The sequence below is a fragment of the Bos indicus x Bos taurus genome, chromosome 28 (genome assembly GCF_003369695.1).
Source record: "Bos indicus x Bos taurus breed Angus x Brahman F1 hybrid chromosome 28, Bos_hybrid_MaternalHap_v2.0, whole genome shotgun sequence".
In the NCBI taxonomy this organism is placed as follows: Eukaryota; Metazoa; Chordata; class Mammalia; order Artiodactyla; family Bovidae; genus Bos; species Bos indicus x Bos taurus.
The window spans coordinates 9186292-9330470 of record NC_040103.1 but is presented as its reverse complement, the minus strand read 5'-3'; the positions used below and the strand labels follow the sequence as shown (position 1 = coordinate 9330470).

Sequence of the window (144179 nt, the reverse complement as noted above, 5' to 3'; positions counted from 1 at the left end):
CTCTCATCTAGAAAAGGTTAGAGTTTTTCTAATGGAAGCCTGGGATTGAAAGAAGTTCAATACAATAAATAAATTAAAAGACTTGATGTAATATCTTAAAACATCTTTGTGAATACATTAATGAGCTGACATTAAAGTAAGACATATCTAGAAAGCAGAACTAAGTGAAAAGTAGGAGCTGTGAGAAGTAATACAAACATCTAAACCTAGATTTTGTCCTGAGGGCGTTTGATCAAAAAACAAAACAAAACAAAACAAGACTTTCTGGGCATGCAGGGTACAAAGCACAGAAGACTAAGGCTAGGGAATACAGGAAATACTCCACAGAGAAAGTCTAATAGAAGATTCTTCCCCTTAAAAAGCTGAAACTCCAAAGGGTCAGTCAGTGACTGGTGTGCTAGAATGACTGGCAGAGGATAATAGGAATGGCCTGCTGGGAGGGTCCTGAGTGCAGGAGCCTGTGTCCCCATGGAGTTGGTAGGGGCGGGGGGCAAGGGGGAGGTATCATCTCCCAGTGTGGAGATGTTTGCAACCTGAAAGCTCTCCAAACCCCATGCTATTGGGTTGTATGGAGTCATCCTTGCTCAGTTCAGTTCAGTTGCTCAGTCTTGTCTGACTCTTGGTGACCCCATGAATCGCAGTACGCCAGGCCTCCCTGTCCATCACCAACTCCGAGAGTTCACTCAGACTCACGTCCATCAAGTCAGTGATGCCATCCAGCCATCTCATCCTCGGCGTCCCCTTCTCCTCCCCCCAATCCCTCCCAGCTTCATGGTCTTTTCCAATGAGTCAACCCTTCGCATGAGGTGGCCAAAGTATTGGAGTTTCAGCTTCAGCATCAGTCCTTCCAATGAGCACCCAGGACTGATCTCCTTTAGGATGGACTGGTTGGATCTCCTTGCAGTCCAAGGGACTCTCCAAGAGTCTTCTCCAACACCACAGTTCAAAAGCATCAATTCTTCGGTGCTCAGCTTTCTTCACAGTCCAACACTCACATACATGACCACTGGAAAAACCATAGCCTTGACTAGATGGACCTTTGTTGGGAAAGTAATATCTCTGCTTTTTAATGTGCTATCTAGGTTGGTCATAACTTTCCTTCCAAGGAGTAAGTGTCTTTTAATTTCATGGCTGCAATCACCACCTGTAGTGATTTTGGAGCCCAAAAAAATAAAGTCTGACACTGTTTCCACTGTTTCCCCATCTATTTCCCATGAAGTGATGGGACCAGATGCCATGATCTTCGTTTTCTGAATGTTGAGCTTTAAGCCAACTTTTTCACTCTCCTCTTTCACTTTCATCAACAGGCTTTTTAGTTCTTATTCACTTTCTGCCATAAGGGTGGTGTCATCTGCATATCTGAGGTTATTGATATTTCTCCGGGCAATCTTGATTCCAGCTTGTGCTTCTTCCAGCCCAGTGTTTCTCATGATGTACTCTACATATAAGTTAAATAAGCAGGGTAACAATATACAGCCTTGATGTACTCCTTTTCCTATTTGGAACCAGTCTGTTGTTCCATGTCCAGTTCTAACTGTTGCTTCCTGACCTGCATATAGGTTTCTCAAGAGATCCTTGCTTGGGCAGGATCAAAAATCAACTCCATTTCCAGCTGCTCTCCCATCTTTGGAAGACGGAGGATAAGGCTGAAAATTTCTAGCTTTTAATCATGACTTGGTCTTTCTAGTGACCAGCCCCTCTCCAGGAGCCATCCAGAGTCATTCATTATATCAAAAAATGTTCTTATTGCTCTTATTACTTAGGAATTTACAAGCATTTTAGGAGCTCTGTGCCAGAAACTGTGGGCAGAGACCAATATATATTTTTTCTATTGTTTCACAATAATAAAGAAATATTATGAACAACTGTATTGCCAACCTCCTCCCACACAGACACAACTTGGATAAAATGGATGGATTCCTTGAAAGACATAACTTACTAAATTTCACTCAACAAAAAATAGATGTTCTAGGATTTCCTGGCCGTCCAGTGCTTAAGACTCCAATCTTCCACTGCAGGGGGCAAGGGTTTGATCCCTGGTCAGAGAACTAAGATTCTACATGTCGAGTGGTGCAGCCAAAAAAAGATGCCCTAAATAGTCTCGTTGAAGATACTGAAACTTTAAAGACCTTTCCACAAAGAAACCTCCAGACCCTGATGGCTTAACTGATTAATTCTACCAGTGAGTTTTATAAGGTTGCAGGAATACAAGACTGATGTATAAAAATCTATTATATATCTATATACTATCAATGAAGAACCAGAAAATGTAATTTTAAAATAATGGCACTTATTAACAGCATCAAAAATATAAACTACTTAGGAATAAATCTAACAAGAGACATAAAACCTTTACACTGAAAACTACAAAAGTTTATTAAAGAAAGATCTAAATAAAAGCAGTGATATACTGTGTTCATGGTCTAGAAAAGTCAACATTGTCAAGATGTATTTTCTACTCACATTGATCTATGGGGTAAATGCAATCATGATCAAAATCATAGAAGGCTTTTTGTAAAAATTGAAAAATGGAATCCCAAAAGGCATATAGAAATGCAAAGGATCTATAGTAGCCAACACCAACTTGAAAAAGAAGAACAAATTGAAGAGCTAACACTACCTAATTTCAAGAATTTTTATAAACCTATGGTAAACAAACAAAAAACAATTAGTATTGACATCACGATAGACAAACAGATCAATGGGACAGAGTAGAAAACCCCAAAATAGACTCACACATATATGAGCAATTGGTTTTAAAAGCTGCCAGTTTTTTTTTTCAGTTTTCTCATGACTTGATTTTATTTTATTTATTTTTATTTTCTATTTTTTATTAGAGTATAATTGCTTTACAATGTTGTATTACTTACTCTGTACAACATCATGAATCAGCAATATGTATACATATATGCTCTCCCTCTTGAGCCTCCCAAGCTGTTAGTTTTTTTTTTTAAGAATTTTACTGAAATATAGTTGATTTATAATGCTGTGTTAATTTCTGCCATACAGCAAAATGATTGAGGAACCGATTTTTGACAAAGTTGCAGAGGTATTAATCAGAGAATGAATAATCTTTTCAACACAGGTGCTAGAACAATTGAATAACCATACGAAAAACTAAACTTCAATTTATATACTGCACAATACACAAAAAATAATTCAAAGTGGATCATAGATGTAAATGTAAAACCTAGAACTATAAAACTTCTGAAAGAAAACCTTGTGGAAAGTCTATTTACCCTTTGGTTAGACAAATATCATTATTTTAGACATGATATGACACCCAAAGCATTATCCCTGAGGGAAAAAAATTGATAAATTGGGGTTCCTCAAAATTAAGAGATTCTGTTTTTCAAAAGACACTGGTAAGAAAATGAAAAGACAAATTGCATATGGGAGAAAATATATACAAGCCCTATTTTGTAAATAGGTAAATACCTAAATGTAGGTAAAATATCGAGAATATGTAAAGATGTTTCAAAACTCAATCACAAGAAAACCAGGAATCCAATTTAAAAATGGGCAAAATATTTAAACAGGCTCTTCACTAATAAAAATATAGGGGTGGCAAATAAACACTGTAAAAGATGCCAACATCAGTTGTTAACCATGGAAATGAATATCAAAAGTATAATGAGATAACATCACATGCATGTTAGAATGGCTAGAATTAAAAAGATTTACTGTACCAAGTGTTAGGCTTCCCTGGTGGCTCAGATGGCAAAGAATCTGCCCACAATGCAGAAGACCTGGGTTTGATCCCTGGGTTGGGAAGATTCCTTGAAGAAGGGAATAGCTACCCATTCCAGTGTATTCCTGCCATCTCTTCTTAATATCTTCTGCTTCTGTTAGGTCCATACCATTTCTGGTAAGAATACACAGAAGAACTATACAAGAAAGATTTTCACAACCCAGATAATCACGAAGGTGTGATCACTCACCTAGAGCCTGACATCCTGGAATTCAAAGTCAAATGGGCCTTGGGAAGCATCACTACAAACAAAGCTAGTGGAAGTGATGGAATTCCAGTTGAGCGATTTCAAATCCTAAAAGATGATGCTGTGAAAGTGCTGCACTCAATATGCCACCAAATTTGGAAGACTCAGCAGTGGCCACAGGACTGGAAAAGGTCAGTTTTCATTCCAATCCCAAAGAAGGCAATGCCAAAGAATGCTCAGACTACCACACAATTGCACTCATCTCACGCTAGTAAAGTAATGCTCAAAATTCTCCAAGCCAGGCTTCAGCAGTATGTGAACTGTGAACTTCCAGATGTTCAAACTGGATTTAGAAAAGGCAGAGGAACCAGAGATCAAATTGCCAGGATCCACTGGATCATTGAAAAAGCAAGGAAGTTCCAGAAAAACATCTACTTCTGCTTTATTGACTATGCCAAAGCCTTTGACTTTGTGGATCACAACAAACTGTGGAAAATTCTGAAAGAGATGGGAATACCAGACCACCTGACCTGCCTCCTGAGAAATCTGTATGCAGGTCAAGAAGCAACAGTTAGAACTGGACATGGAACAACAGACTGGTTCCAAATTGGGAAAGAGTATGTTAAGGCTGTATATTGTCACCCTACTTATATAACTTATATGCAGAGTACATCCTGAGAAATCCTGGACTGGATGAAGCACAAGCTGGAATCAAGATTGCCGGGAGAAATATCAATCACCTCAGATATGCATATGACACCACCCTTATGGTAGACAGCAAAGAAGAACTAAAGAGCCTTTTGATGAAAGTGAAAGAGGAGAGTGAAAAACCTGGCTTAAAACTCAACATTCAGAACACTAAGATCATGGCATCTGGTCCCATCACTTCATGGGAAATAGATGGGGAAACAGTGGAAACAGTGTCAGACTTTATTTTTTGGGCTCCAAAATCACTGCAGATGGTGACTACAGCCATGAAATTAAAAGACGCTTACTCCTTGGAAGGAAAGTTATGACCAACCTAGACAGCATATTCAAAAGCAGAGACATTACTTTGCCAACAAAGTTCCATCTAGTCAAAGCTATAGTTTTTCCAGTGGTCAGGTATGGATGTGAGAGTTGAGCTATAAGGAAAGCTGAGCACTGAAGAACTAATGCTTTTGAACTATGGTGTTGGAGAAGACTCTTGAGAGTCCCTTGGACTGCAAGGAGATCCAACCAGTCCATCCTAAAGGAGATCCACCATGAATATTCATTGGAAGGGCTGATGTTGAAGCTGAAACTCCAATACTTTGTCCACCTGATGCAAAGAACTTATTCATTTGAAAAGATGAATTGGGAAAGATTTAAGGCGGGAGGAGAAGTGGACAACAGAGGATGAGATGGTTGGATGACGTCACTGACTCAATGGACATGAGTTTGAGTAAACTCTGGGAGTTAGCGATGGACAGGGAGGCCTGGCATGGTGCAATTCATGGGGTCGCAAAGAGTCAGACATGGCTGAGTGACTGAACTGAACTGAACTGAACCCACTCCAGTATTTTTGCCTGTAGAATCCCATGGACAGAGGAGCTTGGTAGGCTACAGTCCACAGGATCTCAAAAAGTCAGACATGACTGAACAACTCATGTTTTCATACCAAGTGTTAACCAGGATGTGGAAGAAACAGAACTCTCAGACATTGCTGATGAAAAATGATTTGCCAGTTTCTTTAAAAGTTAGGTATATGCCTACCATATCATCCAACCAATCCACTCCTAGATATATACCTAGAGATATGAAAACATGTGTACATACTCAGACTTATTCATGAGTGTTCATATTTGTAGTAGCCAAAAACTGAAAATAATTGCCAGCAACAGGTGAGTAGATTAAAGAATTGTGGTGTATCCATTCTGTGGTAGGCTGAAAAACTGCCCCCCAAAGACATCCAGATATAATGCCCAAAACCTCTGAATGTTACTTTATTTGGAAAAAGGGTCCTTTTTTTTTTTGTACGAATTTTCTAATGAAAAGATAATCCTGGATTTTCCAGATGAACCTTAAATACCGTTATAGTGACCTGATTAGAGACCTGAAGAGAAGAGGAGGAGGCCCTCTGACCACAAAGGCAGGGATTATGATGCAGCAATAAGTAAAGGGTTCCACACTTTTGCCAGGAACTGGAAAAGGTGAGTAACAGTTTCTCCCCTACAGCCCCTGGAAAAAGAGTGGTCTTCTGAAGTTTCGGACTTTCAGCCGCCAGAACTGTGGAGAGAATACATTTCTGTTGCTTCAAGCCATTTGGTTTGTGGAAACTTGTTGCAGAAGCCCCAGGGAATGAGTATACATTCAAGAGAAAAGTTTTCAGTAATAAAAAGAAATGAACACTTCATCCGCATAATAATATGGCTAAATTGGAAAATAATTATGCCGAGGGAAAGAAGCGAGACCAAAAACAAGACTGCATGTGGCAGGATTCCACTTGCTGCAAACTATGGAGACAGAAAGCAGAAGAGTGCTTGCCTAGGGTGGTAAGGGGCAGAAATGAGACATGACAAAGGGCACGAGAAAACTCTGGGGAGTGACAGATATCTTCACTATCTTGACTGTGGTGATGGTTTCACAGGTATATACACATGACAGCTTTACTAAATTAGACATTTTAAATGTATGCACATTATTATATGTTCATGATGCTTTATTGTATTTTAAACAAAGCAAAGTAAATCAAAATATAGATGGCCATCGATCACCAGTGCCCATAGTGTCCTGGTAGAAGTAAATCCAGATGCTGTCTGGAGGACCAGACACCTTCAACAGTGGGGTTAATAAATTCTTATCAACCAGCTTCAAAAGAATGTGAAGTCTGGGGGCTTCCCTGGTGGTCCAGTGGTTAAGATTATGCCTTCCAAAGCAGGGGGACCAAGTTTCATCTCTGGTCAGGAAGCTAAGGTCCCACATGCCTCAAGATGTAGCCAAAATTTAAAAAAAAACAAAAGAAAATGTGAAGTCATGGTATAAACTCCCAAAACACAGAAGGATGGAAGGCAGAAAAAAGGCCTTGCAGGAAAAAAATTAAGTATCAAAATCAGACTAACATTTCAGATATTGGAATGACCAGAATCAGAACATAAAATAAAATATGCCTACTATGTTAAAAGAAATAAAAGAGAATTAAAAATGTGAAAAATATAAAGGACTATAAAGTAATAATACAATAAAAGTTTAAAAAATAAACCCATAATGTTTAAAAATAAGCCTATAATAGTGGAAAATTAAAACCAAAAGAGCTTTCCTGGTGGCTCAGTGGTAAAGAATCCGCCTGCACTAAGGAGGAGTTGGGGGTTGAACCCCTGGGTCAGGAAGATCCCCTGGAGAAGGAAATGGCAACCCACTCTAGTATTCTTGCCTGGGAAATCCCATGGACAGAGGAGCCTGGTGGGCTATAGTCCAGTCCCTGGGGTTGCAAAACAGTTGGGCACAACTTGGTGACTAAATAACAACAGCAACTGAAACACAATTTTCTTTTCCTTTTATGACCCAGAACTCACTTGATCTTACAAAACTCCAACATCATAAGGGAGATCAGTGTCAGAGCACTCAGGACCACCTGCATAAACAGAGAAAAGTATTCTGGAAAAATCCCACACAGAAGTGAGGATTTCGTCATCTACCATGTTTTCCATCAATAAAGTCTTACAAAATTTGAATGTGGAAGCATCATGTTACCTAAAAGGAAAGCAAACCTGCCCCCGCACACACAGAAGATGAAGTGCTGGTGAGGAAGTGTAGAAACTGGAACACTGGTGCACTGTTGGTGGGAATGCAAAGTGGTGCAGTCACGATGGAAAACCATATGGAGGCTCCTCAGAAAAGTTAGATATAGAATTGCTGTATGATCCAGCAACACAGAATTCTCTTTGATCTAGTAGATACCCCCAAAATTGAAAGTAGGGGTTCAAAGAGATCCTTGTACACTCGTGTTGACAGCAGCATTGTTCACACTAGCCAAGAGGTGGAAGCAACTCATATGTCTATGGACAGATGGATGGATAAGCAAAATGTGAAAAAAAAGTCACTTGCTTTTTCATTATAAGGCATCTTTTTTAATTTTTAACCCCCTAAACCTGTACCTTCTCCCATACACTTAAAATATGAGAGAGAATCTGTAAATCTCTTTAGATACTATATGTGTATCTGTCTTTTACACATAAAAAAAGTAAGATTCAGTTCAGTTCAGTTAAGTCACTCAGTCATGTCCGACTCTTTGCAACTCCATGAATTGCAGCACGCCAGGCCTCCCTGTCCATCACCAACTCCTGGAGTTCACTCAAAGATGTCACTTAAACAAGAAAAATGTATAGCCCCCCTCATAACAAGAAATCCAGAGGTTGATGATTCAGGCTTGGTTAATCCTTTATTCCACTGTAAGCTTATATGATCTTTTAACTAATCGACTTCTTTTTAGGTTTTTGTTTTGTTTTTTAAATTTACAGAAAAATTAAACCGAAAGTACAGAGGGTTCCCATTTACTTCCTCACCTATTTCCCCTATTACTTCTAGTCGCCCCTATTACTAACATCTTGCAATTGGTGTACATCTGTTACAATTGATGCACCAACATTAATTCATTACTAGTAACTAAAGTGGGGCTTCCCTCATAGCTCAGTTGGTAAAGTATCTGCCTGCAATGAAGGAGACCTGGGTTCAATTCCTGGGTCGGGAAGGTCCCCGGGAGAAGGAAATGGTAACTAAAGTGGGCTTCCCTGGTAGCTCAGATGGTAAAGAATCTGACAGCAATGCAGGAGACCTGGGTTCAGTCCCTGGGTTGGGAAGATCCCCTGGAGAAGGAAATGGCAACCCCTCCTGTATTCTTGCCTAGAGAATCCCACAACAGAGGAGCCTGCCAGGCTACATACAGTCCATGGGATTGCAAAGAGTCAGATACAACTGAGTGACTTACAAGCACACACACACAGAGTAACTAAAGTACATCATTTACATTAGGGTTCCTACTCGGTATTGTAGAGTCTTTGGATCTTGAAATATGTGTATAATGACTTGTGTCCTATATTAGAGAATCATATCAAATACTTTCACTGACCTAAAAATGGCCTGTGCTTGACACCTTTATTACTTCCTCCCCCCAAATCCCAGGCAACCATCTTTTTACTGTCTCAATATTTTTGCCTTTTCCAGAATGTCATACATAGTCATATAGTATGTAGCTTTCTCAGATTGGCTTCTTCTTAATAGCAAACATTTATACTTAATCTGTGTCTTTTTTTATACAGCTTTTTAAAAAATGTATTTGTTTACTTTTTATTTAAATGGCTGCACCAGATCTTATGGCATGAGGGACCATTAGTGCATGTGGGATCTTAAGCTGCAGCAAGCAGGATTGTTTTTAGTGGTGCCACGTGAACTCTTAGTCGCAGCATGTGGGATCTCGTTCCTCAACCAGAGATCAAACCAGGGGCCCCCTGCTTTGGGAGCTTGGACTCTTAGCCACTGGACCATCAGAGAAGTCCCTCTCTGTGTCTTTTTATGCCTAATAGCTCATTTCTTTTTATCATTGAATAATATTCCACAGTCTGAATGTACTATAATTTGTTTATTCATTCATGTACTTGGTTGCTTCCAAGTTTTGGCAGTTACGAACAAAACTGCTATAAACACTCATATGCAGGTTCTCATATGGACTTAAGGTTTTAAATTACTTGGGTAAACTCTATTTCTGGATCATATGTTTACTTTTGTAAGAAACTCCAACTGTCTTCCAAAGTGGCTGTGTGGTGTTGCATTCCCACCAGCAATGAGTGAGAATTCTCAGTGCTCCATATCCTCACCAGTGTTTGGGTTGTCAGCGTTTTGGATATTAGCCTTTCTAACAGGTATGTGATAGGATCTCATTATTGTTTTAATTTGCAGTTCCCAGTGGGGTCGCAAAGAGTCAGACACGACTGAGCGACTGAACTGAACTGAACTGAACTGAAGGACATATGATGTAGAACATATTTTTATATGCTTATTTACCATCTGTACATTCTCTCTTAAGGTATCAGTTCAGATCTTCCTGTTGAGTTTTGAGTTCTTTGTATATTTTGGATAACTATCCTTTATCAGGACTTCCCTGGTGACTCAGACAGTAAAGTGTCTGCCTACAATGCAGGAGACCAGGGTTCAGTTCCTGGGTCGAGACAATCTCCTAAAGAAGGAAATGGCAACCCACTCCAGTACTCTTGCCTGGAAAATCCCATGGACGGAGGAGCCTGGTAGGCTCCATGGTGTCGCAAAAAGTCGGACACGACTGAGTGACTTCACTTTCCTTTTCCATCCTTTATCAGAGATGTCTTTTGCAAGTATTTTCTCCTAGTATGTAGCCTGTCATTTCATTCTCTTAATAGTAACTTTCACAGAACAGGAGTTTTTTTTTTGATGTTCAACTTATTACTTAAAAAAACTATTTTTACTGAACTGTAGTTGGTTTGAAATATGTTGGTTTCAGATGTTGTTGTTGTTTAGTCATTAAGTCATGTCCAACTCTTTTGTGACCTCATGGACTGTACTATACACATATTTTCCAGATTCTTTTCCCTTATAAGCTATTAGAAAATATTGAGCATAGTTCCCTGTGCTCAATATAGTAAGTCCTTGTTGGTTGTCTATTTTATATATAATGGCGTGTATATGTTAATCCCAAACTCCTAATTTATCCCTCCCCCACTTCACCTTTGGTAACCGTAAGTCTGTTTTCTATATCAACTTATCATTTCTTTCTATCAAGGATAATACTTTTGGTGTTGTATTTAAAAGCTCATCACCAAATCCCAGCTCACCTGGATTTTCTCTGTGTTATTTTCTAGGATTTTTACGTTTAGGTCTATGATACATTCCATTTTCTTTTTTGATTAATAATATTCACAGTTTCCCATTTCAATTATGGCTTTGGTGACTATTTCCCATTTGCACTATAAATTGCACTCTGAAAATTTCTTTCCTCTTACTTTCTATTCCATTATGTTTTCCTGCTTCCTTTCCATGGCATTTCTTCTATAATAATCCTGTATGGTTTGGACTCGTGCAATAACTTCTGTAATCAGGAGCATATTATGCAATTAGTAAGTTGTCAAAGATCTCTCATTTACAAATGGGAAATAATTCAAACCTTAAAGGAAACTAACTTCATACATATCTAACTCAATATGTATCACCCAACCCAAGTGAAAGGGCACAGCTGAAAAGCTGTGAAGATTCATAAAGGATCCCTTGAATGGAACGTTCAAAGAAAGCGTGGTGTTCTAAAGGAGCTTGAGTTGGGATCATGCAATTCATGAAGTTGCACTCGCCCTTTGCAGCCTAACATACATGGTGACAGGTGGAGAAACTACAAATAGCCTTGGCCTAAGAATGGAAAAAATGATAAGCCAAGGCCAAGACTTTCAAAGTAACTGAATGATAGGAATGCAAGAAGCAGACATGAGGATACAGAAGAGGGTATTTACAGGCCTCCTAAAGAACCTTAGACTAGGAGAGAAAACTCCTAACTCAATTCTGTGCCGGTGGCGAGATCCATGAGTCCACACGGCATGAACGACAAACCCCAGCTTCTTCAGAACAACCCAGGCTTCCATCAGTCCTTGTCAGGACACCAGACTGAGCCACCCTGAGCTGCACATTTCCTGGGGACTTTGGGCTCCATTGGTTGGTGTTGGGTTTGGATGCTGGTGGAGAGTAGCTAGCCGGTTAGCTCACCTGTATCGCATTACCTGTAGGCTGAGCAGAGGGCCCTGGGCAGGGCATTTAGGAATTCTGGGTTTTGATTCCAGCTCTGCTTGTGGACTCACTGAACAATTTTGGCATTTTGATTTCCTCATCTTTAAAACTGGGATATGAGCTGGCTTGGCTGGGAAGATGACCATGAGTGATGAACCACAGACCATTCGGTGCTCTAAAAATTGTTCAGCAGATGAGTAGAGAGTTAACCATGAACTCTAGGCCTCACTCTGCTTCACCCCACCCTTAATTTTCTTGTACATGAGATAGGTCTCATGACCCCTGAGATGACTTCCATTCCAAAATTTATCATTTTGGGACTTCTCTGGAGGTCCAGTGATTAAGACTCTGTGCTTCCAATGCAGAGGGCATGAATTTGATCCCTGGTCAGGGAACTAATATCCCACATAATACAAGCCAAAAAATAAAATTTAAAATGAATTTTAAAAAAAGGAAGATAACAATTAAAAAAGGAAGTTAAAACCCTCCAAATCCATTATTTTTTTTTACATGGTATTTCATTTTATTATTATTTTTATTTTTTATCAAAGTATAGTTGATACACAATATTATGTAAGTTGCAGTGTATAACAGTGATTTATAATTTTTAATAGTTATGTTCCATTTATAATTATTATAAAATATTGGCTATATTCCCTGTGTTATACAATATACCCTCATACTTATTTATTTTATGTATAATAGTTTGTGCCTCTCTATCCCTCACCCCTCTGTTTGACCTGCCCCACTTTCTTCTCCTGACGAATAACCACTAGTCTGTTCTCTACATCTGTGAGTCTGTTTCTTTTTTTGTATATTCACTAGTTTGTTGCATTTTTTGGAGTCCACATATAAGTGATAGCATACATTTGTCCTTCTCCATCATTTTAAGCACCAAAATCCATCATGTGGCAGTGGTTCTCAAACATGAGTGTGAGACAGAATCACCTGGAAGGCTGGTTAAAACACAGGCAGGAGCCCAAGATGGGAATGTCCCACAAGTTGCCCTAGGTCTCTGTTGCTGGTTTCTAGGGATCTCGCCCCCAAGAACACTAGTTTGTGGCTGTTGAGAAAACTAGTCAAAGGAAAGTTGCTGAGTCAAGCTCTTCATGGGCACACCACCCAGTACAGTACCCACACAACCCGTGCAGTACCCCAGGCTCTCCCCCTCCCCTCAGAAGATTCTTGTGCTTGGCTTCATGCTCTGCTGTCACCACTGGGAAGTCCAATTTTCAACAAGAGGCCTTGCATTTTGCACTGGGCTCCATAAATTACGTAGCCGGTCCTGTTCAAAGTTTTGGTTCTACAAATAAATTTTGGGTAGTGAACAAGTGTCATTTGGAAAAGGCATCTTAAAAACCACTCAGAACCTTTCAGCTGTTTCTACACCCCAAGAAACAGGCTTACTGAGAAATTGTTCTTTTAGTTACAAGTGTTTTGCCAGTCTGCTCATCCACTCAGCAGAGGCTGGTATGCAGAACTGGGCAAGTCTTTGTTAAAATAGGGCAGGGTGAGGCCCAGTCTCATCCTCCCACTTCCTTTGCTCCTTCCTGTCCTCTGTACACCAGGTCATCTGGGTTTTCCTCACTGCCCTAGGCAGAAAAGCCTTTAATAGGTTGTAGCAGGAATGTCAGGGCTTCCCTGGTGGCCTCAGATGGTAAAGAATCTGCCTGCAATATAGGAGACCGGGTTCGATCCCTGAGTCGGGAAGATCCTCTGGAGAAGGGAATGCCTACCCACCTAGTATTCTTGCCTGGAGAATTCCATAGACAGAGGAGCCTGGCGGGCTACAGTCCATGGGGTCGCAAGGAGTCAGACATGACTGAGCGACTAAGCGCATACACACAGCAGGAGTGTCTGTGTTTCAGAAGACGAATACTTCTGATTTTTTTTGAATAACACAGATTTGAACTGCCTGGGTCACTCATAAGGAAAACAGGAAACCTATCAAAGCATGAGTTTTAATTTATTTGCTATCTGTTTAATCATTTTGTCTTTGATCAACCCAAATTCTTAAAGAAAAGTGTGGAAAAAAATAATTTGAAGTTGAGAAAATCCTATCCATCAAATCATCATTTTCTGAAAGCTGAGAAACAGTTACCATTCTTTGAATTTAGCAGCAGAATGCTTGAGTTCAGCATTGGAGCAAGAGGGTTTTTGCAGCAGCATAGACTGCGATCCACCTCAAAATGTAGGCCCAACAGGATATTTGTGGGGCACATAAGACATTTTCCAGAAGAGTTGGCAGAGTTAGTCCCTCAGTAGTGTTCAACTCTTTGTGACCCCATGGACTGTAGCCCCCTACCACCCCCTCCGGCTCCTCTGTCCATAGAATTCTCCAGATAAGAATGCTGGAGTGGATAGCCATTCCATTCTCCAGGGCATCTTCCCAACCCAGGGATCAAACCTGGGTCTCCTGCATTGCCGGCAGATTCTTTACCATCTGAGCCATCAGGGAAGCCCATTTTCCAGAAGGAGACCAAAAATAGAAGCCAGAATAAAAATTCAATCGAACTTATTCATAAGAGGATTAGCATTTGTATCAGTATGCCAGTGCCTAGGATAAGATTATCATCCAAACCAACAAGATACTACTTAGGTTCCAGCAAAGAGTTGGCTTTTATTCTACCAAGGTTAATTGAACATACCCCTCACGTCTGAAACTTTGCGCTGTTCACAAGGTATCTAAGCACACTGAACACTAATGTAACATTGCTTGTACCAAAAATATACATATTTCAGGAGGGGAAATCTGGCTACAAGAGTCAATTCTGAATCCTGCCATCCTGTAACAGTTTTGTGAGTCTGAACTGAGTGCATTTCTCACACTAAGGGTTCCAGGGCTCAACCAGGTGCCCAATTTGAAGGCAGCCATCTACATATGGAGGGTAAAATGGCCTTTACCACTGCCAATGCTGGAGACACAGAGAGGTGGATTCAATCCCTGGGTCAGGAAGGACCCCTGGAGGAGGAAGTGGCAACTCACTCCAGTATTCTTGCCTGGAAAATCCCATGGACAGAGGAACCTGACAGGCTGCAGTCCATAGGGTTGCAAAGAGCTGGACACAACTGAGCCCCTGAGCACACACGCATGACCCACTGCCGAACAGATAATTCTCACAAACTGTGCCTATTGCCAAAAGGGCCATACTAAATTCAGATCAAGGCAATATCTACTATTTTCAGAGGAATTAAAACAAGAATCTAAGTTTTCAAATCACATTGCTTGGGTGGATCACATCTTAATTGACTGCTTAGGGACTAAATAAAATTTTAATTCCTTAATCCCTTTGATACCAATGATAATTGACATCCAAAAACACATCTTCCTTGTACCACTCATTATAATAATGTTTTAAAATATCAGAGATCTACTTTGCTGTCTCATTGTGTCACCTACTGATTTTATACCGTGCTTACATTCAGACCCATAGGGTTAGGTCAGACTACTTGAAGAAGAGCGAGTTTGTTCTGGATCACCTCTGTGCCAACCAGCTTCTGCGCTTGTCTTCATCGGCTAAGCCAAGAGAAGAACAACAGTGTTTTGCATACAGCTTTTCAAGAAATGATTCACTGCTGGACTTACAATGAAGATTACAATTCTTTATTTTCATGTGAAAGAGCTGCTAATGAATGTTCTTGTTTTGTTTTCAGAAAAAAAACATCCAAAAAATCTGGCGGTGACATGGAGAAAGGAAAGGAAAGGGAAAAAGAAGCTAGATAAAATGCAGCATGAAGGATGCTTCTGAGTCATGATCACCATCCACAGTCACTTACTCATAGGGTGACCAGAAAGCTTGCCTTCCAAACTGGAATACATCTGAAAGTAGGGGTAAGTAGTCTTGTAGATTAGGAATTGGCCTTTTTTTCCCTCCAAGTCTGAAATGTACAATAGTAGTTACATTTCATGCACTGATTGGTTGCATGTTGATTGATTGGTTGATCCCAAGGAAATGCATGTTGATTGGTCGATCCCAAGATTGGAACCTAAGCAATTAAAACTTATGAAGCATGTACTATGGGCCAACACAATGAGGAATGCTCTCCTTATGTCACCTCATTTCATCCAGGGATGAAAAGCAGATTAGAAAGAGAAAACGTTCAGTTTGCTTAGTCACACATTCATATATATTTCAGTAGTACACTTTTATATCATTGTATAATTCCATTTTTACTAATTCCAAAAATACAGGAATGCTATTATTGTTTTATACATGTAATTATACATATTATAATTAAATATTTTCTAATTAAATGTAGAAGCCAAATGATCTAGGAGATTATATTTATAATTACATACTGATTGTGAATGCAGCTATTACCATATATTACTAGTTATACTTAAAATATTATTTTACTGTGCTAGATGCAATCATTTCTGCTTCTGCTTGTTGTTTCCTCTTTCCCTTTCCTTCTTCTTCTTATTCTTTTTCTTCTCTTCCTCCTCCTTGCCTTCCTCCTTCTCCTTCATTGCTGTCTTTAACCACAACAAAATAAATATTCAAGTTCCATTTTTCCTGTTCCTTATGATAATCATTATGAATAAAAGAATATTCCCTTAGGTGTGGGAATTAACTTTTATTCTTTTTTATTGTTAACCTAAAAGAACCCCCTCAAACTCCTTTCTTTGTTCAGTTATTTTTTTTCTTTCTATAATATTTCCTTTTTCCAACACCAAGTTACATGGAAACATCAATTCTATCTAGTGCCTAGGTAAATCTCAGCTTTGAATTTGAGGAGGCACTGAAGAACCCTGAAAGCTGGTACTTGTGTGATCTGAGATTCAGGAAACCTTTGCCATCTCTTTCTGTATCACCAATTTCTTTTTATTAAAGGATAATTGCTTTACAATGTTGTGTTAGTTCCTGCTGTATGTACAGTATTTTGAATCAGTCATAAGTATATATATATCCCCTCCCTCTTGACCTTCCCTCCCAACCCACTCCAGCCCATCCCTCTAGGTCATCACAGAGCATACAGCTGAACTCCCTGTGCTGTATAGCAGCTTCCCACTAGCTATCTATTGTATTTATGTCAATGCTACCCTCTCAATTCATTTTACCCTCTCCATTCATTCTATCCTCTCCATCCCCCACTGTGTCTACAAGTCTATTCTCTATGTCCGCATCTTGTATCACCAAATTTTTATGTGGTTGGGCTGTGGAGGTCATAAGGCCAGCATCCTGTGTTAGATTCCCAGGTAAGCCAGACAGAGTCATTAGCTTCTGTGCTTTTTTTTTTTTTTAACTTTACATAATTGTATTAGTTTTGCCAAATATCAAAATGAATCCGCCACAGGTATACATGTGTTCCCCATTCTGAACCCTCCTCCCTCCTCCCTCCCCATACCATCCCTCTGGGTCGTCCCAGTGTACTAGCCCCAAGCATCCAGTATCATGCATCGAACCTGGACTGGCAGCTCGTTTCTTACATGATATTTTACATGTTTCAATGTCATTCTCCCAAATCTTCCCACCCTCTCCCTCTCCCACAGAGTCCATAAGACTGTTCTATACATCAGTGTCTCTTTTGCTGTCTCGTACACCGGGTTATTGTTACCATCTTTCTAAATTCCATATATATGCGTTAGTATACTGTATTGGTGTTTTTCCTTCTGGCTTACTTCACTCTTTATAATAGGCTCCAGCTCCTGTGCTTTTAATCCCAACCCACCTTCTCTCCAGCACACATAGATGGGAGAGGAAGCAAGGTTGAAAGCGGAATGGATCAGCCAACTGATGAAGGGAGGTAAAAGCACTCCAGAGGCTCTCTTCTCTGAAGCCTCACTGGAGTTGCTCAGGTTTGGCCTCTGAGGAAGTCCACATAAGTGGGCTACGTCTACCCTTTTCCCCTCCTTGATTGTGATGCTGGGGGAGGTGAGTCTTCACACTTTGGGTCTCTGGGTAGCACTAAATGGGAAGGGCATCATTCCAGGGTGCTGGGGCTTGGCAGGTGTGGGAAAGGGGAAGCTGGCCCTTGAGCCCTTTCCGGGGCTCTCCCCACATGATATCTCTGGAGCCTCAGCAGCTCTGCTCTTGCCAGAGATGGAAGATAGCGCCCTCATCTTCTGCCCAGCCACTGAGCTGTCAGCAGCTTTCAAAACACACACACACGTACTCCTGCCAGAGTCCACACTTTCTTTTTGTGTGTTTTTGTTTGTTTGTTTTAGGCACAAAGTAATCTGTAAGTACATGTAAGAGGGGTAAAAATGAATAAACATTCAGCAGCCAGGATCTGCAGCACTGCCTGCCACAGAGCATCTTAGGTAACTGTATCCTTTGCCATGCTTTGGATGCTAAGAGCAGAAAGTTTAACCGACAGCTTAAATTAGTCTGAGGTGATGAAAAGAATAATAAGGCTGCATATCCAGAAGGCCATGTGTGTGGTGCCTCACAATTGCAACACAGACGCCTCAGCCCAGGCATTCCAGTCAAGAGGGAGGGCACAGGTCATGCCAGCATGTCCTTGTCTCCCACCTGGACTTTTTGGGGGAAAGAAGATTTCTAAGAAGCAGCTCTCACCTATTTCCTGGTCTCATTGGTGAGAACTCAGACACATGGCCATGCTGGCTGCAAGGTAGACCAGGAAAACAAATGTTTGTTTCCTGTTTGTTTTCCTCAGTTTCTCCGGTGGAACCATAAAGAGCTTTTTATTTATGTGGCTTATATCTCTCAGTATTTACCATGTGCTGTGTGCTTAATCACTTCAATCATGTCTAATTCTTTGTGACCCCACAGACTGTAGCCTGCCAGGCTCCTCTGTCCACTGGATTCTCCAGGCAAGAATACTAGAGTGGGTTGCCATTTCCTACTCCAGGGCATCTTCCCGACCCAGGGATTGAACCTGTATCTCTTGAATCTCCTGTATTGGCAAACAGGTTCTTTACCACTAGCACCACCCAGGAAGCCCAGTGTAAGCCCAAGAATACTGGGTAGCCTATCCCTTCTCCAGCGAATCTTCCTGACCTAGGAATCGAACCGGGGTCTCCTGCATTGCAGGTGGATTCTCTACCAGCTGAGCTACCAGGGAAGCCCAATATTTACCATAGCAGATACTAAAACTGAGGATTATTTTTAGTTAAAAAATTTTTACTTGGGAACAATTTTGTATTTTCAGAAAAGTTGTAAAGAGTAAGTAAGGAATTCCAATATGCCCAGTTTCCCCTGTTGTTAACATCGTAATACAGTTTCATGGAACATTTGTCAAAGCTAAGAAAATGACATTGGCATATTACTATCAAGTAAATATCTATATTTAATTTTATTTAAAAAAACTACCAAACCATTTTCCAAAGTAACTGTACCGTTACACATTCCAATCAGCAATAATGAAAGTTCCTGCATTATTTGAGTAGAACATGATGAAAACCAGTTATGTTGAAACATCAGTATTTTAACTACTTAGAAATTACAAAAAAATAAGTAAAAGGAAGTGTCTTAAAATTGCTAAGCCATTGATTACAAATGACAAAGCAGAGATTCTGTGGTATGTACTTACACTGGAATATTATACAGCCTTAAAAAGGAATGAAATTCTGATGCAACATAGATGAATCTTGGAAATATTAAGTGATGGGAGCCAGCCACAAGAGGAAAAATACTGTATGATTCCACTTGTATGAGGTACCTGGTGTAGTCAAATTCATAGAAACAAAGAATAGTGATTACCAGGGTCTGGGAGAAAGGGCTAATGAGGCATTAATGTTTAATGGGTACAGTTTAGTTTGGGATGATGAAAAAGTTCTGAATATGGACAGTGGTGATGGTTGTACAATAACATGAATGCACTTAATGCCACTAAACTGCACATTTAAAACAGTTAAAATGTTAAATTGTGATGTATATTTGATCACAATAATAATTTTAAGAAGAAAAAACCAGAAATTTTAAGAATATTTATTACTTCATTTTAAAATAACAATAACAAACCCATAATATTGGTTTCACACAAAGAATATATTTTTATGAAACATAACTATATTTTCAAAAAATATAGTGAATGCAGTAGCATTTTTTGCACATCTTTATTATGTCTCTTTTTGTTTAGGTTGTAAAATTGACTTTTGTCATTTTAAAGATTTTTTTGATGTGGATGATTATCAGAGTCTTTATTGAATTTGTTATAATAATGCTCCTGCCTTGTGTTTTGATCTTCTGGCCATGAGGCATGTGGGGATCAAACCTGTACCATTTGCATTGGAAGACAAAGTCTCAACCACTGGACTGCCAGGGAGGTCCCTATACAGTATGTTCATAAAAGATAGCTAGATTCTCCTATCAGGTCCAGCAATCTGTTTCATTATCACATGTCATATAACACTGGGAGAATTTGACTATACACTTGTGAGAGGGTGGGAGTAGCAAAACCAAGTCTGTCATTGTGTTGGAAAAATAGTTCCAATCTCACAGATACCCTGAAAGGGTCTCAGGACCGCTTTGAGAACCAGAGTGGCGTAGACGTGGTCATTAGTTTGGAATCCATCAAGGGGTGTCTGCCAAGGTCTCATGTTCCAATTTGGGGCTTTATCTTTTATTTGCATAAGTAAATGGCCAATATAAGTGTTAGCCTCAGAAGGAAAAGTCGTCCCCACAATTATGTAAAATTCTTTGTGCCTTACCAAACAGAAAACGACCAGCAGCTTTGAAAATGCAGGCTCATTTTTGTTTCCCTAGTATGCATTTGGATTTCAAAAGTCATAAGATCTTTCCCATCACAGCTCAGATAAATAATGCCTGTGTTTTACCCTCTTTCCAGGCATCTCTGCAAGAAGGACGCTTCCCTCGAAAGCTTGGGAATGGGGTATGGAGCAGGAAAACGCATCTGAGTCAGGGCAGTGGAAGGATGTATCTGCCTCCACCATCAGACTTTTGCTTCAGGGCTTATGGAAGACGTGATTGATGACATCCAAATTTACACTTGAGATCTTCTGCTGAAGATCTTCTGCTCCAAGGATCAAACCTAACTAGTCAGCCAACTGTTGTCAATGTTTGATTATATGCACTTGGTTCTCTCTATGCTCTGTGTGAAAAGTTCACGTGGCAGTATTGGCAGAGGGAGGCTTGTGTCATCTTCCCTAAGTGCTTCAGAGGTTAACTCTGAAATGTCAGGAGCACTGTGGGCAAATTGCAGAAGCCAGAGAGGGCCTCCGTCAGCATCCAAGATCTGTGCCAGCGGTTTTCTGAAGAGGCACTGGGGTTTGCAGGTGGAACACGGAATCACCTGGGAGCTTCCTCAGACTACACTTGCCAGTTCCTTCCCCCAAACCCTGAGAGATGGATCTCGCCTCGCCGCCAGCCCGTTTAAAATCACTGATCTGGGTTGTTAGGAAAGAGCTTCATTAAACTTAAATTTAGCATGTGAGGCTGTGGATAGCCCCATCTCTGTTTCGGAGAAACAACTGTTTACTATTCTAACACTCTGGAAACCTGGCAAGCCGCTATGGGAGGGCTGGCAACCCTGAGCTCCCGAGGCTTCTGTGCAGCTGCTCTGTAAGGGACCCCTGCCCCAAGGGCTCCCACCTGCCCAGCTTGGTGTTCAAATTAGGAGGGGGTACACGACGAAGAACTTTGCAGGACCCAGAAGGGCAGCCGGAACCTATTTTTGATGATCCTGAGGATTATTAAGAAAGGAAATTCCACAAAGTCCTTGTAACTCTCAGAAAGGATTTTGTTCCACTGCTTGCTTTCTTTGTCTTCCAATTCTATTTCTGGATTTCCCTCTTTACGTTTCTAGGTCTGGAACTGAATAGCAATGAAGTAAAAGTGATCATCCTAAAGAGATATTCCTGGGTGAGAAAATGGGTTACTGAGAATCCCTGCCCCCACCTATGTGATAGTGGTCTTGGTGGACTTGTGGGAGGATCTGAAGGACAATTGGAGCCCTGGGAATTTGGAGGGGGATTTTTATTCTATTGTCGCTTACTCTAGGGGAAAGGCGATGTGGGTTACAGCTACCTAGGTTGTGGGGCTGAATTAATTGCTGCAAACTGAAAAATTGCCTGGCTCACACTTTCTTTCTGTATTTATTTATTTTATTGAAGTATAGTTGATTTACAATGCTGTATCACTTAGCAAAATGATTCAGATATACATATTACATATATATATGAAACTTATAACCATATACTTCGATTGTATTTTATTATAAGGTATTGAATATAGTTCCCTGTGTTATACAGTAGGACCTTGTTGTTTATCTGTTTTATATATAGTAGTGTGTATCTACTAATCCCAAACTCCTAATTGTCCCTACCCTCCTTCCCCTTTGCTAACCGTAAGTTTGTGCCCTGTGTCTCACACTTTCCTCTAGAAACATCTGTTGCAGGAAAAGCCTTCTGGTTAGATCCTCATCTTCTACATCACAATCACGGTACGTGACCCTGGGTGTTGGGAGTAGGGACACTGGACTGTAGAGGCGAAACAGCCCCAGGATCCACAAGTGACGTGATAGACAAGCCGCGTGATCCCGGCAGCTAAAATGAGACTCCAGACGCCGGAGGGAATGGAAAGTGATGACGCCGGACACCCGAACAGCACCGTAACCTCAGGGGATGTTCACAGCCAGGACTCTGTAAGCTGAATGGACTGCAACTAAATGCGTAAGACAGCCTTGTGGACAGAGAATGTAATGACGTTGCCTTTTATTTCCTGTTTGAAGTGTCCTGTCGAGCGAGCCTACTCATTACAGAGAAGATAAAGTAAAGCTTTAATTCATCACTATTTGATGTTGGAAATGCACCCTGGAAGAGGATAGAGTTTACACACTTGAAGGCTATATTTAGCCAAACTTGTCCAAAGCCATCTTTTCTGCAGTTATCTTTATTTTTGCCCAGCAGACCATACAGCAGGCAGTGAATACATAATTAGTCCTTACGATGGACTATTCTCCCCAGAATTCTGGAAGCCAGGGCAAGATTTCAGAACCTTCTTTTTAAAAGATGTTAGTTACTGTTATAACAAAAATAACAGCAGTGAACTAACAGTGAAATATGATATATACGTGTGTGTGTATGTATATATATATATATATATATATATATATATACTCCTTGTATAATTTAGTGAATGATACCTTTTATTTTTGAGATTTTTGCTCTTTTCTCATCTTTTTAAAACCATTTTAAAGATGGAAATGTGGTTAATTTACAGTGTTATGTTAGTTTTAGGTACACAGCAAAGTGATTCAGTTTATATATATATATACATATATATATATATATATGTATATTTATATCATGCCTGCTCAGTCGCTTCCATCATGTCCAACTCTTTGCAATCCCATGGACTGTAGCCCACCAAACTCCTCTGTCTATGGGATTCTCCAGGTAAGAATACTGCAATGGGTTGCCATGCCCTCCTCCAGGGGATCTTCCCGACCCAAGGATCAAACCTGTGTCTCCCGACTCTCTTGTATTGGCAGGAGGATTCTTTACCACTGGGCCACCTGGGAAGCCCTGACAGTTCTTATACTTTGATTTTGAAATATACATATGTGTTATAGTTACCTAAATACTGTTCTTTTATAGGCTTTCAATAATTAAACTGACTCCATTTAAATTTAAACAGTTACTTCTAATAGCAATAGAATGAAGTCTTAGTGGAGAAGGCAAGTTTTGCAACCTGAAATCTTTATATATATATATATATATATAGCTATAGAAAAACAGTGCATAGAATTGGAACTATTCTAGGAGTTTGGAGAAAGGTTTAAAAGCAAATTTGAAATATGTCCTTTAACCTTCTTAATTAAAAACCAAAACAAAACAAGCAATCTGACCATCAGATGACTAGCATGTTTTTCTTTAATTTACACCCTCTTGGTCTTGCCCTAGGGGAGCCATTCTTTCCACTGAAGGTCAATGCCAATCCTGTAGGAGTCCATCAAGGAGTTCTTGGCACGAACCTCAGAAGCCACCGCAGTAGAACCACTGAGACAAGCCCTGTGGCTTCCCTTCTGCTAGGAGGCTCTGGGCCTGGGCAGCCCCTCCCTGACTTCAGGACATTGATCTACACAGGCCGCTTGCACCTGCCCCTCCCCAACACCCCCACTGGGCAATTCCAGAGATTCCCTGTGCCTCCGCTTCATAACAGTTGAGGTATCCGCATGCTCCTGGGAACACACACACTTTGCCTGTCTCTGCTGGGTTCCTTTACCACTGCAGAATCATCGCTGCATCACACCATGTCTGAGTTTAGCCGATACTGTCTTCCACATGACAACCCCTCCTCGCCCCCTCCTCTCATTTCTACAGTGAGTATCTGTTGAAAATAAGAGCTTTGCTGGAGAAAAGATAGAGAGGGGGCAGCATAGAGATAGAGAGTTCCTTTCCACCTTAGCCTCCTCGCCAGGCACCCTCCCCAACACCAGTCCCTGGTATTGACAATGCAAAGATGCTCATCTTGTCACCTATGTCCTGCTTCTGCACCTCTTCCCCTCCCCACCACCTTGCTTCCTCCACATGTCTGTGATGAGAAGAGTGAGAGGAAGATGGGAAAAGATAGACTCAAAGAGGCTGGGGCCCAATGCTGTCCCTCGCTGCCCCTGACCCACTCGCTGTGTCACACCATTACTCACCACCCAGAGGGACCTCCACCCACCAGCCCTGCCCAGTCCACGCCCAGCCCCTCTCTGTTCCCACATCTCCTGCCCAAGTCCCTTCTTCTTTAGGATCTCCAATCCTTGCTCCCCACTCCTTCCCAGCCTCCAAGGCTCAGTAACCTCTGACCTCGGCCATGGGATCCTTGCCAGTAGTGTAGACCCGGGGGGTTCTTAATCATTTCTAGGACTACAGTGGTGGAAAGGTAAGTTCTTGACATCCAGAGTTAGGTCTCTGTCAAGAGTAGGATTTGCTCTCATCTCCCCAATACCTACAGAACAAAGTCCAGATTATGATCCACAGGCTTTTTATAACCTAGTCCTGCCCTTCTCTCCAGCCCTGCCACCCACCCTCTTTCCTATACCCTCCCCATATCAAGCCAACATAACACTTACCTTTTCCTTCATGTGTGCTTAGTCACTCAGTTGTGTTTGACTCTTTGCGATCCCATGGACTGTAGCCCGCCAGGCTCCTCTGTCAATGGGGATTCTCAAGGCATGAATGCTGGAGTGGGTTGCCATGCCCTCCTCCAGGGGATCTTCCCAACCTAGGTATCGAACCCACATCTACCACGTTGCAGGTGGATTCTTTACCATCTGAGCCACCAGGGAAGCCCAAGAATATTGGAGTGGGTAGCCTATCCCTTCTCCTGGGGAATCTTCCCAACCCAGGAATCGAACTGGGATCTCACATTGCAGGCGGATTCTTTACCAGCTGAGCTACCCGGGAAGCCTATTATCCTTCATACTCTTTTCTTTTATTTTTCCTTTTGGCTGGGCTGGGTCTTCATTGCCATGCACAGGCTCTTTGTTTCTGAGCGTGGGCTCAGTAGCTGAGTGTGGGGCCTTAGCTGCTTCACAGCATGTGGGATCTTAGTTACCCAACCAGGGGTCAAATCCACGTTCCCTGCATTGGAAGATGGATTCTTAACCACTGGACCTCCAGGGAAGTCCCCACACTCTTTCTTTTGTATGAAATGTTGCCTTTCACCTCCTAACCATTTGCTATTCATTCTTCAAGGAGCCACTAAAATGTCCTATCTGTTGTTCTCTATGACCTGCTTCTCCAGGCAGAATTCATTGTTCCCTAACCTGGATTTCCATCCCTCTTCTCATGCACACTTCTATTAGAGTGTTTATCACATTGTGTTCAAGGTTTTGTCTATGTTCTGCCCTCCTCCAGCCACCGTATGCAGCCACGGGCAATGTTTGGGAGGTCAAGGAACATATCTGATCTATCTTCAAGTCCCAGGGAACTAGTGTGTGATAAACTAATGTGTATCCCCTCCCCCCACATGGAGTCAAATATATGATACACCTTTGACTTATCATGTAAGATGATAATGTTATATGCAAGATGATAACCTTGACCTTGGGCTTCCAGCCTCTGGAACTGTAAGAAAAGAAATTTCTGTTGTTTAAGCCCCCAATCTGTGGTATTTTGTGATGAAAGACCAAGCTGACTAGCACAGAGCATAATACCAGAGGAAGTCAGAACAGCAGGCGGAGGAAGAGATCTTTTAGGACCTGGTACACTGGGCTAAGGAATATGAAACTGTCACACTGTTTCTGTTCTGCCTAGTGCCAGGTATTTCAGTTGTCTCTTTATGCATGAAAACCACCTGAACCCTTAGTGTCTTGAAGCAAACACCACCGTTTATCTGCTCCTGATTTTGCAATCTGGGCAGGGCTCCATGGGGATGACTTGACTCTGTTCCATGAGGTATTGGCTGAGGTCCCACATGCAGCTGTGCTCAGCTTGGGGCTCCCCTGAGGATAGACCACAAACATGGCTTCCTTAACTGCATGTTAGGGGCTGCACGCTGAGAACAATGAAGCCGAATGGCTGGTGGCTGGCTGGGCCTTCTGCTCTCCCTCTGGTTCCTCATCATTTAGTGGTATATCTTGAACTCCTTTCTAGGCAACTGGATCCCGTGATGGGGAAAGGAGAAGCCACAGTGCCTTTTAAGTGCTGGGACCGGAAGTCCCAGAATGTCACTTCTGCAGCATCTGCCAATATTTGAAGAGGCTGGAGATGCTGAAAATACAAAATAGTTGTATTTTCCAACCCAACAAGCTGGGAAATATCTCCTCTAACTTTTGCTTGAAAAGAAGACAGGTTTTTTTGTTTGCTTGTTTGTTCTCCTTTTTTGGCCATACTATCTGGCATATAGGATCTTAGTTCCTCGACTAATCCAACCTGCATCCCCTGCAGTGGAATCATGGAGTCTTAACCACTGGACAACGTGGGAAGTGTCTTCTTTTTTTAATGGGTAAGATAGTCAATTTTATGTTATATGTTTTTTACCACAATAAAAAAGTGGCACAGCTTCTGCTTTGTTCTCTTGGAATCCTTAGCTGTGTTGTGAGGAAGCCCAGACCAGCCCTAACAGAGACATCACATGGAGAGGTATCCGCTCCCCCAGCATGGAGAGATATCCCCTTCCCCCACATGGAGAGGTATCCCCTCCTCCCACATGGAGAGGTATCCCCTCCCCCCACATGGAGAGGTATCCCCTTCCCACCACATGGAGAGGTATCCCCTCTCTAATGAGGTATCCCCTCAGTGGGCCCCACTGAGGTCCCAGCCACCAGCCAGCATCGACCACTGGGGTGTGAGTTAAGGGAACAGCAAGTCACCCCTGCCTTCCAGGCTTCCCAGCCCCAACATGCTGGAGCAGAGATGAGTCAACCCCCTCATTAACTATAGTCACCGTGCTGTACATTACATCCCCAGGACTTACTTATTTTATAACTGGAAATTTTGCCTCTTGACCCCCTTCACCCATTTCTTCCATCCTCCCACCTTCCTACCCCATCTCTGGCAACCCTCAGTCTAGCTTTGAGTTCAACTGTTTGTTTGTTTTAGATTCCACACCTAAGCAAGATCATATAGTATTTGTCTTTGTCTGACTTATTTCACTAAGCACATGCCAACGGCAAGTTTTCCTTATCTTTTTATGGCTGAATAATTTTCCATAATATTATTATGAGTAATAAAGTATAAAATATACTTTATACCATAAAATACACCATGTTTTTCTTTATCCACTCATCCATTAATGGACTCCTAGGTTATTTCTTTATTTTGGCTATTGTAAATAATACTTTGTTCTTGGGGATTCTCCAGGCAAGGATACTGAGCGGGTTGCCATGCCTTCCTCCAAGGTATCTTCTCAACCCAGGGATCAAACCCAGGTCTCCTGCGTTGCAGGCGGATTCTTTACCATCTGAGCTACCAGGGAAGCCCAAATAATGCTGCAATGAACATTGGAGTGCCTATACCTTTCTGAGTTAAGGTTTTTATTTTCTTTGGATTAATATCCAAAATAGGATTTTCTGGGTCATTCAGTAGTTCTATTTAAATTTTTGAGGCTCCTATACTGTTTTCCAGTAGCTGCACCAATTTACATTCCAATCAATGGTACACAAGTGTTCCATTCTCTCCACAACCTCACCAACACTTATTTCTGGTCTTGCTAAATAATAGCCATTCTAACAGGTGTTAGGTAATATCTCATTGTGGTTTTGATTTTCATTTTCTTTTTTTTAAATTTTTTTATTATTATTATTATTTTTTACTTTACAATTTTGTATTGGTTTTGCCATACACCAACATGAATCCACCACGGGTGTACACGTGTTCCCCATCCTGAACCCCCCTCCCACCTCCCTCCCCATACCATCCTTCTGGGTCATCCCAGTGCACCAGCCCCAAGCTTCCTGTATCCTGCATCAAACCTGGACTGGCGATTCATTTCTTATATGATATTATACATGTTTTAATGCCATTCTCCCAAATCATCCCCCCTCCCTCTCCCACAGATTCCAAAAGACTGTTCTATACATCTGTGTTTCTTTTGCGGTCGCGCATACAGGGTTATTGTTACCATCTCTCTAAATTCCATATATATGCATTAGTATACTGTATTGGTGTTTTTCTTTCTGGCTTACTTCACTCTGTATAATAGGCTCCAGTTTCATCCACCTCATTAGAACTGATTCAAATGTGATGCTGAGCATCTTTTCATATATCTGTTGGCCATCTGTATGTCTCCTTTGGGAAAATGTTTATCCTGCTCATTTTTAATTGAACTGCTTAGTTTTTTGCTACTAAGCTGTATGAATTCTTTATGTATCTTGGATCTTCACTTTTATCAGATATCTGACTTGCAAGTACTTTTCCCATTTGGTAGGTTGCTTTTTCATTTTGTTGATAGTTTCCTTTGCTGTGCAGAAGCTTTTTAGTTTGATGACATCTCACTTATTTTTCTCTTTGCATTTGATGTCAAATCCAAAAAATCATTGCCAACGCTGATGACAAGGAGCTTACTGATTATGTTTTCTTCTAGGAATTTTATAGTCTATGGTCTTATGTCCAGGTCTTTAAACCAGGTTTAAAGAGTTACTTTCTTGTGTATGGTATGAGCGTGGTCCAGTTTCATTCTTTGGTATGTGGCTGTCCAGTTTTCCCAATACCATTTCTTGGAGAGACTTCCCTTTCCCTATTGTATATTCTTGTCTCTCTTATGTTTTATTAATTAATTTATTTTAATTGCAGGCTAATGGCTTTACAATATTGTGGTGGTTTTTGCCATATATTGACATGAGTCAGCCGTGATTGTACACGTGTTGCACCTTCTTGTCTCTTTTGTAATAAATGAATTGATAATGTATGTGTAGATTCATTTCTGGGCTGTCATTTCTGTCCCACTGATTTTTGTGTCTGTTCTTATGGCAATACCATTCGATTTCCAGTCTTCCCAGTGTTAGCCATTCTGGTGGATGTGTAGTAAAGTCTCACTGTGGCTTTAGTGTGACTGTTACAGTTGATGCTAAGAACATATCCATATGTTTATTAGACATTTAGAGATTGTCTTTTTTGAAATGACTGCTAAAGACTTTTGCCCATGTTTCTGTTGGGTCATCTATCTTTCCTTTTTTATTTGAAGTTGTTCCTTAAATAATCTGGATATGGTCCATTTGTCAGATATGCAGTAAATATTTTCTCTCTATTCTTTGGCTTGCCTTTGAGCTTCATGGTTTTTTCGATCAACTTGTCTTTAAAGTATCATTACTCCTAGACGGCCATTTCAGAGAAGGCAATGGCGCCCCACTCCAGTACTCTTGCCTGGAAAATCCCATGGACAGAGGAGCCTGGTGGGCTGCAGTCCATGGGGTCACTAGGTGTCAGACACAACTGAGTGACTTTACTTTCACTTTTCAGTTTCATGCATTGGAGAAGGAAATGGCAACCCACTCCAGTAGGCTTCCCTGGAGGATCCCAGGGACAGAGGAGCCTGGTGGGCTGCCATCTATGGGGTCGCACAGAGTTGGACACGACTGAAGCGACTTAGCAGCAGCAGACGGTCATTTGCTAAACTCTACTTCCCAATGGGGTCACCCTGTTTCTTTGGATTCTCTCTAATGTAACTGTCGCCTGTGCCCTGGCCTTCAGGACAGTGTCTCCTGCTGGCTGCATGGAACATCCTCAGAGTTCAGTGCACCTGTTGCTGTCCTTTTGGGGTCTGCCCCATCCCAGTGGGCATATCTGGTTCCCAGTTCTGGCATTATCCAGGCTTCTCAGACTCCCTGCAGTTAACTAACTGTGCCCATAGTGTTCTGAAAATAAGTTCAGGATGTGCAAACAATTGACTTATAAATGAACTTTGGAACCCATGACTCTATCCATTGGGAAGTCCTAGATATTCTATTTACTTCACCTGAGTCACTTAAGAACGAGTACTTCTAGTCAAAAGGAACTGAAGTATTAAAACCATAGTCGTGGATCACCAAGACATCTCTGCAACTTAGTACTAGCCTAAAAGTCTATGGGAGAAATGGTACTATGAGAGAAAGAATCTTTTAAACCAAGTTGAGAAATTCAACAAGTAGTGATTGACATGTCAGTCACTGTTTTAAATACTACAGAAGTAACAAAAGGAAAAAACAAAACAAAACATGCACCAATCCATGCCTCCACAGCCAGCACTTATATTTTAGCTGGAGAGACAGATAGCAAACAGGATAAAGAAACAAAACATCTAGCATATTAAATAAAAAGTGCTAAGGGAAAAGAGATAGGTGCGTCATGAGAGAGGTCGTGGGGTAGATGGAATTTGCAGGTAAGAGCTCACCAAAAGAGTGATAGTTGAAGGACTTCCCTGGTGATCCAGTGGTTAAAGCTTTGCCTTCCAATCAGGGGGTGCAGGTTTGATTCCTGGTTGGAGAGCTAAGATCCCGCATACCTCAGGTCCAAAAAACCAAGGTACCAAAAGAGCAATATTGTAACAAATTCAATGTGCACGTGTGTTAGCTGCTGAGTTGTGTCCGAATCTTTGCAACCCCATGGACTGTAGCTCACCAGGCTCCTCTGTCCATGGAATTCTCCAAGCAAGAATACTGGAGTGGGTTGCCATTCCCTTCTCTAGAGGATCTTCTCAACCCAGGGATTGAACCCGAGTCTCCTGCATTGCAGGTAGATTCTTGACCAATTTCCAACTAACAAATTCAGTAAAATTTTAAAAAGATCCACATAAAAAAATCTTTATATTAAAAAAAAGTGATATTTAAGCAAAGACCTGAGAAAGAGAGAGCCATGGAGATATTTGGGGAAAGAAACTTTAAGGCAGAGGAAACAGCAAGGTCAAAGGCCCTGAGGTGGAAATGTGTCTCCTGTGTTAGAGGAACAGCAAGCATCAACAATGCAAATGTGGCTGGATTTGAGAGAGAAAAACAGAAATAGGTGAAGAGGCCAAGGAGATATTAGGGGACTAGGGCATGACAGGGCAGTGATCTACAATATGACATAGTTGTCAGTCACTTAGTTGTATCCAAGTCTTTATGACCCTGTGGATGGTAGCCTGTCAGGCTCCTCGGTCCGTGGGATTCTCCAGGCAAAAGTACTGGAGTGGGTAACCATTCCCTTCTCCAGGGGATCTTCCTGATCCAGAGATCGAACCTGGGTTTCCCACATTGCAGGCAGATTTTTTACCATCTGATCCACCAGGGAAGCCCTGCAATATGACCTAGGACTATACTGACTTGGGATGGTGATGCTCAGAGGCCAAATTCACCTTGTGTTGTCGATAAGGTAGTAATTTCTGCAGCCCCGAGAAGAAAAGGAAAACGAGACATGGGGAAGGATGGGGCTAGAGACCTCACTGTTGAGTCAGAGGTTTGGCCGGCAATAAGTGAGGAACACTGCAATTCTGAGTCCACAGAGGCAAGAAGATTCAAGGAGAGGCCAGGACATAGGAGGGGATCAACAAACCCCAGACTCAAAGGTTCAGCAGTGCCTGGCTGGCGTCTTGCAGAGAATTAATAAATGAGAAAAAGAGCTGAGGTCACTTTAAGAGATCTTACTGGTTCACAGTTTGTTATTCAAGGATTATCTCTGCAGTGTCTGCCTGCTATGGGTCATTCTCTACTACCTCAAATTATAAGATTTTTAAACAATTTGTGAAGACTTAATGATTTTTATCAGCAAGAAAATTAGTCCATCTGAGCTACTATATCAGTTCTAGAAGTGACTTCTTTTCTTATTTTTTAAAATCCAAGATGTTGGTAATCATTTTCAGCAACATGTGTTGTGTTAGTTCTGACTTATATTCCTCTGTTTGGCTATTTCCACATCTTTGGAAATAAGGTACATTTTTCTTTGTTTTTTCTTTTTTCCAAGGAAGAAGTTCCTTCTTTTCCCATGGCTCATTTTTCCTTTCCTTCTCAGAGTTGCAGCATGCTTTTCTTAACCATTCCCAAATTACAGCCATTCTCCTGGTCTGATATTGGATTGCCCAAGTTGATGGCTCCCTTCATGTAATAAAAGCTGAAGCTGTTGCTCCTCCTATGATTTGACAGTACAGAACCAGGCGGGTGAAGAGTCTCATCGAGGATCACAGACAAAATCTTCCTGTTCCCAGTTTCTTCTTACTTTCCTAGCCTAGAGACCAGTGATGACTCAGGGCATTATCAAACTTTGCATTAGTCATCATTGCTAGGTACCAACGTTACTGCAAAACCACACGTTCATTATCTCACACTTGCTGTGGGTCAGGGGTCCAGGCACAGTTCAGCATCTCACAGACCTGAAATTAAAGCATCAGCAGAGGCTGTGGGTGCATCTGAGGCTCAAGTAGGGAAGGATCCGCATCTCAGTTCATGTGGTTGTTGGCAGCCTTTAGTTCTTTATGGGCTGTTGGACTGAGGGCCTCCATTTCCCTCTGGCTGTCAGCTGAAAGCTGCCTTAAATTCCTTGCTAGGTAGATATTCCCAACAGTCCCTTGTTTCCTCAGAGCCAACAAGGAAGAGAGTCTCCTGGTGAAATTAATGCTACAATTGTATACATGTGCCGAAGAATTGATGCTTTTGAACTGTGGTGTTGGAGAAGCCTCTTGAGAGTCCCTTGGACTGCAAGGAGATCCAACCAGTCCATCCTACAGGAGATCAGGCCTTAGTGTTCTTTGGAAGGAATGACGCTAAAGCTGAAACTCCAGTACTTTGGCCACCTTATGCGAAGAGTTGACTCATTGGAAAAGACTCTGATGCTGGGAGGGATTGGGGGCAGGAGAAAAAGGGGACGACAGAGGATGAGATGGCTGGATGGCATCACCGACTCCATGGACGTGAGTCTGGGTGAACTCCGGGAGTTGGTGATGGACAGGGAGGCCTGGCGTGCTGCAGTTCATGGGGGTCGCAAAGAGTCGGACACGACTGAGCGACTGAACTGAACTGAACTGAATCACATATCTTGTCACCTTTGCCATATTCCATTGGTTGGAAGCAAGTCACCAATCACCAGCCCCATTTTCACTCAAAAGGGAAGGTAAAGGCATGAAGACCAGTAGAGGGGATATGGGAGACCACTTCAGGATCTGTCTGCCAGCAGTTTCTTTCTTTTTTTTTGTCACACGGGGCAGCATCTTAAGCTCCCCAACCAGAGACGGAATCTGTGCTCCCTGTGGAGTCTTAACCATCGGACCACCAGAGACGTTCCACCCACAAGTTTCTTCTCGCCCTCTTGGGGCCGAGAAGACCAGACACACTCACACATTCAAAGCCAACCTACCAGAGGAGGGAGCATGGATTTTAGCAGGACATGCTCTACCCAGGAGTCTCTCCTTTATGGTCTTCATGCAAGAGTTTCTTAATGTTATTAGACTCCATGCTCTTCCCTGGTACCTAGAAAGCATCTCAACCACACACGCAACAAAGGGTCTACTTCTGACTGCTGCTGCTGCAGCTACCTGGTCCAGGTGAGGCACAGACAGTAAAATTACAATTTAGCCTCAGTCAGGTGGCATAGAATCCTCTCTGGAGTATATTGTGTGTGTGTGTGTGTGTGTGTGTGTTCAGTCGCTTCACAGTTGTGTCTGACTCTTTTGCAGCCCCATGGACTGTAGCCCGCCAGGCTCCTCTGTCTATGGGATTTCCCAGGCACCATACTAGAGTGGGTCGCCATTCCCTTCTCCAGGGGATTTTCTTCATCCAGGGATCAACCCCTATCTCCTGCATCTCCTCCATTGCAGGTGGATTCTTTACCACTGAGCCATCAGGGAAGCCCATATTTTTTAATAATGTGGAATATTTTCCAGAGCTTAAATGTTTGGGAAATATTTAAATAAATTATGACCCCCATAAAGTATAGTACCCTCAAATTTTGTAGCTATTAACAGAGATTTTAGCATGGAAAAATATTCCTGGAGTAGGGAAGCAGTTTGGAAAAATAGTAGTAATTTCAAACATGATTTCTTTAAAATATATGCATTTATGTGTATATATTAAAAGTGGTTATTTTTAAGTGATAAGGAAAATGGGTGATTTTCTATCTCCTCTTTTAACTTAGCTATATCAAAAAATACAGTGAAATATATTCTTTTGTATTAAAAGTCCTAGTTTTAGAACTTTTTGCTTATTTTTATTTGAGAGTGTGATCTATTTGAGATTGAGGACTGTGTTATTTATCTTTGTATGTCTAACCCCTTAGTATAACTCCCTTTGATATATTAAGCTCTTAATAAGTGGGTTTTTTTGACAGATTGGTTTCAGAAGATTTAAAACTGATATCAAGATATTCTGTGGCGATATGCAAGCAATATGAATTTCTATGCATTATTACAAAAAAAAAGAAACCTCCCCAATCTCCAAAACTTGCACTCTACTTCTTCTAAGAAACCAATTCCACTGCACCTTCCCCCATGCCATCAACTATTAGAGGAGGTAAAAGTGGCAAATGGCATGGTCCCTGGTTAAGGATGCTTTAGGCAGGTGAAATTCTCAGATAATCTAGTATTCCTTGTTTTAAGCTATAGTTTCAACTGTCTTTCTTGATATGACTTCTGAAACTAACAAGAAGAAACATGGAAGGAATTGGCATTACATTTCCTATTTTGGACCACAACTTTAGCAGTTGGTAATGAATATCCAATTGACTTTGAACTTTAGAATGAATGAGGAAGAAAAATAAGGAACCAAGTAAATAATCCCATTACTATTGAGAACTTACTATAAATAATTCCTTGCTATATTTTACTTCACCCAAAACAACTGTTACTCACCAGGAGTGAGTGGGCTAGAGAATTTTCCCCCAAAAATACTAAACGCTAACATATCATGATATGTTTATAAGTTGTTATTTCAGCAGTGCATTTTAATGCTTACACCATTTTTAAGGAATATTCAGTTCAGTTGCTCAGCCGTGTCCAACTCTTTGATACCCCATGGACTGCAGCACGCCAGGCCTCCCTGTCCATCACCAACTCCCAGAGTTTACTCAAACTCATGTCCTTCGAGTCAATGATGCCATCCAACCATCTCATGTTCTGTCGTCCCCTTCTCCCACCTTCAATCTTTCCCAGCATCAGGGTCTTTTCAAATGAATCAGTTCTTCACATCAGGTGGCCAAAGTATTGGGAGTTTCAGCTTCAGCATCAGTCCCTCCAATCAATATTCATGGTTGATTTCCTTTAGGAGGGACTGGTTGGATCTCCTTGCAATCCAAGGGACTCTCAAGAGTCTTCTCAAAAGCATCAATTCTTCGGCACTCAGCTTTCTTTATAGTCCAACTCTCACATCCATACATGACTACTGGAAAAACCATAGCCTTGACTAGACGGACCTTTGTTGGCAAAGTAATGTCTCTGCTTTAAGGAATATGGACGAGTATAATGTGGATCCTATTTTACAGAGGTGAATATTGAAGCATGGAAAGAGGCTAAATTTTTTTTACAAGATGAAAAAGTCAGCAGCCTATCAAATAACAGCTGTTATTTTTATTTTGAAAGTCAGTGGTCCATCAAATAATAGATATTAATATCACTTATCAATCTATCTTTAGTATGACTAAGACCTTTTTATCTCCTACTCAATGTTTTCTTTTTTTAATGTATGAAAATTTTTTTTTAGTTTTATTGAAGTGTGGTTGATTCACAGTGTTAATTTCTGCTCTTCAGCAAAGTGATGGTTATACACATATATATATTCATATAGAACCATGTTCTATTATGGTTTATCCCAGCATATTGAATATAGTTCCTTGTGTTCTACAGTAGGACCTTGCTGTTTATCCATCCTATACATAATAGTTTGCATTTGCTAATCCCAAACTCCCAATCCTTCCATCCCCCTTGATAACCACAAGTCTGTTCTCTTTATGTCTTTGAGTCTGTTTCTGTAGTTTATTTGTGTTGTATTTTAGATTCCACATATAACTGATATCATATAGCATTTGTCTTTCTCTTTCTGATGAACTTCACTTAGTGTGATAATCTCTAGATCCATCCATCCATGCCACTCAACATTTCTTGATTCCTAGGAAAATAAAACAACAAATAACTAATTAGATCATTGGTCTTTTCTTTTTCCTTCTACAACTCTTGATACATGATAATGTATCCTTCTACAACTCTTCTACAACATGATAATTAGCTCAGTTTCCCCGTTTTAGTCTACTCTTTGCCTAACTGTCATGTCAGGACCCACGAGGGGCGTTCAGGTACCAACTCTTCTGGCCTCAGCTGAGTAAGAGCTGTCCACCAACATCATGATCACAGCAAGAGTGAGCTGCATCTTGGATTTCCCCCTATAATTGTAGTCACTACTTCAGTCCTATCTAGGTTCCAACAGCTGTACTTTCTTCATTTATCATCCTAAAAAAAGAGAAAAAAGCCTGCCACGTACTTGAGATTGTGTTAAGGCATGGCTGAAGGATGGGGTGAGGAAAGGAAAACCCCGTTACAGCTGCTGCTTTCCTGTGCCCAGAAGAAAGTTTCCTTTCCCGGTCACTCTATAACACACCTTCCCTTCTACCATCAAGTTCCTGCTTGGAAGTCCCTGGCTTTGTACATCCTAGTTTGAAATCTGTGCTCCACCCAGGCAAATCAAGTCAGTCTGCTTACTTCTTTTCCCTCTCTTGTCATTTAGTTTCCTTTTTCCCACTGAAGGCTAATTTTTCTTTAAAAAAGTCAAATTTCAATTAGACCTTACCACCAGCAAGAATGTTTAATCGCCATGTTATGTTGGACTCTTTTGCTGCCCCATGGATGGTAGCCCTCCAGGCTCCTCTGTCCATGGGATTCCCCAGGCAAGAATTCTGGAGTGGGTTGCCATTTCCTTCTCTAGGGGATCTTCCCGCCTCGGGGATTGAACTGGTGTCTCCTGCTTAGCAAACCAGCAAGAACATACACACAAATTAAAATGAGATTATGTCACTCTCTTCCAGAAGTGCCTAAAGCTGACTATTGTTCTCAGAAAATGACATTTAGAAAGTATTGTTTCAAGTTAAATTGGGTTCTAGGTCTTTTTTTCTGGTGTTGAAAATAAACATTCTTTCAACAAAATGAGAAACTGCAAGGAATTCAGAGAAGAAAACAGAAATCAGAGTTTCATCATCCAGAGTTAATATTAATATTGGCATATGTTTCTTTCAAGCTCTTATTTTATGCATATATGATTAGATATAAAATATACACGATTACTGAGTAGGGATAATTTGAGATACACATTTTGGTATCTCTTTTTATTTAGCATAGTGACATTTCCAACATAATTAAGTATTCAATTAAACATGTAATTACCCTCGAATTACTTTTAGATGCTTCCTTTCATTTATCAATTGAGAAAAAGATCAACCCAATAATTACGGGCTTCCCTAGTGGTTTAGACGGTAAAGAAATCTGCCTGCAATATGGGAGACCTGAGTTTGATCCCTCGGTCAGGAAGATCCCCTGGCGAAGGGAATGGCTACCCACTTCAGTATTCTTTGGGCTTCCCTGGTGGCTCAGATGGTAAAGAATTTGCCTGCAATGCGGAAGACCTGATTGAATTACTTTCAGATGTCTCATTTATCAATTGAGTAAAAGATCAACCGTATATTATGGCCACTCCTCAAGTTTGAAAATTCTAACTCCACACTGGAAATTTTTTAATCTCTAAAAGTAAACTTAAAAAACTAGACATATGGAAAAATCTATTATTGCTGTCGATTTTAAACAAAGATTTCATATATTTTATTTTATTTTATGAAGAGCAGTGGTGCCATCCATCATGAATACCAAAATGCAGCTAAAAATAACGACTATGGTTGAGTAAGACAGCAAAAGATATTCTAAGAACAGATGAGGAAACATGATAGCAAATTCCTCTGTAGTTTGCGAATAGGCTTATGAGCTCTGTTGGAAAGTCTGGGTCTTCTGTTCAACTATGAAATAAGATCCAACTTAATTTCAATCTTGTCTTTGTGGGCTAGTAGTTAGGGAAATGGTCAGAACTGGTCAATAAATAAAATATAGTAGTTGTAAATGAGTATTTCCATGATGATTATAATAGTACTAGAGAAAAAATTTTTAGAAGGATATATTGTTAAGAGGCTCAGAAGTTTATTTGCCTTGATAAAAGAAGGAAATGATACATTTTACCTACTTTCTTTTTTTTAATTTAAAATTTTATTTATTTACTCATTTTTAGGCCACAACATGTAGCGTGCAGAATCGTAGTTCCCCAACTAGCGATCAAACCCATGCCCCCTGCTTTGGAAGCACAGAGTCTTAACCATTGGACAACCAGGGAAGCCCTATTTTTAACCTACTTTCTTAAGAAATATGCAACCTGACTAGATCTGCAGAAAGCTAATGTGTTTGTGTGCTGTTAGTCACTCAGTCATATCAGACTCTTTTGTGACCCCATGGACTGTAGCCCTCCAGGCTCCTCTCTGTCCAGGGAATTCTCCAGGCAAGAATACTGGAGTGGGTAGCCATTGCCGTCTCCAGGGGATCTTTCCGACACAAGGATCGAACCCAGGTCTCCTGTGTTGCAGGCAGATTCTTGACTGTCTGAGCCACCAGGGAAGCCCTGCAGGAAGTAAGATGTTCAGGTAAAGTATCTCAAGGCCTTGTTTGGGAGAAAAAGCATCTGGTTGGGATTAGAAAACCTGGATTCTCATCCTGTCATTTTCACTGACTGTTTGAGTGATTTGAACAAATTACTTCACTTATTTTAGACTCAGATTTTTCTTCCAAAAAAAGAAAAGATAAAAGTAATGCATGCTCGTTAAAAAAAAAAAAAAACAAAACTGTAAGCAATATTTAAGTATGTAAAGTAAAAATTTACTTTGCCTCACTTTCTGAGTCCACTCCATGGTGTAATGTAATCACTGTTAAAAATCTGGTGTACATCATTCAAATATACTTCTCTATAACAAGGTAAAATATATTTTTAAAATAAAAATGGAATCAAACTCCATATATTATCTTATAATTAGCTTTTTCCACTTAATACTATATGGTGGACATTCTATTCAACTTCAGTCTTATATTTCATGCTACAGAGATACCCTAGAGATGAAACAATTTCCATTACTGATGGAAATTTACATTGCCCCCAATTTTTCACCATCTAAAAATTATTAAACAAATATATTGGAACATATATTCAATGTGTATGTATTAGGTTTCTTTAGGATAGCTTTTTTATTTTTTTCTGCTTTTTGGCCATGCTGCATTGCATGCAGAATGTAAGTTCCCTGACCAGGGATGGAACCTGTGGCCTTCGCACTGGGAGTGCACTGTCTTAACCACTGGACCACCAGGGAAGTCCCAGGATTGCTTTCTTAAAATGAGCAAATTTTTAAAATGTGTGTAGGTGCTGCCAAACTGCTCTCCCAAAACATACCATTTGATATTTTCCTTAATCAGGTACAAGAACGTTCCTCCTGGACATTTTTGCCAACTTTAAATATTATATATCTTCTTATATTCTGCCACTATGGTCAGTGAAAATGGAATCCTACTGAAACTTTCTCAATTTATAAGAGGAAGAGTTGGATTGCATGATCCCTACGGACATCTTGGTTCTAAAATGGTACATGTGGCGGCTTTCCCTGGCTCTTCAGTGGTTAAGACTGTGCTTCCAATGCAGGGGGTGTGGGTTCCATCCCTTGTGAGGGAACTAAAGATCCCATAGGCTACATGGTGTGGCAAAATAAAAGTTTTTTAATATACAAAAGACTATATGTGGAGTTACATGGAAAACAAAATTGCCTTCCCTAAAGACGTAAGTGTCTGGCATCATAATGGACTTTTCTGGGCCGTTTCTGGTCTATCTGCAAAAGTATAATGTACAGTCCTAAGATTTCTGCTGAGGATTCCAGAGAAGGTGGGAGATCTAGTTAGAGATATGGGATCTGACAATCTCATCTGATTCGAAGAAAGACAGATGTTGCTTTGTCAGCAATTTTAACTAAAAACAAAAAAAAGCACCAAAAAAAGTAACAAAAGCACCAGAAATACACAGTCCTTCATTCAGTGCTACATGTTGTAACAATTCAAGGACAAAAGCTCAATATTTGACTTGGACTCTGTAACTATTGGTAATTCTACTGATGAAACTATATCAGTTAATGTCTTTCTGGCTAAATTTAGATATGTAGATATCGTGCTAATGCTAATAAAGTCGTCAGTTAGCCTCAGGAGGGGAAAAAAAGATTATGACAGAGCAATGGAAAATCTACCCAGGACAAGGTTAGTTTGACTGATGTGCCCTTCTGACTCTGGCAGTCACTTATCCCATTGAGTTACTATTTCTTTTAAGTGGCAGTTTGGAAGCCAGCTCCTAAATGTAAGGCATTTGTGAGTCTCCAAGGAGCTCCAGACATAGGCAGAGGCTTACATCTTAATTACCTTTGGCTTTTGCGTGACACCTTCCTGTCCAGTAGCTTTTTATTTCATAAAATCCTTGTACAGTTTCAAAACTTTTACCTTTTAAATTTTCAGTCAATCATACTATAAAATGAAGGAAATAATTTATTTTTTCTTTTAAAAATAAACCTTTTATTTTATATTGGCGTATAGGCTCAGACAGTAAAGAATCTGCCTGTAATGCGTGAGACCCAGGCTCGATCCCTGGGTTGGGAAGATTCCCTGGAGAAGGGCCTGGCAACTCACTCCAGTATTCTTGACTGGAGAATCCCATGGACAGAGGAGCCTCGTGGGCTACGGTCCATGGGGTCAGAAAGAGTCAGACATGATAGACTACCACCTTCACTTTTCATGGGCGGTTAACAGTGTTGTGATAGTTTCAGGTGGTCAGCAAAGGGCCTCAGCCATACAGACGCACGAATCCAAAGTGAAAGTGAAGTCGCTCAGTCGGGTCCCACTCTTTGCGACCCCATGGACTGTAGCCTATCAGGCTCCTCCGTCCATGGGATTTTCCAGGCAAGAGTGCTGGAGTGGATTGCCATTTCCTTCGCCAGGGGATCTTCCCGACCCAGGAATCGAACCCAGGTCTCCCGCATGGCGGGCAGACGCTTTACCGTCTGAGCCACCAGGACACGTATCCAAACCCCTCCCAAATTCCCTAAAATGCAGGAAATAATTTCTAAATGGCATTTGTGAAGAAATTTATTAGAATGGTAACATAACCCCAAGGATGAACTATCATAATCATCATCTCCTACTGGTCTCTGCCAGCAGCCTTTGCTGCTTTGACCCGATTTACAACTTTCCTGCCTTAAAGAGATTTGGCTTAGAGCATCTTCCATATCCAATCTTGGTCTCCCAATCCCACTTCCTTTCTTGCCTTTTTTGCTTGAGTGTACTCCGTGTTCCTATCAGCCTGGCAGTTCCCCAAACTCTCTGCTCTGTTTCAGTGACTTTTCACAGGTAGATCCACTGCTCAAAATAACTCATCCCCAGGCATGTCACCCCTTGTTTGTTTCTTTTCAATGTTTCAAGACGCAGCTCACACGTCACCTTCCCTGGGCAGATGAACTCCCTGGGGAAAGCTGACCCCTTTTGTGCCCTCAATCTCTGGTCTCATGTCTGTTACACAGATAGCAGAGGTTATTTTCAACGGCTGCCTCTGTACTAGACTCTGCTAACACCTCTTTCTGGAAGAACATGGGCCTTGTGTATTGGTCATCTTTCCATCATTTATCAAAGTGTCAAGCACACTGCAGAGATGTAGTTGACGTTTACTGAATTAACTTGAACTGACACTCCAGGAAAACCTGGAATGTACTTGGACACTCATTTTATTGGTGATCGTGGTGTGAGTTCTAAGAAAGCATTGTGTATAAACTAGTTACAAATCATGCAAACTCTGAATGAATCATATCTCTTGCGTAGTGATCCCTAGCTCCTTATTACTGGGAAAAGGATGTATAACATTTCATTCTGTTATTTTTATAGTCTTCTTTGATGTACTTCTTGTACAATAGCCATGGTTCCCTAAAGATTCTGTGATCTTTTGAAATGTTTGACAGAACATTCAATGAAAACACAAGGCTAACAATGTGTGAAATAAAATAGAACTCCCTTTGCTGTTGTTAATCCAATTAACTTTTAAAGGTATATGACCATCCTTCCAACCTTTAAAATGTTCAGAGAACTTTGATGTGATCAATTTTGAAGCTTTAATGTAATGGATTCCCCATTTACCTATCTGATAGTCCAAAATAATAACTGTCTATATATGAATACATTGCCCTTTAATCTAAGGCCTTGAATTCTTTAATGTCTGTAATTACACTTGTAGCTTAAAATTTGTATAAGTATGATTTTTACAGAGAGGTCCTCTGAGATACAGACTGAAAATTTTTTTGTCTTTATATGTATAGCAAATAGAGTGAATTCATTTCAGTATTCTTTCTGTTATAGAAATCTGATTCCCAGAACTGAATATCTTCTTCAAAGTATGCTCTTTTGTTCTAATGCTAAAGAAAAGCCCTTGAAAAAAATAACATAATTCAAAAGGTACCAGTGTCCAGTTATAAGTATGAAGGATGTACTCTATAACATAATGACTGTAGTGACCACTGCTGTGTGATAGATAGGAAAGTTATTAGAGAATAAATCCTAAGAGTTCTCATCACAAGGAGAAATCTTCTTTCTCTTCCTTTTACTGAATCTACTCAGGAAGATGGATTTTAGCTGAACTTATTGTAGTAATCATTTCACAATATATGTAAGTGAAACCACCACATTGTATGCCTTATACAGTGATGTAGGCCAATTATTTCTCAATCAAACTGGGACTAAAAAGCATATCCCCAAATGTCCTTTTTTATTTAAATACTTGTTAACAGATTATCTTTAATCAATTATGTGGAGCTATTTATGAAGAAAACTTAACTATATTAAAGTTCAAATACTAGAAGCTGACTTCAAATGAAAAATAACATTATTTAAAAATGGTTGGTATGCATAGATAATTCAGGAAAAGACCTTTGATTATTTGTTATTCATTTTTCAACTGCTCTTTGATTATTTTTGTTTTACACTGTTAAACTATATGCTTATATTTAAAATCTATACTTGTATATTAACTGTACATTTAATTATATGTAACTTTACTTTTTAGAATCCATCATTCCACATAATAAAATGACAACAGTCTGTGTACAACCGTGGCATGTTGGACGTTTGCATTCCTGCTGTATATTTCCAAATTGCATCTGAAAGAGTGATACTGATTTACAGTATCACTCATAATGCATCAATATATAAATTAAAATCTGCTTTTTCCAGGAATAAACATTACTAGGTAGAAAATTTAGTAGATATATGGTACATTAATTTAGTAGGTATATGGTACATATTTAGTGGGTATATGGTACATTAACCTAATCTACATTCCTACAGAGTTGAACATTTTCCTGTAAATTTAATAATTGGACTTTGTACATGTGAATCATTTGTTTATATTTTTTGGCTGTTTATCTAATTGAACTCAGTGTTTTTATCATTATTCTTATGAGCTATGTGTTAAAAGCATACATATATACATATTTTATCCTTTTATTTTCTGTATTTGTTGTTTTTTCACTCTGTTGCTTGTCTTTTAAAGGTCATTTAGTTTGTTTACCCATTATTTTAAAAAACAGAAGATACTTAAATTTGCCATTTATATGTAGTTATATCTGCTGAACTTTTCCTCAATAATTGTTTTCTGAAACATCTAGAAATTCTTTTCTCACATCATTCCTCATATCGATAAATATGCAGCTCCATTATTTTCTGGGTTTTCTAATACTTGTTTTAATATAGAGTCTCAGCATTTGATTAGGATGAGACTCGGTGTTGTTTTCATCTTGTTTCTTGTGTGGGTGCTTATTGAGCTTCCTGGATCTATGGATCATCATTCTTCATAAATTTGGAAAATGTGCAGTGATTGCCTTTTCAAATATTTTTCCTACCTGCCCCATTTCTTTGGGGACTCAAATTACAAACACATTAGTCCACTTGAAATTGTTCCATAGTTTACTGATGTTTTGTTCATTAAACAAACAAACAAAACCTCTTTTCTCTGGATGTTTCATTCTGATTACTTTCTATTGCTATGCTTTCAAGTTCTTTTCTTCTGTGATACCGGTGTGTGTGCTCAGTTGCTCAGTCATGTCCGATTCTTTGCGACCTCGTGGACTGTAGCCCGCCAGGCTCCTCTGTCCATGGGATTTCCCAGGCAAGAATACTGGAGTGGGTTGCCATTTCCTCCTCCAGGGGATCTTCCCTACCCAGGAATCAAACCCGCATCTTCTGCTTCTCCTGCATTGGCAGATGAATCCTTTACTGCTGAGTCATCTAGGAAGCCCTCTGTGGTATTTACTTTGTCATTATTCCCATGTAGTGTATTTTTCATCTCACACATTGTAGTTTCTTTCTCACTGGTGAAATGACTGAGATGACAGCCTCATGATTGGATAGAATTTCACTCCTGGTCATGTGTGAATACAGGTATTGTCCCCTCTGACTCTTTCAGACTGTTCTTTCCTCAGCTTGAGGGAGTTCCCTCATCAGCAAGTGCCGACCATTACTCGAGGGGGCCCTCTGCAGGTCTCCAGAGCCTTCTCTCAGATTCTCCATACTCATACAAATTTCAGCCGCCGTGTCCTCCCTGCACTCTTAGGTCCATTTCTTCAGCTCAGAGAGTCCATCCTGCTCTGCCTGGGTTTCCTCTTCTTGGGCTGCAGCCAGGAGACTCACCCAAGGTGATAAACTGGGGCAACCATGAGGCTCACCTTGCTTATTTTATTTCTTTCTAGGATCACTGACAACTTAGTTGCCTGACCTACAGTGTCTTGAAAAGCTTTTTGTATATTTGTCCACGTTTTGGTTGTTTCCAGCGGGAGTATAAAAACGGTACCTGTTATTCCATTCTGTTCAGAACTATAATTTCTTTAGGTATCTGGAGTCCCTTCTTGCATATGGATTGAAGAGATTATACATTTTGTTTTTTTTTTTTTACTCCATTCAAAGAATTTACCCCAACATCAATTAGTGAAAATTTTCTTCCCAGATTGTTTTTGATACTTACATTGTACTATTTTAAATGCTTACTAAAATTGGGGTTTATTTCTTGATTATCTAGCTCTTTGGGTAGTGGTGGCGGCGGTGGCTTAGTCACTAAGTCCTGTGCAACTGTTTTGTGACCCCATGGACTATAGCCAGGCTCCTCTGTCTATGGGATTTCCCAGGCAAGAATATTGGAGTGGGTTGCCATACCCTCCTCCAAGGGATCTTCCCAACCCAGGGATCAAACCCGCATCTCCTGCATCCCTTGTATCGCAGGCAGGTTCTTTACCATTGAGCCACCTGGGAAACCCAGCTCTTTGGGTACTGAGGATCTATTTGTCTAATTTTGCCCCAGAGCTATACTCTTTTACTGGCAGCTGCTTTGTCATATATTTGTAATATATTATAATGCTAATCTTCCCTATTATACTTTTCCATTAACTATTCCTCTGAGAATTTTTAGGATGTATTCTTTTATATCAACTTAAGAAACATTTTGTCAAATTAAAAAAAACCATTCTGGGATTTTTTCTTAAGACTGAATTAAATATGTATATTAACTTGGAGATGGCACACAGACATTTTACGTAATATTTGTCTTCCTATCCAGGAACATAATATAGCTATCAATCTTCTCCATTCATTCAAACCTTTCATTTTAATTTTCTAATGGCTTTTATAGTTTCTTCTCAAAGACCTTATATATTTTTCTCTCAGGTACTTTTATGTGTGTGTTTTGCTTTGGAAATTGGTCTTTATTTTCTGTTTGTTTTTGTGAAATTACAGATAAAACGTTCTAGACATCACATGTATGTTTGTATGTGTATATGTACTTGCACTGATTTAATGTCCTGTATTCTATACTATATCCAATTGTTTTCAGAACTGAATCCTTGACTTTTCAAGTATATAATCATATCACTAGGAAATAGGTATTTTTGTCACTTTATTTACACTTAAATAACTCCAGAAAACTAGCCTGGCTTATTGGGTCGTGAAGCTAGCTACAGCATAGTTACACGACAAGAATATTAGTCTGGATCCCAAATAGAACTGAAAATAAATTGAATCTTCATAGAAGTCTTTTAAAAATACCAAAGGGAGAATTCAAATGTAATACAAATCAAATAAATTGTATTTTTTTCTGTTTACCTCTATCTGTCTAATATCATGTCATACAAAGAACTGGTCTTCTCTTCAATTTATCCCCCAAACTGCTCTCTCTGCCCCAAGTTCTTCTTCAAATTCAACTCACATAGAGCCAAGTCCTTCCCCCCATCCCCACTCCTACCCAAAGTTTTCTGATAGCTATTTACTTCATTTTGCTGGCTTTCCTGGTTCTCTACTTCACCATTACTCTAATAAACAAAAAATCTTTCCAGTGGCAAATATTCAATGGAATTTAACTTAGGATGGGGTGGGAGTAAGGGGACTCAGGCCACCCACACCTATCATTTAGGGTACTTATTAAACAGATGATTGTGAATGCTTCTCATTAGCTAAGAAAATATAAACATGTGAAAGTCCCATTGCTTTCCAAAAAATGTTTAAAAACATTATTTTTATTAAAAATCTTAATTTATGTGGAAGATTTAATGAACCAATTTTTATCATTGTACATCACATTCAAACCTTAAGTTTGGAAACCGTAGCTCCTTTAAGGCACCTGGAGATACAGCTGAACGCACTCTGGGGGTCAGAAAAATGCTCTGGTGTCATCTGCTGGTTGTTAAAGATATAGCAGGTATTTGCTATAGTTTGATTTCCAATTTTTTTTTTCTTTTCAACTTCCTACCAGTGCCTTTCAAAATAACCAGAAAAAAATAGTTGTAATTTTGGGTGGCAAGATCACAAGTGCTCAGATTCAAAATAATGTATATGACTTTGTGCAGGACACAATATGAAGAAACAAATTCTTCTCAGTTCTCACTGAACCAGTCATCTATTTGTTGGCACTTGGCTAACATATAGATTTCACATGCTGCATTTACAGTGTTTATTATGTACATCTTATTTTGTTTCTCATCAATAGATACATTTTCAAGGAGACAGTATGCCATCAGTCATAATATAGTGAGAATAATCCTATTTTAAGTTATTCCTGTAACAATGCTACTCTTACTTACTTGCATTCTGATACACACTTCTTGAACAGGAAGGAGATAGAGCTAGAGCTTACACGCATTTACATTCATTCATTCATTCATTTGTTCAGTTAATAAATATTTACTGTCAACCATATTGACTATGCCAAAGCTTTTGACTGTGTAGATCACAATAAACTGTGGAAAATTCTGAAAGAGATGGGAATACCAGACCACCTGACCTGCCTCTTGAGAAACCTGTATGCAGGTCAGGAAGCAACAGTTAGAACTGGACATGGAACTACATATTGGTTCCAAATAGGAAAAGGAGTACGTCAAGGCTGTATATTGTCACCCTGCTTATTTAACTTCTATGCAGAGTACATCATGAGAAACGTTGGGCTGGAGGAAGCACAAGCTGGAATCAAGATTGCTGGGAGAAATATCAATCACCTCAGATATGCAGATGACACCACCCTTATGGCAGAAAGTTAAGAACTAAAGAGCCTCTTGGTGAAAGTGAAAGAGGAGAGTGAAAAAGTTGGCTTAAAGCTCAACATTCAGAAAACGAAGATCATGGCATCTGGTCCCATCACTTTGTGGGAAATAGATGGGGAAACAGTGGAAACAGTGTCAGACTTTATTTTTTTGGGCTCCAAAATCACTGCAGATGGTGATTGCAGCCATGAAATTAAAAGACGCTTACTCCTTGGAAGGAAAGTTATGACTAACCTAGATAGCATATTCAAAAGCAGAGACATTATTTGTCAACAAAGGTCTGTCTAGTCAAGTCAAGGCTATGGTTTTTCCAGTGGTCATGTATGGACATGAGAGTTGGACTGTGAAGAAGGCTGAGCGCTGAAGAATTGATGCTTTTGAACTGTGGTGTTGGAGAAGACTCTAGAGAATCCCTTGGACTGCAAGGAGATCCAACCAGTCCATCCTAAAGGAGATCAGCCCTGGGTGTTCATTGGTATGACTGATGTTGAAGCTGAAACTCCAATACTTTGGCCACCTGATGCGAAGAGCTGACTCATTTGAAAAGACCCTGATGCTGGGAAAGATTGAGGGCTGGAGGAGAAGGGGACGACAGAGGATGAATGGTTGGATGGCATTATCGACTCAATGGACATGGGTTTGGGTGGACTCTGGGAGTTAGTGATGGACAGGGAGGCCTGGTGTGCTGTGGTTCATGGAGTTGCAAAGAATCGGACACAACTGAGCAACTGAACTGAACTGAACTGAACTGATATGCCAGGCACTTTTCTTTGGAGCAGTGATTCAGCACCAACCTTGAGAAAGTCCTGTCTTCAACAGCATCCTTGGACCAGCCTAAGGTATCCACATCGGTTCAGTTCATTTCAGTCACTCAGTCATGTCCGACTCTTTGCAACCCCATGAACTGCAGCACGCCAGGCCTCCCTGTCCTTCACCAACTCCCAGAGCTTACTCAAACTCAAACTTACTCAAACTCAGTGATGCCATCCAACCATCTCCTCCTCTGTCATCCCCTTCTCCTGCCTTCAGTCTTTCCCAGCATCAGGGTCTTTTCCAATTAGTCAGTTCTTCTCATCAAGTGGCCAAACTATTGGAGTTTCAGCTTCAGCATCAGTCCTTCCAATGAATATTCAGGACTGATTTCCTTTAGGATGGACTGGTTGAATCTCCTTGCAGTCCAAGGGACTCTCAAGAGTCTTCTCCAACACCACAGTTCAAAAGCATCAATTCTTTAGCACTCAGCTTTCTTTATAGTCCAAATCTCACATCCATACATGACTACTGGAAAAACCATAGCTGTGACTAGACAGACCTTTGTCGACAAAGTAATGTCTCTGCTTTTCAATATCCTGTGTAGGTTGGTCACAGCTTTTCTTCCAAGGAGCAAGTGTCTTTTAAACAAGCGTCTTTTAATTTCATGGCTGTAGTCACCATCTGCAGTGATTTGGGAGCCCAGAAAAATAAAGTCTGTCACTGTTTCCATTGTTTCCCCATCTATTTGCCATGAAGTGATGGGACCAGATGCCATGATCTTAGTTTTCTGAATGTTGAGTTTTAAACCAGGTTTTTCACTCTCCTCTTTCATGTTAATCAAGAGGCTCTTTAGTTCCTCTTTGCTTTCTGCCATAATGGCGATGTCATCTGCATATCTGAGGTTATTGATATTTCTTCCAGCAATCTTAATTCCAGCTTGTGCTTCATCCAGCCTGGGATTTTCCACAATGTACTCTGCCTAGAAGTTAAATAAGCAGGGTGACAATATACAGTCTTGACACACCAGTCCATTGTTCCATGTCCGGATCTATCTGTTGCTTCTTGACCTGCATATAGATTTCTCAGGAGGTAGGTAAAGTGGTCTGGTGTTCCCATCTCTTGAAGAATTTTCCACAGTTTGTTGTGATCTACATTCAAAGGTTTTGGTGTAGTCAATAAAGTAGAAGTAGATTTTTTCTGGAATTCTCTTGCTTTTTCTATGTGTTGGCAATTTGATCTCTGGTTCCTCTGCCTTTTCTAAATCCAAATTGAACATCTGGAAGTTCTCAGTTCACATACTGTTGCAGCCTGCCTTGGAGAATTTTGAGCATTACTTTGCTAGTGTGTGAGATGAGTGCAATTGGGCAGTAGTTTGAACATTCATTGGCATTGCCTTTCTTCGGGATTGGAATGAAAACTGTCCATTTCCAGTCCTGTGGCCACTGCTGAGTTTTCCAAATTTGCTGGCATATTGAGTGCAGCACTTTCAGAGCATCATCTTTTGGGATTTGAAATAATTCAACTTGAATTCCATCACCTCCACTAGTTTTGTTTGCAGTGATGCTTCCTAAGTCCCACTTTGCCCTCCAGGATGTCTGGCTCTAGGTGAGTGATCACATCATTGTTGTATTCTGGGTCATTAAGATCTTTTCTGTATAGTTCTTTTGTGTGTTGTTGCCACCTCTTCTTAATATTTTCTGCTTCTGTTAGGTCCCACAAACTGCACAACAATTATACCAAAAAAATTCTAGCACTGTTAAGAAAGTTCTAGGACTCACAACAGGTTTCCCAACGTGGGGATCTAGCAAAGGACTGAGAAACCACCCCCTCCCCCCACCAGGGAATTTGACTTTGGAGGCCAGTGGGATTTGATTACAGAACTTCCAGAGAACTGGGGAAACAGACTCTTGGAGGGCACAAACAAAACCTTGTGCACCCCAGGAGCCAGGAGAAAAAAGTGTCCCCACAGGAGACTGAGCCAGATTTGCCTGTGAGTGTCCAGGGGTCTCTGGTGGAGGCATGGGCCGACAGTGGCCTGCTGCAGTCAGGGTCACTGAATACAACAGTGTGTGCACAAGTCCTTTTGAAGGAGATCGCTATTACCTTCATTGCCCCTACTTCAGTCTAGCCTCAGGCCAAACAACAGGGAGGGAACACAGTTCCACACATCAACAGAAAATTGGGTTAAAAATTCACTGAACATGGCCCTGCCCTTCAGAACAAGACCCAGTTTCCCCTACAGTCAGTCTCTCCCATCAGGAAGCTTCCATAAGCCTCTTATCCTTCTCCATCAGAGGGGAGACAGAATGAAAATCACAAGCACAGAAAACTAACTAAACTGATCACATGGACCACAGCCTTGTCCAACTCAATGAAACTATGAGCCATACTGTGTGGGGCCACCCAAGATGGGCGGGTCATAGTGGAGAGTTCTGACAAAACGTGGTCTCCTGGAGAAGGGAATGGCAAACCACGTTAGTATTCTTACCTTGAGAACCGTATGAAAAGGCAAAAAGATATGACACTGCAAGATGAACTCCCCAAGGTCTGCACATGAATATCACAAATACATGAGAAATTTGTTTTAAAATGTAGAAGTCTGTCCTTCAGAAACTGCCATTTAGCACTGCTGTGGCACATTCCATAACTCTGAATCAATCTCCAGTCTTTGATTTATATACTTAAGCTTCAGGGAAACAGTTTCTCGCCCTGTGTTCTCAAATAAAAGACAACCTTGTCTGAATGTTCTGAAGGTTTGTGAATTGTACTATTGCTGGACACTGCTTTAGTATAGGGGGAGGATTCAAATCCAGAAGTGCTTAAGTAAGAGAAAAGACAAATTGATGAACTCGTCACACTTTTCCTTTTAGACTGCATGTACATACTAGATTTTTGCATAGTAAAGTATAAAGTATTATTTCTAGGTAGTACCAAACACACAATTTCTTGTTTCCTTTTGTTTTCCAATTTATGGTTCTGGAGGTACAAATGAACTACTGTAGTACATACTCTCAACAATTGGATGTGGTAACTAAAGATCCTTTAACAGCATTAAACGATTCATATGATCCTTAAATTTGAAAATAGGTAGATATAGATAAGGGTTTCCCTGGTGGCTCAGACATAAAGAACTTGCCTTCAATGTGGGAAACCCGGGTTCTATCCCTGGCTGGGGAAGATCCCTTGGAGAAGGGAATGGCTATCCACTCCAGTATTTTTGCCTTGTGAATCCCAAGAACAGAGGAGCCTGGCAGGCTACAGTCCATGGGGTTGCAAAGAGTTGTACGTGACTGAGTGACTAACACAGATATAAGTATAGAATGAATGGAAGGGAATTCTGATCTTTCCTTTTTTTGGCAGAGGGGATGTGGTGGGATATTGATTCTTTACACTGGCAACTAGATAGACATGGAATGACAAACTTGTGAATAACTTTTATGAGTATTTTATTATAATAAGGTAATAATATTTTCCAAAAATAAAAATTAGCTTTATTTAATTTTAGTTAAAATGTTGACATTATAACCTGTGCTTTTGCCTTGTTGAGGATAATTCTTTTGAAAACACTGAGAATAAGTGAAAAATATAATCTTTGGATTTTTTACATAATTTATATTTTTATGAAAATACATTCAAATTTTGTACACTTTGAATGTAATTACATTTTATTTTTTAATCTTTTCATTCATTTTTGTCAATAGGACACAATTTGTGAAAGTCTGAATTAAACAACATAATTGATAATTATGCTGCTATGAAGGCAAAATTCTATGGGCTAAATATATAGGAAATCCATTAACCCTCAGTCAATCAATATTGTATCCAGTATGTATGCTTAGTCACTCAGTTGTGTCCAGCTCTTTGCAAATCTATGGACTGTAGCCCACCAGGCTCCTCTGTCCATGGGATTTCCCAGGCAAGAATACTGGAGTGGGTAGCCATTTTCCTCCTCCAGGGGATCTTCCCAACCCAGAGATTGATCCTGCCTTTCCCTTATTGCAGGCAGATTTTTTACCGCTGGGCCACCAGGGAAGCCCGTATTGTATCCAGACAGGTATGATAATAATTAAATGCTGTCATATTTTGTATTTTGCTGTCTTTCAGTCATATGAAAATATTTTGTTTTGTCATTATACTTGTTTTTTTTTTAATCAAAGTTAAAGTTTATATCATATTGGAGGTTACCGTGTGTTAGGTTGATTTATATCTCTTAAGTACTTTAGACTGACAGCTGTTCTTCCCTCTGCACCTTTGCCTTGGTTCCAAAATCTTAGGGATGGGCTCCATGCCAGTGTGAAGACAGTATTCTATGAGTGGATACAAGAAATAAATAGGTAAGCAAACAAATCAGATCATTCCAAGTAGTTGTAACTCTGTGAAGAAAATACAAGCTTGGTATACTTGGTAGGCAGAAAAGAGCCTTGCTGTGATTGGAGTGAACATCAAGACTGATCCTGTCTAGGGTATTTCCAGTTTATCAAGACTGGTCATTCAGGTCTTGGCTTAAACGTTCCCTCCTCAGAAGGTCCTTCTCCAAAACACTGAAATTAATGATGCCCTCCCTCTTTTACCCCTATCCTATGGCTTTTTATTATTGCCAGCAGAGCTTTTATTACATTACCTAATGTTTTTCTGATTTATCTATTTGCCTTTTACCTGTCACTTCCTGGTGGGATGTAAATTCCACAAGAGCAGAGAACTTAACTTGTCTTGTCCACACTGTATGCCTAGCTTGGTATAAAGTGCATATGGAATGAAAGTATCTGTGCTCTGGAGTAAAGAAGAATGGGGTGAGGGAGGGCTTTCAAAAGTCCTTTAAAAAAAAGCTCATTTATTCAAGTCACTCTTATAAACTCGTTTTTTGGGGATTAGAGTCCTTGCCATGAATAGTGATTGAAATAAGCAGCAGAATCGATCACTCTGCCATGTGACATTTCCCATCGAATGAATGAATGGTTAATATACCATGTCTGAAAACAATGCTTACCCTTGAGTCAAAAAATACATATCACTATGGCTAAAATTTTGGATTTAATGTGTGTAAAATGGCAAAATGCATTAAAAGGGTTATTAAGAGGAATTGCAGAGCAACAGATAATCTATGACCAATATTTTAAATTCAAGTAACAACAGAAAAGAAGTTTGCTCTGGTCCTCAGCTGAATAATCAAACCAGGAGATAAGTTTATAATCACAAAAACTGAGGAGGTTGTAATCAGAAAACAATCAGGAATACATCCAAACAATTCTTTTTAAATGGAGAAAAAGACACAATTCAAGGTCACAGCATGTTTTTTAAAACAGATATTATATTTACGAATCTCTGTCTTGTTCTTTTTACTTTTCTAGTTTAAAATTTTTTTTTCTTCTCATTTACTTCTAAAGTAAAATTCAGCACAGTACCATATATCATTGGAACTAATATAAACATGTTGAACCAAACACTTGTGGCATCTCTCTGTTTATTTGCATGTTGATGAGGCTTGTAAAAATATGAGGATTTTTTTAGGCGAAAAAACTAATATGTCTTGAAGATAAAAATAGGCCTGATTTTCATTTCTCACTATTTTCATTTCTCCCAAAGCTAATCATTTTTGTAAAGAACAACAATAAAAATTCCTTTGAGAGATCTGTTTTTAAGGATGAAAGAGATATCCCTGGAACTTATAAAAACCACATCATTCTCTGCAAGGCAGTCAACACCCCATGCAAAAGATGATTAGCTATCTCTGGAAGTAACTGAGAAGTTTTGGTTGTTGTAGATGCTGTTAAGACAAAACAAAAATGAAAGGTTGTGTTCACAAAAAAGAGAGATCTGCATGGAGTAGAGAAGGGAGCCCCTCAAACTATCTGTTTCCAACAATCTTCAAGAAAAAAGACTGACACCCTGCATCAAAGAGAGCTCCACGTCCTAAGAGAAAGGAATGCATCTAAAAAATATAGGTAGGACATCCGATCTCACTCCCGCATCCTGTGCAGCTTCTTGGAGGGGCCAGTTCACTCCATTTGGGCACATACACTTGCTTGGGGAACAGACTGTGGTATACTCATATAGGACACTCTTCAGCAGCACCAATCTATAGTGATACTAAGATGTCTAGTGGTTATCTGGGACCAGGAGTGGGGCGGGCAACACAGCAAAGGGACCAGAGGGAACTTTTGCGAGTGACGGCAACTTTTTAAGTCTTGAATGGACAGATAGTGATACCCACTTATTCCTTTGTTAAAACTCATCGAACTGCTAAACGGAAGTGTGCGATGTAGTTTGTAAATTGTATTTCACCAGGGTTAGTGAAAAACAAAACAACAAAACACACAGGGCGTGTACTCCGGAAATACAGTGGCTGGCCCCAAGCTTCAGGATAGTGGTAGCCAACATTTTATTTGCAGAGCGGCTCGCGCTGCGATCAGTAGGTCATCTGATGAAATTCTCAGCCTGTTTTCATTTTATAGAGGAGATACCGAACTCCGAGAGATGAGAATTCAGTGTAGCTCACACAGCCCAAAGACCCTAGAGCGGGTATATCAACCCAGGCTCTGACTGCATGGTTCAGTTTTAACCACTGCACCATGCTGCCGGTATGTAGTAAAAATCTGGATAAGTATGTTGAATGAAAGATTCCTGCTGCTGCTGCTACTGCTGCTGCTGCTAAGTCACTTGAGTCGTGTCCGACTCTGTGCGACCCCATAGACTCCTGCTAAGGAACGTCAAAGATCACAAAAGGCCCAGTCAGAAACTGAGACCCAGCACCGAGCCAAGTACAGACCTCAAGCCTCCAACAGATCAGGACCGCGCGGCGGAGGGGCGGGGCTTCGCCGCCTGGGGGCGGAGTCATCGTTTCACTTTCCGGCAAGCTTGTACCTCTTCTCTTGCCGTAGTGCCTGAAACCGGAAGTTCGCGCGAGGCGTGCTCTACATTTCCGGCCGAGAGCTGGGCTTCTTGGTACCCATGTGGGAGCTGCTGTGAAGATTCATTGGCTTCTGAGTCCAGTCCAGCGTCGAGCTCTGGGTGAGCAGGGGCTGTGAGTCGGGGCGGTATGCAGGGGAGGGTAAGATGTCCTCGGCTTTTCGAGTCTCCGCGGAGTTGGAGCTGAGAAACGCTTGGCGCGGCCCTCGGGGATGTCATTGTCTATTATCGCTGTTGCTTTAGGGTTTGCACGTTTGGCGTCTGGGGGTTCCTGGACAGCAGGTGATGTGTCCGCAGCCGCGCTGAGTGCGGAGGAAAGTTGCTTATACGTGAGACATTTGCTGTTTGCCCGTTACGCCGTCTTACTATTTTGTAGAGGGTTCTCACGGTGGATCTGTTTCTTAACCTGTGTTTTTAGAAGTCTGCCAACGTGAACGATGACGTCCTTAGCGCAGCAGCTCCAACGACTTGCCCTCCCTCAGAGTGACTCCAGTCTCTTATCTAGAGATGAAGTTGCCTCTTTGTTGTTTGACCCCAAGGAAGCGGCCACCATCGACAGAGACACCGCCTTTGCCATTGGTGAGCTGCCTTTTAACTTAGGAAAAGCCCTGGGAAGCATGTGTTACCCGGATGTTGCTGTGTTTTCTGATCCGCTCTCTTAGCGGTTTGTAACTTGCTAACTCGACTTATGTTGTTAAGGGAAAGAGAATGGCAAATAACTACGTTCTAGATACATAAAATGTGTATAGGTAGCCGTATCTGAATTACACACCAAGGTTGTGGGGAGTCATCTAAGGTGTAGAAAGGAAGCAGAGGTTAGGGGCTCAGGGAGGGGTCTTCCAAGGACTGGCCTAGTTATTGTACTGAAATTGTATTGGAAAAAAAGAAGAAAGGCCCCCTGCCTCGAGATACTTTTTCTTCTCCTTGGTGAGATGAAATTTAATTTTTATGTTGGATAGAAATCTATGTTTGGGACTGTATTATTCTAAAAGAGAGAGTGTTAGAGAAAACTAAAACTGTAAAAGAAGTGCGAGGTGAGTTTACTTGCTAAGAATTGTTCAATAAACTGGAGTTTTCCTAGGATGCACTGGCCTGGAAGAGCTGCTTGGAATTGATCCTTCCTTTGAGCAATTTGAAGCACCGTTGTTCAGCCAGCTAGCAAAAACCTTGGAGCGCAGCGTTCAGACCAAAGCAGTGAACAAACAGCTGGATGAAAACATTTCATTGTTTCTTATTCACTTGTCTCCTTACTTCCTGCTGAAGCCTGCACAGAAGTGTCTGGAGTGGTTGATCCACAGGTAGCAAATGAAATTACAGAAATAATTATGGGATGATAACATTGATGTTTTTAAGTAATGAGAACATTTATTAATTTAAATATTGAGATAAATACGGTTTGTATTGGGTGAGATAAGCATGTCCTTCTATGTTGAACTCATTTTTATTGATAGTGAAAAGTAAAACTACTTTTTAGAAGATCTTGAGTAAATAGTCTAACCTCATTAGTTCTAAGGGGCTTATGTCACTTCGCTATTACAAATTGCTACTGCATATTTGGGGCAATGAGTGTTATTGAACTTCTTGCCAAAATAACAAAAATGGTGGCTTGGGAAGAGAATAATAACTTAAGAAAAGGAATAATAGCTAATGTGTATGGAACACTTTACACCAGGCCGGATGGTAAGCATATATGTGTTACCTCAGTGCTTACAACATTCCTATGGGGGAGGTACTTCTTTTATCCCCATTATACAATTGAGAAAACAGGTGTAGAAAGTTAAGCTGGCAGAGCCACATGACTAGTAAGCGGTGATATAAATTTGTTTCCAAGGCCTGATCTTTCATCTCCTTTTGAAATTGTCTTAAGTTTACTCAGTTTATTTTCTCATTTATTTACATCACATTGGTATCACATCATAGTTAATACATTTTTTTCTTATGTATGTTTTAAAAGTAGAAAGGCTTCCACTTCATTAACTGGAGGCATGGGGTTAAGGGAAGCCAGTGAGTCACTGAGAAAATATAGTTTAACCTGGGTCTTCTGATTATCACATCATTAGATTCTTCAGACAAAAAAAGAGTCAAATTTGTACTATTTCCCTCTGTCTTCTAGCATTTAATTTCCCCCAAATAGATCATTATTGTAAGGAGTACTTTTTGCCTTTGGTTTTGCATTTATTTATTCATGTAACTTATTTATTTAGCAAACATTAAGTTCAATACCAGGATAAATATGCTGCCCTTTCTTACCATTGTGAAATAAATGCCACAGTAAGGGTGTATACAAGGTTTTGGGAGTGTATGGTGATGCCTAAAGTAGTTGAAGAAAGCTTCATGGAGGAAATGATGTCTTGGCTAGTACTAAAGCCCTAATACAGAACTAATAAAAGGCAAGAGGTATGGTGCTATAAGAGAGAAGGGATAGGAGAGCTTAGACAGAGGGATCACTTGGCTGGGAGAATTAAGAAAAACATCTTGAGAAAGAAGCCTGGAAAGGATTTAGATCTTAAAGGCTGCTGCTGCTGCTAAGTCACTTCAGTCGGATCTGACTCTTTGCGACCTCGTAGACGGCAGCCCACCAGGCCCCGCCGTCCCTGGGATTCTCCAGGCAAGAACACTGGAATGGGTTGCCATTTCCTCCTCCAATGCATGAAAGTGAAAAGTGAAAGTGAAGTCGCTCAGTCGTGTCCGACTCTTAGCGACCCCATGGACTGCAGCCTACCAGGCTCCTCCATCCATGGGATTTTCCAGGCAAGAATATCTTAAAGGCTAGAAAGGATTTAATGAATCTGACAGAATTAATAAAACTCTTATGTTAATTAGGTGGCATGACCAATATCAAGTTTTGTAAAATTCATGGACAAATTCAATATGCTTGTAATTACATAATTTTTGTATTCAAAGAAGGCAATATGATTTTGTATGTAATTAGTCTTCTGGTTTTAGGATCATGATATTAATAGTCAGGTAAACTGAGGAAACAGCTGTGGAAGGTGGACTTTGGAGAACAGAGAGGAATTGAGTGTTGCCTAGTTGACCCAGTTTGGTTTTCTGTTGGTTTGACTGCAGTGATCCCAAAATCATGTTAATGTAATAAGTAGGTTTTTTTAAAGTTGAGAAAAAGTGAATGGATGTCAATTTTGATATTGAATATTTAAAAATATTACTGCATAAGAATTGGCCAACCCTATTGAATACTTTAATGCCTGTGCTTTAAGTGTGCTATACCTTGCTTCTAGTTTTATTGTTGTTTTAAGTGGGTTTAGGTCACTGATGTACCATTTGGGCACGTAAGGAAATACATGCTTGTAAGTTTTGTATCAGTTTGAATTGTTTGCTTCTTTTTTCTCCAGGTTCCATATCCATCTTTATAATCAAGATAGCCTCATTGCTTGTGTTCTGCCATACCACGAGACAAGAATATTTGTGAGGGTTATACAGCTTCTAAAAATAAATAATTCAAAGCACAAATGGTTCTGGTTATTACCAATTAAGGTATGATTGTTGAATGACATGTATCTGTATTAATTGCAAGGCTTCATAAAAGGTATTTGGAAAAAATAAAGCCATTGGTGTTCCTAAGAGTACACCAAGTATTACCTCCATCACTTTTATTTCCTAGCTTCCATTTGAAAGTATGGTATAACAGCTGGCTAGTATGAATAATAGCTGGCTTTTGTTTGGTATGTGATAGTAGAATAGGCAGTTTGTATTTTATTATCTTTGATTCTCACACAAAAAAAACTTTTTACAGATGAATAACAGGCTCAGAGAATTAAGTTACCAAAGTTCAAGCAGCTCTAAAGTGGCAGAGTCAAGATTTGAATCTAGACCTGATTCTAAAGCTTGTCTTTCCATGATACTATGCTGTCTGGCATTTAGAATTTTGGAACTGAAAAGCTTAAAAAAGCCAGGTGAAGAAAAGCATAAAATACTTAGAAAAAGTAAAAAAAAAAAAAAAAAGACTTGAAGGACGTCAGGAAATTATTATTGTGAAGAAGATGCTAAGAATTCATTTACAGATAAATAATAGGATGATTGCCTTACAGGAAGGCTCTGGCTGAGATCAGATAGTGTAATTTTGTAGGAAAACAACTGACTTGCCATTACCACCTTGTTTGTAACTATAGTAAAGAAAGTAGATGTATGTTGTTAGCAAGAATTTTTTAAATGTTGAGTGGTGATTTGGGCCAGCAGGCAGCAAATGGGATGAAAGTAGGCTAATAGGCTGTGACCTTGGAACGAGTAACTTTCTGGTTGATGTCAGGTCGTCCATGATCAGAATAGTAAAGAGAAAGGAATGGGAATTTTAATTAAAGAAGAAAAGAATTTGGATGTAAAGCATTTAAAGAATATTCAGGAAGAGAAGGCCAATCTGTAGTAAAGCCTATCAAACTTTTACTCATTTTGCTAGTAACATTATTTTTTTCCCTAATCTACACACAGACGCTGCTGTTCTCTAAACACACTTGTTTCGGGTATCCAAACCACACTTATCTATTACAGTTTGCTGCAAATTATCTTTTCATTGATCTATTCAAAATTTATTGAGCACTTATATGTGCCATGCCCAGGGCTAGGTCGTGGGAAGAGCAGTATAAGTTGACTGGGTTCCTGGTCTATTTCTGTTACTAGTGTTACTGTAAAGCAGTGACAAAACCATACCCCATTGACTGGAAAACCAAGTCTAAATGGTAGAGTTACTAAGAACCTAGAGAATCTGAATTTAGATAAATACATATCAAAATGCAACACATGATAAGTAACCATTTTTCACTGAGTACCTCCACACACATTGCTGGCCCTTCTCTTTTGAATTTCTTAAGTTTGCACAATTTTATACGTTAATCTCTTCTTTACCACCAGTTATAATGGAAGACTATATTTTGTATTAAGGAACTGTAGCAGTTTGAAGCTGTTACTTTGGTAGGTACTTAAATGATGAGTTGGTGAATTATCCTTAGTTAACAGTTGGTTCTTCCTGTCTGTAACAGCAATCTGGAGTGCCCTTAGCTAAAGGAACTTTGGTTACCCACTGCTACAAAGATCTTGGCTTCATGGATTTCATTTGTAGTCTGGTGACAAAATCTGTGAAGGTGAGTAGTAACACTGTTTCATGAACGTGTGATTCCATTAGAAGGTTGTTTCCTCGGCCTGGAGAAAGCAAATGGCCGTTTGTAGTAATAGTGGGACTTTGAAGAAGTGCCTTTTGTTAAGTGATCTCCTCTTTTCTTCATCTTTTCTGATGAGCAGCTTGATCAGTCTTTCATCATCAAAGCTGTTTTTCTGCAAAAATAAATTATTGTCTTCCTTACCAAATTCTTTACAATGACTGTTTAAACAAAGACACTGTCTAAAAATGTCAGAAAGCTTGTTTATTCTTGCCATGTTTAATTGAACTGTTAAATGTATTTGTCTAATATGGTAAAATTAGTGTCAGCCTGAAGTACTTGAGAGCTATAAATATTTTTATACTTATATCTCATTAGCTTTTCACTCCTGAATGTGTTTGGTTTGTGGTTTTTGTTCCAGGTTTTTGCTGAGTATCCTGGGAGTTCCAGTCAGTTGAGGGTGCTCTTAACTTTCTATGCCTCTACCATCGTGTCTGCTCTGGTGGCTGCCGAGAACTTATCCGACAATATAGTTGCCAAGCTGTTTCCGTATATTCAAAAGGTTTGGCCCTGCTTATGTGTAAAATAGATTATTTTGTACTGGAAGAAATTTTCTTGCTTTTGAAAATTTCACTTAGGCATAAATGTTTTTACATTGGCAGTTTATTTCAGATGGTTTATGAAATTTAATTTTTAGGTAAAAAAGATGACTTCTTAAAAACTTAACAGAGTGGAATCTTGGTTAGGAAGCTCCTTAAGAATGAACTTTGGGGACTTCCTGACTGGTCCAGTGGTTGAGATTTGGCCCTCCAACCCAGAGGGTGCAGATTCAGTCCCTGGTCAGGGAGCTAAGATTCCACATGCCTTGTGGCCAAAAAACCCAAAACAGAAGCAATATAGTAACAGATGTAGTAAAGGCTTTAAAATGGTCTAAATCAGAAAATCTTTGAGAAAAAAAAAAGAAAAAGTGAAATTGTTTTTAAAAGAGAATGAATTAGAAAATTTCTTCAAGGCAGAGGCTCTCTTTTCATTCCTTTTGTATTGACTTCTTGATGTTTCTCCTGCCCGAGTGCCTCATAGCCTCCTGCCTTTCCAGGTCCCCCATAGACGAACTGCAAAAGCCCCCCCACCAGAGTCCCCAAATTATTGTCTTTAATCAGATACTGTTTTGTTTCTGAAGTCTCCCTTACACAGGTGGATGTTTGCAAATAAAAGAAGACTCCTTTGCTCCTTTTAGCATCTGTAGTGGATGTTTGAGTTAGGAGACCTTCTGAGATCCCTTCTGTCATCCGAGAGTCTTGTCTCATTTCCATGTCCCCTCAGGAAAGGGGGCCAGCATCTTGATTTTTCACTTCCGAGGAGTGTTGACTCTCAGTGTGCATTAGGTTGTATTCATCTCTAATTTATGACACTTGGAATTTGTCAAAGTAGAGTAACATTTTCCAGTAGGCTAAAATAACATCGTTTGTCGCTTTTCCTTATATTTTAAAAAATATTCAGGGATTGAAATCATCTTTACCAGATTACAGAGCTGCAACATACATGATAATATGTCAGATTTCCGTAAAGGTGACCATGGAAGATACCTTCGTTAACTCCTTGGCTTCACAGATTATCAGAACACTGATCAGAATTCCCTCTCTGATCAAGGATGGATTGAGTTGCTTGATAGTGCTCCTTCAGAGACAGAAGCCAGAGAGCCTGGGGAAAAAGTACGTACAATTGAATTGTGAATGATGATAATTGGAGGTGAATGAAGTTATTTTGAGTAATTTTTTTCATAGGATAAATTTTATGCTATTTTTAAAAATTGCCATTCATTGTCTTCTAACATGTAAAGTCAACATCTTATGTCCTTGTTTCTTCAAAGGCCATTTCCTCACTTGTGTAATGTTCCTAATCTTATTACACTACTTCATGGGATTTCTGAAACATACGACATTAGTCCTCTTCTGCGGTACATGCTTCCCCACCTGGTCGTCTCCATGATTAATCAGATTACAGGTAAATGGTTTTACATGTTGTGTCCAAAAACTTACTTTCTCATATTTAATTTTCTTAAGATAAAAATCACACCCTGGTTAATATCTTTTAGATATCTAGAGTTTTCTGCGTCCAACTCTTTTTGTGTAATTTGTCTGTTTTTCTGACATGAGAAACATTTAGGGTGGGGAGCAGATTGGTTGAAGGGAGAACCTTGTTAATTGAGTAATACACTCAGTATTTTTTTAAATTAATTTTTATTGAAGTAAAGTTGCTTTACAGTGCTGTGTTAGTTTCTCCTGTACAGCAAAATGTTATAACTGTACCTATATCCTTTTGGATTCCCTTCAGGTTACCACAGAGCATTAAATAGAGTTCCTTATGTATACAGTAGGTTCTCATTGGTGGTGGTGGTTTAGTTGCTAAGTCGTGTCTGACTCTTGTGATCCTATGGATTGTAGCCTGTCAGGCTCCTCTGTCCATGGGATTCTCCAGGCAAGAATACTGGAGTGGGTTGCCATTTCCTTCTCCAGGGGATCTTCCCGACCCAGGAATCGAAAGTGGGACTCCTTCATTGCAGGCAGACGATTTACCAACTGAGCTATGAGCGAAGCCCAGGTTCTCATTCAGTTCAGTTCAGTCGCTCAGTCGTGTCCGACTCTTTTCGACCCCATGAATCGCAGCACGCCAGGCCTCCCTGTCCATCACCAACTCCTGGAGTTCACTCAGACTCACGTCCATCGAGTCAGTGATGCCATCCAGCCATCTCATCCTCTGTCGTCCCCTTCTCCTCCTGCCCCCAATCCCTCCCAGCATCAGAGTCTTTTCCAATGAGTCAACTCTTCGCATGAGGTGGCCAAAGTACTGGAGTTTCAGCTTCAGCATCAGTCCTTCCAATTAGTTACCTGTTTTATACATAGGGTCAGCAGTGTGTATGTGTCAGTCCCAGTCTCCCAGTTCCTCCCACCTGCCGCCTTTCCCCCTTGGTATCCATACATTTGTTATCTATATCTGTTCTGTTTCTGTTGCAAACAAGATCATCTATACAATTTTTCTAGATTCCACATATATGTGTTAATATACAATATTCGTTTTTCAGACTTTACTCTGTGACACCCTCTAGATAGTACTTTTTTTTAATATGTGTTCTTTTACATGTTTCTACATGAAAAAAGATGATGGAATTACTTTAAAATAGTTAAAACACATTGTTGAGTCAAACTTTCCCTTTTCATTTAGATATTTAATAAACTTTAGTGATTCCTTTATAATAAATATCTAGTTGCCCGAAAAAGTTTTTCTCTCTTGAGTCATTGAAAATATAAGATGAAAAATCTCATGTGTGAAAATCCAGATTTAAAAAAAGCCCAGAAGTTAATTAGAAGGTGATTATTTGCAGTATATGTTTTTCGCCTTTCAATAAATATGGAAAGACAAGGAAGACATTCTTGGTGCTGTTGCTACTAGACTAAGAAAGACGTTCTAAGAAAGTTGTCTCTAAAGTTACATCCATTTATTGGAAAACAAGGTTTACTTAACCCAATCTCAATTTAAACATGAGTTTTAGAAACATGACTAGCACAAAAGAAAGGGTACATTTCCTGTTCAGATGGTGAGTAATGAAGTCAGGGCCAACATTCATTCTTACATAATGGAAGATGACAGCTCTTGCTTCAGTAAGGAGGCATTGAGATGAAAGTATAGCCTGTATTCAGGTAGTTTATTGAAGTGTAGATTCAGGTCCCAGCTCCACTGCTTGTAATGTGGCTTGGGGAAAGACTGTATTCTTTGGACTTCTGTTTCATTAATGAGAGAGGCATGATAGTACTTGTTTTTAAAAAATTTAGAGGATTTCAAGTAAAGGATAAATGAGAGTGATGTATACAAAATGATTTTAAAAGATACAAATGACCAAATAGGTGAAGTACACTTGAAAATAGGTATAAAGCTGGATGTGGATATATGTCTTAAAGTTATTCCTGTAGAAAGATTTTCTGCTATAAAAAACCTAATAGCATGCACATGCAAAAACATTTTTCTCCAGTCAATTTTAATTTGTTATGTATGCTAAGGAGAAGAAACTGAAGAGATGGATGGTCAAGTCTATAGGAGACTCTTAGAAGCCATACTTACAAATATATCGCTGAAGAACAACTTAGACCATTTGTTGGCTGGGTAAGCTCTTACTTTTGACATGCTTTTGATATTTGTATTTCTGTGGCTAAGTATACTTCTCAGGGTTGGTTAACAGTTTTCCAGTATCCCTTTATAATGTATTTTTTGCTTTGTCCATGTTCATTTACTTGTAAGTACTTAGTCAAGTGATTGTGGAAACAGAAAAGAAGTAATTTCTCTTGTTTATCTTTAATGTACATATGTGATCATGCAGAGCTAATAGTGAAGATAAATTTGGGTTATATTATATGTAATTTGTGGTTGTTTAAAATTTCCTCATACTAAGTGGACCAAAATGCAATAAACAGTATATCACAGTTGGTAATCAGTAAATGTCATTAAGAAACTTAAACCACTAAAGTAAAGATAGTTGAGCGTCTCCCATTTTCTTTTCTTAGTAGAAGGGCAACTTGATACAATGAAAAGAATGTAGTCATAGTAGTCAGAAAAAAAGTGGAGGTGTTAGTTGCTCAGTCACTCTTTGTGACCCCATGGGCTGTAGCCCGCCAGGCTCCTCTGTCCATGGTATTCTCCAGGCCAGAGTACTGGAGTGGGTTGCCATTTCCTTCTCCAGGTGATTTCCCAACCCTAGGGATTGAACCTGGATCTCCTGCAGTGCAGGCAGAGTCTTTACCATCTGAGCCACCAGGGAAGCCCAGACATAAGTTAAATCCTTCCTCTTATCACCTCCAGGCGAGTAGAGTAGTAAGTTCTGAAGGTCAGGCTGTGTGGATCTGGTTTTGTCATTGTGTATCGTTGGGCAGGTACCTGTCTACAGGGTGTGTTATTTGTGCACCCTGCTCCCATTTTGGCTTGTGAATTAAATGAGGTTAAATATGCAAAGTACTGTTGAGAGCTTGGCTGTGGATTCAGACAGGGCTTGAACACTGTGCTCCACTTTTTATGGTATAATAGTGCTCACTGGAGAAGGAACTGGCAACCCACTCCAGTGTTCTTGCCTGGAGAACCCCAGGGACAGGGGAGCCTAGTGGGCTGCCGTCTATGGGGTCGCACAGAGTCGGACACGACTGAAGTGACTTAGCAGCAGTAGCAGTGCTCACTGAGTATTGCCTCTTGTTCTCTTCTTGTTTAACTTCAGGCAAATTAGAAGACTTCTTAGTCCGAGTTTTTGTACCTGTAAAATTAATCTAATTTTTACCCTGTGGAGGTCTGACAGAGATAATACATTCTAAAGCACGTAGTATGTAGTAGGGTTCAATACATAGTAACTCTCATGCCTGCTAGTATTTGTTTTGTTTTGCAGCCTTCTTTTTGAAGAGTATATTTCATATAGTTCCCAGGACAAAGTGGATTCTGATAAAGTATCTTTGCTTAATGAACAGTTTCTTCCACTTATCAGACTTTTAGAAAGCAGGTAAGCTGTGTGTATATGTGTGTGTGTGCACTTATTAATGTGTACCTCTGGTTTTATAAAGAGATGATTTACAAGTTAATAAAGTGAAGGAATTATAAAGGGATTGTTTTTCTTTTCTACCTTTCAGGAAGGGACAATTATAGGATTTAAATATATTTGAAATATAAGAGGGAATAAAGGTATGGGGACTGTGGAGAGTATAATTTTTTATATAGACTGTTGTTGAAATAGTCATAATAACAAACTCAATTAGTGTCATTTGGTTTTACATATTCCGTTTGTCAAAAATTTGAGTCTTAATCTCAGTAATTTTTTAAAAAGTTAAATTTTTTCCTTTTATACCTGGATGGTCTGTGTAGTTAATAACTTTATTAAGAATAATGAACTGACTCTTTAATTTCATCCCAGATACCCCAAAACATTAGATGCTGTGCTAGAGGAACGCCTAAAGGAAATTACAGATCTGAAAAAGCAGGAGCTTTTTCACCAATTTATCTCTCTTTCTACAAGTGGAGGAAAGTATCAGGTAACTTTTTCTTCAGGGGATTTGTGACACGGATATTCATGGGATTATTTGAAGAGCTTGGGAAGGAAATTTGCTACTTCACTCCTCTGTTTGAGAAGTTCCATGGAGAGAGAAGATTTACTCAGTTTGCCTTAGTTACCAGAAGTAAGACTCTGAGGCAGGAATTAAGTAATTGCAGAAAGGTACAGTAATTTTTAAATAACTGTGAACCTGATGCTTATTTCAGGAAAAGTGTTATTTGGAAATTTTATGTCTAATGCTCATTAGCAATCACCAAAAGATGGCCTAACTTAGATTCCTAGAGATCCTTATCTTTCTCCTGCATCTTCACTTCTTAGCACAGCACCCACCAGCCACATATGGCTATTTAAGTCATTGATTAGGAAAAGGGAAATAGATTTTATTTCATGATTATGTTCGGACTTCAGAAATTTTCTAGGGACAATTTGCCCCAAGTCTTTATGCTAGAAGTTAGACATTTATGTAGTTCTTATTGTTTGCCTTGAAAACAAATGTTATGAAGAGAAATGTGATTGTTTTGGTTTTTCTCTTCCATAATTAGACTTTCATCTTTAGTGGTATTTCATTTCCAGATCACAGGTTGATAGACTTCCTTCTTAGTCTAATTACATAAATAAATGAAGTTGTCAACAACTCCAGTGTCACATCATTTTCTTAATAGATGAAATGCAGTCCCTCTTAAGTGATCAATTTTTTTGATACATATTTTCATTTAGGTGCTAATACCCAGTGGTTTATCTTAGGTGTTTTTCACCTTGCCATCAGACATACATAAAGAACACAGAATCACTTCATAAGTTACTTCACGGATTTAAACCTACATCTAGACACAACTATAAACGAAATCCCACTCCAGTACTCTTGCCTGGAAAATCCCACGGGTGGAGGAGCCTGGTGGGCTGTAGTCCATGGGGTCCCTAAGAGTTGGACACGACTGAGCGACTTCCCTTTCACTTTTCACTTTCATGCATTGGAGAAGGAAATGGCAACCCACTCCAGTGTTCTTGCCTGGAGAATCCCAGGGACGGGGAGCCTGGTGGGCTGCCGTCTGTGGGGTCACACAGAGTTGGACACGACTGATGCCACTTAGCAGCAGCAGCATACACGAAATCACAGCATTCACAGTACAGATTTTTGTATCTATTTACAAATCATACTGTGTTTTGGAGGCAAAGATTTTGCTTTACTCTTTACTTTTGGTTTACTTTACATTTTGCTTTCTGAAATTAGATGGTTATTGAATATGTCAGCGTGGTGTGGTTTTCTTTGATTCTTGATTATATGCTGCTCAGATTTAATGGTGAGATCATTTGCTAATTGTGATGAATCCTATAGTTTTTAGCAGATTCTGATACCTCCCTGATGCTCAGTCTGAATCATCCGCTTGCTCCTGTGAGACTTCTGGCCATTAATCATCTGAAAAATGTCATGACAACACCAGAGGTTTGTGTCAAATAGCTTTGATTTTTGATGTTTTTATCCTTGAGATGAACAGTGTAATTCTAGAGTAAGAAATTGAAGTTACCACCTAGAATCAATATTGTTTAATTATAGAGGTAAAGCTAATAAAGCAGATGCGAGTTCATTGGACAAAGATTTAGGACCATACGTACTGGAAGCCACCATTTTTAACCTGTATATGTCCTAGCTGGTAAAGAATCCACATGCAATGTGGGAGACTTGGGTTCAATCCCTGGGTTGGGAAGATCCTCTGGAGAAGGGAAAGGCAACCCACTTCAGTATTCTGGCCTAGAAAATTCTATAGACTGTATAATCCATGGAGTCGCAAAGAATCGGACATGACTGAGCGACTTTCATGTCCTAGTAGCAATTTGTTATCAATATGTTTCCACATTGCAGATGATTAGGTTAGCTTTAATTGAGAGTTTTTCAGACTGGTATTAGGGATGAATTTATAGAGGGTCACAAATTATCTGAGTTTTCAGTTTTGAAATTTGAATTTGACAGTCTTACTTAACATGAACATATTTGAGGATATCAGAATGATAGCTTTTGGGACCCCGTTCAGTTTTGGTACCTGCCAGTCTCATTTGTGTTTAAAATTTAAGTACAGAAGCTGACGTAATTTGTAAATAAAGCTTTTATGCCCAAATAGTATTTTACAAAGACTTTGCAGTGATTCGAGTAGAGTGGTATTTTCCAAACTTTAGTCATTCAGCCACATTTTTTTGCTGTATTAGCTTACAACTGATGTTATTTTGTAGCTTCTTTTAAATGGACTCACTGCTTTTCACATAGCCTTGATTGTTTGTTTTCTTAAAATATGGTGGATTGGGGCTTCCATGGTGGCTCAGTGGTAAAAGAATCTGCTTGCTGATGAAGGAGACTTGGGTTTGATCCCTGGGTTGGGAAGATCAAGTGGGGAAGGAAATGGCAGCCCACTTCCATATTCTTGCCCGGGATATCCACTGGACAGAGGAGCCTTGTGGGCTGCAGTCCATGGGGTCACAAAGGAGTCGGACATGATTTAGTGACTAAGCTACAACAATAATGGTTGATTTAAGTATTATATTTCTTTTTTTTTTTTAACTTCTGATTTTGTTTTGGGGTATAGCCGATTAACCAACAATGTTGTAATAGTTTCAGGTACGGTATTATATTTCATGTGAACAGCTTAGTAATTCAGTATTTTTATAGGTTATGCTTCATTCCCTGTGCTATGAATTAACTGCTTGTAACTTACTGAATTTATGCCTAGTAGGCTTGTACTTCTTTATCCTCTTCATCTGTTTCACATAGCTTTTACATCATGAGTTTGAAGTGCTAATTGTATGTACATTTTATTATAGTTAGTACAGTTGGAAATAAGAATGTGCATCTATGTAATATCTAAAATCACCTCATGCTCTACCGCTTGCATATTTGGGAAATTTTTGGACTAGAGAAAAACAGTAGGAGAAATTTCTTCACAGCACATAGCAGTGTGAACAGGCTGAACTCTATAAACTTGTGTCGTGGCCGTTAAAACCAGATTCATAGTGCACGTAGAATTTAATTTCAGCTAATCATAATTACTGCTTTAAATTTATTCATGACTGGTTTTTTTTTTTTTTTTTTTTTTTTTAGTTTTTTAGCTTTTAACTTACAACTTTATAAATATTTTGAAAATGTTCTAATTTAGATTTTTAAACAGTTATACTTACTTTTGAAAATGGTTGATCTACTCATATTTGAAAAATACTGCTTTGCTTGATTCATTCCTGATCTGGTACAAATTATGTTTCTTTCATAAATTGCTGGTAGATTTGTCTTACTGACTGGATAAGTAAACTCAATGAATACTGTTCTTTGTTGTAATAGGAAGATTTTAGTGAGTAGAATAAGAAAGGAGTTCCTGAAATCTCCTAATATTCTTGAAGTCATTCGCATCCTTCTTTTACTCTTAATCCAGTCCTACCCTGGATTTGTTAGTTTTTCAGTGAAGGGCAGTGTATACGTACGTTCAACTTACAGGCTTAGGTACTGTAATTGCAGTTAATGTCTGTCTTCGTGTGCATTGATTTCCTTTCACTTCTCCATTAATGTCTGGACACAAGTAGGTTCTGTTCTCGAATTCCAGATTGAGCTATTGGGCTACTTGTTAGCTTTTGAGGAAAATTTGACATTATACTTTGACTTAGTTTTGTGGATTTGAAGGATTTTACTTTTTCTCTCCCAACCTTCCCTTCTGATCTACATTTTCCTTCTATAGGATTATTTACTTTTTTCTTTTTTTTTTTTTTTAACCACCTACAGGGAGAGCTATATTCAATTGGGTTCAGTTCAGTTCAGTTGCTTAGTCGTGTCCAACTCTGCAACCCCATGAATCACAGCATGCCAGGTCTCCCTGTCCATCACCAACTCCTAGAGTTTACTCAGATTCACGTCCATCGAGTCAGTGATGCCATCCAACCATCTCATCCTCTGTCGTCCCCTTCTCCTCCTGCCCCCAATCCCTCCCAGCATCAGAGTCTTTTCCAATGAGTCAACTCTTCGCGTGAGGTGGCCAAAGTACTGGAGTTTCAGCTTTAGCATCAGCCCTTCCAATGAACACCCAGGACTGATCTCTTTTAGAATGGACTGGTTGGATCTCCTTGCAGTCCAAGGGACTCTCAAGAGTCTTCTCCAACACCACAGTTCAAAAGCATCAATTCTTCAGCGCTCAGCTTTCTTCATAGTCCAACTCTCACATCCATACATGACCACTGGAAAAACCATAGCCTTGACTAGATGGAGCTTTGTTGGCAAAGTAATGTCTCTGCTTTTCAATATGCTATCTAGGTTAGTCATAACTTTCCTTCCAAGGAGTAAGTGTTTTTTAATTTCATGGCTGCAGTCACCATCTGCAGTGATTTTGGAGCCCAAAAAAGTAAAGTCTGACACTGTTTCCAGTGTTTCCCCATATTATTTCCCATGAAGTGATGGGACCTGATGCCATGATCTTCATTTTCTGAATGTTGAGCTTTAAGCCAACTTTTTCACTCTCCTCTTTCACTTTCATCAAGAGTCTTTTTAGTTCCTCTTCATTTTCTGCCATAAGGGTGGTGTCATCTGCGTGTCTGAGGTTATTGGTAGTTCTCCCGGCAGGCTTGATTCCAGCTTGTGCTTCCTCCAGCCCAGTGTTTCTCATGATGTACTCTGCATATAAGTTAAATAAGCAAGGTGACAATATGCAGCCTGGAAGTACTCCTTTTCCTATTTGGAACCAGTCTGTTGTTCCATGTCCAGTTTAACTGTTGCTTCCTGACCTGCATATAGGTTTCTCAAGAGGCAAGTCAGGTGGTCTGGTATTCCCATCTGTTTCAGAATTTTCCACAGTTTACTGTGATCCACACAGTCAAAGGCTTTGGCTTAGTCAATAAAGCAGAAATAGATGTTTTTCTGGAACTCTCTTGCTTTTTTGATGATCCAGCAGATGTTGGCAATTTGATCTCTGGTTCCTCTGCCTTTTCGAAAACCAACTTGAACATCCGGAAGTTCACAGTTCACATATTGCTGAAGCCTGGCTGGAGAATTTTGAGCATTACTTTACTAGCATGTGAGATGAGTGCAATTGTGCGGTAGTTTGAGCATTCTTTGGCATTGCCTTTCTTTGGGATTGGAATGAAAACTGACCTTTTCCAGTCCTGTGGCCACTGCTGAGTTTTCCAAATTTGCTGGCATATTGAGTGCAGCACTTGCACAGCATCATCTTTCAGGATTTGAAGTAGCTCAACTGGAATTCCATCACCTCCACTAGCTTTGTTCATAGTGATGCTTTCTAAGGCCCACTTGACTTCACATTCCAGGATGTCTGGCTCTAGGTGAGTGATCACACCATCGTGATTATCTTGGTCATGAAGATCTTTTTTGTACAGTATTTCTGTGTATTCTTGCCACCTCTTCTTAATATCTTCTGCTTCTGTTAGGTCCATACCATTTCTGTCCTTTATCGAGCCCATCTTTGCATGAAATGTTCCCTTGGTATCTCTAATTTTCTTGAAGAGACCTCTAGTCTTTCCCATTCTGTTGTTTTCCTCTATTTCTTCAGGAGTCTTACATTTTTGTTGTGAATGATTTTATGTTTTATTTTCTTTCATAATTTAAAAGAAAAACATGAACTTTTTTTTGGCAGAGTGCATGTCATCATCCTTATAAAAACTATGAAAATTAATATGCTTAATTTTAACACTGCTGATGTCTAAGGCACTGTTTTAAGCATTGATATGTATTATTTGATCCTGTAGCAGCCTTTTGAGGGATGTACTGTTTGTTATTAGCCCTGTGTTATAGATGAGAATAATGAGGCTTAGGAAGGTTATGTAACTTACTCAAGATCTCATAGCTTGTCCAGTGGTAGAGCTGGGATTTCAACCTAGACAGTCTCGTTCTGTAATCTCTGCACTCCCAATATGTAGGTTTTCTCTCATTTTTACAAAATAAAAATTGCATTTCAATTACACATGTTATATTTTCAGTGGAAACTGGAAAAAGTTTGTACCAAACAATTATTCATCTAAAAAGGACTTCTAGAGATGGCCTGCTGCTGCTGCTGCTAAGTCGCTTCAGTCGTGTCCGACTCTGTGCGACCCCATAGATGGCAGCCCACCAGGCCTCCCCCATCCCTGGGATTCTCTAGGCAAGAACACTGGAGTGAGTTGCCATTTCCTTCTCCAATGCATGAAAGTGAAAAGTGAAAGTGAAGTCACTCAGTCGTGTCTGACTCTTAGCGACCCCATGGACTGCAGCCTACCAGGCTCCTCCATCCATGGGATTTTCCAGGCAAGAGTACTAGTTCAGTGCAAATTCAATTCCTGTGTGCTTAGTTTTGAATTTGCACCAGGGGCAGCAGAGCCTGTGTTCCTTGACTGGAATTCTGGAATGCCTTTCACAAAACCATACTTCCTTTCTAATTTAAAGTCTCGAGATTATAGCAACAACTAAATTAATTTTTCCCCATTGTTCAGGAGAGTATCGATGAGTCTTTCATAAAAGAAGCCATTTTAACCCGATTGGGTGATGACAGTGTGGATGTCGTTTTGTCGGCTGTAAGTGCTTTTGAGGTGAGTGACTTTGTTGTGCATGGAAGTGCATGTTTTGCTTGTCAATATTTACTTAGCCTTCTCACACGAATCACCTCTAGGCAGGAATATATTTGTAAATTATTCTTTTTTGGAAATAGTTCTGTTGAGATCACAGACTTTTAATTGGGGAGAGCACATAGGAGTAGTTAGATTACACAGCTTTATATATCTGGAAGTTCTTTTAAAATGGAAAAGTGCTTTTTATTAATAGTAAATTCCCGAGGTTCATGGGAAATTGGCTCCTGAGTGCCACTTTTGAGAAACTGCTCACATACAACTTTTAAATTATGGGATTTTAAACTTGTAAATTTGGGATTCTTGGGAGATAAATTCTCTTTTTTGGGGGGGGATAAATTCTTTATAATTCATAATTTTTTTAAGTTTAATAAGCACCATATTTGAAGCAAGTAAAAATTTACCCATGGTTATTTTTTTCTCTCTAGGTTTTCAAACAACACTTTAGTTCAGAAGTGACAGTTTCACATCTCCTGAATCTCTTTCAAAGAGCAGAACTTTCAAAAAATAGGGGATGGTAAGTATTTATATCTTCTCTTATAAATAAATTAGTGAAATTCTTGTATGAAGTTCACTTTTATTTGGATTTATATGGGCCATAATATTCTCTGTGTTTGAAATTTTTCTTAATAAAATGGAAAAAGAAATATAATGTGTGACATAATGCTAAGATCTGGGAAGTAGGATAGGAGGCGACTTTAATTTTTTACTTTATATAATTTTGTGGGGTCTTTCTTTTTAACAATAATAATATACTTTATAACTAAAAACAAATACAAATACATTAAATAAAAAATAGACTCAGAGGCACATGACACTTTTTGTAATATTTGATGAGCTTTTACTATTTCATTTTTGGCATCTACACTTTTTACATGGAAAACTGACTAAGCTCTTTAGAGAATGAGAGCGTGTCTTACAAGTTTTTATATCCTATGTAGTTGAACAGAACATAATATCTGTTCAGATATTATTTTTTGAACTTAAGAGTGAATCTTGGATTTCTAGTGGAGTTGAGACATAGTATAGTGTGATCTATGTTTTATGTTACAATTAATGATCTGTCAAAAAAAAATTGGGCTTCCCCTGTGGCTCAGCTGGTAAAGAATCCGCCTGCGATGTGGGAGACCTGGGTTAGATCCCTGGGTTGGGAAGATCCCCAGAAGGGAAGGGCTACCCACTCCAGTATTCTGGCCTGGAGAATTCCAGGGACTAAGTCCATGGGGTTGCAAAGAATCAGACACAACTGAGGGACTTTCACTTTCAAAAAAAATATGATTTGACAGAATTGATTTAAAATTCATGCTCCAAATAACCCCTTTGTTAGCATGGATTTTAAGTGATGTCTTGATGTTTCTTAGTAATGTATTTGGTAAAGAGACCAGGATTGTGTCAGTTGAGCTGGGAAAGTATAATGATAGTTTTTGCTGAACTGAAGTCTCTAATGTATCTCAACCAAATGTGTTTATGTATCTTTTAGGTACAAGGTACTTGAGATCGCAGCAGGCATACTGGTTAAAGAGGAAATACTGGGTGAAAATGATCAGTTGTCGAATCAGGTGGTGGTGCATCTGTTGCCATTTATGATCATCAACAGTGACGATATGGAATCTGCTGAGATGAAAATGGCTGTTTATTTATCAAAATCAGGAATTTGCTCTTTGCATCCTTTATTAAGAGGCTGGAAAGAAGGTAAGAGATGAAGTTGTTTTTCAGAAAAAGTGAACAAGTGACACTTTAAAGAAGGAAGATAATGACAATTAAAAATGGACAGTGATTGTTATTTGAAATCGTTTATGTTACATGCCAGCAAGAATTTTGAAACTTTTTGCTAATATGAAAAGTATACTTTGAAAAGGAAGCTCACCCACTGATGAATTCTAAATTGTATGAAAAGAAAAATAAAAAGCACACCTTCACAGGAAGATTGTAAAACTTTTGCCTAAATTCCCTACTCTGCATTCAAGTGAATGCAGACACATTGATGACATAAGAGCCCCTGGTGTTTGATTCTTATATATGCATTCTTTTTTTTTTTAAACAGCTCTTGAAAATGTGATTAAAAGCACAAAGTCAGAAGAACTAATTGGCGTAGCGAATCAGAAGATGATTGAGTTGCTGGCTGACAATATAAATTCGGGGAATCCCTCTTCAATGTTAAAGATGGTAGGTACACTATTGAAGTCCACACCCTGGCTTTCCTTCTCAGAAGCTTTCTGGACTCTCAGTAGTTACTTTACTAGGTTCTTCTTTTATTTAAAATAACTTTTCCATTCTTGAGTACTTAGTTTTGTTTTAAAAATATATAGTGTTATTTAGTGTATCTTGCAGATGTTTGAAATCCTTAACATTTTGGAGAATTTATTTCATTGTGTTGTTTATTGGACCAGTAGGAATATAATGTATACTTTTTAATCTTTTTTCCTCTCATTTAAAGTATTAAAGTCATATTTTTCTTAAAAGAACAAAATATAATCTGAAAGAAATTTTCTTTTGCCTTAGTAAATAAACCTTTTAAAAACATAAAAACATTTATCTAGTTGGCAGGTGCAATTATGTTCATTGTAATTTCTCAAATTATTTTTATAATTAGAAGTCAATGCTTATTACTTTTTTAAGGTTTTATATTTATCATCTCTGAATATAGAACAAATGATACCCAGATAGGCAGAGGTTGAGAAAATTGTTTTTATGCCAACCGAAAGCCACCATTAATGGAGTTGGTTTATTTTTCAAGGTAGAGGATTTAATAGGTGTTGGAGAGAAGGAATCCTTTAGCTTGAAGCAGAAAGTGACTTTTCACGTAGTCATGGCTGTGCTTGTCTCCTGCTGTTCGTCCTTGAAAGAAACTCACTTTCCATTTGCAACAAGAGTCTTCAGTTTGTTGCAGAAAAAAATAAAGAAGCTTGAAAATGTCATTACTACAGTGGTAAGTAAGGAGTGCAGAGTCTCTGGAGAGTCGAATGTTGAGACCACTTTGTCAGTCACAGTAGAGCTGAAAATTGGAGGCTGAGATGCTGAGTCTTTGGATTCTAGGAGTAGAACATGAAGTGGCTTTTTGTAGTAGTAGGTAATGGATTAGGCACTCTCTTCCTTCTGCAGGAAATGTGATTAAGTAGTGGGATTTCAGGTTTGCGGTGTTTGTGTCTGATAATTGACTCTACTCTGTGTTATCTCTATTGGGCCATTTTCCGAGTTGTACTTAACTACATCTAGTGATAAGGAATTCACTAGATACATTACTGTTTGAATAATATTGTTTTGTTCTGTTGTTTACTAAAATAGATCTTTTGTATTATTTTTATTTGGATTTTGCAAGCATATTATTATCTTTGACAGTCTTACATATTGATATTTTTACCTACTACCACACCTTGAGGTTACAGAGTTTTTTCTTTTAATATCTGCCATAAATAGCATCTTACAGTAGTGTCATTTTTATTTCTTGTGTTCCTTGTTGTAGGAGTTGCTCAACAAATCTCGTCTTTTTCACATTCATTTATACCCTTAGGATTTTATAAGTTCTATCACAGCCATTATAGCTAAATTTTTGTAAACTTTATAGAAACGAAGCTTCATATTTTAAAAAAGTGGCCCAGGGAATTCCCTGGTGGTCTCGTGGCTAGGACTTTGTGCTTTCACTGCTGGGGCCCAGGTTTGATCCCTGATTGGGGAGTTAAGATCCCACAAGCCTTGAGGCTCAGCCAAAAAAAATAAAACATAGTTCAGATGAGCCCTTCTTAACTTCTTTATTTTTTTGAATGCATGGTGACCTGGACTCTACTTGTTTCAGTGGTAAAGTGTGGACAAATTGAGCATTTTATTAATGGATAGGTAACATGTTGTTTTATATCTGATACCCTTTCTGAAAGTTTTGAGCATCTTTTTGGCTGTAGTAGATCCATGGACGGAGGAGCCTGGTAGGCTGCAGTCCATGGGGTCACCAAGAGTTGGACATGACTGAGCGACTTCACTTTCACTTTTTACTTTTCATGTATTGGAGAAGGAAATGGCAACCTGCTCCAGTGTTCTTGCCTGGAGAATCCCAGGGACAGGGAGCCTGGTGGGCTGCCGTCTATGGGGTCGTACAGAGTCGGATACAACTGAAACGACTTAGCAGCAGCAGCACATTGAGCCAGTGAAATCCACCACCAGAGCCATTATCTTGAAAGTCTGGCTTTGGGTTATTTTACTTCCAAGTTACTACTCTGCACTTGCCTTGCGGAGTCTCATTTGTCATTTTCCTGCACCACTTCTCATGCTTCCTGTTGGCATTTTAGTGTAATTCCTATGCACCTTAACTTTATGCTTCTTGTTTAGAATCATCTGCAAATCTGGGGATTTGACCATGTATTATTCTTCAGATCAGCAGTAAAAGTGTGAAATGAGAAAAGTCTCTTCAAGGATCTCTTGGAAATGCAATTCCTAATCTTCTGTTTAGAAACATGCCTACCCTTTATTTGATAAAGCATAATTAACAGGAATAACATTTGATTTAGGGATGGGTTTTAAGAAAACACAGATAAAATGAAGCCACGCTGAACTTATTTGTGTCTTTTCTTGTGAATACTGATGGTTAGATGTCTTCAAAAATCTAATTAAAACAACTAATCTCCCTACCCAAATACATGTATAGACAAAATTTTGCAAATTACACAGTTGTACAGCCATTGCAGTCCATCTCTATAAGTCATGTTCAGGACACCTTTAAATTAGTGCTGTTTTTGTTCTGCTTTAACATTTAAGGAGATCTCCTCAGAATGGCATTTTGAGCTGATGATGGACAGAGGGATACCATTGGAGCTGTGGGCACATTACGTAAAACAGCTCAAAACTGCCCAGCGGATTGCCGTGGAGGACTCAGTTTTACTCTTGTTTTCACTGAAAAATTTTATTCATACTCTAAAGGCTCCTAAATCTTTTCCTAAAGGTAAGACAAGCCATGAATCCCTTGAGTGTGATACTGTGGAAAACTGAAGTATTGATTCTCCAGTGTTCTTTGTCTTGAATGAAAAGTTCCCAGGGTGTATTCACATAAGCTTATGCGCCATTTCCCATTCTCTTCTCGTCCCCATAGATGATACATGGTGGAATCCCGAACAGCTGCAAGAAGACAGCAGAGACTACCTGCGTCTGCTCATTGGGCTCTTTGAGACGGTTCTCAGTGGTGCTGATGCCATTCACTTTCGGGTTCTGATGAAACTCTTCATAAAGGTACCAGGTCATCTTTTTCAGACATACTCTTCCCTTGAAGATGATGTTATAAATTATTTCAGTTTTGGTAGTTTTTAATGAAAAAGAAAGCAGACCTTTAAGCAGTGAAGTGTGTGATGATGGAGGCAGGCTGGTAAAGCTGTGCTGAATCATGACAGCAGTCCGGAGGTTGGACAGAGACTGACATGGCCGCTGGCCTCCTAACGTATTAGTCCTGCTCAGGTATTTAATAATCACAACAGCCCAGTGTATCTGGCTGACTAATGCCATTACCAGAGAGAAACTGTGGTTCAGAGAGGCAGTTCAGGATGTGCAGAGCCACTCAGTGGAGAGATTTCGTCACAGCACCATGAGCTCCCTGCTGCCAGGCCCAGTGGTCAGTTCTTTATACTGTCTTAACCTCTAAACAGCGTTTGACACAGTTGACATGGGTCACTCCACCCTTAAAGTACTTTCTCAGTGAGGCTTCCTAACATCATTCTTGTCTGGGTTGTCTGCTTGCTGACCTCATCCTTTTCATTGTTTGAGCCCAAAATTATAGAGAGGTCCTCTGAATACCACTGCCAGTAAGTCCTCTGAACTCGTCTCTATCCTTCCCAGTGGGTTAAAGTACCCAGCAGAGATGAATTTTAAAGTGACTAGACAAAGCAAAACATTGCAGTAAATTGTTTTTTGTAATTGTACACTAGAGGAAAGATCTGGAACCAACTTATTTGAGTAAAGGGCTTCCCTGGTGGCTCAGATGGTAAAGAATCTGCTTTCAACGCAGGAGTCCCAGATTCAGTCCCTGGGTCGGAAAGATCCCGTGGAGGAAGGAATGGCTACCCACTCCAGTCTTCTTGCCTGGAGAGTCCCTCGGACAGAGGAACCTGGCAGGCCACAGTCCATGGGGTCGCAAAGAGTCAGACACGACTGAGCGACTAAGACTTTACATACTGTTTGACTAAAATTAACTTGACTATCTTTTTTTTAGGTACATTTAGAAGATGTTTTTCAGTTATTCAAGTTCCTTTCTGTTTTATGGACCTATGGTTCTAGCCTTTCAAATCCACTCAACTGCAGAGTGACAGCAGCGCTGCAGACGCAAGCTCTTTATGTGGGCTGTGCCCTGCTGTCTTCTCAGAAGGCGCAGTGCGAACATCAGCTGGCATCTGCATCTTCTCCAGGTACTACAAGTAGCCTTGTCCTGTTCTGTCATGACCAGCTGGTAATGCTTCCTCTGTGTGAGATGGATGAAGGTTGTGGTTTGGAGAATTTGTTTTTATTAGTGTGAGTGCACACTCTCTCTGTAGGGGTATGTGTGTGTGTATTTGTGTGTATGTAGGAAATGGCAACCCACTCCAGTGTTCTTGCCTGGAGAATCCCATGGACGGGGGAGCCTGTATTTGTGTATATGTAGGAAATGGCAACCCACTCCAGTGTTCTTGCCTGGAGAATCCCAGGGACGGGGGAGCCTGGTGGGTTGCCGTCTATGGGGTCGCACAGAGTCGGACACGACTGAAGCGACTTAGCAGCAGCAGCAGCAGACTGTAGTTTGTTTGCAGTTACTTTTATATTGCTTTTAAGTTCTAAATATCAATTGCAAAATCTTGCCAAAACAGGTAACAAAAATGGTAGGTGATTAATTTTGGGTTTTTACTATCCAACTGTTCATTTTTTGAGTAGTAACAGGGCTATCTAGGGAAACCAAACCATCTTAATACAATTCAGCATTTAACTGATTGATCATATAAAATTGGTCTCCATTCAGGCAACCCTTATGGATTTATCTGTTTTATCTGGTATAAAGTAATTTTCAGGTTGGGCACTCAGTAATGAAACAGCCAAAAATAAAACTTATGTTTTTTTATAAGTGAAATTATAAATTTTGCAAAACATGCAGAATTTCATAAAGTTGATGAATACGATTTTGAGAAGTGGATTGACTTATAAAGTTATTGACAAATGAGAGGATCTGGCAGAATCAGACCCTATAGTGACTGAAGGTGAGAAAGTTGATGAGGATGATGGAATCATTTTAGTATGAGAGGAAAGAGTGGCCCGTGGGAAATCTGAACATGCTCTTGATTTTGTCTTTCCAAATCGCTCTTTATAAGTGGTCTGTGAAAGCAAACACTCTTTTTAAATGGTCTTACTTTTTTTTTTTTTAATTTATGTTTTGGCTCTCTGGATCTTCATTGTTGCATGCAGGCTTTCTCGAATTGTGATGAGCAGGGGCTCCTCTAGTTTCAACGCACAGGCCTCTCACTGCGGTGGCTTTCCCTGTTGAGCACAGGCTCTCAGGTGCTCCAGCCTCAGGAGTTGTAGTACACAGGCTTAGTTGCCTTGTGGCATGTGGAGTCTTCTCAGACCAGGGGTCGAACTCGTGTCCCCTGTGTTGGCAGGTGGATGTGAACTTGCTGCACATTTCTTAAACTTTTTCAATGAATACATTGTAAGCATCTTTCTATATTAATATATATAATTATATATTTTTAAATGTCTACAGAATATTTTATATGGAGATATGCCATATTTTATGAAAATAGTTATCCACTGTTAAACTTGTGAGTTTTAAAAAAAAGTCACAAGTAGTTAGATTTTTTAGTTAGGTATGAAATAAATGTGCTATCCTTTAGCATCAAAGGCAGTGGCTTGTGAGGGCCACGTCTCTTTGTAGGCAGCACGACAAAGGACCTAACTTTTCCTGTGGTATTGCGGCAAGATGAACTCCCTTCGTACTCCTGCTGCTTTGCTTTCTGTCACCTCCCCCTTCCTAAAGTACTTTTGCATTTATGCTCCCTAGACATGTCACAGGACTCTGTTAAAAACAGGAGAGGTACGTTCCGTTCTGCTTGAAAGCTCAAGGACCACTAGCATCGCCTAGGACCAGATAGAGGGCGCTTACTCATTGCACCTGTCCTCAGGCCACTCGACTGCGAGTGTCCGGTGAGCTGCTGCTGCTGCTATATCACTTCAGTCGTGTCCGACTCTGTGCAACCCCAGAGACAGCAGCCCACCAGGCTCCTCTGTCCCTGGAATTCTCCAGGCAAGAACACTGGAGTGGGTTGCCATTTCCTTTTCCAATGCATGCATGCATGCTAAGTCACTTCAGTCGGGTCTGACTTTGTACAACCCTATGGACAGCAGCCCACCAGGCTCCTCTGTCTACAGGATTCTCTACGCAAGAATACTGGAGTGGGTTGCGATTTCCTTCTCTGCAGTGAGCTTCTAGTCATACCTTATCCATAAGGAATCTTGGCTGGTATTTGTTTTCATATAATTACAAAAAACATGATGTTTGTTTAAAAGGAAAAGAGAAAGGACTGGAAATTCTAGCAAATAGATACCTGGGCCTGAAGCTGCCCTTTTTGTGAATTCATCTCTTCAGCTGTTCATTTCTGGCTTTATTTTATAAATTAATTTTCTGGAGACCAGGAAAATTTAACTTTTATATGACCTCAGAAAGGTATGAACGCTTGTCATACTGTTTCTTGGCATTCCAGAAGTAGTATATATAGAATGGATCATTTCTAGCAAGATAAAAATTACCAAAATTTGCCCCAGTAAATAGCATGGAATAAAGCATAAATAACTAACTACTATAAAAGGAATTTAGTTCTCTTTATCCCAGAGACTTCTCTTTCAAAAAACCCTGATTCAGTTGCTTTCACAGATTCATTTTACCAGATCCTTGAAGCCAGTTTATTTCAGTGTTGTTGAGGCAGGGCATAGAATGAAGGAAAGCCTCCAGATTTTGTTTAAAACCAGCACAACATGCTGACAGACAAAAGGCAGTGCGTGCTTTGAATAATAATGCAACAGTTCTAAATAAAATATTTCTTGGGTCCAGGAGCATTATTTTAGAGAATAAACATTTCCCCAGAGTTCATTCCAGCAGGACAAAATTGGTTCAAAACTGGGAACTCTATTATGTAATTGGCTAGAGAAAACTCATATAATCATGTCCAAAGATCTGAAAAGGCATGAGATAAAAATCAGTAACTGTTCCTAATTAAGTGACAGCAGAATAGGAGTAACATGATGAAAATACTTCTCAAATCAGAAGCTAGTATTTTTGCCACATAATTGGGGAAACAAAAGCATTCTTGTTAAATTCATCATTTTTGTTGAACATGGTTCTAGTTGGCAGAAATAGATGCCTTTCAAGTACTAGTGAGATGTATGAATGATAAAGCTGACGTCCCAGGTCTGTGGGGTTCTTAAGTTGAATATTAAGCAGGACATCTGGCTAGTCATTTGGAAATATTAAAGAAGTTTGACTCCAGCCTTATTCCTTAGACAAAAATGTGAGCTGAACTAAAGATTGCACATTAAAAAGAAAACTTAGCTTTAGTGTTAGAAAATGTGGAGTACATATGATGACTATCTAAATATAGAGGTAGGTACTTTTTAAAGAGAGCACCTTTCTAAGCAACATATAAAGCTAGAAGAAAGTAGTCTTCTATAAAGCTATAAAGTTACCACGTCAAAAAGAATGTGAAAGCAAACATCAGTTCAGGACAAAATATCTGCCAAGCCTGATGCACGAGCAGGTTATTTCCTCTGCACACTTGCTCAGGGGTGTATGTACAGGGCGTTTGTTGCAGCGGTTTTAATGCCAAAAGACTAGAAACAATCTAAACTTTTACTAGTAAGGTACTAGTTTTTAAAAATATGGACCACACGATCTGGCATTTGTGTACAATTTTAAAAGGCTTTTACTTTAGATATGTATGTATCAGTAGTGGTATCAGAGTGGTAACACTCCCAGTGTAACTGAGATGTGAGAGCGGCTGTGCAGAGCAGGACGTGTGTGCTCTGGTCTCATGTATTTTCAGACAAGCACACCACTATACATCTAGCATTTCTCTAGGGTAGTGAAAGGATTAAACAGTGACTTCAGAGAGGGGGTTTGTGCTGGGAGGAAAGTTGCAATTTTATGCTGTTTCAGTGTTTTCATTGTTACTTAAATGTTTTTCCCTTTGGTTTTAGTGGTGATCTCTCTACTCATTAATCTGGGTAGCCCCATAAAAGAAGTGCGCAGGGCTGCCATTCACTGTCTCCAGGTCCTCAGTGGGGTGGTGTCCCAGTTTCATCTGGTCATAGATCACGTGGTTCCTAAAGCAGAGGAGATCACCTCAGATGCCACCTACGTTGTTCAGGTAAACTCAGTGGCAGAGAAGATGGAGTGTGTGCAGACCGTTGTGGACACATGAGCCATTCTCCCCTTCGTTGACGTTCTGCTTTGCAGGGCGTTTGATTGGCTAAGTCATTGAATTTAGAAATTGATATGTCAGTATCTGCACATCTTTATCCCCTAATCTTAAAAAGATAGCAGTATCATGTTGCATTTCTGCTGTCTTGTCACTGGCTAAAAGACCAGTGTTGGTAGTAAGCTACCAGACGGGTAGTGATACCATTTCCTATTCAGATTTCAAGGGGAAATGAAAAATCGTGAGCTGTGTTGCATCATTTGGGAAAGCATCTTCCCTGAGTAGCACACGGAGCCCCTGCCGCTTTTTCTTTAAGCCACTTTTCTTTTTTGTATCCTAGGACTTGGCAACTTTATTTGAGGAACTGCAGAGTGAAAAGAAGCTGAAATCTCATCAGAAGTTATCTGAAACTTTGAAAAACCTCCTTCATTGTGTATATAGTTGCCCATCTTACGTTACAAAAGACTTGATGAAAGTACTTCAGGACATCAACAATGAGGTATGTGTAACTTAGTGGGCTGTATCCATTGCAGGTGATGTTAGTGAAGATTATTTTAATTAGTCATGTGTGTACAAGACTGCGTGAGAGTTATATATATACACACTCAGGCGTGAATACTTTCATATTAATGTGAAAGAAGAGCTGAGGTGGAGGGAAAAGATACAGGGTACAAAAAACAAGCAGCAGTGCATTTCTGTCCATTTTAAAATTGTGTGTTATCCCTGCCTCATCATTGACTTGATGTTAAATGAATTTTAAAATCACAGGGAGAACTGATGACAATGCATTGATGAAAAACAGTTTGTGTTTATTCTCAGGTGAAAATCTCCACAAAATAATAATATTTGAACATAAAAGTCTATGTATATTTCAAAATTGTTTACTCTTTTTTAAAATACACATGGCTGTACATTTCTAGAGAGGTCGGGGGGAGAAACAGAGCTTTATGGTTCCAGGGAAGCCCGTGTTACGAAAGAAAGAGGTTTATGAACCATTTGTGTGATGGTTTGTGCTTGTAAGCCAGAGAAAACTGCTCCTTATCCTTGTGTTCCAAAAATTCCTCTGGACCTTACCAGTCTTTGGAATTGACTGCAAGTTGGAGAAGTAAGAGAGGGGTAGTGTTGTTATTTAGTCGCTAGGTCAAGTCTGACTCTTGTGACCCTGTGGACTGTAGCCTGCCAGGCTCCTCTGTCCATGGATTTCCCAGGTAAGAATACTGGAGTGGGTTGCCATTTCGTTCTCCAGGGGATCTTTCCAACCCAGGGATCAAACCGGAGTCTCCTGCATTGACAGTTGAATTCTTTACCACTGACCCACTAGTGATGGAGAAGGCAATGGCACCCCACTCCAGTACTCTTGCCTGGAAAATGCCATGGACGGAGGAGCCTGGTGGGCTGCAGTCCATGGGGTCGCAAAGAGTCGGACACGACTGAGCGACTTCACTTTCCTGCATTGGAGAAGGAAATGGCAACCCACTCCAGTGTTCTTGCCTGGAGAATCCCAGGGACGGGGGAGTCTGGTGGGCTGCCGTCTATGGGGTCGCACAGAGTCGCACATGACTGAAGCGACTTAGCAGCAGCAGCAAGCCACTAGTGAAGCCCAAAATTGGGATAAAATGGAGTAAAAGACATTTCATTACATTGTCCAGGCCAAGAAAATAGATGGCCTGTGTCCGCTCTGTGTCGTTCCTGATACAGTGTAAACTAGGAGTTGACAGTCTTGTTCTATGAAGCAGTGTCCCCAAGCTTCTTGGCACCAGGAACTGGTTTTGTGGAAGACAGTTTTTCCACAGAAGGGTGGCGGGATGCTTTCGGGATAATTCAAGTGCATTACTTTTATTGTGCACTCTCTTTCTGTTTTGTGGCCATTTTGGGATAGTCCGCCTTGACTTTAAGGTTAGGGTTCATGCTCCTGTGAGAATCTAATGCCACCGCTGATCTGACTGTAGGAGAAATTCAGGCGGTAAAGCAAGTGATGGGGAGCAGCTGTAAATACAGATGAAGCTTCACTCACTCATCTGCTGCTTACCTCCTACCGTGTGGCCCAGTTTCTAATGGGCCACAGCCCAGCCCTGGTCCACAACCCTGGGGTTGGGGATCCTTGCTGTAAAGGACCAAATAACAACTATTTTACGCCCTGTGGCTGTACAGACTCTGTTGCAGATGCTCTGCTCTGCCATCATATTGCCAAAGCAGCCTCAGACAGTATGTAAACAGAAGAGCATGCTTGTGATTTTCAACAAAATTTACAGAAACAGATGGTCCTCTGAACGTGTCCTGCAAGCCATAATTTGCTGGCTGCTGCTTTAGTTATTGAAGACTTCACATATATAATTTGAATTAATATTAATTATACCAAGTTGGAAATATTGTGTGGAAAAGCTTAATTTTATTTTTGTAGTCTAAAACTTCAGTTTGTATTTCCTGTTTTTAGAAAGTCTTAGAATGCCCACAGAGTATTACTGCTGAAAGATTCGGAGCTTTTGATTATTACAGACTGAACTGTCATGAGGCACCTGGGTGCCTTAGTTGGATTAATAGCTGTCCTTATGCCTAGGAGGTCATTACTGTTGGTTTTTTCCTTCTGTGTTAAGCTTCTAGTCTTACAACATCTCTTTGGATGTTTTTGTACAGCAAGGAAAAACTTGCATCAGTATAAATAACTGTCTACTAATAAACTTTCCAAACTTTAGCTGGTGCTTTCTCAGCTGTTGTCAATGATTGAACAACTTTTAGAAAAGAGCCAGAAGGAGCCCGCAGCTGTCCTGAAAGATGAGGCCATTGCCCTGCATCTCATTCTGGGAAAATATAATGAATATTCAGCTTCTCTTTTACATAAGGACCCGAAGAGTCTAGATATATTTATAAAAGCTCTGCACACAACAAAGGAACTTTGCATGGGAATGCCAGCCATTCAGATTACAGCTCTCGAAAAGGTCAGTGATTTCTTTCAGAGATTAAAGCATGTTAAGCTTTTGAAAATTTGTAATGTTTACTTCGAGAAGATAAAATGATCTGAATGTGTTTCAAAGGAATATGATACATTTGACCCATTTTTGCAAAACTGGATAATGTACATGAGTCATTAAACTGACAAAATGGGGACCAATTTCACATTGTAAGACAATGATGGAAACGTCATTTTTAGAATTCAGGTTTGTTCATAGATCTCAGTTGCCTTTCTTCTGCCTCTAGATTACGAAGCCATTTTTCGCAGCTATAACAGATGAAAAGGTTCAGCAGAAGCTTTTGTGCGTATTGTTTGATTTATTGGTGAACTGTAAGAACTCACATTGTTCTCAGACTGTTAGCAGTGTTTTCAAAGGGGTAAGTTGCAAACTTGTCATTTATTAATATTTACTCTCTTCCAAGTAATGCCATGTTTAAGCCTTCTCCCTTTTGTAATTCCTTTAGGAAGTCAGATATTCCCATTAGCCAGAATCATAGAAAAGTAGGTCATAGAGAAATGCAAAATCAAAAGTTGTAAGTCCTCACTATTACTTTTATGGTATGAAATATTTAGTTTTGAATGGTAGGGTGTGTGTTAGTTTAGGTGTTACTCACCTCCTAGGCAAGAACAGGAAGGTGTAGTGACTTGATGTTCAGCAGGGTCACGGATTATTATTCTACTTAATTTAAGTTGTTTAATGACACATAGAATGGAATTGAGAATCTGCTCATTGGTTTCTATGTATGTTGGAACCTAGCTGTGGATCTGAATAACTACCTAATTACCCTGTGTGTTGCTTTGTTGTGCTTTTTAGGGAAACTTTCTTTCACAAAAATACATAATAGCGTGGTGAAGTCCTAGTGTCCAGATTCTGCAGTTCTCAGAATTATAACATATTTTCTTAGATTTCTAAGAAAATTTGTTCTAAGTGGAACAAATTAAGGTACAGAGCAGTGTGATAATGTGCTCCTGTGTGTGTCTAAGCTTTATAGAGTTGTTGGTATATGGAATATTCCCCAGGAATATATAAGGGATTGTCAGTGAAGTTTCCCTTTGGGTATTGGACTGGGCTCTAGGGTCATAGGGAGACATAAAATGGGACAGAGACGTTTGCATTGTATCTCTCTAAATCTGCGTAAACTGCTCTAATGGTATCCGTGGAATCCTATCATCACGCATTCCTCCTTAATATTCTAGATTTCTGTTAATGCTGAACAAGTCAGAATAGAACTGGAGCCACCAGATAAAGCCAAGTCCTTAGGCACAATTCAGCAGACGAGGAGGCAGAAGATGCAGCACAAGTAAGCGTGGCTGTCCCCAGGCCGTGAATGTTTGGAACCATCGTGACTTTTTTGATGCCCATCAATGTGGCATAATTGGTTACAATAGTCTTTACTTAACATTGACAGTATTTGCTTTTCTTTTTGTCTCGTCCGATTCCCAGAAAATCACAAGATCAAGAATCTGTCCAGGAAGTTGGAGGTTCTTACTGGCAAAGAGTAACCCTCATCCTGGAATTATTGCAGCACAAAAAGAAACTCAAAAATCCTCAGATACTGATACCGACTCTTTTTAACCTGCTGTCAAGGTAATAACACTTGCCTTTGATCTGTGAGAGAATAAGATTCTAATTCTTGCCTGTTTTCACACTCTCTTCTTGCTCAGCTAGTCTGTAAAACAATGCAAGTTGAATACTATAGTTGGAAGATTTAAAGAATGGTTACAGGAACCTGTTTGCCAAGGCCTGAAACTAACCTTCATCCTGTATGTGTGGTAAATGAGCACTCACCTTGCAGCCTGCTTTCCTGCTTCGTGGTCAATACCGTGTCCCTGGGGCATCATTACCTCTGTTTAAGGATGTAGTGTGACACCTGGTTCTTTTAGCCCTGCATCATTAGATAGCCATAGTGTGTGCCTTGCATGGTGGATATGTGCTCTCGTCTGAAGAAAAATAATTCTCAAGGTTGTCCTCTAAGAAGGTTCAAAATGGGTTGATGGAAAGTTCGGTAGAAAAGAGAGATAATGTGATGTCAGCGCCTGCCTGCAATAGAAGAATCAGCATTAGAAATCTCACACTGTGTTTACAGACACAATGTTAATATTTTAGTTCTTCGTCATTTAATATATGCTCTGGGCATTGGTCATTACTGCAGAACTGAAACTGTACAACCCTTTCGTTTCCCATCGTTTCTCTTCTGGGATTCCTGAAGGTGTTTAGAGCCTTTGCCACCCGAGCAGGGAAGCATGGAATACACCAAACAGTTAATTCTTAGTTGTCTGCTTAACATCTGCCAAAAACTGTCTCCAGAAGGTGGCAGAATACCCAAAGGTACGTACATTGTTGGAAGCAAGTGGGGAAGGATCATCTGCTCTGAGTGTGAATGTACTTACCACTTGCAGATATTTTATTTCTTGCCCTATAGACGTTCTGGATGAGGAGAAATTCAACGTGGAATTGATAGTCCAGTGCATCCGTGTTTCTGAGATGCCTCAGACCCATCACCATGCCCTTCTGCTCTTGGGTACTGTTGCTGGAATATTTCCTGTAAGTGTTAACGATCTTAAGGCTTATGCAGGTATTTTGGATGTTTTCTTCCGTGGACATATATAGGCGCACATGGTTGGGATTCTGTGGGGTTCTGGACCTTACAGTGCAGGTGGGCCTCCCAGGCCTGCCTCTCTAGTTGAGGCAGTGAGCTGGTTGATCTCTCTAAGCTTTGGCTCCACCTTTTGTAAAGTGGAAAATACAGTAACCTTCATAGAATCGTGAGAGTGGGACTGGATAATTTATGGTTAGCACTTAGCATGGCACTTGGTGCAAGGTAACTCCAGTAAGTGGACTTAAAAGTAATTTGATTATAAACTGCCTCAGTTAAAGAAATTGTGCTCCTTATGGAAATCCATCATTTAAAGATTTTTAAAGAGATGGAAATTATTTTCATCTAAGGGATATGTTCCTAACTGATGATTTTTGATTCTTCATGAGCTTCTGTGGGTCTCTTAATCTACTAAAATGGTGTGTAAGATTTAATGTGTGTGGGATTTTTTTTTCCCTTGGTACAGGGTCAGTAGCCCTCAAAGGGGTTGACAATCCAGAAACAAGAATCATTGATATTTTTCTTTTGTTTTTATTGAAATATAGTTCATATTGTTACAAAATCTGCCTATTAGAAGTGTACGGTTTAGTGGTTTTATGTACTCACGGTTGTACAGCTGTCACCATATGTATTTCCAGAACACTGTCATCAGCCTCAGAGAGAAGCCCCGTATGCATTAGCGTTCAGTCCCTGTTCCCTTTACCACCACACCACCTCCTCTGGCAGCCGCCTATCTACTCTTCTGTTCTGGACATTTCCTGTGAATGGAATCGTATAATACGTGGCCTTATTTGTGTCTGACTTTCTGCACTTTGCATGTTTTCAAGGCTAATCCATTTGGAAGCTTGAATCAATACTCCTTTTATGGCTGAGTAGTTAACCGTTGTAGGACTTTTCCTGGTAGCTCAATGGTAAAGAATCCGCCAGCAATGCAGGAGACTTGGTTCAGTCCCTGGGTGGGAAGATCCTCTGGAGGAGGGCATGGCCACCCACTCCAGTATTCTTGCCTGGAGAATCCCATGGACGGAGGAGCCTGGTGGGCTAAGTCCAGGGGGCCATAAAGAGTCAGACTTAGAGACTAAACAACAGCAACAACAGTAAACGCTTGTATGTACATTGTTTCATTTATCTGTTCAGTAATTGATGGACATTTAAGTTGTTTCCACTTTTTATCTGTTCGTTAATTGACATATTTGTTGTTTCCACTTTTTGGCTGTTCATCATGCTGCTGTGAACATTCATACAGGAGGCTTTGTGTGAACGTGTCAGTGTTTTCAGTAGGAGTAGAATTGCTGGGTCTTAACTTCATGAGAAACTGTCAGGCCATTTTCAAAGTGAGGTCATTTTGTGCCCACCACGAAGTGTCTAGGGGTTCTAATTTGCCCACTCCCTCACAGTTATTACTGTCTATCTTTTTTATTATACTTGTCCGAATCGGTGCTTTCTGATTTGGATTTTGCATTTCCCTCATAACTGATGTTGATCATCTTTTCATGTGCTTATCAACTGTTTATTTGTGGAGAAATGTCTTTGTGCATCATTTGCCTGTTTTTAAGCTGGGTTATATTTTTTTATTGCTGAGTTGTAATGAATCATTGATATTTGATCTGCTTAAGATGGAAAATGTTGAAAAATGTGTTTGCTTTCAGGATAAAGTTCTACACAATATCATGTCTATTTTTACATTTATGGGAGCCAATGTGATGCGTCTAGATGATACTTACAGTTTTCAGGTCATCAACAAGACAGTGAAAATGGTTATTCCAGCACTTATTCAGGTGAGTTTTCTACTGTCATTGGGGTTATATTTTATAATTTTTAAGATTTTACATGGTGTGAGATTCAAGTAGTAGTTAATAAATGACATTAAAAGCCTCTCCAGAATGCTCAGGTATCAGTGCCCATTAAATTTTAGAGTGATGAAGCTAGGGAGTAGTCTTGGAAATAACATCTTTTCCAGAAATATCTATAAACATCCCTAGCTGATTGTGCTGTACTGCAAGGGTATAAACTAAACAAGTACCTTAACATTCTTCTGACAAAGTGAATTTATAGTCAGGTTATATCTCAGGACATTGCGTCAGTTTGATGAGACCCTTAAGTAGGTCTGTGCAGATAGGAAGTTTTAAAGATATGGTGGCAAATGTGTTAACATACAATTTAACTGACGTTTACCAAGTGTTCTCTGAAACTTAGTACACAAAGAGATGACTGAGACCTGGTCTCTAACAGCCTAGTCTCAGGAAGAAGTGAAGACTTTGAAACTAAAAAAGAGCCTTGAAGATGAACGGGCATGGTTATCCACTTGGGTTTTCTCTTTACCTCCACTGCTGTTACTTTCTTTTCTCATGTTATTGACCATTTTCTCTGTGACCATACCGAGCACCTTCTCCTTTTAATCTTGCTGTAAGGTTGGTATTCTTTGTGTCCAGCAAATTAGCCAGTGTGGGACACATATATAAAAAGGAAAATAACATTATGCATTCATGTGATGTATGCCAGTGGGATAGAGAAACACTGAAGAGTTCATTGTAGGGGAAGGCCCATATGGGCCAGAATGACCACAGACTTTCATAAGAAATGCACTTCAAACTGGTATGAAGAGGGTAGGATTTGTCCTCTGAAACAGCTGGCGGTCCCGGCCTGGGGTTGTGCACAGTGTGTGTGAGGGACGTGGAAAGCAAAGTCAGGTGGAAGTCGGGGCGCTGGGTTAGCTGGCCGTGTCTCTTTCTTCATTCTTTCATTGATTCAGCAGTGGTCTTTCATGCACCCGTACCAGATGGTCAGAATTGTATTCTGAAAGCAGCAGGGGGCTGTTGGCTTTGTACTGCTGCGCTTGTTAGACGATACCGTCCTTCTGCAGGCATAGCTCAAATCCTGTTCGGTTTTTCTGGACGCCCCCAGAGCAGCCTCGCTCTCAGGGCCCGTCGTTGGCCTCTGCAGTCTTTTCACGGGAGCGTGGTGCCTGGCGGAGATGAGCGCCTCCTTCCGGGCGGGGCTCACGTCCTGCACTCTGTGGTCCCCTCATGGGAACGTAGTCTGTACTCCTTGGTTGTTAGAATCCCTTTGATAACTGTCTTGGGGGCACATCAGAAGGCCTTTTCGAGTCTACTTAAAGCTTGTCTCATGGCGAGTTGGCTTCTCCTTGCTGTCCCCTGCTTGCTGCCCTGCAGTCTGATGGTGGCGACTCCGCCGAAGTCACAAGGAACGTGGAGGACATCGTGGTCAAGATCATTAACGTGTTTGTGGATGCGCTGCCCCACGTGCCCGAGCACAGGCGCCTGCCCGTCCTCGTCCAGCTTGTTGACACGCTGGGCGCAGAGAGGTTCCTCTGGGTTCTCCTGGTCCTGCTCTTTGAACAGTACGTCACCAAAACTGTGCTGGCGGCCGCCTATGGAGAAAAGGTCAGAGCACAGAGCGGGGTGAGAAGAGAAAACGGGAGGTGTTTCACATAGATTTTGCATTACTTTTCACTTTAAACTTGTGGCTGGTGATGCTTAATGCGCATGAGCTCAGAAGTGCTTTTAAAGGCATTTTTTAATATTCTTTGGACCTACTTCCAGAGCCTGAGGCACTGAATATCCTTGGGAGTAACAGGACTTCTCCTGAGGGTGACTGGAATTTAAGAAACAATTGGTGCCATGCTGGGTGGGTCTGTTTTAAGCCCAACAGCATAGGGCTGTACAGGAATTAAACTGTGTCTCATTTCAGGGGGCAGGGGAGGAGAGTCAGTGTTAGAGAGGCCAGTGAGATGCAGGTAACTGTTTTGAAGAGCCCTGTTGAGAGAGATGAGGGGGGACTTACAGGTCCAAGGCTGTTTCTAAATGACTTCTTAGACAGTGGGATCCAGGAATAGATCTAGAACCTGTGTTAAGTAATTCAGTTCTACCAGAAATCATAATGCAATTTATCCTGGACTTAAACCTCTTAATTCTTGTAAATTGGCTTTCTTATGTAAGGAACTCACTATCTGATTCTTCTAGTCATACACATGACCATTCTTATGGTCTTTGTGGAGTGGCTTTGTGTGCTGAGAAGTATTTTTAAAATGTTTCCCTTATTTGTACTTGTTAAGTAATGTAAATTTGAGAGGTACAGTTTTATTACTTCTTTCTTTCCTCTACACAGGATGCTATTTTAGAGGCAGACACTGAATTTTGGATTTCCGTCTGTTGTGAGTTTAGTGTCCAGCATCAGATCCAAAGCTTGATGACTATCCTTGAGTACTTACTGAAGCTGCCAGAGGAAAAAGAAGGTAGGTGTTAGTCAGATGTTAATTATTGTTTGATCTGGAAGCTTGAGAGAAGCAGAAGATTATGCACTGTATCCTCAGAACCCATGGCATGTCTTTAGAAGGGTTTTTTAAAGTAAGTCAGTAATTTATATGTCTGTCACCTTCTCAAATCTTTGTAGAAAACAGTAAGCAGGATTTCTACCTGCCATTCCTCAAACGTTGGTTTTTGTGTCTCTGTGCTGGTATGTGGGCTGTGGAGTGTTCTGAGTGGGATGAATTATAGTAAAAAGACAGCAAGTTAGTAGGACCTTATTAGCTGTATCTTAGCTTTCCATTAAAATGCGAGCCATGTGTGGTGACAGGCTAAGTACAACAAAGCCTGAATTTTGATTCACCCTCTAGGACAGTGATTTGTAAGTGGCCACCAGTAGACACATACCCCTTTTATATTCGATACATTTGAGTATGGAATTTTACGGAGTTTAAGGACAAACGTCCTCAACTTTTAGGTTTAAATGTTGAAGGGGAGGGATGACCCTCCTTCAGTCCATTGTGGGCCATCAAAGTACATGCCTCTGTAGCTTCAGAAATGGGGCATGGAGCCAGTTTAGACTCTTTTTGCAATATCTTTGTCTTCGATTTGTTTGTCTCAGTTACCTTGTTTTTTGTTTGTTTGCTTTTGTCTTATATACTCTATTCTCAGGGCTGTTGGATATTTTATTTGAAAATATATCTTTCACTAATTTAGAAGAGGAAAAAGTAGATATAACAAATTATATATGTATATAATAGGGCTTCCCTGGTGGCTCAGACAGTAAAGAATCTGGCTGCAATGCAGGAGACCCAGGTTTGATCCTTGGGTTGGGAAGATCCCCTGGAGAAGGGAATGCTATAATACCCACTCCAGTATTCCTGCCTGGAGAATTCCATGGGCAGAGGAACCTGGCAGGTTACAGTCCATGGGGTGGCAAAGAGTCAGACATGACTGAGCAACTAACACTGTCACTTTCTTTTCATGTATATTATATGGATATGTTTAGTAATATACATGTGTTTTATGCATAACAGAGTTCTCTCTAAAACTTGTTTGCATTTACCATGCTCATTAATACCTGTATCTATACACTAAAATATCAGGTCGAAGGTGAGTGAGGTCACTTGTTCATTGTTCTTTTTCAGAAACCATTCCCAAATCAGTATCTAACAAGAGCGAACCACAAGAAGAAATGCTACAGGTCTTTAACATAGATGCGCACACCAGCAAGCAGCTGCGGCATTTTAAATTTCTGTCTGTGTCCTTCATGTCTCAGCTCCTGGCTTCCAACAATTTTATCAGAAAGGTGAGATGTTCTTTAAATGTATTTATGATATAATTTTGCTTGTTCTGAAGAAATTGTGGTTTAGGCTAGTAAAAATAGTTTGGCAAGTGTCTCATGAAAACATGAGGCATGCCTGTAAGAGAAAGCAAATAGTGCTGTTCACTTCAACATGAACATGTGTTGGGCACGACCTGCCAAGACTGCATATGCATCAGCCCTGTGGCTCAGCAGTTCTGTCCTCAATTGGTGCATCCCTGCAGAAGTATGAATGTGTGCACCCAAAGACATTGAAAAGTATGTTAATGGTAGCATTATTGAAGTTGCCCGGACTGGATCAGTCCACATGTCCATCAACAGTGGAGTGGATAAAGCGGACGGGGTGAACCTCACTGACGCACTGTTGACACTCATCAGTATAACATCGAAGGAAAGAAGGCAGAAAGAATGCATCCTGTGGTTCCTGTCGTATTAAGTTCAAAAACAGGCAAAACACACTTGTGGTTTTAGAAGTAACAACGGTGTCTGTCTTTGGAAGGAGGAGAGGGCAGGAGTCGGGGTCAGGTAGGGGAGGAATTCTGAGGTGCCGATAATACGCTGTTTCTTTACCACATATAGTGAGCTCTGCACACACTATTTGTACATCTTTCTGTTTGTGTGCTAAACTTTAAACAACAAGAGAGAAAGAAGTACATATGGAAACAAAACGAAGACATGAAGAAACAGAAAGAAGAGTCAGGGTCATGACCAGGAACACAAGAATGGCTGAGCATTTGAATATCTCTGTCCTTTTAATGCATGATCGAGACAGGAAACCTGTGATCACTGAAGTATTCAGACAAACAGCTTAGAGAATTCTGTACTTACTCATGACTTAAGGACAATGATCATCAGCATCATGAGGTAGGTGGATCTCCTTGGCCTGATAAAGACATGGTTTATACCACACTTCATCATGAGGCCTGAACGTGTGCCCATCAGAGCTTGGAACAAGGGTGTTCTGGGTCACTGTTCACACTCAGCTAAAGGAACAAAGTGTAAGAATCAGAAAAGGACTTGGCAGACTTCTTCAACTAGTAATTAGCTAAGCAAGCTTGCTTGAGAGTGACCAGTGTAGACACTGCTTGTGTCAAGCAGAGTCTAGGCCGGTGGTGGTGCCTGATGATGCGAGTGGATCAGTGTGACTGGACATCAGCTGGCCACACCCACGTGATGTAAAAAGCACTTGCCATGTCGGGCGGCACCGTGTGACAGTCGGGGGAGAGGAGTGTGCGAGCCCTAGGTCTGGTATGATTTGTGCCAAGTATGGGGGAAGGCTCACGTCACGTATAAAGTTAGATTAAACAAAAGGTAGATTAAAAACTTCAGTGTGAAAAGGAGTGCTTGGCACTTTGAGAAGAAAATCAAAGAAAACATAACCAGAGGATGGAGAAGAATTTCTTAAAAACTTCAGTAAAAAGCCACCATAAGCAAAATGAAAAGAAAACCACAGGCTAAGCTGTTTATAAGTCAAGAGGCATCTGTTTCTATTAGAACAATCGGCAAGAAATATGAATTCACTGAAGAGGAATCTGAAATGGCCAGTGAGATGAAACAGCGTCCTTAGTAAGAAGGAAAAGGCAGGTGAAAGGGGATGCCACTGTGATGTTATCAAACTGGCGGAAATTTTAAAGTTGTTAATACAGGAAGCCGCAAGGCTGTGGGGACACGGTCATTGTTCTGCGCAGTGTTGGGCAGTGGGACTCGGCACTGCCGCTTCAGGAAGCGCTGAGCAGTGTCCCGTCAGGCGAAGATGTTGGCCCCTGTGATCCAGCAGTTCCCTTTCTCTACAAAAACTTGGCTAGGTGCTCAAGGACAAAGGTTCTTTTTAGCACTGTTACTAAAGGAAAAAAGGATGAGGGGGGTGACATAAACTAAACATCCACAAAGAGAGGTGAATGAGTAAGTTGTGATACATCAAGAGGAATAGTGTGTGCAGTTAAAGTAAGTGAGCTAGAGCACCGTGACTCACTGTAGAGAGACCCCCCAAAATCGAATGTCATCAAGGAAAGCGTGTTGCTGCCTGGTATGTTTTATGACATTTAACTGCAGGTTGAGGTTTGTGGGGCTCGGGGTGGAGGAGATTGGGATTAGAGAGCAGTGAAGTAGGGACTGCAGCTGTACCTTCATGTTTATTACCATCTTAAAGTTAGACACAGGCCTCACAAAAGATTGCCGTTTCATAAAATTAATAGGTAAGGGTTACATCATATGCTGTATTTTTCTGAATCTTTGTAGTATTTTATAGATAATATCTATAAAGTGTAATCAAAATAAGGGAAGTGGAGTTAATACAGTATGATGGGGGTGATTTGGACCTGATTAAGTTGTAATATCAGAAAACACTGGGGAGTGAGGGGAAGAATTTCTGAAGTTTCACTTCACTTCAAGTGATTTTTCATCACTGACTTCCATATTGTTCTTTAAAAATCAGGTAGTTGAAAGTGGTGGTCCTCAGGTGTTGACAGGCCTGGAACAGAGGTATGTTCCCTTTTTTTCTTTAATTTGTATTCGGAAAGAATTTCAAACTTTTAATCAGAAAGCTGGAAGAAGTTAAAACTCTCACACGAGTCTCCTGTGTTCCAGGTTGCTAGAAACAGTTCTTGGCTACATCAATGCTGTAGCACAGTCCATGGAGAGAAATGCAGACAAGCTAACTGGGAAGTTCTGGCGAGCACTCCTCAGTAAAGCTTACGACATGCTGGACAAGGTGGGCATTTATTTCTCTCCATCTTCTGTGTTTTGTTGCTGTGCTATATCATTGTCAAGTTATTTATCAGAAAGTTTTACTTTAAGAATAAAGTTAGCGATACCTTCTCTTAATAGAATGCAGCTCAGATTTTTCTTGGAAAAGAATTTGATGCCTAGAGATCATTTTACCTGAAAAAGTTGCTTATCTACTGATTATGAGATTGTGTATCTCAGTAAATTTAAAGCATTAGCTTTAAATGTTGAGTCATATCCTACTGTATAACGTTCCAGTTTATTCAAGTGGAATAAATGATAACCTAATAGGTGGAGTGTGTAGTTCATCAGTAAAATCACTGGCCAGGACCACTGTTTAAAATTGAGCTGAGTTGCTTATCTATGTCGCATTGAGCAGTTAGCTTAATGACAGCATCCTCTTTTGGTGTTGTGTGTTTGATAAATGTGGTTAGTCATGCCTCCCTGAAACGTGAGTGTAAGAACTAGATAAGAATGGGTGTGTGCAATCGCCTCATACTTTGAAGGTGTGCAGCGAGTGGAAGTCTGTCTTAAATGATTCATCTTCCCTTTTGTGTTTTATATTTTCCTCTTTTGTTAAATGTGAACCTGCTGTTTAGGTCAACGCCTTGCTGCCCACAGAAACCTTCATCCCCGTGATCAGAGGACTGCTAGAGAACCCACTGCCGTCTGTTCGCCGGAAAGCTTTGGATCTTTTGAACAACAAGCTACAGCAGAAAACCTCCTGGAAGAAGAAAATTGTAAGTGAAGACTACTAGAGACCCATTACCCAGTCCTTGCTTCATCAGAGCTGCAGTTAACTCCTTGTAGTTTCTCTAATGGTACAGTTCAAATAAGTATGTTATTATCCAATAATGCTGTGCTGCCTGTGTGTTTAAATGTGATATGAACTCTGGAGCACTATGTATGTGTTATAAGAGCTATTAGAGTGGAATTGCAACCAAATGGAATTCTTGCTTAATATTGACCACATGTTGCCTTAACTTTGGCATGATTCTAGTCCTTTTTCACTCCAAACTGGTAGAGTGCTTTATATAAATACAGAATTGACTGCAAGCACATGCATTCATTTATTCGTAAGTAACACAAGTGGGGCGATGGTTGCTTGTGTATAATCATATGGCTTAGGACTTCGTGGTCTGATCTTCATTTAAGCAATCTCAAGCAGTAAAAATGGACAGAAGACTAGCATTTCTTTGCAGCTTTAATTGTTTGGGAATTCTGGCTGTCTTCCTCAGATTTACCATTTCCTCGACCTGGTCCCCGTCCTCGTGGCCATGGTGAAGCATAAAAGAAAGACGTTAGAAGATCAACCAATAAACAGACAGACGGCTCTGTATACCTTAAAGCTCTTATGCAAGAATTTCGGTGCAGAAAATCCAGAGCGTTTCGTCCCGGTGCTGCACACCACTGTGAAGTTGATTGCTCTGGGCGCAAAGGAGGAGAAGAACGTCCTGGGCAGTGCCCTGCTATGCGTGGCCGAGGTGGTCTCCACCCTGGAAGCCCTGGCCATCCCTCAGCTCCCCAGGTACGCCGAGGGGACCTGGGGCAGGACCGCTGCACAAGGTTTCTGCTACCAACTGGGAAGTAAAACCTTAGTGACTTTTTTTTTTGCCCGTTAGAAGAAGTTTCATAAAATTCGATTTGTTAGAGAAGTGATCTTTTCTTCAAACTGGAGAACACAGCATTCTCATTTACCTTTATGGCGTGTGTTGGCCCGTTTCTGCTCCCCTTGGACCAGCAGTCCTGGGAAGCAGTGGCGACAGCACCGTCTCATGAAGGAGCCCTTCCATGGTCAGGCCACGACTGGCCCGTGCCGGCCACGCTGGGAGTGGCCACTCCTGGCTGTCTCGCTGGCTGTGCAGCCTTGCCAGGGTTACTTAGCCTGTAGGGCTTTGCCACCTACAAACCGAGACAGTGCCTGTCTCATGGGGTAATGATGGGGCAGTGCATGCATGGCTTTTTTTTTGTTTTTTTGAGATTAAAAAAAATTTTTAATTGCATAGATTGCTATTTTCATAAAATACAGTAAAAATAACTAGAAAAATGAAATAACACAGGCACACAAAATTTCTTATTACTATTAGAGTCACAGACATAAAATTACTCTGCCCAACTGCTATAAATGTTTAAGAGCTTGCTGTCTCCTTACTTACTCTTTGTAGACCAGTAACAGGTTTTTTTTGGTCTTTTTTTTTAATTGGAGTACAATTGCTTCCATGCTTACCTGACACGTAGCAAGTGTTCAGCTGAAAGACATTGTCATGTTTTAAGTAAAGTGATACTGAGTTGGTACTGTGGGCCCTGGGAGAGCTCTTGCTCTTGGGAACATGAAATGTATAGCTGTTTCATGGGCTCGGACGTCAGAATGAAAGGGGCACGCATGGCGGTTTGGATTTTTTCATGGTGACTTCTGCTCTGTCTTCCATTCTCCGTTTCTGCTTTAAGTTTTGAAACTTGTGTCCTTTCTTTCCAGCCTGATGCCGCCACTGCTGACAACCATGAGAAGCACCCGCGAGCTGGTCTCAGGTGAAGTCTACCTGCTCAGCGCCCTGGCAGCCCTGCAGAAGGTGGTCGAGACCCTGCCGCACTTCATCAGCCCCTACCTGGAAGGGGTCCTGTCGCAGGTGAGTCAGTGACCACAGTAGGGGAAGGGAAAAGTTAGAGATTCGATCATTTTATTTGTGCCTGAAGCTTTCCATTTGGCATGGAGACTCTTATTCTGACAAGATGTGCTTCTTACCAAATGTGTGCCTTTCTCACTTTCGCTGTCCCTCCAGTTCAGTCATGAGGTTGGTATGGGCGTTGCTTTGTCAGGAGACTCTTTCTTTCTTTGATTTTGCAGGATGTATTTTACTGCTTTCTTTTCCTGTGAGCTTTTTGGACTTGGGCTGATAGAGCTTCTTGTGGAAATGGGCATGACTGCTTTGTTCCTAACATGAGGGTTTCTTGACCCTACGGTGTCTTTCAGAGTGGAATGCCTGTGCTGCAATCAGACAGTGGGCCATTGGCATTTCTAGCCAAATGAAAATGCCTGAGAATGGCCCCCATCTGTTGTGTTGTGTTGATCACTGGCCATTTATGAGGTTAGGAGCCTTAGCTGCTTGGACGCAGATGACTTGATTGATTCACATACTTTCTAGCCACACCTTGAAAGTAGACGTCATGAAGAAAGGGACGTCTGCATCTGAGCAGCTTTCTAGATTCTTTAGCAAAGAACGTAGCTTTCGTCATGGTCCCTGGATCCTTGTCCTCTTAAGATCACTGTCCTGAGCCCTGCCCTCTGTCCTGCCTCCCACCATTTGCCTGCATCCCTGACTCCTCCCTGGAAAGAGGCATCTGTCCGTTTTCTTCCATTTTAATTTACATTAAATACTAAAAATAAGTCTTTATTTTTATTTATTCTTACGTTTGGGGTTGGTGCATGAGGAGTTCTGTGTGAGGCTAAGTGCACTGAGCGTTCCCAGTCACTGGCACGTGGACCGGCTTCTCCATCCTCACCAGGACTTTCTGTGCGTGTGTAGACAGATGCTCTCAGTGAGGACCTGTGGTGGCCTTAATGGTGGTGGTTATTTCCTACAGGTGATTCACTTGGAGAAAATCACTAGTGAAATGGGTCCTGCCTCCCAGGCTAATGTCCGTCTCACGTCCCTTAAAAAGACACTGGCTACCATGCTGTCACCCCGAGTGTTACTGCCAGCCATCAACAAGACATACAAGCAGATTGAGAAGAACTGGAAGGTTAGACTGTACGGGGTATTAGACTTGGGAGGATGGAGATGTGGTACTTAAATTTTAGATTTTCACTTAAAAGAAGAATATGGTTATTTAATGCCATTACAGATGTATTAATGAACTCTAGGAGTATTAAAAACGGGCACATCTCCTGTGTGTTTTCAGAATCTCATGGGCCCGTTTATGAGCGTCTTGCGCGAGCACATTGGGGTGATGAGGAAGGAGGAGCTCGCCTCCCACCAGCCCCAGCTCACCACGTTCTTCCTGGAGGCCCTGGACTTCCGCACCCAGCACGCTGAGGTAGGCATGTTTCCACCCGCCTGTCCTGAAGTTACCACCTAGCTCAGAGCCAGAGAAAAGTCTAGCTGTGTAACCTGTTGTACCTGCCAGAGTTAGACCTAGATGTCAGTACTCTGGCTAATAAATTAGCTCTTCTGTTTTTAGAATGATCTGGAGGAAATCGGAAAAACGGAAAATTACATCATTGACTGTCTCGTAGCCATGGTGGTCAAACTTTCTGAGGTCACATTCAGACCCCTGTTCTTCAAGGTGAGGTTTCTTCCTCCACTTCTCTTACTCACATATCAGTCACAAGATCCATAGAAGAAACTAATATTACTCTATCTTTTTAGCTATTTGATTGGGCTAAGACTGAGGATGCTCCCAAGGACAGGCTGTTGACATTTTACAACTTGGCAGATTGCATTGCTGAAAAATTGAAAGGGCTTTTTACCCTGTTTGCTGGTCACTTAGTGAAGCCTTTTGCTGACACCTTGAACCAGGTGAACATCTCCAAAACAGGTAGGTAGCGGCCTCTAGGTCAGTTGGCACGCTTGCTCTGTGTACATTACACCAGGAATAGTAAGGAAGATATATTTCTTACTTGATAGTCAGTTGTCAGACACTGTTTTAGCATGTTATTAATTGGTGCTTCCCTGGTGACTCAGACAGTAAAAGAATCTGCCTGCGATGTGGGGGATCTGGGTTCAATCCCTGGGTTGGGAAGATCCAGCCTAGAGAATTCCATGGACAGAGGAGCCTGGCAGTCCATGGGGTCGCAAAGAATCAGACATGACTGAGCAACTTTCACACACACAGTATTAATTTACTCACTCGGGAGAAAGAATAAAGGTTCATTTCTTTGCTTCTAGAATTAACTCTAAAACATTAAAATTGATTTATTCTTTAATACTAATAACAAGCAGTCCATTTGCCAGACTAAGCAATCTTAACAACCAAGAATGTTAACAACTCTAAAAGAGTGAGCCAGTCCCCTGAGACGTCTATTTTCCTTCATCCTGATTGATTTCTAGATCATTTTAGAAATACCCCTCTACTTATAGTTCTTATAATAGTGATTTGAATTTAAACACTGGAGATTTGAAACTCAGCTTTTTTTGGTTTTGTTTCCATTTTTACTCTCCCCAATCTACAGATGAAGCGTTTTTTGACTCTGAAAACGATCCTGAAAAGTGCTGCTTGCTACTACAGTTTATTCTGAACTGTTTATACAAAATCTTCCTGTTTGACACCCAGCATTTTCTAAGTAAAGAGAGAGCAGAAGCCTTGATGGTGCCCCTGGTGGATCAGGTAACCAGTGGAACCATTTGCTGTTAAAAGTTGGGACAGTCAGTGGTACGTGCCTGCAGGGTTTATGTTGACCAGAACCACAGTTTGCTGGGTTTTCTTCTTTTTATGAAATTTTAATTTCAAAATTGATTTCATGTTTCTCATGAATGTAACTGTCTTCACAGTGGCATTGACTGAGTTTTTAATTTTTCAAATAAAAGGCATGATTAAGGTCTATTAAATTTTTAATTCTTAAAAACTGAGTTTCTTGAGTGTGTGTAAGGGTTTGGCTGCTCTTCTCTCAGTTTCTGCAGAGGAAAAGGGGCGATGCCATAGGCTGTGATTCCATTTGAGTTCCTCGCAGGTGGTAGATTTGCTCTAGAGAGTAATAGAATAAGTAGTACCTGGTTTTTGAGCCTGCTATTAGGAAGGATAGTAAAATACCATATACGTTGAGTATTTTTTTCAAACAGCAAGAGACCCACTGCTCAGTCCTTGTCTCACTGTCAACAGCTGGAAAACAGGCTTGGAGGCGAAGAGAAGTTCCAGGAACGGGTGACAAAGCACCTGATACCGTGCCTTGCGCAGTTCTCAGTGGCCATGGCCGATGACTCGCTCTGGAAACCACTCAACTACCAGATTCTGCTGAAGACGAGGGACTCCTCACCCAAGGTCAGGCGCAGTGGTGCAGCATGGATGCTGTGCGCTTGGCACCCGTGGCCACGGCCGCAGGACCTGCACTGCTGTGTTTAGTGCCGGGGGTTGGCCTGTGTCAGGCAGAAGACTGAACCTGAGAAATCTGAATTCCACTTACAGGCCATTTATAAACAGCAGTCCTTCCCACGCCCATGGTGTGTTAGACAGGACCACTAAAATGCTTTATACTTTTAAATACTGTAAAGACTTCAGTTCCTCGTGTTTTCTTAAGCACCATTTACACGTCAGTGTACTCCCAGACACATGCTGTGTTTGTCCACAGACTATTCCTTTGAGTTAGAGCAGTGTATTATCCTGTTGTATACACATCTCTGGCCTAGGACTTTGTGGAATAACGTGCATCAGCATGGGGCAGTGATGTGTGGAGGTTTGAAGTTTTCAAGCTGTCCTAGTGATGGATCACCATTTCGCAAGCTGATTATGACACTGGAATTTCAGTGGATAAAACAGACTGAAGCAGAATTTTATTAATAGATTTATTGGTTGAAATTCACAACATTTAGTTTTTTGGAAGTAATGGAAACAATGAGGCTCTTCCAGTGTACCCCTACATTTTAAATTGTAGGTTCCTACAAAGTTTCTGCATTAGATTTATTGTAACATGTTTTGATTGTACCAGATCAGGAAAATCCTGATTGAACATAGGCAGTTACAAATGTTTTTTAAACATCTCACTTTGCTGTATCCAGATATTCTTTAAATTACCCCAAACCAGAAAGAGGACTAAGATGGCTTTTGTTTCAGAGTGAATGACTAAGGCTTTTGTTTCAGAGTGAATGACTAACAAAGCAAACAGCTGCTTGGGTTCCTTGTCACAGACAAGACATGTAAGCAGCACTTCAATCTTTAAGTTCCAAAACTAGGACATTTATGACACAGTCAGTGTCTTCTAGTCAGGCTGAGGAGGGTGCAGCCCCTCACCCCACCACATGGTGACCCCAGTCGGGGTTGAGGGCAGGAGTCCTGCCTGCAGTGGCTGGGGACACACGCCCGCCAGGTGGGCATCAGCCAGGCCAGCCAGCAGCTCCAGTGCAGTCACATTTGATGACACACTCCAATTTGCATGTGGCTTTTTTTTACTGTTTTTGTTTAAGGAAAATGTTATTAAAAAAAAAACATTCAAATGAAAGGCCTGCAGTACTAGAACACAGATTGAAAGGCTGTGACTTACAAGGTTGCCCGTGTTATTAAACAGATCTCAAACTGTTAAATGAACTGGTATGCTAAGATGAAGCTTGAATGGAGAGTGAAATAACAGTTTAAGATTCAGAGCATGTCTCAAGTTAGATCATAAATTAACAAACAGAGCTATAATAGTTCTTTGGTTTTTAAACAATGATTCTTCATCTTTTCAGGTTCGATTTGCTGCTCTGATAACTGTGTTAGCACTGGCTGAAAAACTGAGAGAGAATTATATCGTCTTGTTACCAGAATCCATTCCGTTCTTAGCTGAATTGATGGAAGGTAATTCCCAAACTTCTAAGAAGTAATTAAACCTCTGTAGGAATGTGCCTAGTGGGAACGCGCATTTGGAGAAACTGTGATGAGCTCTTGGCTCCAGCACTTTGCCTGGAGGCTGAGCTCCTGTTTTGAGTGGGGTGGAGGGAACAGTTAGAAAGCAAACACCTCCTCCTCATTTGAGATTTGTTTACAGCATAATCCTTACTGTCTTTACCTTTGTGTTTTTTGCTGACGGTACAGACTATAATGTTGTTTTGCTTTAACCTCATACATGACTATGATTGAATATTTTGGTCCACAGATGCAGGGTTATTATATCAAAACATCCAGTGCCACTAAGGATACAGTGGAGTAGCACTGTTAATGCCCCGCACTTACTCTGTACTCTGTGTGGATGAGCTCATTAATCCTCACCAGGCACATGCCCTTAGCCCTTTTTTTTTTAAATAAAGGAAAAAACTAGAGGCTCTAACAGGATTAACTAATCTGATAACAAGTGTGACAGGTGGAACTGGGGTTGAAGTTCAGGTTTGTGCAGCTCTGCACACAGAGCAGAGTGAGCATGGTGCTACCATGCAGCCCAGGAAGTAGTACAGATACGAGCAGGGGTGGCGGAGGCAAGGACTGATGCTTTCACGCTGGCGTTCACTGCGCATCCCAGCCAGGTGCCTGCGCCTTTGTTCCCCCGCCGCAGGCGGGGCTGTGTGAATGACTAAACAGAGCAGCATTGCGAGGTGTCTGGAATGTTCATTTGTGCACCACTGTTTGGGGTCTTTGTCTGCTTCCCTAGTCTAAGACCGTAAGAAGGGGAGGCAGGCAGGAAGGAGAAAGGCAGGAGGGACTTCAGGATGGCTTCCGCCTCAGCACTGTGCTCACTTCTCTCCTGACTCAGGGACTCACAGCGAGAGCAGGATGTGCAGACCAGGCTGACGAGAACCGAGGCAGGAAGACTGACCTGATTTTTTTTTTTTTAGATGAATGTGAAGAGGTAGAGCACCAGTGCCAGAAGACCATCCAGCAGCTGGAGACCATCCTGGGAGAGCCTCTCCAGAGCTACTTCTGAAACTCTGGGTTTGGGTGTTTCGTACTCTGGTCAGAGATCAGACTGCTCTTTCATGTCTTTATTCTGGGTGTTCAGGACCATATTACTTTTGGTGCCTTAACCCTACTTGGACTTCTTTACAAAATTCCCTCCTGATCTATGCGACCACAGAAGCCTTTCCTGCCAGTTGTACAGAATCTACAGAGAGTAAATGATACGTGGTATTTTTATACAGACTGCTGTGTTTGTTTCAGCATTGACTATGTGTGTAGTGTGTGCTCAGTTGCTCAGTCTTTGGGACCCTTTGGACTGTAGCTCGTCAGGCTTCTCTTTCCATGGGATTCTTCAGGCAAGAATACTGGAGTGGGTTGCCATTTTCTCCTGCAAGGGATCTCCCCGAGCCTGGGGATCAAACCCAGGTCTCCTGCATCACAGGTGGATTCTTTTACCGATAAACCATCGGGGAAGCCCCAGCACCTATTACAGTCTCTCTTGATTGATGTTACTGTCACTACATACATGTTTAATGTTAGCATTCAAAGCTAACCTGCATTTGGACTATAAAACCTGAATGTTCGTGGTAAAGGAATAGCTTTTGCATGGTATCCATGTCAGGGATTTCACTCAAAGCAGCTCTTTACTTTAAGAAAATGACAGTTAGCACCCAACAAGAATGCTTTCAGCCCTGAAGCCACTGGATTTTTACTTTTCGTTCTGGGTGGATAACACTTCAGTCTTAATTTTTGTGTGTGCCCCACAGAGCAGGTCGTTCTGGAATGCATCTTCTACTCTGGACTGTCCTTTATCCTTCAGTCTCTTGGGGGTAGGGTGGGGTGGTAGAGGCAATAGACTGTTTACAGAACCACCACACCCAATGATCCTACAAATAGCCAGGGCCTTGAAACACTCGGTGGCAAGAAGGAGCCCCTCCAGTTAGATGTGCTCACATTTCCACTGGCAGTTAACCAAGAACTGAGGAGTAAAGTAAATAAAAGAATTTTTCAAAGCTTTAACGTTCTCTCTACACCACGTCATGGTGAAGCTAGAAAGTGAACACCCAAGCAGAGTTAAATCTGCCTTTATTTTGCTGAAGACATTAATTGATGCCTTTAAAATTTTTAAGGCATCTAAGAACTGTTCCATAGCTTTGTTAAAGTCTGAAAGCCCTTGATCTAATTTAATATAGAAACTTAGTGTGGAACTGTGACAAGCAGAAGGCTGGTTTGCGTCTGGAGACAGAGCTTGCTAGGAGTGCGTATTTCTCTTTAAGAAATGTCACAACAGGATTTATTAATAAATGGTAACAGCTTATTTTCTACAAATGATCTTAAGATTTTATATTTACTCTATCAAAGAACTCTTAGTACTGTCCACATAAAAGGAAAACGTACTGTGGTTAAGAATTAAAGAAAACAAGGTAAGGGGGCTTTTCTTTTTTTCTAAGTGGTCCACAGTTTCTGCCATCTGCCAGGCCCTCTGATGTTGTTTTCTGAAGGAAAAAAATAACCCTGGGGAGTCTAGACCCTTCTTGCCTTATACAGCTTTCCCAACATCCCCACCTCCACTATTTTTTTTTTTTTGAGTTTGGTGAGACTCCACATAATAAATTAACATGAAAAGATGGAAAAGAATTAAGTGCTAAAAGCGTCCACACTGAGTACCTTTAGGAGTAAGACTGGTAATAGTATTTTCTGCAATATATGGATACAAATAATATCTAACCACAAACTGTTACGAAAATATCCCCAAATCCTGGCAGAATTCAGCCCAGCAATTTAACATGATAAAATGATGCGACTGATTTAGCTTTCTCCCTCCCCCACTCACAAACCTCTGAAATTCCCTGTAACAAGATCTGACCTGTAAGAATTCTACAAAGAACTTCTGCCAAACTTGCTTCAAAGAATAATAGACAAAAATTACAGAAATGCAACAGTTTAACTTGCTGATACAGGTCCTGATTTTAATCACTAAAAGCAGAACAACGTTTTGATCTCCGTCACTAACGATGACGGACCCGTCTTCAGACGGCGGAGGCAGTGCTGGTCGCGCTGACCAGCGGCAGAATGCCAGCGCCTCTCCACTTGACTGGTCTCGGCTGCTGCAGTTTACTGATGGGGCCTGCTTTATAAACAGCCATTAAATCTGATCTTGACACTGCTTTGTTACCCACAGACATTTTACAGATTGAGACCGTCTCTTGTCTACCTTACACTCTCTGTAGAGTATGTGCATAGGAGACCTCTGGCTCACTCAAAACTCCAATATTCTAAAATATGCATTTACTGGTACAGAAATCAGTGGCCTTGAGACTGACGTCAAGTTAATTTCAACACCATTTGGTTCAGTTTTGCTTTGCTTTTTGCCTTTATCATTGTGCTGCGTTTAGAGTTCAAAGTGTTAATCATTTGGTAATGCTTCCAACTCGCAGAGCTAGATATTTATCATGCTAAAGAAAATCTCCAGACATAAATCAACATCAAACCTCCCAATTATGGGATACAATCAAACCCTGAGCCAGCACTGGAGGAAGTGTCACCTATAAATTTGTGCCCTTAGGAGACTTAATAGAATAATCCTTCTAAGTCCCTGGTGAGTCCAGTGCGTGAAGGAGCAACAGTGGCCCAGAGCGTGGCAGAACAGGGAATGTACTCGCCCCACTGTATCCCTGGCTCCCAGCACACGTGGAAAGATAAATGCTCAGTGCAGGCTGGCTTTCTCTGTTGCAGTGGGCACTTCCTAAATACTTGCTGAATGCAAAGCAGGTTTACAAGAGGCAGTCAAGGTGCAGAGGAGAGCAGGAAAGCCCATTATAGTAATGGCTGTGACTACTGTGGCATCAGTCTTCTCACTCGGCTCGGCAAGTCGCGCAGCAGGGACTGAGGACACCCAGCGGGGCTTAAGGACTTTAACAATGTATAGAAAGCATGTCGTGATAGAGGCATTTTACCAAGGCCAGTGTTACCGAGGTCATGCTGTATTTCAGCATTTACAGCCCTCGTGTCGGCTACCAGCTCCGCACTTCCAGTAAGTGGATGTCGCCATCGATCTCCAGCGTGTCGACTTTACTCAGCTCCTTAAACCTGTGCTTGTACTCCAGGCTGTGGACACCATTCACCGCGACTTTGAATTCTCTGGCATCACAGTAAATTATCATCTGGAAGGAAAGCACACACGAGGGTTCCCCAGGCTTTAGAAGGTTTTGTGTCTTGCACACAGAGTGTTAAAAAGTACACCATTTAGTTCTTCTCCCAGCCTGCCAGCGCTGACACCCTGCCACGGTTTCTAAGCTCTGACGAACGCGTATCTGGTGGTGGCACTTTCTGCCTTGTCCCACTCAGGGAAGTGGCTCTCACGTGCCTGGAACCTCACCATGGCCTGAGGCCCGCTGGTCGCTCGGTCCCCCGCTCCTGCCCCGCATGCACCCACTCCTGCCCTGGCTCTCAGTGAAGTGGGAAGTCACCTTCCTCAAGACACATGGGAACTCAGTTGAAGGAGAGAGAGCTGCTTCTTGCCATGGGCTAGGAACCCAGGGGCTTCGGTCCTCACTTCTCTGCCTCAAACTTGGGTTTGGGGCAGCTCAGAAAATACTAAATCCCAGAGGGTTAGGGCAGCTGGAGGGGACTGCACAGCTGCCTGGTGACTCTGATTCCCACCCCCACTCAGCACACTGTTTCTGTAACGCTGGTCAAAGCTCCTTGTTCTATGAACCTCTGCATTCTGGCAGAGATGCAGTTCAGAGTCATCACTGGTGTTAGCCCTTCAGAGTTAACAGAAGAATCTGCAGTCCTTTTAAATCTCTCGTCCACCTCAACCTATTCCCTGCTACCATCCCCCGTGCCAGTCCAGCCACTCACTCCACCCCGTCTCCACCCTCACTGAACAGCCCAGCAGGGCGAGTCCACGCTCTCCCCTCGCGCCCTGCCTCTGCCCCAGAGGCAGACAGAGGCACAAAGTCTGGATCCTCAAAGCAGCAAACTGAGTGTCTTTTCTTTTGATACAACTAGTAGAAATGACTGCTGGGGGAGATTAGTAAGGCGGAAATCCCACGGAAAACAGCAGTAACTGACACAGATGAAGGCAGAAGGGTGATGCAGAGAACTGGGGGAGCTATCTGTGACTGGGGGTCCTGTGCCACAACGCTGGAAACCCCAGTTTGAACCAGGCAGAAAGACTTCTCTGGTGAACATTTAACAATGTCCACAGAACAGAGGACACACCACCCCAACAAGCTCAGAAGGGAAAACAGGCTGGTGTTAGGCAGACACTGTGAAAAGTTTCTATGGGACATCAGAGCAAGTGGAGAGCCAGCATGTTAACAATGGGAGATAAGTGGCCCACAGCCTGCTGGACACGGTACTGTGCCAACTGAATTTATAAAAAAACAAGAGCTCACAGATGAAGTTAAAGAACCGAAAGACATTTTTAAAATGAAAAAAATTAGCCCCACGAAAAACCACAATGATCCAACATGACGTCAATTCCCCTTCCTGAAGTAGAAGACCAGGAAAAGACTATTTAAGAGAATTTATTATTGTCCTCTTTCATACTAATGCAGTACTCCCAAACTTGGGGCTCAAACGGGTCAAAAAAGAAGACACCAGTTCCCAGTCATCAGACACAATCCTCGACCTTCTTCCAGAGCGCCCACCGCTCCTTCAGGGAACCCACGTCACCCACACGCCGACACCTGCCAAGTGAGCAACCCTGGGGCCGCGCTTCCCACCTCCAGCGACTTGTCCATATGTCCGCAACATCTGAAAAATGCAGTGTACCCACATCCTTCTGAATCCCAAACCAGTATCCATCACTTTCAGGAGCCTGTGCTTGGCTCATTTCTGTCTGTTACTCCACACACACCAGGGCATGCCTTAGACTGGAACTTATTAATAAAACTAGTGTCAAATCGCCACCTTTTATTCAGCCTGACGTTCATGCTTTCACCAACTCTGAGGAGTCTGGCAAGCTCCAATTGTCTACAGCACGTGACAATTTAAAATGCAGAGGCATGACCAAAATCAGTGACCCTCAGCGACCACATGAGGAGTCAGTCACGTGAGCTAGTGAGGGTACCCAGCCGACCACGTGGTATCCGACACATCGAGGAGACTGGGCTCAGCAGCCTGGAAGCACACCTGGGGAAAGGCTGTGCTGTGATACTCCACCTTTGGGGGCTCAGGACTACACGCCTTCAAGTCCTGATGGTCTAAATGTGTCTTTCTCTGAAGGTACACAAGCAGGATCGCTTTAGAAAGTGCTGCCACCTCAGCTGCATGTCACCAAGACGACAGGGCAAGGAGTCTCGGCTCCCATGTCCTCGTGGTCACTTAGGGTTCAACATGTTACTCAGCCCTGAGACCAGGTTCCTGTTAAAATTCCTATTAACTAATAGGGGCTACACAGAAACTGTCATCATGAAAACAAACATTGGATAATACCAGTGTAAATAATGTGGCACTCGACTGGCTTGGCCGTTTGTGCTGATTACCTATGTTACAAAATGGCATTCAAAATAACAGTCTCCAGCTAAACAAAACCACACACAAGCTCCCCATATTAAGCTGTACTTGATTTAAATAGTGAAAGTCACTCAGTCGTGTCCGACTTTTTTTGGCCCCATGGACTATCAGTCCATGGAATTTTCCAGGCCAGAATACTGGAGTGGGTAGCCTGTCCCTTTTCCAGGGGATCTTTCCAACCCAGGGATTGAACCCAGGTCTCCCACATTGCAGAAGGATTCTTTACCAGCTCAGCCACCAGGGAATCCCAAGAAGACAAGAGTGGGTAGCCTATCCCTTCTCCAATGTATCTTCCCGACCCAGGAATTGAACTAGGGTCTCCTGCATTGCAGGTGGAGTCTTACCAACTGAGCTATGAGGGAAGCCCAGGATGGACAATTTATCCTACCCCTACCCCCAGGATTCTTTTTCCTGTACTGTTTTCAAAGAAGATAATCATCTCACCTCAAAGTACATCCCAGGACTAAAAGGGAAACAGGTAATATTTCTCTCTTCTTCTCCCCAGGCCTCCTGAAGAAAAGAATTTCTTACAAATGCTTTCACATTCAGGCGTGGGTTCAAGTGGAGAGCAATATCCTTGGATTTTCCTGACAGCAGATCAACAGTAAAGCTTTTGAGAGAATTAAAGAAAAAATTAATTAGCCAAGGAAAAGAGAGGGGTGCCGTTTTAACAATAAGGATTAAACTCAAAGACCCAGGAATGCCACCGAAGGTGATGTTTAAAATTGTGAGTCAGTATACCATTGGTATAAGTATGTTATTTGCAAAATGAAAATATGGAAAGCTTAAAAATCAGTGTTTATAGATCCGACTGGGAAAAAATTACTGGGTTAGAATAAGTGACCCGAAGGATCACATCTGTCACTGGAATAGGGTCCCTCCAAAGCAGAAGCTCTCTCAACATTTACAAGTATTCTGTTCTTCAAAGGGTACTGTGTGTGCTCAGTCGCGTCTGACTCTTTGTAACCCCTTGGACTGCAGCCCGCCAGGCTCCTCTGTCCATGGGATTCTCCAGGCAAGAATACTGGAGCAAGTTGCCGTTTCCTTTTGCAGGGAATCTTCCCAACCCAGGGACTGAGCCTGAGCCTTGTGCTGCCGGCACTGGCAGGCGGGTTCTTTACCACTAGTGCAACCTGGGAAAATAGCTCGCACTTCAAACTTTCAGAACTCTGCACATCTCTGGAAAAGATTGTAAGAGTAGGAATTTGTAAGTCCATGACAAGAGGAGTCCTGACAGAACTGATCTGCTCTCGTAGGCTGCCCTGCAGTTCAAGGCGAGGGCGTGCCTTGTGGACAAAAAGCCACCCTCCTGTCTAGCCACAAAAAGCCTAGGGCTCTGCCACCAACTTTGTCCTTAGCAGTCTAACTGCCTCTGGCTTTAACCGTCTTATTTTTCAAATGAAGCTTATGACGCTAACCCGACTTGCACCTAACGAGACTGCCGTGACAGGGTAAGAGACGCACAGCCGCATCCGCACTTTCAAGGTCACTTAACGGTACTGACCCTTTGGCGTTTGTATTTACTTCTCCTTTTATGACGACGGTCCGTCCAGGGCCCATGGAGGAGTTCAACCTTGCTACGAACGGCAGAGTCTGCAAAGAAACCCCAGTCAGTGCCAGGCAACCTCAGAAAGAGATCTTGTGGGAGAACTGCCTGAAGACACCGGGACATGTTTAAAGGCCGTGACCCTGTGACCCCCGTGAAGGGACAGATGAGTCTGCCTTGGTCCCACGGGGGTCCCCGGCCGTCAGCACTGTGCCGGCTCCCAGCAGACTCTCCATGAGGCTGTTTCAGACCATGAAGTGAACGGGTGTGGGGAGGGCCCTGAGCCTCCGAGTGACACTCCCTCTGAGAAGTCACCTCGGCTGGGGTCTGGCGTGTGCTCTGTGTCCAGCCTGGAGGGGAGGCGGCCGAGGCCGGGGCAGTTACAAAAACACACTCGGGGCTCAGGGACCTGCTCTCTGTCCATGACACACAATGCCAGCGCCAAGTGGCTGCTTCGGGCTTGGACTGAGGGTGGAGATTACACAACCAGCTAACTAAAACTTAACTCGTTACACAGAATTAGGAAAATTTTGGCTCTTCAAACCTTTGACAAACAGTTGGTAGGTAGTATTTTGGCGCAAGTCAAAGTGTGATTGGCCGGCGAAGCTTTGCTCTTGGTGTAGACAGTTCTGGGGACGATTTTAGAAATGTCTCCTCTATTACTAGGCTGTAGGGAAACAGTTCTGCAGTAAGGTATGGAATAAGTGAAGCTGTCTTCCAAGGTTTAAACTTCATTTCCTGGACACTCTTATAAAAAGGTTCCACATGTTATCTAGCAAAAATACTTACAAGCTGTGACCCGCCAGACTTTTGTACCTATTGAAAAAGAAAGACAAAAGGAGAATGTGTGACAGGCAAGAAATAAACGGTATAACATGAGCAATCAGATGTTCCTGGCTGTACGACTCAGAGCCTGGGACAGCAGGGCCTGCTCAGCACTGGGCAGGGGACATGTAGGTGCCAGTGCCTTCTGAACACATGCAGAGAGCTGCAGATTGCCACGCAGGCTGCGGACAGTCTGCCTGTCCAGTTCATCGTCTGAATTCTGTAACCTCCACCGTGAGCTAAGCATTCTCCAAAGGCCACACACGGGGTCAAACATGTTTTACTTCTTTCCAGGGTGCTCCCCAGATGCTGAGATTAGAGTCTGCTTATGAACGTGCTGAGATCAGTTAAGACCTCACTTTTCTCCACTAATAACAGCTAAAAGGTCTGAACTGCACTTGTTTCCATGGGGAACAAGTGGAAACGTGGAAGTTGTTTACTGATGCACTGGTTGTGCTCACTAGGTATAAACACCTCCTGCCAGCCCTACTCGGCAGTTAAGAAAGTTTTTTGTACATGAGATTGGTGGGGAGTGGTCAGATCAGAGTTTAAACAGCAAAACTTAATGCAACCGGCACCCTGAAGTATATGCCTCAATTTTCAACTTCCAGCATATTATTAAAAATGTAAGTTTTCACATTAAAAACATGTTTTCATATTAAAAATATGTGTTCATATTAAAAATGTAAGTTTTCATATTAAAAACATAACTTAAAAAAAACTCAGCCTGCCTGCCACCAAATTTACATGGCAACTAAAAAAGACATTTTTAGACATTTTTAAACTTTAAGAGATTTAATATTTACATTTTCTTTACTTATCCCTGTTGGTTCCAGAGTAGATCCTTGGGTACTTCCTAAATCCTGAAAAAAAGTTCAGATTAATGTTTAACATCCATCAGAATTGTAAATATAATCTTCTTGACATATCAAAAAAATCATAAATGGTACTAAACATGGAAAATACGCAAATATCCAAAAAGGCAGGAACATTAGCATCCTTCTCCTACTACCAAACTGACAAAAGCTACAGAGGTAAGAACAAGTGTGAAGACTGAGCGAATGAATCAGAGTCTCGAGACTGTAATTTGTTTTACTGTTTGTGGAGGGCAGGTTAGCAATTTCAACTGGACATCCCACTGCTGGGAAACAGTTTTAGAGAGAACTACTCCACGGTACTCCCACGTCAAGGAAATATACCCCCACTCCAGCTATAAAAGGTTGGTTGGTTGTTTCATGGTTATCACTTTGGGTTTTTTGTTAGAACCATGCTAGATTTGAGATCTACAGGCAATAAAGCTCTAGTCAATGATTAGCATTCTACTAGTCCGAATATTTTGGAGAAGGCAATGGCACCCCACTCCAGTACTCTTGCCTGGAAAATCCCGTGGACGGAGGAGCCTGGTAGGCTGTAGTCCATGGGGTCGCTAAGAGTCGGACACGACTGAGCGACTTCACTTTCCCTTTTCACTTTCATGCGTTGGAGAAGGCAATGGCAACCCACTCCACTGTTCTTGCCTGGAGAATCCCAGGGACAAAGGAGCCTGGTGGGCTGCCATCTATGGGGTCGCACAGAGTCAGACATGACTGAAGCGACTTAGTAGCAGCAGCAGTCCGAATATTTACTTCTAAGAAATTAACACACTAGTGAGGGATATATTTACACTGTTTTCATCTCAACAGATGATGTTAGTTAAAGATGTTTCCTACCATTTCATCAGAAAATGTCACCAAAGAAGACCCCCAGACCACCCTCCCCCCCGCCCCCTATGGAAGGGCTCTCACCGAGCTGAAGCTGAAGCCCACAGAGTGAATGATGACTTTGCCGTAAATGCCCAGCGTGTCGATCCTCTCTGGGCTGATCCTGTGGGCATACAGCAGGGTATGCCTTCCATTGACAGCCACCTGAACAAACAGAAGACAACAGCCCCCTCCAATAAAGCAGTTAATAAATGAATTTTATTAATTTATCCAAGTTTAAATCTGCTGACTCAGATTTATTTTGAGACTTTTTCCCACAGGTCTCCCCATGACACGTCTGACCAAACTGTGATGAAAGCAACCAGAGCAGACAGCACTCTTAACTTCCTCTGAGTTCTTCCTCTGACTGAGCACCAGGGACACTCTCTCCAGATGGATCACACATCGGTGAACACACGACCACATCCCCGTGTGTAGCAGGCCTGTACATGAGACACCCTGGGTGCCCATGAGCCCTGGCAGAGACCTGCCCCACGACCTCATCACCCTGCTGTCCTGAGGACCAGACTCTGGAGACCACCCCGCACAAGGTAGGTGCTCCACACACATTTGGGTAATTTGCTGAATGAATGAACCCAGGCAAATGACCCAAGTTCTCTGAAATTCCTATCTGTGAGCAGGAAGCATGCGCCCTCCAGACGCTGCTGTTGGGAGGAGATGACCCCGTCCCTCTCGTGAGACTCCAGCCCAGTGCCTGACCGAGAGGGCACCAGTGCTCCGGGCTCCTTCTTCCTCCCTCCCAGATGCCAGTACACGTGTACGGAGTGTCAGGAAGACACGCAGAACACAGTATGGTCTCAGACCTCAGGGAGCTGCAAATCCCAATGGAAGGCAAAAGAAAGGCAGGAAAAAAAACCAAAGCACAACAGTACAGACAGGCGTTAAAAAAATGATACAGACGCAAGGACTCCAACAGCCAGAAGAGGGAGGGGTGGGGGGAGGGGGAGGTTTTGGGGAGGAGGGATGGTGGGAGCAGGCTCTGAAGGTCAGAGGGGTCTGCACCTCGGGTGGGATGTTTCCCTCTGTGCCGTCAAGTCTCTGCTCTGGGAGGCTCCACAGGCTGGAGCAGCCTCGGGACCACATTCCACCTCTGCACACACTAGGGATAAAGTGCTCAGCAGTCCTGACGATACGTGGGCTTTCTAAGATCTCCTCTGATTAGAATCTCTGGATCCTATGGGACGAGGCAGCACAGGACGGAACTGAACAACCCCCCTGGCCCCAACGACAGGATCCCATGTGTCTGTCAGTTCAGACTCCCCCACACTCAGGGTTCTAGTGCCTGCAGTTCACTCTCCATCATCAGTGTAAGCCTGAGCCAGTTCAGAACGAACTCAGTCCTGCAAGGAGAACAATCCAGCAAAGATCCAGTCACACTGGACCTGCATGGTGACATGAGCAGGGACACAGGAGCCAGGCTGTGCCCACCTCAAGGGAAGGTACCCGCCGTGCCCTACTTCTGAGGAGAGTTATAAAGCCAAACCCTTCCTCTGGATTTAGGAGATGTATGGGCGAGTTCACGTGTGTGAAGGGCTTCCCTCATGCTCACTGTCATGAGTGAGGAGTCAACCTCCACCTTCCAAAACCTGCCTGGAACTTCTCTTTCAGGACCATGATCACGATCTCGAATGACTTCTCTTTCTTGAAAGGCATGTCGTAGGTGATCTCCTCCCAGCCCCACTTCTCATTTCTCAGAGTGTTGCAGACAACGCAGTTGGCCCTTTTGAAGCGTGGATTGAAATGGAAGGCCACATCCGCTCGGGGTTTCACACTGCTGCCACACTGCAGGTCCACCTGGAACCTATGGAGGGAAGAGACGGGCCATGTGGGGACTCAGGAAGGCGGCCGCGTGGAAACCCAGGCCTGCTGACCCCCGTCCACTCCGCTGCTCACCCACCAGGGGGCCGGAACGGCCCAGAATAAGCACCTAATTTCCCAGCCTCCCTGCAGGAGGGCTGGCCCAGGAGTCCCAAGCTCTGCCAACGGGGTGGAAGGGAAGAATTCACGGAAAACTACAGGAAACAGCCTCAACAATCAGTTGACATCTGTCTTCTGTCCACCCCAAATCTTCCCCCCAAAAACCACATATGGACCCAGGCAGCTACAGAAACAACGTGAGGACCAGAGCCGCAGCTTCCAGGAACCGTGAGAAAGAAGACATCACCCTGGGACAGCGGGTGCGAGCAGGAAGGGGGTCCCGCCTCTGCCAGCTCGATGGCACGGCCTTCAGCCGTCTGGGCTGTCCCCTTTAGACGTCACATTCGCCTCTTATTTAAACCACTGTTACTCGGGCGTCAGTCATACAGAGCCAAGTCCAACTCCAGCTGATACTGCTCATCCAGACTTTGTGCCCAAGGCAAGCATTAGATAAAACCACCTGGACAGGTCTGAAGAGATGCTGTGCGAAAGTTACACTGTAACTAGGCCACGTCCTTGTCATCTGACCACAATTCCCTCCACTAGCTGTGTTTCTAATTCTGCACACTAAAGTCAGACTCACAGCAATAAAAAAATCCAAATCACCTGTATTTCAGTTTTTCATTCCAGGTTCCTCAGCACCTTGGCCAAGGCTGCTGTAAAAGCAAAATCAGCCTCAAGTACCCAGATGGTCTCTCCTACATTATTTGCTGTTGTCCCACAATCACAAAGATGCACTATACTTGTGTTCTCATCTAACACAATGACTTTACCTGTCCGAGTCACTAGGAACATGCCCACGTAGTACAATCAATGTTCCCGGCTCCAACTGCTCAGAAATGGTCCCAACATAGGGGATTACCTAGGAAAAATAATTTTAACAAATGGTCACTTACAAAAAGGACTACACTCTTAAAGGCTGCACATGAATTTGCTCAGACCCTAGCATTTTTCCAAGTCCTCAACATTCAAACAGCTGAGCAGGAACAACGTAGCTTAGAGACAGCAGGACACCTGCAAACCACTCTGGATTCTTTAGAAATAGACACATACTATTTCCAGTACTTTTTATCTGGCTGGAGTGTGTGTTCATGCTCAGTGTGTCTGCCTCTTTGTGGCCCCATGGACTGCAGCCCACCAGGCTTTGTGTCCATGGGTTTCTCCAGACAAGAATACTGGAGTGGGTTGCCATTTCCTCCTCCAGGGATCTTCCCAACCCAGGGACTGAACCCACGTCTCTTGAGTCTCCTGCCTTGGCAGGCGGATTCTTTACCACTTGAGCCACCTGGGAATATCTGGCAAAGGGTTGTATGAAATGCCACACCTTGCCCCTCTGTTTTTCCTAAGGTTCCAGGGATGATCCCAACATGATGTAGGCCTGGCCAGGCCCTACTCTAGCGCTGAAGAAGACAATGACAAGCACGCACTGCCTGCAGAGAGCACTCCACTAAGCCGCTCCACCATACCTGGGACTGGGTGCCTTACCTTACCCACTGGGCTTCCACACCGCACCCCCCATGGGAACCAGAGACCTGCACGGTCAGAAGGATACACTCAGGGTGCCTGTGGGTCTCTCAAGACATGGCATCTGCAGACCTCGCCTGGTCCAGGGTGCAGGCCTGGGCCCTGACAGGGGTTCCCACACAGGATTCGGGTCTCCCACCTGCCCCTTCCTCACCTGGAACCCAGCATTTTTGTCTGGGGCCTGACACATGATCAGATCTTCTCACTCCCCTCCCCTGGATGGCTCCACCATCCTCCTTGACCACTGGTTATGTGGCTGCATCTCCTGCACCCCAACCACATCCCACTTCCATCTGCAGCCTCTGACCGACCGAGACAAGCAGGCCAGACGCCAGCATACCAGCATACCGAGCTCACCTGGGTTATGACATCTATGCTAAAATTGATCAAGGTAGCTTTGACTGTCAAGAAGTAAGAAATGAAAAGAGGCCATATAATCCCATCTCAAACACAATCTTCTGTGTGAAGCTTTTTCCAGACTCCCTGGGCCAACTGAGTCAGCCCCCTCTGAGGGTCATCATGGTACTCATTACTCTGTTCCTGTGCAAACATATGCCTAGATTTTGAGCTGCATGGGGCAGGACCTAGCCATCATCTTTACACCCCCAGGACAGAGGTCAGGCGATGATCAACAATCACTTGGTGAATGAATGAGCTCTCACCATTCTGGAAACTGGGTTCTGACAGGCGTGGCAACTAAACAGCTGCTGAACAGAGTGTTGCTGCCTTAAGCAGTAGCACAAGAAATCACCAAAGCCAGTGACCATCTGGTGTCACAGCCATTGCTGGGGGCAGCCTGGGGGAGATGAACGGGGCATCAAACCAGAAAAGGAAAAATATAACAGATGTGTAGAGCATGGCCACAGCCACACATCAGACTGGATGGTTTCTGTGTATAGAGAACGTGGAAGTCTCTTGGCCACAGGCAAGAATAAACAGCAGCATCTTTCATGATGTATATCTTTTAATAAAATGAGAACCGTTTTTGTAACTTCAATTTTTTTTTATATTTTCAACTTATATTTTGGCTTCCCAGGTGGCTCAGTGGTAAAGAATCCACCTGCCAATGCAGGAGACACAAGAGATGCAGGTATGATCCCTGGGTCCAGAAGATTCCCTGGAGTAGGAAATGGCAACCCACCTCAGTATTCTTGCCTGGAGAATACAGAGGAGCCTGACAGGCTACAGTCCAAAAAGTTGGACATGACTAGCAACTGAGCACAACTTATATTTATGCAGAATATTTAATAACACAGAACTGTTAGTGAAATAATTATCAGTGAGAAAGTAGCCTACAAAACTCCATACAGTGTGGTCTCAACCAAGTTAATAATAAACATCAAAAAGGAAAGAGAAAACACTAAAGAAGTAAGCCAAAACTGTTACAACACTTTTCTTGAGGAATGAGATTTTAATTTTCTTCTTTATATATTTGTATATTTTCCAGATTTATATAATAAGCATTTATAATGTTTATTACCACAAATTTTTTATTGTATCAGTCTGAGAAACAACTGTGCTATAAATTTGGGCCATTTGCTGTTTGTTTTCCATATTAATGCTTTCTACTTAGGAATGCACCCTAATTTATATTAATACCACTGCTGCTGCTGCTCTGTCATGTCTGACTCCTTGTAACCCCATGGACTGTAGCCTACCAGGCTCCTCTGTCCATGGGATTTTCCAGGCAAGAATACTGGAGTGGGTTGCCATTTCCTCCTCCAGGGGATCTTCCCGACCCAGGAAATGAACCAGGGTCTCCTGCATTGCAGGCGGATTCTTTACCTGCTGAGCCATCAGCAATACTCAACTTTTTTGGACCATATGAAGGAAACAAAAGCCCCTCAGCCCACTTACTCCCTCACAAATAGGCTCCTGTGGAAAGGGAGAAGGGTGCTGTTTTCAAGGCAATTCCAAGCTTTGAGGCTTTGATGTTTCACAAATAATTTACATAAAACAATACAACACAGACCTGAACACACTGGAGACAGTGTCATAAACTTAAGCCTTAGTCAGGTTTGGCATTAACCTGCCTGAACATCCAGCGGATTCATACTGCTTTGCCTTTTATGTCATTCATCAGATGTCTGCTCTATACCAGGGCTGGGTCAGGCAGCCTGCAGCTGGAAAGAAGTATGAGTTCCGTCCATCCAGGAGGAGCTGATGATACAGCTGGGAAGAAGTCAGATACCCTCCAAAAGATGATTAGTGGAAACGTGACACTCTGTACAGCTGTTCGAATCAGAACCTCCTTCCAGCTGGGAAACCCTCTATCTTATGAACATGAGCACTCATCCAAACTGTGATGAAGGCATACGATGCAGATCTGTCCATCAGCACCTCCAGTTCAGACTCTAAGCTGGACGTCATGACAAGCAGCAGCCAGAATCCTGCAGTGCTCACTTGGGCCGAGGGGGGCAGCAGAGGCGCCGGCGGCGCCGCCAGGGCACAGAGGACGGTTGGTCCGCTGCCGGCAACAGCCCTGAGCCCGGTTTGGGCTGCTGTCTATGATGACATCGGTGACAAGCCTGGTTCTTTGGTCCAGCCTGCTGACATCACTTAATAAATTCCTCTTCTGCTCAAATTAGCAGCTGGCTTCTGTTTTTGCAACTACCAGCCCTGGCCAAGTCCGCATCTTCCCAAAAATGGGGCAGGAAGGAAGTGTTGAATAAATGCTTCAGAAAAATATATAGAGAGCTGTAACTGAGGTGGCCACAGCTGATGAATGAGGTATGATGTGACCTGGGGAAAAAGTATAGTTAGGCAGAAAGGAGAAGGAAGCCAGTTCAGGTAGAAATGTCCAGCTACGAAGGCAGAGAGGCAGGGAAAGACAAAACTTATCCGGGAGACAATAAACAGTAAGGGAGCAGCTAAAGACAGAGTTAGAGGCGGACTTTAGACTAACAAGACAAAAATGGGATTGGGAACAACAATCCAGTGGGCCGGGGAATATCGGGGAGGCCGCCTGGCAGCAAGTAAGCCTGGCATAGAGAGATAAGAGCCTGATCCACGCTGATGGCAGCAGATGCTGAAGGGGTGGGGGTGGGAGAAGATAAACACTGAGCTATATCAAAGAAAACTGTCTACGTGGGGCCCCCACCTAAAATGGTAAAACTGTGGAAGAAACAAATTTCAGAAGGAAGATGACGACTTTAGCTGTGAACACCCTTAGTGTGAAAGGTTGGCAAGACATCTAAGGGGAAATACACTGAAAGGAGTGGGAGACTCAGGACCAAGATTAAGGGAATGGCCAAGACTCAGCAGTCAGAGAAGAGATGATGACTTAATGGAATGAGAGATACTAGACAAACTGAGAGAGGAAGTCAGGAGCAAAGTCTCAATGGTGGTCAGTTACGGGCTGTGCGGTGTCAACATAGCAGACCTGGCTGCTGGCTTTGAAAGGCTTCCTTCCAAGAAACGTGAATTTAGGGAGAGCACCCACCACCCTAACTGAGAAGGGGGGGTTACCCACCTCAACTGTTTGTGCAAACATGATTTATGCTGAACACCTGCTTTCCTGCTGGGAGTCTGGAGTTTTGGTACCTGCTAGGCAGATGCTACGGAGAAGGCAACGGCACCCCACTCCAGTACTCTTGCCTGGAAAATCCCATGGATGGAGGAGCCTGGTAGGCTGCAGTCCATGGGGTCGCTGAGAGTAGGAAACAACTAGTGACTTCACTTTCACTTTTCACATTCATGCACTGGAGAAGGAAATGGCAACCCACTCCGGTGTTCTTGCCTGGAGAATCCCAGGGACGGGGGAGCCTGATGGGCTGCCGTCTATGGGGTCGCACAGAGTCGGACACGACTGACACGACTTAGCAGCAGCAGCAGCAGGCAGATGCTATCTACACAACATCTCTCAATAAAGACCACAGGTGGTGAGTCTCTAATGAGCTTCCCTAGTAGAGAATATCTCACACCGTCACAGCTAGCTGCTGGGAGATTTAACTCCATCCCCTGTGACAGCACTGGCAGGATACCCTTGAAATCCTGTTCTGATCCCCTGGACTTGGCCCCGTGTGCCTCTTCCCTTTGTGGTTCTTGCTCTCCATCCTTTCACTGGGACACATCACAGCCACGGGCATGACTGAGCTGGTGAATCATTACAACTGAGGGTATGTGGGAGACTTCAATGCAGGGAGTGAGAAAAGAAAGAAGAAAGAAGGATCTAACAGAGCAGGGCAGTCATGTCAAAGAAGTCAATTTCAAAAAGGGGATGTCTCTAACATGGAAAAATAAGGAAGACCTCACTCCTGCCTCCACCAAAAGATAATGAAATGGATATCATACTCTCTGACACAGTGATTCCACTTTTATAGATTTCTCTTGTAAAATACTAGCACATGTACACAAATTTGCACCTCCAAGGATGTACACTACAGCCCTGGAAAATCATAAATAGATCTAGCCCTTTAACAGGGGGCTGGTTAAATAAGTCACAGTACATCCACACAGTGGGCAAATTACGCAGCCACTAAAATAAGTGAGGAAACTCTATGCTGACACCTCCAAAATGTGTTAAATGGAATAAAGCACAGTATAGCACAGCTTATCCAATATGATACATGCATGTAAAGAAACAGTATACAAAAGGCGATACACACAACATATGTTCTCTCTTGGATATTCACATACAGTCTCAGGAAGGATATACAAAAACCTGGTAGAAAAGTTACCTTTAGGGAGGGTAAATGAGCACCAAGGTAGAAGGAAAATTTATGTTTTAATGAAATCCTGAAATATTTAAAAACATTGTACATATCTTTTCTTTGTGTTTTTAACATAATAATAAGGAAAAGTCATTTGAATTTGGGATAAATGAATTTAAAATTTTGAAGACAGATTAACTTCAAACTGTTGGGGGCTTGGCAGCATGGAAGGACACTGAAAGAAATGGATCCACAAAAGGGAAACTGGTTTGGAAAGAAGATGGGAGTTTTGTTTTGAACTCACAGTCCTGAAGGGCTGGCAGGGCATCTAAGTGAGCTGGAGGTCACAGAACGATATACAAACTGCACACATATTCAAAAGGTGATCAGTCAACACAGAAATAGATGAAGCACAGGCTGGAATCAAGATTTCAGGGAGAAATGTCAATAACTTCAGATATGCAGATGACACCCTTATGGCAGAAAGTGAAGAGGAACTAAAGAGCCTCTTGATGAAAGTGAAAGAGAAAAGTGAAAAACTCAACATTCAAAAAACAAAGACCACGCATCCGGTCCCATCACTTTATGGCAAACAGACGGGGAAACAACAGAAACAGTGACAGACTTTCTTTTCTTGGGCTCCAAAATCACTGCAGATGGTGACTGCAGCCATGAAAGTAAAAGACACTTGCTCCTTGGAAGAAAGGCTATGACAAATTGGACAGCATATTAAAAAGCAAAGACATTACTTTGCCAACAAAGGTCCGCCTAATCAAAGCTATGGTTTTAGTGGTCATGTATGGATGTGAGAGTTGGACCGTAAAGAAAGCTGAGGGCCAAAGAATTGATGCTTTAGAACTGTGGTGTTAGAGAAGACTCGAGAGTCCCTTGGACAGAAAGGAGATCAAACTGTGTGTCAGTTGTTTAGTTGTGTCCAATTCTTTGTGACCCCATGGACTGTAGCCTGCCGGGCTCCCCTGTCCATGGAATTCTCTCGGCAAGAATACTGGAGTGGGTTGCCATTTCCTTCTCCAGAGGATCTTCCTGACCCAGGGATTGAACCCAGGTTCCCTGTATTGCAGGCAGACTCTTTACCATCTGAGCTATGGAGAAGTCCCTGAGATCAAACCAGTCAATCCTAAAGGAAATCAGTGCTGAGTATTTATTGCAAGGACTGATGCTGAAGCTGAAACTCCAATACTTGGCCACCTGATACAAACAACTGACTGACTGGAAAAGACCGTGATGCTGGGAAAGACTGAAGGCAGAAGGGGACGACAGAGGATGAGATGGCTGGATGGCATCACCGACTCGATGGACATGAGTTTGAGCAAGCTTAGGGAGTTGGTGATGGACAGGGAAGCCTGGCGTGCTGCAGTCCATGGGGTCACAAAGAGCTGCACACGACTGAATGAACTGAAAAGACAGCAAAGAAATAAAGAGAGACACTGAAGACGAGAGTGGTAAAAAGACAAGAAAGAAATGAAACTACGGGTAAAAACACAAGAGGGCATGGAGGAATAAATTAGGAGCTTGGGATTAACATACACACACTACTACTTACAAAATGGATAATCAATAAGGACCTACTATATAGCACAGGGAACTCTACTCGGTACTCTGTGATTAGCTACATGGGAAAAGAATCTGAAAAAGAATGGATATGTGTATATTTGTAACTGAATCACTGTGCTATACACCTGAAACTAACACAACCCTGTAAATCACCAATATGCCAATATCAACTTGGAATTTCAAAAAATTAGGATTCAGAAAAAAAAGATCAAAATGCAGAGTCATGGTGCAGAAATCAATAGAGCAGAAATCGACTGTCTCAGGAAGGAAGTTAGCAAAAGAACAAGGGAACAAATAGGAAGGATCTTCAGAGATTTTTAAAAAGACATTTTTATCGTTTTGTGTTTTAAGGTTAAACTGCAAGGTAGAAAGGGAGGTCCTTAGAATACTAAGGAAAAAAGAATCAATGTGGAAGTAAGGTTCCTAAGGAAATTGGAATCATGAGCTTTTCAGGGTGGGATTAATATTAGCAAATGGCTTGTTAACTAAAAGTGAGAACCAAATGGATTAATTTCTAAATAACTTCTCAACTCACACCTGATCACATCCTAAGACCTCTATAAACAACAATAATAAAATATTTAAGCAGATTATTGAGTTGCCAAACAAGAGATTTCACTGAAGGAACTTCTGGTATGAAGATACTGTCTTCCAAATTAGTCACTCAATTTGAGTGGAAAGAAAAGTGAGCCGAACTTTCTTAAGTCTTGGAATTCTATCAATTGAACTTGTCGATGAAATATACTAAATAGGAAAAAAATTATACAGGCCAGTTATACAACTGACTTAATCTTTTCCAAGAGTGAATATGAACAGAATTTGTCTACCATAATTTTTAAATATATTTTAAGTCATTTTTATTGAACTGATTTTAATTATACTGTTTTAGCTGGTGACAGCTGCCCCAAACCAAGACAAAGCCCTTGTGAAGGCTACTCGACATCCTCAAGGCAATCCAGTTTGCTTCCGTATTTGGAATATATTGTTGAAATAGTTATACTTTTGAAATTATACAATCAAGCAAACCATGCAGACAAGTGTGGTGGCCAAAATGTTCATTTGGGTTTCTCCATAACATGACGGAAAAACCTGAATGAACTTTTGGGCCAAACCAATATATTATTCAAAAAGACATTATGCATTAAAAAATAATTTTGAAAGAAGCTTCAGTTTTATAATTGACACATTCTGTACTTCATGCTCTCAAAATAAGAAATGCCTTAAAACTAACTCTATGTTTCTTTACTGATGTGAATGAATAGAATTCGTATCAGTAGGAACTGAAATTTAACATATAAGAGATAATACACGTGGACCAAAATGTTAGAAATGTAAAGAGATAAAAATAGAAAGATGGCAGTTCTGTCTTCACAAGCTTAATGAAGAGTATAGCAGAAACTCCATAAACACTTGCCAGTTGAGTGAACTGATCACTAAGGAAATACCCAGAATGCAGGAAGATATCTACTCTGGAAACATGCTGTCATGAACCATTCTCAGAACGGCACCAGGAGTCCTGAATGCAGCATCTGTTCCAAGTGCCCTGTCCTCAGGTAATGAAACGTCAGCTGATTTTTGTTTCAACTCTGCAGTTGACGGTGCTAACCCCAGAAACCACAGCAAACATCAGTGTGCTAGTATCAAGACAGGCGAAGATCTCAGGTTATAAAACTGTTTTCTAAATAACACTCAAATAAGGTGTCTCTGTGATGCAGGGCAGAGCTGAACATTAACCCGACCATCCACCCCTCCTGGCTTGAGCAAGGGTTACATTTCGGTTCCCCTTGACAGGGAGAATATTTCTTTTTTTCTTTCAATCTTTGCAGAAAGTTAAGTCTACAACTTTGAGATGTTTTTAATCCTTGAGATGCACAAAATCTTTTAAAATGTCTAGCTGACTTCAAGTTCAGCAAGTGTTCCTTAAAAACTACTTAAGTAGTTTTTAAACCTACTAGAAATGAAGGCTATTTCTTCCAAAACTGACTTTGCTTTATATGGTGGTTGTACCTCATTCTTACACAATGACAGTAAACGTTAGGGGGAAAAAAAGAGCTAGAGCTACAAAGAAAATAACAAAAAACTGAACTCACTTACACTAATAAGACTGGCTGAAGGCCTTACCTGAAGGACTCTTACCAGGAGTCTCCTACAGAGGGTTTACCAAAAAAAAACAAAACAAAAGCAAACCAAACAAGCAGCAACTCTGTCTTGGATGTAAATTCAAGATTCAGTTTCAGACATATAGAAACTAGACATTTCTAAAGATTCTCCCACCACAGGAACTGAAACCAGTTCATTACTGAAATTCTAGCAATTATATTCACGGGTTCCAGAACTGGCCTGAGGTTCACACAAGACTTTAGTTTTTCTCCTTCTCCACCTCACCACTGGCTTTGAACATTCCCCTGCTCAAGTAACAAGCGGGATTTGAAAGGCAGAGGGAAAGCTGAGAAATGAACTTCTCACGAACAGGTCTAGTTAAAAAAAGAAAATGAAAACGTGTACAGAAAGAAATCCATTCCCTCTGGAAATTACATCTTATGATGGTCTAAGCCTTCTTCCCACCACGATCAGAGTGGTTTTTCCATCGCTCTTCCTCCATGTTCTTTATTCACAGCATGTCTCATCACCCCGTACAGCTGACCTTTGAACTACACAGGTTTGAACTGCGCAGGTCTGAATCCACTTACACTTGGATTTTTTTTTTTTTTTTTTTTCAGTAAATACGTACTATCTATTGGCGATTGGCTGAATTCCCAGATGCCGAATTGTGGGTACTGAGAGGAGAGCTGAATATTGAATTTAAGCATCTGTGGGGCTGCAAGGGCTGGAAATGGCTTTGAGTCAGCACCCACTGCAGTTCCATCACATAGCAGCTGCTCCGTTTATGTTTACTGAACTTCACTTCTGCCGCCACCCACCCCCTGCAATGAGTAATTATTTGTTGTTGTTCATTCGCTAAGTCGTGTCCTGATTCTTTACACTGCAGCATGCCAGGCTCCTCTGTCCTCCACTATCTCCCAGGTTATTATTGGGTTGGCCAAAAACTTCATTTGAGTTTTCCCGTAAGATGTTATTGAAAAACCTGAACTAACTTTCCAGCCAATCTGATATTACTCTTTGGACTTGCTCTCAACACTGCCACAGGCAAAAAGTGATTGTGGAGATCAGTTACCGGGTTATAGATGACATTCTGCAGATTGTTTAAGGACATCATTCTCTTCCACCTTATTGTTGACTGGGCTCTCTTCCAGGTATGGTCTAAGATTTTAAATACGTTTCACTTAAAGAATTCCCAGATTGAAGCCGAGGCACGTGCCCTATGTAAAATCAAAAGAGAGGGAAAGAAAAATAAGCATACACCATTTTTCTTCATATTATAACTATTTTAAAATATATCAATGATTTTACTGATATTTATCAAATAACAGGATGCTATTACAACCAAAGATCTGACTCCAACTCTTATCAAATGTACTCTACTAAATAATTTTGTATTATGAGGACAGGACATATTAAATTTAAAAAATATATCTGTAGAACATTTCTAACTTGGAAACTTTATTAGAAATACTTATTACTGGGAGTTCCCAGTGGCTAGTGGCTTTTACTGCTGTGGCCCAGGTTCAATCCCTGGTCAAGGAACTGGGACCCCACAAGCTGTGCAGCACGGCCAAAAAAAAACACGAAAACTTATTATTAAAACACTAAACCAAATGGTAGGAAATACCCCTATAAATCATCAGAGATATTCACTTAAACTTTCTCATCTGTACAATGAGAATAATAATAGTGTTCACCTCACAGGTTTATTCTACGGATTAAATGAATAAATAAAACAATGGAATAGCACATGCTTTAGAAGTTTTATATATTGTTATTAGTAGAAGGGAATGCTCTTCCTCCTCCAAATTAAACAAGTTGAAAGAAAAAAAAAATCCAGTGCCTCAAATATTAACTTCCCTGTGGCTTAGAAAAAAAGTGGGGTGTGGAGGATCAGCAACAGTTTTCAAGATAAAAGGACCCATCAGTACTACATTTAACAGCTCCAGGGAAGACCTGAAGACAAAGAACTAAAAGAGAAACAAAACTAAAGCTTCTGACATTTTACTTCCACTAATTCTATCATCATACCAAAGGGCAATACACACTGATCACATCTATCACTTTGAATCAATTAAGAAAAAAACCTGCATTTCCAACGCTGGATGTAACAAACTGAGTGGTTATGTTAAATCACAGCAAGAGGGATTTTGTAGGTGAAATTACAGTTACAAATCAGCTGATGTCAAGACAAGGAGATTGTCCTCCATTATCTAGTGCTGCTGCTGCTGCTGCTGCTAAGTCGCTTCAGTCGTGTCCGACTCTCTGCGACCCCATAGACCGCAGCCCACCAGGCTCCCCCGACCCTGGGATTCTCCAGGCAAGAATACTGGAGTGGGTTGCCATTTCCTTCTCCAACACATGAAAGTGGAAAGTGAAAGTGAAGTCACTCAGTCGTGTCCCACTCTTAGCGATCCCATGGACTGCAGCCCACCAGGCTCCTCCGTCCATGGGATTTTCCAGGCAAGAGTACTGGAGTGGGGTGCCATTGCCTTCTCAGATTATCTAGTGGGCCCCATGTAATTACACGAGCCCTTAATAAAGAAGGAAGCCAGAGAGATGTGGTAGAAAAAGAAATCAGAGACGTGAAGCATGAGAATTCAACACATGATTGCTGGCATTTGAGAGGGAGTGTAGGTGGGCACACAAGGAAACTGTAAGAAAGAAACTCCGAAAACAAACTCAAGTATCCTGGAAGTGGGCTATTCCCGAGAGAATAGAGCTCAAACTGCAAACACCCACACTTATCTTGTGACACCCTAATCACCTAACTTAGCTAGTAACACTCATCCTGGTCCCTCTAATTTCTGATCAAAGAGCTGTAAGAAATAAGCGGGTGTAATCAAAACATCAAGTTTTATGCCCTAAATATATACAATTTCTGTTTGTCACATATACCCCAATAAAGTTGGCAAAAAAAAACCAAAACAAAACTGTATCCTTCTTGGCTTATAAATGTGACCGCAATCTATTAACTTGCTACGTTAGTCAAAAATCTCAAAACTTTTTGTTTTGCACCATCAAACTCGGGAAGTATCAAGAAGACCAAAAAAGAAAGGATACAGAGTTTCCACGGCCACATTCAGAATTTTCTTGCGACCAGAGAGTGATCCAATTTAAGCCATAGGCCCGTGTGAAACCAATCATTCCCGGAAACACCCACAGGCACGAGTCCTGCTCTAATTAATTAACACTTGGTTCGCATCCCAAGAAGCCATCATGATGCTGAAGCAGTTAAAGGACTTGCGTTTCCCTAACGTTTAATCCTACAGTCAATGACTCTGCATCTCACAAAAAGAGTGTTCAGAGTCCGGGAGGACCAAGGAGGTCTGCCATTCAACTTGAAGAGCCCGTCATTTAAAACACTGGGAAGGAAACGACCGCGATCCCACCGAGTGAAGGCGGCGCTCGGCCCCAGGCAGGGAGGTCAATGGTGCGAAGGCAGCCCCGAAGGAGGGGGTGGTCAGCAGCGGGGCCAGCGCCGGGGGCCCCGGGGCCGCGACCCGGGACCGCGACTCATCCCTGGGGCGCCGCGCGCCGGGCAGTGCCCGCCGCCAGCCGGATCCTCCGCGGTGACAACACGCGAGACGGGGAGACGGGAGCCAGCCCCACCTTCTGACTCTGACGCAGGGCCAAAAACGCCCGGCCCCCTGCTCGGCCGGCGCACCCACCGCGGCGACAGCCCCCCGACGACTCACCCCGGGACTGGCGTCTCAGCGCTGAGCGTTGGAAGCTGTCGGTCCGCAGCGGCGCGTCGTCCGCGTTCCCGGCCGGGCGCGCGCGGGCGGCGACCGGAAGCGAGAGGAGTCAATCCGCCGCCACTTCCCGCTTCGAGCGCCCCGGGCGTCGCCGTCGGCTTTGCGTCTGTGTCCGGGTCGCGCTCCCGGCTCCGCTGGGTTGGCGGCCCGGCCTCAATGCTGCCCGCCACCGGGCTGGGCCTCCTGCACAGCCTGGGGACGCGGAGCGCGACCGGCTTGCTGCGGGACGGCAGAGAGGGAGGGGGCTGAGTGTGTTTACAAAATTCCCAGACTCTTGCCTGCAGTCGGGACTGAGGGGCCGGGAAGTGCGGCAGAGAGACCACCTGCTCCCTCCGCCTGCGTGTCCGCGGCCTCCAGCTCCGGTGTGGACGCCGCACAGGCCCCCCTGGACCCGGCGAAAGCCCCCTCCACGCGGACAGGGGCGGCGGGGGGGAGGCGTCTCTGACCTTCCCTGGTCGCGGGGGTCAACGGGGTAGGTGCCAGGTATTTATTTCTCTAGGTTTGCTTCCTTATCTGCCTGGGGTCAGAGTCCAACCAGTGCAATGAAAGAGAACCTGATTTGGAAGCACCCCGTTTGGGGCCACAACTTCGGGTGTAAGTAAAGTGATGGGGAAATGGGTTCAGTATAGCTGGACTTCGTCCAGTCTGGATCCGCCAAACATTGAATCTAACTTGGACTTCAGTCCCTGCTGCTTCTCCACCAATTTTGTGTGTTGCCGTTTTCTTAGTTTTATCAGGACTTCCCTGAGAAAAATGTCAGCGGTACAGAGCCCAGTTGTAGGTGTTCACAAATAACCAGCTTTCCTGTCCAGGGCCCATACTGACTTGCCAGTTTGACCTACTGGCTGTAAAAAAAAACGTCAGCGACAAGTACAAAGTTACGTAAGCTACCTTGAACACCTGGTCCACTTTGTTTTCTGATAGGGATCATGAAGTTATTATCTTCCTACTTGTCTCTGCTTGACTTTTATCCAGGTTTCCTTTGAAAGGCAGGTTTTGCTGTCCCTGCCCTGGACCTTCTCCTCGGTATCCTTGGGCTTTATTATTTTTTATTTAAATTGAGGAATTCATTACACACTCCATACCATCGAACTCACATTCTGATTCCCTATTACATTTCTCTTCTATTCATTTTCCAAGTTTGCTTCACTCTTCAGGATTCAACTTCAGTAGCTGAATTTAACCTTTAAGATACACTACCTGGAATTTGTACTTAGCCTCGTTCGATCTATTCAACACGGATTTAAATGAGAAGAGGAAAATGTCCTGTATATTCCCCAATGCCTAATGTAATAATGCTTTGCATGAAGTTGGCACTCTAAATGTTAGGTTAAAATGACAGGTTATTGATAAAGTGAGGAGCAATTGAATGTCTTCACAACTTTGCCTGGGTTGATTACCTTTCTCCACAAAGTTGAAATAAATATACATCAGTGCTCTATTTCTTTGGTAAATGGAATTTAGGTATAAATGGGACTGTGTAAATGGGCTTCCCCAGTGGCTTTGGCCATCTGATGCAAAGAGCTGGCTCACTGGAAAAGACCCTAATGCTGGGAAAGATTGAGGGCAGGAGGAGAAGGGAACAACAGAGGATGAGATGGTTGGATGGCATCAATCACTCAATGGACATGAGTTTGAGCAAACTCCCGGAGATAGTGAAGGACAGGGAAGCCTGGCTGCTGTTGTCCATGCGGTCTCAAAGAGTCGGACACGACTGAGCGACTAAATAACAGTGGCTTAGCAGCAGTGAAAAAAACATCTGCCCACAGTGCAGGAGACTCGGGTTCGATCCCTGGGTGGGGAAGATCTAGGAGGGCATGGCAACCCACTCCAGTATTCTTGCCTGAAAAATCCCGTGGACAGAGGAGCCTAGTAGGCTCTGGGGTCTCCAAGAGTCCAACATGACTGAAGCATGACACAGGACTGTGAAAGGGCCAGAAATCCTGGGTTGGTGCAATAATGTTGGACTAAAAGGTGTGCAAATCCAAAAAATTTATTCTTAAAAAACTTTGGTCCCTGTTTTGTTCAGTGAGCTCAGTATGTTTTTTATATCTTTAAAAATCAACAAATATATACTCAGTGCCCACCATGACAAGGCACAGTGGTGAGGAACACAAGTAGACAAAGAGCTTTGTAGTATTTGCCTTCAGGGCCCTTCTAAACGCAGAGAAGAGAGATAATATATGGAAGTCCCACCTCTTTTCCTTGGATTATTACAATAGCTTCTTCATTGACTTCCCTGCTTTTGCCCTTCCTCCCTGCAGTCTGTTCTCAACACAACAGCCAGAGAGATCATGACAACACACCATCCAAACAATGTTACTCCTCTCTCAAACCTTCCACTGCTGCTGCTGCTGCTGCTAAGTCACTTCAGTTGTGTCCGACTCTGTGTGACCCCATAGACGGCAGCCTACCAGGCTCCCCTGTCTACTTTTTGCTTATTCTTTGAGTGCAAGTCTGTTACACTTCATGTTCTGGCCCCACCCCTGTGCGCTCTGACTTTTCACTTCCTACCATGCTCCTCCTCCCTTTTTCTGTCCTGACCGCACTGGCCTTTGTGGTGTTGCAATGGCAACCCACTCCAGTACTCGTGCCTGGAAAATCCCATGGACGGAGGAGCCTGGTAGGCTGCGATCCATGGGGTCGCTAGGAGTCGGACATGACTGAGCAACTTCACTTTCACTTTTCACTTTCATGCATTGGAGAAGGAAATGGCAACCCACTCCAGTGTTCTTGCCTGGAGAATCCCAGGGACGGGGGAGCCTGGTGGGCTGCCATCTATGGGGTCGCACAGAGTCGGACACGACTGAAGCGACTTAGCAGCAGCAGCACCACACCTGTGTGTTTGTCACACTCCCAGATCAGAACCTTTCCTTGTGATGTTTCCTTTACCTCCTTAAAAGTCTACTCAGTGTCAATTCTCAGTGAGGCCCTTCCTGACCACTGTATTTAAAATTGTAGACACCCTCCCAACACACACACACACAATCCCCTATCACTCTTGCTTTATTACTCTCTAGCATTTACCATATTCTATCTAATATGCTGTATTATTTACTTTTTTATTTTACTTCATCCACCAGACTACAAGCTCCATGAGGACAGGAGCAGTTTTGACTTCTCTTGTTTATGGCAAGTAGTAATTTTTTTTTCTTTTAAACCTCATTGTGCAGCATGGGGACATTAGTTTCCCAACCAGGGATTGAACCACACGCCCCCTGCATTGGGAGCACGTAGTCTAACCCCTGAGCCACCAGTCTTTACCCTGACTGTTCTTGTTTCAGTGGCTCTGCATTCCAGTGGGGGACACAGGGAGTGAGGCATTTTGGGGAAGATTAAGATGATGTAATTGGGAGCACTTGGGTGACTACTTTAGTTGCATGCCTGGGAAAGTCTCTCCAAAAAGGTGAAGTTTAAGCTACTGGTAAATCAAAGAAAGGAGATAGCTAAACAAAACGAAATGACAACTTATGGACTGGGAGAAAGTATTTGCAAGCTTGCGGCTGACAAGGGTTTAAAGTCCAAGATATATTAACAGCTCATGCAGCTCAATACTAAAAAAACAGCCCAATAGTAAATTGGCAGAAGACCTTAATAGACATTTCTCTAAAGAAGATATACAGATAGCTGACAGGCACATGGAAAGATGCTCAGTGTTCCTAATTATTAGAGAAATGCAAATAAAATCAAAATAAATGCAATCAAATCAAAATAAATGCAAATCAAATCAAAATATAATATGCTATCATCTCTCACTGGTCAGAATGGCCATCATCAAAAAGTCTACAAATAATAAGTGCTGGAGAGGGTGTGGATAAAAGGGAACCCTCATACACTGTTGGTGGGAATGTGAGTTGGTGCAGTCACTGTGGAAAACAGAATGGAGAGTCCTTTAAAAACTAAAAATAGACTTGCCATGTGACCCACCAATCCCACCCCTGGGCTTATATCCACAAAAGACAAAAACTAATTTGAAAAGAAACATGCACCCCAATGTTCACAGCAGCAGTATTTACAATAGCCAACACTTGGGAGCGACCTAAGTGTCTACTGACACATGATGAGTGGATAAAGAAGGTGTAGTGTATATATACACATACACACACATGTACAACAGAACATTAACTCAGCCATAAAAAAGAATGAAATAATGCCGTTTGCAGCATTGCATGGACCTAGAGATTATTGTACTAAGGGAATAATGTCAGAGGAAAACAAATATCTATGATATCCCTTCTCTGTGAAATCTAAAAAAAAAAAATGATACAAATGGTCTGATTTACAAAACAGAAATAGACTCAGACACAGAAAACAAAGTTTTGGTTACCAAAAAGGAAAAGGAGAGGAGGGATAAATTAGGAGTTTCAGGTTAACAGATACACAGCAATGTGTATAAAATGGATAAAGTTTCTACTGTATAGCACAGGAAATTATATTCAATAACCTATGATGGAAAATAATCTCTCTATATATTATACACACACACACACATATATATACACAGCACTACTTATTTGTAGACTTTTTGATGATGGCCATTCTGACCAGTGAGAGATGATAGCATATTGTAGTTTTGATTTGCATTTCTCTAATAATTAGGTACGTTGAGCATCTTTCCATGTGCCTGTCAGCCATCTGTATAATCTTCTTTAGAGAAATATCTGTTTAGGTCGTCTGCCAATTTTTTATTGGGTTTTTCTTTAATATTGAGCTGCATGAGCTGTTTACATATATACATATATATATGTATATATATATACAGACTTCCTTGGTGGCTCAGTGGTAAAGAATTCACTTGCAAGGCAGGAGACAAAGAAGATGTGGGTTCAATCCCTGGGTCAGAGACCCAGGAGATTGGAGAAGGGAATGGCAACCTACTCCAGTATTCTTGCCTGGAGAATCCCATGGACAGAGACGGGCTACACTGGGTTGAAAAGAGTCAGACACAACTGAAGCAACTTAGCACATATATATATATTATATATATATATATCACTTCGCTGTATACCTGAAACACAACATTGTAAATCAACTATATTTCAAATTTTTTTTAAAAAAAGAGTAAAGCAACTATACTCCAATAAAAATTTTAAAAAATAAAAAAGTAAGAAAGATGGGAGGCAGTCACATGAAGATCTTAGGGAAGAGCACTGTTGACTGAAGGAATAGATAATGCAGTCTTTTGGGCTCTTGGGAACACATTGAAGGCTTTCAGGCACAGAGACCACCAGCACAGCTAAGCAGAGTAAATGGGGGAGAAATGATAAGTGATGAAGTCATGGACTTTGATGAGGTCACATGGGAGAGCAGATAGATGGAGAAGTTGACCTGGACAGAGCCCTAGGGAGAAAAAAAGAAGAAAAAACAATAAAAGAGACTTGAGAAGGGGTGGCCGTGGAGACCTGCTGCAAATGTGTCATAGCAGCCAAAGGAAGGAAGTGTTTTAAGAGAGTTAAACAACCAGTTGTGCTGTTAAGAGATCAAGGAACACAGAAGTGACCAATGAATTTAGAAACATAGAGGTCACTGGTGACTGACTCTGAAGTGGATTGAGGCATGTGAGGTGGTGGAAACACTGACTATAAATATCTTAAGAAGTTTTGCTGTGAAGAGGAACAAAAAGTGCTAAGGCTAAGGAAGCAGTGAGGTAAAGGGAATATTTTTATTTTCTTGTTGTGTTTCTATTTTTGTTTTTTAAGCAGAAGATACTACAGTGGTGCCTTTTATCAAGTAAGCCACAATAAGAAATACATTTACTTTGTGACTTGTTACATACCTATTTAAAAGCATGTAAACAAAAATTTCACAAAACCCTACTCTCATTTTTCATTTTAAAATACTGCTTATAACTCTCTAAAATGTTCACAAGACCAAATGTTACAAATTGTAGACAATTGCCTTGGACTTCCAAAGATGAGGGATCAATTTTTTTTTTCAGTCTATCTTTATTGTCCTCTTTCCTTACTCAAGAAGCCACATTCATAAAGTATGAATTTAAAAATAGTGTGATATAAAAATACTAAATACACACAATACTATATATAAAATAAACAAGGACCAAGGACCTACTGTATAGCACGGGGAACTATATTCAATATCCTGATAATGGAAAAGTATTTGAAAAAGAATATATATTGGGTTGACCAGAAAGTTTTTCAGGTTTTACCATGAGATGTTACAGAAAAACCCATATGAACTTTTTGGCTAACCCAATCCTATATATATATATCTCCTATATGTATGTGTGTATATATCTATATGTATATATCACATACAGCACTGAATGGCTGAGTGCCAAAGAGATGCCTTTAAATTGTGGTGCTGAAGAAGACTCTTGAGAGCCCCTTGGACTGGAAGGAGATAAAACCATTCAATCCTAAAAAGAAAATCAACCCTGAATATTCATTGGAAGGACTGATGCTGAAGCTGAAGCTCCAATACTTTAGTCACCTGATGCAAAGAGCTGACTCATTAGAAAAGACCCTTATGCTGGAAAAGATCAAAGGCAAAAGGAAAAGCAGGCAGCAGAGGATGAGATCGTTAGATAGCATCACTGACTCAATGGACATGAATTTGAGCAAACTCTGGGAGATAGTGGAGGACAAGGAAGCCTCGCATGCTACAGTCCACGGTATCGTGGAGTTAGACACGACTTAGTGACTGAGCAACAATATATGGCACTGAATCACTTTGATATAAACCTGAAACTAATGTTAACATTGTAAATCAACTATACTTAAAGAATTAAAATATGAAGTAATATATGTTGCCCCAATTTTAAAAAAATCACATGATTTTAGACTTATGAATTTAAACTGTATATACCATTCACAGGATTAATTGACTAAACAAACACCTGTCATATTTTGTCAATGATGTGAACTATGTTGTTTCAAGCCAGGAAACACTTCTAGTAGTGATTTTGCTTATTATTGTGCTGCTGTGTTATCTTTGTTATTATAATAATTTTTGAAATGTTAACCCTCAAAACATTCATTAAATGGTGGTGCCACTGCTGGGAAAATATGCTCCCATATCAATAATTATGGAATACAAGTTACGTGTGATAAAACATTATAAAGAAATCTAAATAATTACTTTTTTTTTCCACCATGAATTTAGGAGCCAGAACTCTAGAACCTTTAGCAATAATAATGATAAATAAAAGCAGTATTAAAAAGTTGCCACAATACGTATAGATTTATGAACTCTGAGAACACATACCCTGGTTTCCATTTATTCTTGTGAGAAAATTAGTCTTGAATTTTGCAGGCTTTAAATTATGCAGTCTTTAGGAATGCATTCTTCACACTATCATAGCACTCATATTTCTTATACGTGTGTCTCCTTTCCAAGGAAATTTTTATGGTTGGTGTCATCTACTTCTTCTGACTCTCCCCACCCCCATTCTACATGGACTCATGTCCTCTTTGAATCCTCTAGCTTTGAACTAATGTCTCCCACACCCCAATACTGGTACCACGCATAGAACTCAAAGTCTTTTCTCACCCCCTAGACCCCCTGTGTTGATTGATTAGGCTTACCTCTTATGTTCTACAGGATCATGTCCCAAATCTAGTCTTTTCAGGTCTGAGAAACAAGCTTCTAGAACTATGGCTTTGTCATAAGATAAAAGAACCTTGGAGACAGGAGAGCTCTTCAGAGGAGTGTGGATTAATTTATCCCAGTGGCTCCAAGAATGAGATGCTGCCCCATATTCAAAATACTTTTCTTGAATGCCTTGGCAGGCTATGGTATGTTAACTAGAACATGTTATACTGTTATTTGATATAAGAATATATCTGAAATTATTTAAAAGTCAAAACAAAATAGAACCCTTTAAAAATTTACGTATACACACACACATTTATATAAATTTAACAAAATGCTACACACTAGAGATACAGTGGAATATAGCTTTCCCAGGGACTTCCCTGGGAAAAAAAATATAGCTTTCCCAGGGACTTCCCTGGAGGTCCAATGGCCCAGTGGCTAAGACTCTGCATTTCCAATGCCAGGGGCAAGGTTCAATCCCAAGTTGGGGAAATAAGGAAATAAGATCCTACATGTTGCACAGTGTGGCCAAAAAAAAAACCATATATATATATATATATGTATGTATGTATGTTTGTGTGTGTGTGTGTGCGCACGCGTGTGTCCTCAGTCGCTCAGTCTTTGTGACCCCATGGACCGTAGCCTGCCAGGCTCCTCTGTCCATGGAATTTTCCAAGCAAGAATACTGGAGTGGGTTGCATTTCCTTCTCCAGGGTGTCTCCTACATTGGCAGATGGATTCTTTACCACTGCGCAACCTGGGAAGATGAAATGAAGTGAAAGTCACTCAGTTGTGTCCAACTCTTTGCAACTCCATGGACTATACAGTCCATGGCAGTCTTCAGGCCAGAATACTGGAATGGGTAGCCTTTTCCTTCTCCAGAGGATCTTCCCAACCCAGGGATCAAACCCAGGTCTCCCACACTGCAGGCAGATTCTTTACCATCTGAGCCACAAGGAAAGCCCAATCTTTCCTTAAATCTAGTGGGAGTTAGACATTCAGTAATCACATATATGAATTTTTTAAAAGTGCAAAAGAGTGATATTAGTAACTGTTAATCTTCATTGTGATCTTTGTTCCTTCATAGTTGCTGCAATACATAAAATCGTTAAAAGGCCTCCCTCAGTCTCCCTCTCTCAATAGTTAACCAACCCCTCCTGCACACAGCTAATCTCCTTCCAGCTTATATTTACACAGCTCATTATAAAATAAAGTGACAAGCAAAAGCTCAAGGGAAGAATTTTTGTGACAGGTTGGAGCAAGTAAGAAATCCAGGTGGTTTTTCCAAATAGAAAAATGTTATTGAGTCCAAATACTTACAAAATAAAAAAAAATTAGTTTGAAAATTTCAAAACAGACACATAAGAGGGAGTGGGATGAATTCACATCCACTCACAGCTAGGTCCAGCATGGACATATCTTATCAGCGAGTCCTATCTTGTTTCATCTGCTCCTAACCCACTCTCTCCCCACCCCCAGATCACTTTGAAGCGAATCTCAGACTCCATTAATCTGAAAAAACTTCAAAACTCCTTGTTAGACTTTCATGTTAATCAGATCAGGTTCAGTTTCTTGCCCAGATGACTTCATAGTGGAATGTATTTCCAATTACAAGTCAGCAGAAGAAGCTTCAAGTCTGGTTGTTCTTCTCTTCTTTTTAAATATTTATTTATTTAGTTGACTGCACCAGGTCTTAGCTGTGGCACCAGGATCTCTGATCTTAGTTGCTGCAGGCAGGATCTTTAGCTATGGCATGCTAACTCTTGGTTGTGGCTTTCAGGATCTAGTTCCCTGACCAGGGATTGAACCCAGGCCCCTGCACTGGGAACACGGAGTCTCAGCCACTGAACCACTGGGGAAGTCCCCTGGTTGCTTTCCTATTAGCAATAACCACACCTCAGGGAAACCTCCGGAGAAGGCAATGGCAACCCACTCCAGTACTCTTGCTTGGAAAACCCCAGGGACAGAGGAGCCTGGTAGGCTGCAGTCCATGGGGCCACTGAGTCAGACATGACTGAGCGACTTCACTTTCATGCATTGGAGAAGGAAATGGCAACCCACTCCAGTGTGCTTGCCTGGAGAATCCCAGGGATGGTAGAGCCTTGTAGGCTGGCGTCTACAGGGTAACACAGAGTTGGACATGACTGAAGCGACTTAGCAGCAGCAGCAGCAGCAGCAGCAGGGAAACCTCATTGGCTGTGCAACACTGGTGGTTTTTCTATGTATGATATCGAGACTGGTCAGTGGTTTGAGATGTTCTCAGCCTGATCCATTGATCTAGTACAGAGTTCCCATCAGTTATTTTTCTCCCCACCACTGCCTGGATCCATTATTTCATGAAAAACTGAAAAGTGATATATCAGTGATAACATTCCTCCTGCATTTATAAGCTGGATTTCATCTATAAGGAAATATTGTTTCCTATTTGGTAACCCCAAGCTGAAGTTTATGCCAGAAAGGCAGGTCATTTGCTTGATTCCTTCCCTTTACTTAGTTTTCTTAATAAGTTGGTTTCCTAGCCTCCACAAAAGGTAACCAATGAGTTAGTTTTCTAAAATATCATTATGAATATTAATATATTTGATATGTTTCTATTTTTCCTGATACTTAAGGTATCCCATCTTTAACCAACCCTTGGAGTTGGCTTCTGACTTCTTTTGACCCAACATAGTGATCTTAGCTTCCTTGCTCTCTGGTATGACAAGATGTCCCAAGCTACCATTTTCATTTCCTGCCAAACTTAGATTTAGCAGTTTCTCCAAGGAAACTTGTAGTGGGAAATGGCATATAGAGACCAAAGTTTTGATGAGGGATACTCATGGCATCTGGGTTGGTTTCTAGACTGCCTAGTGAATAGAGCTAGTAGAAGAGTTTTATTTTTTAAATATCTGAGTTTATACTGATTTCTTTCACTTTAGTATTACAATGTTTTCACTGAGCTTTTTTTATATTTATACCTCACTTTTCTTGTAAAAAAGTTTCTAACAAAATCAGTATAATTACTTATTTGCTTTATCTTATATAATAGTTTCAGGGTAAAAGGATAAATATTATCATAACCATATGATTACAAAACCAAACCAATGTTTATTTGCAATTTTTTTCTATCCTTAGGCTATATCTCATAAGATACAGATATACACACACACACACATATTAATAATTACATTTCTGTGTTTTAAAGTAATTTGATAATACTACCCAAAGTGATCTATAAGTTCACTGCAAGCACTATCAAAATCCCAACAATGTTTTTGCAGAACAAAAAAAAATCCAAAAATTTATATGGAATCTCAAGGGACCCTGAAAAACCAAAACAGTCTTGAAGAACAAAAAGTTGAAGGTCTCACACTTCCTGATTTCAGAAAGTAAGTGAGTAGGCAAAATGTAGGCAAAAAGTAAGTGAGTAGCCAGTATGCTGCTGGCATAAAGACAGACACCTAGACCAACGTAACAGAAGAGAGAACCTTGCAATGAATCCTCGTGTGTGTGGTCAAATGATCTTTAGCAAGGGTGCCAAGACCACTCAGTGGGGGAACAACAGTCCCTTCAATGAATGATACTGGGAAAACTGCATATCCACATGCCAAAGAATGAATTTGGATGCTTATCTTACACTCTCTATAAAAATTAACTCAAAATGGATGAAAGAACTAAACACAAAAGCTGAAACCATAAAATTCCTTGAAGAAAACTTCACAACATTGGATTTTAGCAAAGATTTCTTAAATATAACACCAAAAGCACAGATAATAAATTTAAAAATACACAAATAGGACATCAAACCTAAAGATTCTGTGTATAAAGGACTCAACCTACAGGATGTAAAGGCAACCCGTGGAATGGCAGAAGGTGTTTGTAAACTACATCTGACAAGGGGTTAATATCCAGAATATATAAAGAACTCCTACAACTCAACAGCAAAAGGACAAATAATCCAGTTCAAAAATGTGCATAGGACTTTAAAAGACATTTCTCCAAAGATAATATACAAATGACCAACAAACATAAGAAAAGGTGCTCAACATCATTAGCAGTTAGATAAATGCACATCAAAACCACAGTGAGATACCACCTCACACTCATTAGGATGGCTATAATAAAATGAAAATAATGTGTTGGCAAGGATATGGAAAATCAGAATTCTTTTGCACCGTTGGGAGTACCAAGTTGTGCAACCCCTATGGAAACCAGGATGGAAGTTCCTCAAAACATTAAAAATAGAATTACCATATGATCTAGCAATCCCACTTCTGGGTATATATCCAGAAGAACTAAGAACAGGCTCTTAAAGAGATATTTGCATACCCATGTTCATAGCAGCATGATTTGCAATAGCCCAGAGGTGGAAGCAACCCAAATGCCCACTGACAGATGAAGGGTAAACCAAACGTCACATATTCATATGATACAGTATTACTCAGCCTTAAAAAGGAAGGAAACTTGGTCACATGCTACAACACAGATGAGCCTTGAGGACATTATGCAAAGTGAAATAACCCAGTCACAAGAAGACAAATACTGTGTGATTCTGTTTATAGGAGGCATCTAAAGTAGTCAAATTCATAGATAGTAAAATGGTAGTTGCCATTGGCTGGGGGAAGAGGAAATGGGAAGTTGTTTAATGGGTAGAGAGTTTCAATTTTGAAAGATGAAAAAGTTCTGGAGATTGGTTGTGCAACAGTGTGAATGTATTTAACACCACTGAACTGTACACTTAGAATGGTTCAGTTCAGTTCAGATCAGTTCAGTCGCTCAGTCGTGTCCAACTCTTTGCGACCCCATGAATCGCAGCACGCCAGGCCTCCCTGTCCATCACCAACTCCCAGAGTCTGCTCAGACTCACGTCCATCGAGTCAGTGATGCCATCCAGCCATCTCATCCTCTGTCGTCCCCTTCTCCTCCTGCCCCCAATCCCTCCCAGCATCAGAGTCTTTTCCAATAAGTCAACTCTTCACATGAGGTGGCCAAAGTACTGGAGTTTCAGCTTTAGCATCATTCCTTCCAAAGAAATCCCAGGGCTGATCTCCTTCAGAATGGACTGGTTGGATCTCCTTGCAGTCCAGGGGACTCTTAAGAATCTTCTCCAACACCACAGTTCAAAAGCATCAATTGCTAAATTTTATGTTATGTGTTAAACACAATTTTTTTTAAGTAATTGAAATAATGTATCTCTGTGAGTAAGCCACCACCTTAATATACTATTTACACTCATTTGTTTCATTGTGCTTTCAATTCTTGGGGCTTGCTTTGTATTTATTTAACTTTGGTTTAATTCTGGTTTATAATTTTGTGATGTATTTACATGAATTCAAAGCCAAATTTACAAGATACATTCAAGGAATTCTAACTTCTCCCCCTGTGCTCTCCATCCTAGTTCCTCCCTCTTTCTACAGGTAACATTTGTGGATGGTTACCTCTACCTATTCATATTCTCATCTTGGATAAAAAGTAGCACGCCATGAATAGTTGTGTACTTTCCTCTTTTTACTTCACATATAGCTTGAAGATAACTCCACAGTAGTACACAGAGACACTCCTCATTTCATTTCTATAGCTCCACATTACTC

At 41.3% G+C, this 144179-nt stretch overlaps 2 protein-coding genes and 1 long non-coding RNA gene across 6 annotated transcripts; 2 read left to right on the top strand and 1 right to left on the bottom strand.

Annotated features, from left to right (window-relative positions):
- The first annotated feature begins 15318 nt into the window (after window positions 1-15318).
- On the top strand, window positions 15319-21689 carry LOC113885534. Of its 2 annotated transcripts, none has more exons than XR_003509243.1 (3): window positions 15319-15528; window positions 17381-17961; window positions 20451-21689. It is a non-coding gene; the product is annotated as an uncharacterized LOC113885534 (long non-coding RNA). The 2 variants fall into 2 exon arrangements; XR_003509244.1 differs by having other exon boundaries at window positions 15326-15528; window positions 17866-17961.
- Window positions 21690-55304: 33615 nt separating this feature from the next.
- HEATR1 (HEAT repeat containing 1) lies at window positions 55305-106112 on the top strand. Its single transcript, XM_027530737.1, has 45 exons — window positions 55305-55416; window positions 55733-55893; window positions 56396-56612; window positions 58668-58809; window positions 60309-60410; window positions 60847-60987; window positions 61926-62137; window positions 62296-62429; window positions 64481-64583; window positions 65848-65958; window positions 66367-66484; window positions 67841-67948; window positions 72952-73047; window positions 73512-73600; window positions 74564-74775; window positions 75128-75249; window positions 75821-76012; window positions 77830-78013; window positions 78161-78297; window positions 79271-79463; window positions 83272-83441; window positions 83833-83991; window positions 86186-86428; window positions 86688-86819; window positions 87640-87743; window positions 87887-88030; window positions 88653-88771; window positions 88866-88987; window positions 90689-90817; window positions 92213-92443; window positions 93168-93294; window positions 94453-94613; window positions 97063-97109; window positions 97215-97338; window positions 97952-98092; window positions 98591-98880; window positions 99829-99979; window positions 100935-101093; window positions 101253-101387; window positions 101532-101636; window positions 101720-101888; window positions 102523-102677; window positions 103170-103328; window positions 104729-104837; window positions 105809-106112. The coding sequence occupies exons 2-45, from the start codon at window positions 55752-55754 to the stop codon at window positions 105895-105897; spliced, it is 6429 nt and encodes a 2142-aa protein (XP_027386538.1). The 5' UTR covers window positions 55305-55416; window positions 55733-55751; the 3' UTR covers window positions 105898-106112.
- On the bottom strand, window positions 103836-131459 carry LGALS8 (galectin 8). 3 transcript variants are annotated; one of them, XM_027530738.1, is made up of 11 exons: window positions 130996-131459; window positions 128370-128514; window positions 118217-118305; window positions 117117-117327; window positions 115551-115670; window positions 114573-114629; window positions 113731-113757; window positions 113486-113608; window positions 112900-112988; window positions 111840-112005; window positions 103836-109033 (listed from the first exon to the last, which is right to left on the bottom strand). In XM_027530738.1, the coding sequence occupies exons 2-11, from the start codon at window positions 128409-128411 to the stop codon at window positions 108884-108886; spliced, it is 1074 nt and encodes a 357-aa protein (XP_027386539.1). In that variant the 5' UTR covers window positions 128412-128514; window positions 130996-131459; the 3' UTR covers window positions 103836-108883. The 3 variants fall into 3 exon arrangements, with proteins under 3 accessions (XP_027386539.1, XP_027386540.1, XP_027386541.1); XM_027530739.1 differs by lacking the exon at window positions 130996-131459 and adding an exon at window positions 130910-130974; XM_027530740.1 differs by lacking the exon at window positions 113486-113608 and having other exon boundaries at window positions 130996-131455.
- Window positions 131460-144179: the final 12720 nt, after the last annotated feature.

Bases quoted from the DNA above. Each gene is read 5' to 3' on its own strand.
- LGALS8 (XM_027530738.1), bottom strand. From the start codon at position 128,411: ATGATGTCCTTAAACAATCTGCAGAATGTCATCTATAACCCG. The intron at 118,306-128,369 runs GTAACTGATCTC...TATTTTTCCTAG, and splicing joins AGAATGTCATCTATAACCCG to GTAATCCCCTATGTTGGGAC. The intron at 117,328-118,216 runs GTAAAGTCATTG...TTCCCTCCATAG, and splicing joins GTTCCTAGTGACTCGGACAG to GTTCCAGGTGGACCTGCAGT.
- HEATR1 (XM_027530737.1), top strand. From the start codon at position 55,752: ATGACGTCCTTAGCGCAGCAGCTCCAACGACTTGCCCTCCCTCAGAGT. The intron at 73,048-73,511 runs GTGAGTGACTTT...TTTTCTCTCTAG, and splicing joins CGGCTGTAAGTGCTTTTGAG to GTTTTCAAACAACACTTTAG. The intron at 101,889-102,522 runs GTAGGTAGCGGC...CCCAATCTACAG, and splicing joins GGTGAACATCTCCAAAACAG to ATGAAGCGTTTTTTGACTCT.